This window comes from Pseudophryne corroboree, chromosome 8, assembly GCF_028390025.1.
Source record: "Pseudophryne corroboree isolate aPseCor3 chromosome 8, aPseCor3.hap2, whole genome shotgun sequence".
In the NCBI taxonomy this organism is placed as follows: domain Eukaryota; kingdom Metazoa; phylum Chordata; class Amphibia; order Anura; family Myobatrachidae; genus Pseudophryne; species Pseudophryne corroboree.
This window is the reverse complement of record NC_086451.1, coordinates 45,961,390-46,105,568: the sequence shown is the minus strand read 5'-3', so window position 1 is coordinate 46,105,568 and position 144,179 is coordinate 45,961,390. Positions and strand designations below refer to the sequence as shown.

General features: G+C 47.8%; 1 protein-coding gene across 4 annotated transcripts; it reads right to left on the bottom strand.

Moving 5' to 3' along the window:
• Positions 1-53,182: 53,182 nt before the first annotated feature.
• Positions 53,183-128,801, bottom strand: LOC134947464 (deoxyribonuclease-1-like). 4 transcript variants are annotated; one of them, XM_063935549.1, is made up of 10 exons: positions 128,516-128,801; positions 126,015-126,160; positions 100,360-100,448; positions 92,718-92,801; positions 92,180-92,295; positions 77,556-77,668; positions 75,273-75,430; positions 73,287-73,383; positions 71,396-71,447; positions 53,183-53,480 (listed from the first exon to the last, which is right to left on the bottom strand). In XM_063935549.1, exons 2-10 carry the CDS (start codon positions 126,153-126,155, stop codon positions 53,263-53,265), a joined length of 1,068 nt encoding a protein of 355 aa, XP_063791619.1. In that variant the 5' UTR covers positions 126,156-126,160; positions 128,516-128,801; the 3' UTR covers positions 53,183-53,262. The 4 variants fall into 4 exon arrangements, with proteins under 4 accessions (XP_063791619.1, XP_063791622.1, XP_063791621.1 ...); XM_063935550.1 differs by lacking the exon at positions 53,183-53,480 and adding an exon at positions 61,273-61,581 and having other exon boundaries at positions 128,516-128,787; XM_063935552.1 differs by lacking the exons at positions 126,015-126,160; positions 128,516-128,801 and adding an exon at positions 117,926-118,020.
• Positions 128,802-144,179: the final 15,378 nt, after the last annotated feature.

Genomic DNA, 144,179 nt, shown 5'->3' with positions numbered 1-144,179 from the left:
CAGATACACACTGCACCCCACTCTATCAACCAAAACTTACATACTGCACCGCACTACTGTAGAACATACGCACTGCTCCCCACATTGTCTACCAGAACATACATACTGCACCCCACATTGTCTACCAGAACATACATACTGCACCCCACTACTGCTAGAACATACATACTGCCCCACACTGTCTGCCAGAACATACATAATGCACCCCACACTGCCTGCCAGAACATACATACTGCCCCACACTGTCTGCCAGAACATACATAATGCACCCCACACTGCCTGCCAGAACATACATACTGCCCCACACACTGTCTACCAGAACATACATACTGCACTCACACTGTCTGCCAGAACATACACACTGCACCCCACTACTGCTAGAACATACATACTGCACCACACTGCCTGCCAGAACATACATAATGCACCCCACACTGTCTGCCAGAACATACATACTGCATCCCACACTGTCTACCAGAACATACATACTGCACCCCACACTGTCTGCCAGAACATACATACTGCACCCCACACTGTCTCCCAGAACATACATACTGCACCCCACACTGTCTGCCAGAACATACATACTGCAACCCACACTGTCTGCCAGAACATACATACTGCGCCCCACACTGTCTCCCAGAACATACATACTGCACCCCACACTGTCTGCCAGAACATACATCCTGAACCCCACACTGTCTCCCAGAACATACATACTGCACCCCACACTGTCTGCCAGAACATACATACTGCACCCCACACTGTCTGCCAGAACATACATACTGCGCCCCACACTGTCTGCCAGAACATACATACTGCGCCCCACACTGTCTGCCAGAACATACATAATGCACCCCGCACTGTCTGCCAGAACATACATACTGCACCCCACATTGTTTACCAGAACATACATACTGCACCCCACTACTGCTAGAACATACACACTGCCCCACACTGTCTGCCAGAACATACATAATGCACCCCACACTGTCTACCATAACATACATACTGCCCCACACTGTCTGCCAGAACATACATAATGCACCCCACACTGTCTGCCATAACATACATACTGCCCCACACACTGTCTACCAGAACATATATACTGCACCCCACACTGTCTCCCAGAACATACATACTGCACCCCACACTGTCTGCCAGAACATACATACTGCCCCACACACTGTCTGCCAGAACATACATACTGCACCCCACACTGTCTGCCAGAACATACATACTGCACCCCACACTGTCTCCCAGAACATACATACTGCACCCCACACTGTCTGCCAGAACATACATACTGCACCCCACACTGTCTGCCAGAACATACATACTGCACCCCACACTGTCTCCCAGAACATACATACTGCGCCCCACACTGTCTGCCAGAACATACATACTGCACCCCACACTGTCAACTACAGCATACATACTGGACCCCACTACTGATAGAACATACATACTGCATCCCACATTGTCTTCCAGAACATACATACTGCACCCAACTACTACTAGAACATAATACCTCACCATACATTTTCTACTAGAAGATAGAAAGTGTACCCCAATACTTCTAGAACATACATACAGCACCCCACACTGTCTACCAGAACATACATACTGCATGTTCAGCATTAGAGTCCAGCATATAGTAGCAGTATGTAATAATTTGTGCTTGGAAATGGTTACCCTGTACCTCTGATAATGCTTGCTCCTTGGGGTGCTGAGTGTAATGGCCAATCTGATGTTCATTAGAGGAACTTGAAACAGGACTTGGACTTTGCTGCAGAAAGACCACAGGTTGTGTCCCCAGGGCTTACCTGTAGTCTGCTAAAAAACAAAACAGAGAATGTTAGAAAACAAAGCTGAAATTCAAAGACAAGCCACAGGTACAGTCAGGTCAAGCAGCATTGAAGCATAGTTGAGAAGAGGCACTACAGAAACCCAATGAACCAATGTCAAGAGGCGTTTTAACGTAAATCCAAAATAACCCACCCAAATCTAACTCTCTCTGCAAATGTTATATCTGCCCCCCCCTGCAGGCATATGGGGGCAATTCCAAGTTCATCGCAGCAGGAAATTTTTTAGCAGTTGGGCAAAACCATGGCCCTCATTCCGAGTTGTTCGCTCGGTAAAAATCTTCGCATCGCAGCGATTTTCCGCTTAATGCGCATGCGCAATGTCCGCACTGCGACTGCGCCAAGTAAATTTGCTATGCACTTAGTAATTTTACTCACGGCTTTTTCATCGTTCTGGCGATCGTAATGTGATTGACAGGAAATGGGTGTTACTGGGCGGAAACAGGCCGTTTTATGGGCGTGTGGGAAAAAACGCTACCGTTTCCGGAAAAAACGCAGGAGTGGCTGTAGAAACGGAGGAGTGTCTGGGCGAACGCTGGGTGTGTTTGTGACGTCAAACCAGGAACGACAAGCACTGAACTGATCGCAGATGCCGAGTAAGTCTGAAGCTACTCAGAAACTGCTACGAGGTGTGTAATCGCAATATTGCGAATACATCGTTCGCAATTTTAAGATGCTAAGATTCACTCCCAGTAGGCGGCGGCTTAGCATGAGCAAATCTGCTAAAATTCACTTGCGAGCGAACAACTCGGAATGACCCCCCATGTGCACTGCAGGGGAGGCAGATTTAACATGTGCAGAGAGTTAAATTTGGGTGTGGTGTGTTCAATCTGCAATCTAATTTGCAGTGTAAAAATAAAGCAGCCAGTATTTACCCTGCACAGAAATAAAATAACCCACCCAAATCTAACTCTTTCTGCACATGTTATATCTGCCTCCCCTGCAGTGCACATGGTTTTGCCCAACTGCTAAAAAATTTCCTGCTGCGATCAACTCTGAATTACCACCTATGTCTGACAAACTCACATAAATGCTGCAGTATTTATCTTTTTTTCCTTTCCGCACTTCAGATCATTCTGGAGAATGCCTTTCCTGGATAAGAGATCATATAACTGTACATCTAAAATTGACAAACTTGGGTAAAACATGATGTTTCCACTATAAATCGCCCCGTGCACTCTATGGGGGGAATTCAAATGTTTGAAAAGTCGGTTAGGTGTCTGTTTTTTCCTGTCTTTTAGATAGGGGGGAAAAAACAGACACCCAACTGACTTTTCAAACATTTGAATTCCCCCCAATATGTTTATATATCTAGCAATAAACTCCCGACACCAGCTGGAACCTGCTGCCTGCATTCAATTGTGTGCTATCTGATCCAGTCACATTAAACTGCTTTCCAAGACCACATAAATATTCAGATTTCATTTCAGGCTTAGTTCCAGGGAAATGAAAACAGTACAAACTCCCCACCCCACTGTGCCTTGACTTGCAGTGTAATCATGTATTCCTGTCTAGAACTAAAACCAAGGACTCATACCATTCAGTGATTGCCAGAATCCCCAATCTATTCATGCCTGTGTAGCCCACATATAAACAGAATATCCTGAATATACCACAGTGGGGTCTGACCGTTCGGCTGGATGTCGAGAGTTGCCAAACACTCAGCTGAGTAAGGTACTGTAGCATCAGAAGCAAGTAGGGAAAGAATTTGATTTGATTTTACACACAAGCTGGAATCTTACCGCACCCTTTTCAACAACCGAGGGCCGTGCATTTCTGTAAGTGTCCAAAATACATGGGAGACAATCACATGACACAGACCATGGTGGCGAAATGTGCATTAATGTGTCGAAAGTTACTAACAACAGGACTTACTACTAGTGCTTGTTAGGGGTATGGATATTGGATATGCCTGTGTTTCTCTGTGTATAAATATTATGGGTATGTGAAGATCCTTGAACGCTAAAGGCAAATTAAACCGCTTGACATTACCTAATCCAGAGGTTCCCAAACTATTCCAAACTAGCAGAAACCGGACTAACTAAACACAATCGCTAACCAACCAGTCAGTAGAACAATCCCCTGGCACAACAGGTTAACCCCGAATAACCAATTCCACTTACCGAGTGCTGTTCACTAGCTACTTCCTTCCGCTCCTAGCCGAGGATGCGAGCGGGGATCCAGAGCGGACGGCCGTCCACTCCAGATTACCGGGAACTAGAGGCGCGCGGGACGGGAACGTTACTCCACACTCTCTAATCCCCTGTACTATACACCGCGTGGGGCCAGCCGGCTCCTCACGCCCGACCGTGAACCCCTCGGAAAGCTGCCGCACGGCCCCCTCCCGACCGATCCTGTCCGGGCCGGTCTGTACAATACCACCCCGAGTTCTGAAAAATGCAGTAGGTGGAAACCTGGGTGAGGGCGCAGGCCTGGAAGCCTGGACGAGGGCGCAGGCCTGGAAGCCTGGATGAGGGCGCAGGCCTGGAAGCCTGGACGAGGGCGCAGGCCTGGAAGCCTGGGTGAGGGCGCAGGCCCGGAGGGCCTGGGGTGTGGGCGTAGGCCCGGAGGGCCTGGGGTGTGGGCGCAGGCCCGGAGGGCCTGAAGTAAGGGCACAGGCCTGGAGGGCCTGAAGGGCACAGGCCTGGAGGGCCTGAAGTAAGGGCTCAGGCCGGAGGCGTGGGCGCAGGCCAGGGGCCTGGGGCGTGGGCACAGGCCGGAGGCCTGGGGCGTGGGCACAGGCCGGAGGCCTGACTAACGTGGGCACAGACCGAGAGGGCCTGGTTATCCCCACAGGCCTAGTGCCTGTCCCTGGTGCTCTAGGGTGGACTAAATATAAGTGCAGGTGGCCTAGGGCTGCCTACCTGTCTCGGTGGGAGAGGCTGCAGCGGGGAGCTTCGTTGGCTCTTTTGCTTTCCACATGCTGCAGCACTCTCCGCCGGACTTCTGCTGCTGGGCGCCTTCCTCTGCCGATGTCTTTTCTCCGCTTCCGCCGACTCTGTACACTCCGCCGTCGTCGCCGCCTCCGCCGCTCGGTCTTCTGTCTTCTGTAGATCTTCTTTCTTCTGCAGGAGCTCTTCTCTCTTCCACGTCCGGCGTCCGACTGAGCTCTCCCGCTCCGCAGCTAGAGATGAGCGCCTGAAATTTTTCGGGTTTTGTGTTTTGGTTTTGGGTTCGGTTCCGCGGCCGTGTTTTGGGTTCGAACGCGTTTTGGCAAAACCTCACCGAATTTTTTTTGTCGGATTCGGGTGTGTTTTGGATTCGGGTGTTTTTTTCAAAAAACACTAAAAAACAGCTTAAATCATAGAATTTGGGGGTCATTTTGATCCCAAAGTATTATTAACCTCAAAAACCATAATTTACACTCATTTTCAGTCTATTCTGAATACCTCACACCTCACAATATTATTTTTAGTCCTAAAATTTGCACCGAGGTCGCTGTGTGAGTAAGATAAGCGACCCTAGTGGCCGACACAAACACCGGGCCCATCTAGGAGTGGCACTGCAGTGTCACGCAGGATGTCCCTTCCAAAAAACCCTCCCCAAACAGCACATGACGCAAAGAAAAAAAGAGGCGCAATGAGGTAGCTGTGTGAGTAAGATTAGCGACCCTAGTGGCCGACACAAACACCAGGCCCATCTAGGAGTGGCACTGCAGTGTCACGCAGGATGGCCCTTCCAAAAAACCCTCCCCAAACAGCACATGACGCAAAGAAAAAAAGAGGCGCAATGAGGTAGCTGTGTGAGTAAGATTAGCGACCCTAGTGGCCGACACAAACACCGGGCCCATCTAGGAGTGGCACTGCAGTGTCACGCAGGATGTCCCTTCCAAAAAACCCTCCCCAAACAGCACATGACGCAAAGAAAAAAAGAGGCGCAATGAGGTAGCTGACTGTGTGAGTAAGATTAGCGACCCTAGTGGCCGACACAAACACCGGGCCCATTTAGGAGTGGCACTGCAGTGTCACGCAGGATGTCCCTTCCAAAAAACCCTCCCCAATCAGCACATGATGCAAAGAAAAAGAAAAGAAAAAAGAGGTGCAAGATGGAATTGTCCTTGGGCCCTCCCACCCACCCTTATGTTGTATAAACAAAACAGGACATGCACACTTTAACCAACCCATCATTTCAGTGACAGGGTCTGCCACACGACTGTGACTGATATGACGGGTTGGTTTGGACCCCCCCCAAAAAAGAAGCAATTAATCTCTCCTTGCACAAACTGGCTCTACAGAGGCAAGATGTCCACCTCATCATCACCCTCCGATATATCACCGTGTACATCCCCCTCCTCACAGATTATCAATTCGTCCCCACTGGAATCCACCATCTCAGCTCCCTGTGTACTTTGTGGAGGCAATTGCTGCTGGTCAATGTCTCCGCGGAGGAATTGATTATAATTCATTTTAATGAACATCATCTTCTCCACATTTTCTGGATGTAACCTCGTACGCCGATTGCTGACAAGGTGAGCGGCGGCACTAAACACTCTTTCGGAGTACACACTTGTGGGAGGGCAACTTAGGTAGAATAAAGCCAGTTTGTGCAAGGGCCTCCAAATTGCCTCTTTTTCCTGCCAGTATAAGTACGGACTGTGTGACGTGCCTACTTGGATGCGGTCACTCATATAATCCTCCACCATTCTATCAATGTTGAGAGAATCATATGCAGTGACAGTAGACGACATGTCCGTAATCGTTGTCAGGTCCTTCAGTCCGGACCAGATGTCAGCATCAGCAGTCGCTCCAGACTGCCCTGCATCACCGCCAGCGGGTGGGCTCGGAATTCTGAGCCTTTTCCTCGCACCCCCAGTTGCGGGAGAATGTGAAGGAGGAGATGTTGACAGGTCGCGTTCCGCTTGACTTGACAATTTTGTCACCAGCAGGTCTTTCAACCCCAGCAGACTTGTGTCTGCCGGAAAGAGAGATCCAAGGTAGGCTTTAAATCTAGGATCGAGCATGGTGGCCAAAATGTAGTGCTCTGATTTCAACAGATTGACCACCCGTGAATCCTTGTTAAGCGAATTAAGGGCTCCATCCACAAGTCCCACATGCCTAGCGGAATCGCTCCGTGTTAGCTCCTCCTTCAATGTCTCCAGCTTCTTCTGCAAAAGCCTGATGAGGGGAATGACCTGACTCAGGCTGGCAGTGTCTGAACTGACTTCACGTGTGGCAAGTTCAAAGGGCATCAGAACCTTGCACAACGTTGAAATCATTCTCCACTGCGCTTGAGACAGGTGCATTCCACCTACGAAGAGAGTATTGACTGCATAGGAGAGAAAAGAGTTAAACATCTGGGGAGGGGTGGACCTAGCTGTTAGGAAAGTACAGCCTTTAAGGGGAGGGCTTGATATATATAGGGAAGGCGAAGCCATTTTAAGTCTCTTGGTGATTTGGTTTTATGCAAGACAGTGCTGCGTCTCCCTAGGAAAAAGGGGACAAAGCCTGATAATGCAGAGGAAACGAGGATCCCCTTTTGAAGGGATCTGCATCACAGGGAGAGGCACAGGAGATCCTCTGCAAATTGTCTGGCTGTGAGTACTGGTTATAATAAGGGCCAGTTAGCACAGCTTCCTACGTATGTTAGGTTTCAGAAACCATTTATTATGGTCAGTTTCCCCCTCCCTGGTTCGCAGCGGACACACCGCTGTGAGGCGGTCGGGATCCCTCCCGCAAAGTTTGCCCTAACAGGCAGGCGCCCTGCGGGACCTGATCGAGCGGTCCCAGCGCGCGTCAGCTAGCGGGAGATCCCAATACCGTGCGGGGCCGCATCAGATACCCCCCCCCCCCTGGCATCGACGGCGGGGCCCGGGCAGACTCGTCGCCGTGAGCCGCCGAGACCGGCGACATGGCGGGCGCCCGCAGTGCGCGCGGTCGGGGGCACCAGGGCGCAGCGGAGGCTGTCCCTCCTTCCCCGCCCCGAGCGGCTGTTCGGGTCGGGCGGGAGGTAGAGAGGCCGCAGGGAGCTGGCGGTCGCCGCGCGGGGTCTAGTCAAGCACCTCGCGCGGCGGCCAGGCAGGAAGAGCAAGACGGGAGGCAGCTGGCGGTTGTGCGTGGGGCGCGCGCTCGTGGTGCGCGCGCGCCCACGCTCGCTCCAGGCGCCGCTAGCCGGGCACGTGTGCGCGCAGCGGCGCCAGCCGAGCACACAGCAGCCTTTTCTTCTCCCCGGCTGCCGGACTTCGGCAAGGGGGGAGATAGGTTGAGGGGGGTGCAGCGCGTGCCTCAAGGAGGCAGCGCTGGGGGCACTGTCGGCATAAATGATAATGGGGGCGCAGCAATACCGGCCGGCAGGGGGTGGCCGTCAGCAACAGGCGGGTCCACCCTCTGCTGGTCTGCCTACACGCGGGAGAGCACGCGCGGAGGGGCTGCAGGTCCCCTGTCACTGTCGCCGGATGCGGCGGGGCCCGCGGCGGGAGGGGTGACAGGGAATGGGTCAGCGGCCGCAGGGCCGCGGCCCAGGCAGCTATACCAGTCAGCAGGTCCTCCCCCGGATCAGGAGATTCCTCTTCTTCCCGGGATAGGGACGAGGAGAGATCGGAGAGGGAGAGCCTCGGGGCCGGCAGGGGGGCTCTTGCCTTCGGGTCGGAGCAGGAGGAGTGGGACCCCCGGGACGTATCAGGCGGTCAAAGGGCGCGGGCTCGCGCCCGAACACGGACCGGTCGCCCTTCGGGCGGCGTTTCCGGGGGTCGTGCCGCATGGGATTCCCCTGGGGCCATAACGTCGGCACTGGCCAAGGTGGCGCAGGCGCTTGTGCCGTTAGCGGGAGTGGCCTCCCCCAGGACAACGGCGGACTCCGGCCGAGCTGCAGGGCGCAAGAGGTCAGGCAAGGTCAAGTCTTCAGCGGTACAGCGAGTGGCAAGAGCCTGCCGAGAACTGGGGGCGGCAGCAGCGGAGCTGGTGCTAGGACCAGACTGCGAGCGACAGGGAGGCTCGGGCCCTGCGCATTCCACACGGGGTGCCCGACGTGCGCCGCACGCGCGGGCCGGTCCCTCTTTTGTTTTATCTTCCACAGAGGACCAAGGTGAAGGGGACTCGGCAGACTTCGCAGTGGACGGAGATTGGAATGAAGACGACGAGCAATCCGAGTCGGAGAGGTCGACGGCATCCGGTGAGTTGGTGCAGTCTTTTTCAAATTCCACCGCGAGCTCGAGTTCGCGTAGTTATTCATCCTCCTCCTCATCCTCCTCTTTGGCGTCGCAAGCGTCCGACGCGGATAGTACCGCTAGGGCAAGGAGGGAGGCCGAGAAACTTGCCAAAAGGGCGGCGAAGCAGCAGAAGAGGCGCAAGCGACGCAGGCGAATGAGTGTAGAGGAGCGTAGGGCAAAGAAGCGGCGCGTTCTGCCGGGGGTAGTGCGCTGCGAGTACACCGCAGTTATGAGGGGGCTGCGAGATAGCTGCCGCAAGAAGATACGTAGGGGTGACCTCGTAGACTTGTTCGTCTTGACTAGGGCCATGAAGAGGGACTACAAAGCGGCGGCCGCTAAGACGAACATGGGGGCAGAAGCTTTCCGGTCTTTTGATAATTGGCTGGCCGGTTTTTGGGTGTTTACGGCATGCTATTTGGAGGATAGGCCGGAAGAACACATGAATATTATCCGGTACCTGCACCTCGTGCATAACATGCAGCGCACATCCGCGGGCTCGGAATGGCGGCAGTATGATCAAGACTTTCGGGAGAAACAGGATGGGCTGCGGGTCATGGAATTTTGGTTTCAAAGATGTGGAGGTCTGGCTCAAAGTGACCCGGGCATCACAGCAAGAGGCGGAGTCCCAGAAACAGGGAACAGGTATGCGTCGCGCGGGGTCACCAGCCCAGGGGGCGGCCGCGGACGGATGAATGGCCAGCACAGGCGGATCGGCCGCTCGCGGTGGCGGCCGGTCTGCTACTCGGTGGAAATGCTTCGCGTTTAATAGCGGAGCATGTTCCTATGGCAAGCAGGGTCGGTTCGGCACTCCTGCCACCATTGTGGGGGATCCCGCCCAGCCTCCTCTTGTGTTAAAGGGGGGCGACACGGTAGCAAGGGAAAGCAGGCTTACTCGAAGCAGGCCGCGAGCGGGACCGCTCAGCAGAGCCCCAACGCCAGTTAAGTTGGAGACAAGGGGCACATGGCTGTATAGGTATCCAAATACAGCGGACGCGAAGTTGTTTTTAGACGGTTTTAAATTTTGGTTTTTGCTTGCCTGTTGCAAGCGAGTTATCAGTGCGGGCACAGAGAAGCCTCCAGTCTGCACGGGCATGGCCGACTGTACTGCGGTAGAAAGTAGATATGGAGGTCAGGTTGGGCAGGTTGGAGGGGCCTTTTAGATCAACCCCGGTGGATGACTTGGTTATCTCCCCGGTCGGGGTGGTTCCAGAGATGACCCCGGGTGTTGTTTCGGCTCATTCAAAATCTGTCTTACCCGACGGGGGCTTCGGTCAACGACGCAATACCACCGGCTTATGGCTCGGTGATGTGTCAGTCATTTGACGAGGCGCTAGAGATGGTCCGCAGCTACGAGGAGCTTGTGGCGGGGGAGTGTCGCTTGCCTCAGGACAAAGTGTCGAAGCTCCGTGACACCATTTGCCGGTTCAAAGGCTCGCGTAAGGGCACGCTGCGTCAGGCGCAGTCCTTGCTGGGCACGCTTAACTTTGCTTGGCGGGTAATTCCGATGGGAAGGATTTTCTACCGGAAGCTCGAAAGGGCAACGGCGGGGTGTGCCAGGCCTCATCATTTCGTTCGATTGGCCTCTGAATTAAAAAAGGGATCTGGCCGTATGGGCTTCGTTCCTGGAGGATTTCAACGGAGTGAGCATATGGCAGGCGCCAGCAGTGGACAGCGACCGGTTGCAGCTGTTTGCCGATGCCGCAGGTGCCTATAGATTTGGTTGTTTTTTGGAGGGACCGTGGTGTGTGGCATCTTGGCCGGAAAGCTGGCATAGGGAGGGTCTTACAAGAGACCTGTTGCTACTGGGGCGACCGGTTGGCTAATCGCAGCATAGTGTTTAGATGCGACAATCTGGGCGTAGTGCATGCGATTCATAACCAGAGGGCGCAATCGCTAGTTTTTCTGAGGGGCTCGGGCAGTTGTCTGCTGACATGCCTGCGTAGGAATCTAGGGTTCCGGGCGCAGCATGTTCCCGGTTTGGAAAACGAAATCGCAGATGCATTGTCGCGGGGACAGTGGGAGAGGTTTTGGGTTTTGGCACCCGAGGCCGAAGAACAGGGTTTTCACTGTCCTGATTATGTTTGGCAGGTGATCGGGCCGGATTGGAAGGTCTAGCGTGGCGGTCAGTAGCGCCGGCCACGCGCAAAGCGTACGGACAAGCGTGGAGCGAGTGGGAGGAGTTTGTCCAGGGTCATCAACATCAGGGTAAGAGCAAGCATCGGCTGATGCTTTCTTTTAGGTGGCAGCTCTACGTTTCCGGTAGGTCACGAGCGGTGGTGTCCCGGTACTTGGCTGGCGTCTCATGCTGCTGCAAGCTGCGAGGCGTCCCGGATGTAATGAAAAGCGAGGTTCTACGGAAGGCTATGAAAGGGTGGGCGCGAGTTGTGCCGACGCCGCCAGATAGGAGGCGGCCATCGATGCGGCTGTGTTGCCGGCCGTAATCAAGGCCGTAGGGCGAGTTGCGTCGTCCAGGTTTGAGACACTGTTGTTTAGTTTGGCGTTCTCAATGGCTTTCCACGGAGCCTTTCGAGTTTCTGAGTTGGTAGCGCCTTCCAAGAGAGCAGATTCGCGTATGCTGGTCGAGAAAGCGGTAGTGGGTGAGAGGTCCTCGTTGTGCAGGTTACGACGCTCCAAGACGCATCAAGTGGGGTGAGGGCGCTGGGTTACAAGGTATCAGCGCTGGAGGAGAGCGTTTGCCCGGTGAGGCTGGCAATGCAATAAGTGGGGGTGCGACCCGTTAAGGAGGGGTCTTGGCTGTTGCATTATGATGGGCTGCCAGTCACGAAATACCAGTTGCAATGGATGCTGAGTCGCTGTTTGGCAGGCCTGGGCCTCCCACCCACTGTTTTAGGTACCCACTTCTTTCGCATAGGCGCAGCGACGGCGGCTGTCGCGGCGGGTTACTCCAGAGCGGAAATACAGGCGGTGGGGCGATGGAATTCAGCAAGTTATAGACGATATATTCGCCCGCCGCATGAGAGGTCGGTTTGCGCTTGGTGCTTTGTGTAAAGTTGCAATGTATTATGCTGTTACAGTTCTGCGAATTTGTGGTGTTGTGCGTCTGTTGGTGTTACCCTTTTTGTTTTGTTCTTGTTTTATCCTACTCAGGGATTAGCTACTCGCCGTTGCTGGCATGAGTCGGCAGCGGGGGTCTGGAGTTATTTGCGATTTTTTGCCTGACTTGACGGACTGAATTCTAATCCATAAATTCGGCTAATTTGGTCTAATCAGAGTCCCTCAGCAGGTCTTTACGTTTCACCTCCAGCTGAGTTATTACATGTGTTTCCCATTTTATACCCCCCCCCCCCTGTTTTTATTTCGTTTAATTTTATTTGATTTTCCCCCTTTGTGTCTTTAATTGCACTTCTAAATTGGCAAAGAAAAGTGGTGCAGTCGGCTAGGCCGTTACTGCTGCAACAGCGAGTCATAAAGTTTTCTTTTTTGGCAGATCCTTCAGTATAAACAATGAATAAGCCTCTTAGTAATCTATCCTACCCCTCTTTTTCCCTTCAGGATGGTTTTAAGTCAATTTGACCATTTGGGTGGTTGGCCACTCTTACATTTACAGGGCGGCCAGGTTTGTGGCCTCAGAAGGGTCTCAGGCATTGTTTGGAATACAGGGTGTCAGATGGCTTGGCTGGCGCGGAATGATGTGGGGTGAGCTGAGTAGTAGGTTAGTGAGTCAGGCCAGCAAGCATGGAGTCCCTAAGGTTTTCGTTGTCCATCTAGGGGGCAGCGACTAGGGGAAGAGGACATCCTTGGAGCTGCGGTGGGCCATGATTCAGGATCTGGCAAGTGTGTCCGCGCAATGGAACAATTTGTGTGTTGGTTTTTCCATGATGGTGCCGAGATTGTGTTGGAGGGGTGTGGCGGATGGTCGCCGGATTGACGAGGCCCGGAAAATGGTGTAAGGAGCTGTGGCACAGTGGGTGCTGTCCCACGGCGGGTAGGGTGGTCCGCCACCCGAGGATACGGTGCAGAGACAGCCACCTTTTCCGGCGCGATGGAGTACATCTATCCGAGGAGGAGATGATGTTTTTTCTGGAGGATCTAGGTTTCGCTTTGCAGGAGTTAGGGTAGGTTTCTGGTGGCGGTGCGAAAGACTTTGGGGATGAGTCTTTCGCTGTTGGCGGAAAAGAACGGCAGTTTCGTATGGTAGAGAAAACTGTAGTGTTTTACAGTTTGTTGTGGTTTAGGTGCACTCACCTCCATCGACTTATGGCCGCTTGACCACCCATCCGGGAAGGCAGCGGCAGGGCACCCAGGAGCGGTGGGTAGTCACTGTGGGGGTTGAGTTGTCACCTATTACCGGTTTATGGTAAGCTTTTAGTAAATTTATAGGATTGAGTTATTTAAGTTAATTTAGATTAAGGAGCCGTTCTTTTGGGCCGCCACCATATGCCAGATGGAGCGGCATATTAAATTAATCTCTTTTTATTACAGGTTTCCTAATGGTTAGGGACAAATAAATAGCTAGCAATTTTCTGCCAAATTCAAGTCTCAGTGTCGTTATTTATGGTTATGATTATGAATGCTTTACTTTCAAAGAAAGGGGTCCACCAAATATCACTAAGATGTTTAGAAGAGAGTATTGACTGCATAGGAGAGAAAAGAGTTAAACATCTGGGGAGGGGTGGACCTAGCTGTTAGGAAAGTACAGCCTTTAAGGGGAGGGCTTGATATATATAGGGAAGGCGAAGCCATTTTAAGTCTCTTGGTGATTTGGTTTCCCTCCCTCCCGCCCTGGTAGTTGGAAATTGTGGCACGTGGTGCTTTGGCTTTAAGTTGTTGGCTGTTTTCGTTGGCTATTTATTGGCGGAAAAGAACGGCAGTTTCGTATGGTAGAGAAAACTGTAGTGTTTTACAGTTTGTTGTGGTTTAGGTGCACTCACCTCCATCGACTTATGGCCGCTTGACCACCCATCCGGGAAGGCAGCGGCAGGGCACCCAGGAGCGGTGGGTAGTCACTGTGGGGGTTGAGTTGTCACCTATTACCGGTTTATGGTAAGCTTTTAGTAAATTTATAGGATTGAGTTATTTAAGTTAATTTAGATTAAGGAGCCGTTCTTTTGGGCCGCCACCATATGCCAGATGGAGCGGCATATTAAATTAATCTCTTTTTATTACAGGTTTCCTAATGGTTAGGGACAAATAAATAGCTAGCAATTTTCTGCCAAATTCAAGTCTCAGTGTCGTTATTTATGGTTATGATTATGAATGCTTTACTTTCAAAGAAAGGGGTCCACCAAATATCACTAAGATGTTTATATATCGTGCTCAATTGTATAGGCTTGAATGGCCTTTTGCTGCTCCTCCAACCTCTGAAGCATATAGAGGGTTGAATTCCACCTCGTTACCACTTCTTGCTTCAGATGATGGCAGGGCAGGTTCAGTAGTTTTTGGTGGTGCTCCAGTCTTCTGTACGTGGTGCCTGTACGCCGAAAGTGTCCCGCAATTCTTCTGGCCACCGACAGCATCTCTTGCACGCCCCTGTCGTTTTTAAAAAAATTCTGCACCACCAAATTCAAGGTATGTGCAAAACATGGGACGTGCTGGAATTTGCCCATATTTAATGCACACACAATATTGCTGGCGTTGTCCGATGCCACAATTCCACAGGAGAGTCCAATTGGGGTAAGCCATTCCGCGATGATCTTCCTCAGTTGCCGTAAGAGGTTTTCAGCTGTGTGCGTATTCTGGAAAGCGGTGATACAAAGCGTAGCCTGCCTAGGAAAGAGTTGGCGTTTGCGAGATGCTGCTACTGGTGCCGCCACTGCTGTTCTTGCGGCGGGAGTCCATACATCTACCCAGTGGGCTGTCACAGTCATATAGTCCTGACCCTACCCTGCTCCACTTGTCCACATGTCCGTGGTTAAGTGGACATTGGGTACAACTGCATTTTTTAGGACACTGGTGAGTCTTTTTCTGACGTCCGTGTACATTCTCGGTATCGCCTGCCTAGAGAAGTGGAACCTAGATGGTATTTGGTAACGGGGGCACACTGCCTCAATAAATTGTCTAGTTCCCTGTGAACTAACGGCGGATACCGGACGCACGTCTAACACCAACATAGTTGTCAAGGCCTCAGTTATCCGCTTTGCAGCAGGATGACTGCTGTGATATTTCATCTTCCTCGCAAAGGACTGTTGGACAGTCAATTGCTTACTGGAAGTAGTACAAGTGGGCTTACGACTTCCCCTCTGGGATGACCATCGACTCCCAGCAGCAACAACAGCAGCGCCAGCAGCAGTAGGCGTTACACGCAAGGATGCATCGGAGGAATCCCAGGCAGGAGAGGACTCGTCAGAATTGCCAGTGACATGGCCTGCAGGACTATTGGCATTCCTGGGGAAGGAGGAAATTGACACTGAGGGAGTTGGTGGGGTGGTTTGCGTGAGCTTGGTTACAAGAGGAAGGGATTTACTGGTCAGTGGACTGCTTCCGCTGTCGCCCAAAGTTTTTGAACTTGTCACTGACTTATTATGAATGCGCTGCAGGTGACGTATAAGGGAGGATGTTCCGAGGTGGTTAACGTCCTTACCCCTACTTATTACAGCTTGACAAAGGCAACACACGGCTTGACACCTGTTGTCCGCTTTTCTGTTGAAATACCTCCACACTGAAGAGCTGATTTTTTTGGTATTTTCACCAGGCATGTCAACGGCCATATTCCTCCCATGGACAACAGGTGTCTCCCCGGGTGCCTGACTTAAACAAACCACCTCACCATCAGAATCCTCCTGGTCAATTTCCTCCCCAGCGCCAGCAACACCCATATCCTCCTCATCCTGGTGTACTTCAACATCTTCATCTTCAATCTGACTATCAGGAACTGGACTGCGGGTGCTCCTTCCAGCACTTGCAGGGGGCGTGCAAATGGTGGAAGGCGCATGCTCTTCACGTCCAGTGTTGGGAAGGTCAGGCATCGCAACCGACACAATTGGACTCTCCTTGTGGATTTGGGATTTCGAAGAACGCACAGTTCTTTGCTGTGCTTTTGCCAGCTTGAGTCTTTTCATTTTTCTAGCGAGAGGCTGAGTGCTTCCATCCTCATGTGAAGCTGAACCACTAGCCATGAACATAGGCCAGGGCCTCAGCCGTTCCTTGCCACTCCGTGTGGTAAATGGCATATTGGCAAGTTTACGCTTCTCCTCCGACAATTTTATTTTAGGTTTTGGAGTCCTTTTTTTACTGATATTTGGTGTTTTGGATTTGACATGCTCTGTACTATGACATTGGGCATCGGCCTTGGCAGACGACGTTGCTGGCATTTCATCGTCTCGGCCATGACTAGTGGCAGCAGCTTCAGCACGAGGTGGAAGTGGATCTTGATCTTTCCCTAATTTTGGAACCTCAACATTTTTGTTCTCCATATTTTAATAGGCACAACTAAAAGGCACCTCAGGTAAACAATGGAGATGGATACTAGTATACAATTATGGACTGCCTGCCGAGTGCAGACACAGAGGTAGCCACAGCCGTGAACTACCGTACTGTACTGTGTCTGCTGCTAATATAGACTGGTTGATAAAGAGATGTCTATGTAACTATGTATGTATAAAGAAGAAAGAAAAAAAAACCACGGTTAGGTGGTATACAATTATGGACGGACTGCCTGCCGAGTGCAGACAGAGAGGTAGCCACAGCCGTGAACTACCGTACTGTACTGTGTCTGCTGCTAATAATATAGACTGGTTGATAAAGAGATGTCGTAGTAGTATGTATGTATAAAGAAGAAAGAAAAAAAAACCACGGTTAGGTGGTATACAATTATGGACGGACTGCCTGCCGAGTGCAGACACAGAGGTAGCCACAGCCGTGAACTACCGTACTGTACTGTGTCTGCTGCTAATATAGACTGGTTGATAAAGAGATGTCTATGTAACTATGTATGTATAAAGAAGAAAGAAAAAAAAACCACGGTTAGGTGGTATACAATTATGGACGGACTGCCTGCCGAGTGCAGACACAGAGGTAGCCACAGCCGTGAACTACCGTACTGTACTGTGTCTGCTGCTAATATAGACTGGTTGATAAAGAGATGTCTATGTAACTATGTATGTATAAAGAAGAAAGAAAAAAAAACCACGGTTAGGTGGTATACAATTATGGACGGACTGCCTGCCGAGTGCAGACACAGAGGTAGCCACAGCCGTGAACTACCGTACTGTACTGTGTCTGCTGCTAATATAGACTGGTTGATAAAGAGATGTCTATGTAACTATGTATGTATAAAGAAGAAAGAAAAAAAAACCACGGTTAGGTGGTATACAATTATGGACGGACTGCCTGCCGAGTGCAGACACAGAGGTAGCCACAGCCGTGAACTACCGTACTGTACTGTGTCTGCTGCTAATATAGACTGGTTGATAAAGAGATGTCTATGTAACTATGTATGTATAAAGAAGAACGAAAAAAAACCCACGGTTAGGTGGTATACAATTATGGACGGACTGCCTGCCGAGTGCAGACACAGAGGTAGCCACAGCCGTGAACTACCGTACTGTACTGTGTCTGCTGCTAATATAGACTGGTTGATAAAGAGATGTCTATGTAACTATGTATGTATAAAGAAGAAAGAAAAAAAAACCACGGTTAGGTGGTATACAATTATGGACGGACTGCCTGCCGAGTGCAGACACAGAGGTAGCCACAGCCGTGAACTACCGTACTGTACTGTGTCTGCTGCTAATATAGACTGGTTGATAAAGAGATGTCGTAGTAGTATGTATGTATAAAGAAGAAAAAAAAACCACGGTTAGGTGGTATACAATTATGGACGGACTGCCTGCCGAGTGCAGACACAGAGGTAGCCACAGCCGTGAACTACCGTACTGTGTCTGCTGCGACTGGATGATAAATGATATAAAAAATATATATATATCACTACTGCAGCCGGACAGGTATATATTATATATTATATAATGACGGACCTGCTGGACACTGTCTGTCAGCAGAATGAGTTTTATTTTTATAGAATAAAAAAAACAACAACACACAAGTGAAGTCACACGACGAGTGTTTAACTTTTTCAGGCAATCACAATATAAGTATACTACTAACTATACTGGTGGTCAGTGTGGTCAGGTCACTGGTCAGTCACACTGGCAGTGGCACTCCTGCAGCAAAAGTGTGCACTGTTTAATTTTAATATAATATTATGTACTCCTGGCTCCTGCTATAACCTATAACTGGCACTGCAGTGCTCCCCAGTCTCCCCCACAATTATAAGCTGTGTGAGCTGAGCAGTCAGACAGATATATAATATATATAGATGATGCAGCACACTGGGCTGAGCCTGAGCAGTGCACACAGATATGGTATGTGACTGAGTCACTGTGTGTATCGCTTTTTTCAGGCAGAGAACGGATATATTAAATAAACTGCACTGTCTGGTGGTCACTCACTATATAATATTATGTACTCCTGGCTCCTGCTATAACCTATAACTGGCACTGCAGTGCTCCCCAGTCTCCCCCACAATTATAAGCTGTGTGAGCTGAGCAGTCAGACAGATATATAATATATATAGATGATGCAGCACACTGGGCTGAGCCTGAGCAGTGCACACAGATATGGTATGTGACTGAGTCACTGTGTGTATCGCTTTTTTCAGGCAGAGAACGGATATATTAAATAAACTGCACTGTCTGGTGGTCACTCACTAGTAAACTCTCTGCACTCTCTACACTTCTACAGTACTCCTCCTAGTCCTAAGCTCCAGTAAATCTCTCTCTTTTATAATCTAAATGGAGAGGACGCCAGCCACGTCCTCTCCCTATCAATCTCAATGCACGTGTGAAAATGGCGGCGACGCGCGGCTCCTTATATAGAATCCGAGTCTCGCGATAGAATCCGAGCCTCGCGAGAATCCGACAGCGTCATGATGACGTTCGGGCGCGCTCGGGTTAACCGAGCAAGGCGGGAAGATCCGAGTCGCTCGGACCCGTGAAAAAAAACATGAAGTTCGGGCGGGTTCGGATTCAGAGAAACCGAACCCGCTCATCTCTATCCGCAGCGTCTCTTATATGACGCCGGGAGCGGGCGGAGCTATGACGCGGCGAGCGCTGATTGGCTCGCCGTGGCATTTTCCCATTGGCTGCCAAGGCGCGAGCTCCGATTGGCTCGCGCTTGGCGCGCCATTCAAAATGCGGCAACGTGATTGGAGGGGCTTGAATCCCTACGGATGCAAGTCCCTCCAAGCTGGGACCTAGCCGCCGCACCCGCCGCGCCGAGGCCCGCCGCGCTGGAGGGAAACGGGGGATGACCCCCTTCACAAAGCCACGCCCCTATTCTCCACCCGGGGCGCCAAAATACCTAGAACCGGCCCTGGTTAGGCTTCAATGGGGACTTTGGTTGGGACGGATCATAAATATTAGGTTGTGATTGTGGGGAGACGCTCGATCTAGACTCCAAAAGGGATTAAGGTTTGGTTTGGAATTTTGGTTAGGTTCTCCTTCAGATTCCCATAATTGCTTTTCCAACAACTCCATGCAATCTAAGGAGCCACAAGCAAGTATCCTGAAATCATAGCACACAGATCATTGCTAATAGTTTAAGCCAGAGATTGAGGAGGAGATGTACTAAGCGGTGATAAGAGTAGAGAAGTGAACCACTGGAGAAGTCACCCATGGCAACCAATCAGCATTGACGTAACATTTATAATTTGCATACTATAAAAACATACAAAGCAGCTTATTGGTTGCCATGGGCGACTTCTCCAGTAGCCTACTTCTCCACTTTTATCACTGCTTAGTACATTTCCCACACAGTACTGTTTCACCTGTTTATTGAGCTGTGAATTACTAAACACATCTCCTAGATAAAATATTATATATTGTGATGGACAGGGTAGTACACAGATACACAGGTGGAGCACATGGGTGTGACTGATTAGTTAGCGAGTACTTAGGAGGAGGCTTAAGTTCTGATCTTGTTTTGGGGGAAGGCGACCAATGCCGAGTTATCTGGCTGGTGACTAGCGAAGAAACCACTGTGTCTAGTCAGTGACAGGTTCGTGGGGTTACTTTTTGCTGGTATAATGCACCAGTGCTGATGCTGTCTGTCCCGTCCTGACAAACAAGACAATCCTGAATAAACTACAACAAGCTGGTTCAGCAAGACGTGTGGCACTATTCGCTATGTGATTATGGGGCCTATTTATCACTTGCCGCATCCAGGATGCGGATGACAGGTGATAAAATCGCCCCAACTCGCACTGCGATAATTAATTACATCGCAGGGATGTATCAATTATTGCGTGCAGAGACAGAGCTTGTGGTCAAGCTCTGACCCTGCGATGATACTCTGCAGCATCATCGGGGTATTTTTCTTAAAAATACCCCGATGTCCTGCTGCACATGCGCCGCCCCCACCGACATCGCCGCTACCGCCGTCCGGTCGACCTCCCCAGTTACGACTACCCCCACGTGTGGCTCGGCCCCCCTCCCCAGCAGGATAATATACTCACCTGTCCAGGGAGCCGGTCCGCGCTGCTTCAGCAGGCTGCTGGGCGCCGAGTCCTTCTCCTGCGCTGTGACCCCTGGTGCTGTAAAGTGCACTGCCATTTTGCAGCGTCACTTTACTGCGCCGGGGTCACATTGCAGCATATGGGGAACCCGGCACCCGGCAGCGCTCACCGGAGCAGCGGACACCGGCTCCCTGGACAGGTGAGTATGTTTTTTTGTTTTTTACACTGTGATCAGCTTGTGTGTCCATCGGACAACTGCTCAAAATGCCCTTTAATTCAGGTGATACTAAAATAATGTAAAAGGGTGTGAAAACAGAAAACTCCCTTTTTCAAATTATTTTTGTTAAAATAATGTTAATAAACAGGGGAACCGGTCTGAAGATCGACACTGTCTAGGTCGACAGTGTTTAGGTCGACCACTATAGGTCGACAGTCACTAGGTCGACAGGGTTGGAAGGTCGACAGGGTTTCTAGGTTGACATGTGCTAGGTCAACAGGTCAAAAGGTCGACATTAGTTTTTCACATTTTTCTTTTTTTTTACTTTTTCATACTTAACGATCCACGTGGACTACGATTGAAACGGTAATCTGTGCAGAGCGCAGCGGTAGCGGAGCGAGCCATGCGAGGGGACACGGTGCACTAATTCGGCTTCCCGGTCACTGTACGCAGGAAACGACCCGCCCCAAAAACAAAACTGCATGTTGACCTTTTGACCTGTCGACCTAGCACATGTCGACCTAGAAACCTTGTCGACCTTCCAACCCTGTCGATCTAGTGACTGTCGACCTATAGTGGTCGACCTAAACATTGTCCACCTAGACACTGTCGATTTTATGATCCACACCCAATAAATAGACCCCTTAAATATATTAACTAGATGGTGAAAAGTGCCAGATCATGCCGTACAAATAAACGAGCCTGCACGCTCCAGGTCCTGCAATTTGCTCCATACAATATAATGATCCATATTTGTTATCAGCTTCTAGCCTGTGTGTTGTGTCTTAACTTCCAGAGAAAGCTGTGCAGAATTTTTAGATAACAGGGTCTGTTTGTGTAATAAACTGTCAGGGAAAGGTCCTGATGAAAGGGGGGTGCTTATTTTATACATGACCCTAGCAGTTCATGACGTCCTTTGCTGTTGGGAAAGAGGAAATTAGAAGTTGGCCAGAATCACAGTCCGGCAGGAGCCAGGGATCATGTAGCACCATCTAACTGACAACTGCCTGCTCATGGTCCCTACAGAGTAAAGGCCGGCTGGGATTTCGTTTTTTTCCTTCCAACGCCAGGTCCACCGAATGGACATTCTTGTTGTTCTGTCTCCCTAATAAACGTGCCTCCTTTGTTCGGAGATAAGCAGTCACAGCTTTGTTTATCCAGATCATTTTGACTCACGTTTGTAAAACTTTGCCAAACAGTCTAGACCTAAAGTCATTCCAAAGCTATTCAAGTTTAATTTCCCTGCTAGCCTGGCTGGGTACCTCCCTTTCCTCTGCTACCAGCAGAGAGATAACCCCAGAGTTTGATGTTAGCACTACAGCTGGGAACATTACGGCAGTCAGAAAAGGTCTTTCTCAGCATTTACTATGATGCACCAGAAGGTTCTTGTTCTTGGCTGGTTTCCTTAGACTGCATTACAGACAGGTGGTCGCTGAGAGAACATTGGGCAACGTGAGGGCACAAATGTGCAGAGCACATGAGCTATGTAAGTGGCTGTGCATCCTGAGGTCAGCCAGAGCTTGCTGTGATCCAGTGACATGTACAGTTACTAGAGCCAATGTAAGCAAAATATACTTTGCAATGAGGGTTATTCAAGTTTGTTAGCAAACCCAAAGAGTAAGCAATTGGACAAAACCATGTCGCACTGCAGGTGGGCCAGATGTAACATGTGCAGAGAGAGTTAGATTTGGGTGGGTTATATTGTTTCTGCAATTTAGATTTCAGTTTAAACACACCCCACCCAAATCTAACTCTCTCTGCACATCAGTGCCGTAACTAGACATTTTAGCGCTGTGTGCAAGAAACAGCATCGGTGCCCCCGCCCCCATATGCTAAACAGGGCCAGTGCGCACCGTAGGCACGCGTCAAAAATATAGGGACATGGCTTCATGGGGAAGGGGTGTGGCCACAGAGCTCCCTTTACACATTACGGCAGGCAGAGCTTCCTTTTACACATTACGGCAGGTAGAACTCCCTTTTACACATTATGGCAGGTAGAGTCCCCTTTTACACAGTACGGCTTTTACACATTAGGCAGGTAGAGCTCCCTTTTACACATTACTGCAGGTAGAGTCCCCTTTTACACAGTATGGTAGGTAGAGTCCCCTTTTACACATTAGGCAGGTAGAGTCCCCCTTGTTTACACATTAGTCAGGCAGAGTCCCCCTTTTTACACATTAAGCAGGCAGAGTCCCCTTTTTACACATTACAGCAGCAGAGACCCTTTTTTACACATTAGGCAGGCAAAGTCCCCCTTTTTTTGATACATTACAACAGCAGAGTCCTTTTTTTTACACATTAGGCAGGCAGAGTCCCCATTTTTACACATTATGGCAGGCAGTCCCCCCTTTTTACACATTAGGCAGAGTCCCACTTTTTTACACATTAGGCAGGCAGAGCCCCTTTTTTACACATTAGGCAGGCAGAGTCCCCATTTTTACACATTATGGTAGGCAGTCCCCCCTTTTTACACATTAGGCAGACAGAGTCCCCCTTTTTTACACATTAGGCAGGCAGAATCCCCCTTTTTTACACATTAGGTAGGTAGAGTCCCCCTTTTTTACACATTATGGCACATTTTTTTCCATACAGGTTCCACTTACGATAGTAATAAAAACACACCCACATGAGAAGCGCTCTCCTTTCACAATTTATAATGAAATATACATATGTGGCACTGCAGTGCTGCTAACTCACAAGTTAAAATGGATGGAGTGTATCAGTCTGCCTGAGTGTTCTCCTCCGGCGCTGGGCGGGGCACAGGGCAGTGTGGGAGACTGAGTAAGCTGGGACTGGAAGAGATGACTGATGTCATTACGTCTCTCCCAATTTGCGGAGGGCAAGCACGATCCGGCATCCTGGGCTGGCTGGCAATGTTAGTGGAGGCAGAGACATTATGTCCCGGGAGCTGGCGGCTGTGGCAGCGCTCCTGAGTCTCTTGCAGAGACGGCGGTGGGAGACAGGCGGTGGCGCCTGTGGGACTTGAGTGAGTATTGACTGCCTGAGATAGGGAAGGTGTGGTGCCAGTTGGTGCACCCTCAGTGCATTTGTGCTGTGGGCAAGGCACCATCGGCACACACCTAGTTGCGTTCCTGCTGCACATATTACATCTGGGAGTGTTGTGGCATGTCAATGCAAGTGGCTGCATTCTCAGCCGCACAGCCACAAGCATACTGTAGTGTCCTCATTCATGGGAGAGTCACAATTAGGTGGTAAGTATTAAAGGGCCAGTCAATACCTTTGCACTACTTAGTGCTGGATAACATTGTTCATAAATAAATGGACAGGGCACACAGTGCTGCAGTAATGGTTATGATTCCAACCGCGTTGCTAATTGCTATCTGTGTGATTTTTTTATGTACTTCCCCGGGTTTTCACAGGTTTCCTCTGGGTGCTCTGGTTTCCTACCACATACCAAAAATGGCTGACAAAATGGCGGCTGAATATCCTGTGTGACTCTGAATCAGTCCTACATGTTAGCAGGCTTGGACTGGCCCACAAAAGTACAGGGGAAACCACCGGTAGGCCCCACTGCCTGGGGCCCACCTCCTGCTCTAAGGATCAGGTTCCAGACTGTGCACTTGAATTATACATTTTACATATATTACCTTGTACTGGACTATAGTGTATTTTCTAGAGTGCATTGCTGATAAGTTATCTGGTACATTATCATGCATGCAGGAAATATATATAACAAGTATATATAATCAGGCGCTGTGACGAGTGGCTTGATCCAGCAGCTGTATGGATATAAGGGATAGTCAAACCCTTAGAAACCAAGGTAAGGAAAAAATAAATTTATACAGCGCTAATTGACACAGAATAGTTTCACAATATAATTGTTTAATATTATAAAAAGTCAATTACACTATTAAAAACAATTCAACGCTAAAATATATATAAAACTTCATAAACGTGTATGTCTCACTAGTGTGACCTTGGTGTACTTAATGACCCTTTTAATTCTTGCCCCAATAGTAATAACATATATACAGTCACTAATTAGGACCAAGTGAGGATGAATCATCCAAATGGATATGTTTACCAAAGCTGTGTTCCAATTGAAAGGCTCCTGTAGATACTGATTCGTATGGCAACGGCAACAGATAACGGAGTCCTGGTTCACAGTGAGCAACAGGAACCAATGATGAAGTCCTGATTTTGGCAAGTAATTCTGTGTTCCAATAAATCAGATCTCCAAAGGAAAGGTTGTAGGCAGTTGCACTGCCGGCACTGGAGTCCTGGTCCACAGAAGGGGGTAAATCCACAAAGAGTCCTGACTGTAAACGTTTGGATGGTGCTGGTCACAATTGGTCCACCTAAGGTCTCAACCTGACGCGTTTCACTGCACCAGGCAGCTTAATCAAAGGTGGTGTAATGTGGAGACTGATGCCCTTTTTATAGGGGAAATGATGTCATGAGTGGAGACAGCTGACTCATAATTAGCACAATAAGCTTTTTTCCTACATATAAAAATCAAGTGGCGCTATAATGGATCCATTTATATTTACACTAAAGAGCTATTTCGTTATATATAAAATTAAAATGAAACTGGAGACGAGAATAACCAATGTTTTTATTTCTAGTTCTAACAGTGATTTTAGTCATGTGATCTTAAGTTCGATCACATGTGAAGGAAGGTCCAATAACACAGAACACAATTGGTCATGTGAATAGAGTCAGATCACATGATCCTATCAGTAAAAAGGCTTACATAATCCAGGAATTACTCTGGTCGGGGCTAATGCATATGTGACGTCAGACCACATGACCAGGATCCCGATCATGTGACGTTAGTCACATGTTAATGGTCACCAATCAGACTGCCTGGTGTTTTAATCCAGGAAGATTAATATGGTTGCTAAGCAACTCGTATCTATAAAACAAAAATGACCTATTAAAAGTGGGCCTATAGTAAGGGTCCCAATGGGTCATATGAATAAAGTCAAGGACACACAATCTTGTCATCAGAAAATAAAAGCTTAAATAATTCAAAAGTTACTTCGATCGGAACTAGTGGGCATGTGACGTCAGGACACATGACCGGATTCCCGATCACGTGACATTGGTCACATGTTAGTAGCTCCCAATTGGGTTGTCCAGTGTTAGAATCTGAGTAAATTTATACAGTTGCTAGGTAACCCGTATCTATGTAAACAAGCACCTTAGGAAGGAACTAATGAGCATGTGACGTCGGAACACATGACTGGAATCCCGATCACAGGACGTTGGTCACATGTTAGTAGTTGCCTATCAGATCATTTTAGGTGCAAACTCTTCTGTAGATGTTTCAATAATCAAAGATGCACATAGACAACAATATTGAAAATAAAGGAAAGGAAAAGAAAAAAACTTAAGTTATATAGTGCATTGGTAACCAGCTGGAAAACTAAACAGCGACATTATTCCTTTATTCCTGCTACATACAAAAGAATACACTGTGATCTGATTTTTGATATATTTTTTTGAATTACCAAAAACACTTATAGCTATGAAAAGAGTTTTTTCTAATTATAATCTAATAAAAACCCAGATACCCAGAATATAATTTATAGTATGGTGTTAAATGCTAAAGCTTCATTCAAACCTTCCGGGTGTAAAGAATTTAACTGAAAAGTCCAGTATATCTCTTGCTTACATAATTTTGCAAATCTATCTCCTCCTCTCTTAGTAAGAGGAATATGTTCAAGACCGATGAGTCTCAGAGTTTCAGGGTTCCCCTGATGGTACTTAGTAAAGTGCCTTGGTATACTATGATTGGTTATCTTATTCAAAATATTTCTTCTATGTTCAGTAAAACGGGTTTTTAGGGATCTGGTGGTTCGACCTACATATAGTAAGTTACATCCACAGACTAAAACATATACCACCCAGCTTGTGTCACATGTGATAAAGCTGGTAATGGTAATTTCTTTGTCTGTAATTATATTTGGTAATTTTATAGTTTTATTTAATGCATGTTTGCAAGTAATGCATTTTGTTTTTCCGCATTTATAAAATCCAGTTTGTTTTGGAAGCCAAGCATTAATCTTGGAAGATGCTTGTGTATTAGAGGCAGGTTTTTTGATAAAGCTCGGAGCTAAATAAGAACCTAGGGACCGATTCTTCCTAAAGATGAACCGTGGTTTTAGTGGCAAAATATCCTTCAAAATTATATCATATCTGAGTATGTTATAGTTGCTATTAATTATTTGTTTAATTTAAGGATTTCTGTTTAGATTTTGGTTTGGTTTTGAGAAGCTGTTTTCTGTCCATTCTACTTACTTCCTCCAAAGCGCTACAAAGTAGTTCCTTAGGGTAACCCCTATTCTCAAAGGCTGCCAACATGTCAGAGGCTTTTTTTTAAAAAACTGCCTCTGATGAACAATTTCTTCTTATACGCATGAATTGCCCTTTTGGAATATTGATCTTCCATGGAGTGTAATGGGCACGTTTGAAATGTAAGTAGGTGTTACTACCTACTTCTTTAATATGGTTGGAGGTCTGGATGAGGCCATCTGTAATATTGAGGGTCACATCCAGGAAGGAAATACAAGAAGGATGATAGGAGTGAGTGAAGGTTAAATAAAATTGATTGGTGTTGAGAAAAGTGACGAAGTTGTGTGCAGTTTGTGAATCGCCATCCCAAATAAAAAATACATCGTCTATGTAACATCCATAGAAAACCAGGTGAGCGTCGAAGTCGCCCCCCCCCCCCACATGAGACGGTCTTCGACCGCTCCCATGTAGAGGTTGGCATACTCCGGCGTAAACCTGGTTCCCATGGCCGTTCCCATGACTTGAAGGAAAAAAGTGTCAGAAAAAAGAAAAAAGTTGTGCTGAAGAATGAATAGAATGGAATCTAATAGAAACTGTCTATTTCTCTCTGTGAGGTCACCATCCTGATCTAATTTTGCCTTAATAGTTTGTACACCCAGAATATGTGGAATATTCGTATGTAAACTTTGGACATCCAAAGTAAGAAAAGCATAAATTGGTTTCCATTGTATATCTTGTATTTGTTGAAGAAAATGGGTGGTGTCTCGGATGTTTGACCTCAACAGAGAGACCTGGGGCTGAAGAAAACTGTCAACATAAGCGGATAGATTAGAGGTGAGAGAATTAATGCCAGAAATTATTGGGCGCCCCGGAGGTGAAGTGAGGGACTTGTGTATTTTAGGGAGATGGTAATAAATAGGGGTAGTAGGAAATGAGGGGAATAGAAATCTGTATTCCTCCCTGGATATGACCCCTGCCTCAACTGCATCTCGGAACAGTATGTAAAGAGAATAGGCCGGATGGGTCTTTTGGCAGCTTCGTGTAGAAGCTCTGATCTTCTAATTGTCTAAGGGCCTCTTTTATGTAATCTGCCCTGTCTTGAATGACAAGTCCGCCCCCTTTGTCTGCTTCCTTGATAATCAGCGAGGTATCGCTAGTTAACCTATTTAAAGCTTTTTTCTCTTGCTTCCTAAGATTATAATTTTTAATCCAACCTTTGTTTTTTATGTTTTTTGTGCACATAGTCCTAAAATTATCCAATGTGGTTCTGTAAAAGCATTCTATATTGCTACTTTTAGAAGTAACAGGAAAAAAAAAAAACAGATTTTATTTTAAAGCGGTCTTTATCAATATCAAAGACTTTTTGTTCAGAGGGAGGTGATGAAGTGTGATTATGATTTTCTTGATGTAATTCCTCAAGGATCCGAAGTATTGGATCATCAGTACTGTCTAAAATAATAGGAGCTAGATTTGGTTCAACTTTATCTAGACCCTTCTGTGCAAAGAATCTTTTTCGGCACAGGGTTCGAATGAACCTATTTAGCTCCACAAAAAGATCAAAGACGTTCGGTTCAGCAACTGGTGAGAATTTTAGACCTTTTTGTAAAAGAGAGATTTCACCTCTATTCAGAGTTTTACTGGATAGGTTGAAGATCCCTGTCGGTTTTAATGCTTCTGCTTTATTGGATTTGATGTTTAATTTCTTACATTTCTCTTTCTCATATCCAGGGAGGAATACAGATTTCTATTCACCTCGTTTCCTACTACCCCTATTTATTACCATCTCCCTAAAATACACAAGTCCCTCACTTCACCTCCGGTGCGTCCAATAATTTCTGGCATTAATTCTCTCACCTCTAAACTATCCGCTTATGTTGACAGTTTTCTTCAGCCCCAGGTCTCTCTGTTGAGGTCACACATCCGAGACACCACCCATTTTCTTCAACAAATACAAGATATACAATGGAAACCAACTTATGCTTTTCTTACTTTGGATGTCCAAAGTTTATATACGAATATTCCACATATTCTGGGTGCACAAACTATTAAGGCAAAATTAGATCAGGATGGTGACCTCACAGAGAGACATAGACAGTTTCTATTAGATTCCATTTTATTCATTCTCCAGCACAACTATTTTCTTTTTTCTGACACTTTTTTCCTTCAAGTCATGGGAACGGCCATGGGAACCAGGTTTGCGCTGGGGTATGCCAACCTCTACATGGGAGCGGTCGAAGACCGTCTCGTGTGGGGGGGGCGACTTCGACGCTCACCTGGTTTTCTATGGCCGTTACATAGACGATGTATTTTTTATTTGGGTTGGCGATTCACAAACTGCACACAACTTCGTCACTTTTCTCAACACCAATCAATTTTATTTAACCTTCACTCACTCCTATCATCCTTCTTGTATTTCCTTCCTGGATGTGACTCTCAATATTACAGATGGCCTCATCCAGACCTCCAACTATATTAAAGAAGTAGGTAGTAACACTTACTTACATTTCAAACGTGCCCATTACACTCCATGGAAGATCAATATTCCAAAAGGGCAATTCATGCGTATAAGAAGAAATTGTTCATCAGAGACAGTTTTTCAAAAAACAAGCCTCTGATATGCTGGTAGCCTTTGAGAATAGGGGTTACCCTAAGGAACTACTTTGTAGCGCTTTGGAGGAAGTAAGTAGAATGGACAGAAAACAGCTTCTCAAAACCAAACCAAAATCTAAACAGAAATCCTTACAGAATGAATTGTCTTTCATTTCTACATTTAATAACTGTTCTAATGAAATTAAACAAATAATTAATAACAACTATAACATACTCGGATATGATATAATTTTGAAGGATATTTTGCCACCAAAACCACGGTTCATCTTTAGGAAGAATCGGTCCCTGGGTTCTTATTTAGCTCCGAGCTTTATTAAAAAACCTGCCTCTAATATATAAACATCTTCCAAGATTAATGCTTGGTTTCCAAAACAAACTGGATTTTATAAATGCAGAAAAACAAAATGCATTACTTGCAAACATGCATTAAATAAAACTATAAAATTACCAAATATAATTACAGACAAAGAAATTACCATTACCAGCTTTATCACATGTGACACAAGCTGGGTGGTATATGTTTTAGTCTGTGGATGTAACTTACTATATGTAGGTCGAACCACCAGATCCCTAAAAACCCGTTTTACTGAACATAGAAGAAATATTTTGAATAAGATAACCAATCATAGTATACCAAGGCACTTTACTAAGTACCATCAGGGGAACCCTGAAACTCTGAGAATCATCGGTCTTGAACATATTCCTCTTACTAAGAGAGGAGGAGATAGATTTGCAAAATTATGTAAGCAAGAGATATACTGGACTTTTCAGTTAAATTCTTTACACCCGGAAGGTTTGAATGAAGCTTTAGCATTTAACACCATACTATAAATTATATTCTGGGTATCTTGGTTTTTATTAGATTATAATTAGAAACAACTCTTTTCATAGCTATAAGTGTTTTTGGTAATTCGAAAAAATATATCAAAAATCAGATCACAGTGTATTCTTTTGTATGTAGCAGGAATAAAGGAATAATGTCGCTGTTTAGTTTTCCAGCTGGTTACCAATGCACTATATAACTTAAGTTTTTTTCTTTTCCTTTCCTTTATTTTCAATATTGTTGTCTATGTGCATCTTTGATTATTGAAACATCCACAGAAGAGTTTGCACCTAAAATTACCTTTATAAGGTGCTTTGTATACAAAGATACGGGTTGCTTAGCAACCGCATGAATTCACCTAGATTAAAATATCAGATGATCTGATAGGCAACTACTAACATGTGACCAACATCCTGTGATCGGGATTCCAGTCATGTGTTCCGACGTCACATGCTCACTAGTTCCTTCCTAAGGTGCTTGTTTACATAGATCCGTGTTACCTAGCAACTGTATGAATTTACTCAGATTCTAACACCAGACAACCCGATTGGGAGCTACTAACATGTGACCAATGTCACGTGATCGGGAATCCGGTCATGTGTCCTGACGTCACATGCCCACTAGTTCCGATCGTAGTAACTTTTGAATTATTTAATCTTTTATTTTCTGATGACAAGATTGTGTGTCCTTGACTTTATTCATATGACCCATTGGGACCCTTACTATAGGCCCGCTTTTAATAGGTCATTTTTGTTTTATAGATACGAGTTGCTTAGCAACCATATTAATCTTCCTGGATTAAAACACCAGGCAGTCTGATTGGTGACCATTAACATGTGACTAACGTCACGTGATCGGGATCCCGGTCATGTGGTCTGACGTCACATGTGCATTAGCCCCGACCAGAGTAATTCCTGGATTATGTAAGCCTTTTTACTGATAGGATCATGTGATCTGACTATTCACATGACCAATTGTGTTCTGTGTTATTGGACCTTCCTTCACATGTGATCGTGTAAAACCCCACTGGTACTAGGTATGCAAAATCTGCAGTCACTGTGTATAGTGCATCACACTTACTCTGCCTTGGCTGGTCATGGGTTCAGGCACAGATACCAGAGGGTCCCCTGAATAATCAGGTGTTTAATTACAGGTGCATTGTGGGAGTGGACTACAGGTGTCGGTGCAGCGCATAAAGAATTGGGCGCCAGGCCATCTCATAAAACAGCATAAAGTTAATTTTAACATCGAAGCAGGGATATAGCAGGAATAACGTCTTAACACTCCTCCAGCACAAAGCATAACGGTTACATTAGATCACATATCAGGGCACCTCCTCCAGCGCATGACATAATTGCAGCGGCATGAACATGGGTAACAGCAGTACGTACCAGGGCATTCTGTGACCAGTAGTGCTACACATACCAGGTTACCGTCTCTCTCTCTGTCATAGCGAGGTCTCTTGTCCATAGGGGGCTTCTAATCATGCCGCGTGGCTTCCGACCACTCCCCAGATACCTCCTCTCTTGAGACTCACACCTGCGGCACATTCTTCTCACTGCATCACCCTCTCACTGGATTCTGAGTACTGCTGCTCTTACACTGCGGTGTCTACTTCTGTCAGGTGCCTTGCTGTGGCTGGCATCTCTCCCCACCTAAACATGTGGGGAGACCTCACTGGGGCTACATCTTTCCAGCTAATCCACCACGCTTCTGCTAACTAACACACGTGCTTCTGGGCTGCAAAGACACCAGGCTGCAAAGACCATGCTGCTGCTGCATGACAGCCTTTTATAACCTTTTACTCCCAGGGAGAAATTCTATCTGGGATTTCCCGCCCTGAGTTCATCTGGGATTTCCCGCCCTGAGTTGCAATTTGGTGAGTCTTGCATTTGCTTTTTGCAGACTGATCTGTCTAACTGTGAGTTGGGCTATTAACTCCTTCTGTGCTGCAAGCTGTAGGCTGCTGGCTCAGTGCTATGCAACTCCAATAAACATTTTACTTTTATTAAAGTCATGCTGGCATCTGCAGTGCCACAGTTGATTTGTGCTTGCAGTTCCAGGGTATTACATACACCCCTGCTAAAATCTTGCGTGTCCTCACGCAACAGCAGAGTTTTCAGCAAAATAACACATACTAAACACAACAGTACATGTGACAAAAAAAAACTATCACATACGCAGGAAAACATGCCATGTCAAACATTACATTACATACAAATCATATATCCTGTTGCTGTTTTCCAATGGATTACAGTCCTGAGTCACAGGTGATAATAAAATGTTCCAGACATCTTATGGCAATTGTGCCAAACACAGAGAACCTGCCCTCGCCTGCCCTTGTCTCCCCCCACGTCTGGGTCAAAAGAGACAGGTGGCTCTCGTGGGCCCCTCCCAATAAACAAGTTTCTCCAACTTTAGGAAAATAGATATAAGGGACTCCATCCCCCTTGCGATCCTTGGCTCTTCCGGACACTTAGAAATGGCCAAACACAGTGCCCCCAAGGGTGTTGCTCCGACCGGGTGCACTGCATAGTCCCGATGTCCTGTGACATGAGTTCCACCTCCACAAATATTGCCCTTCGAGCCCCACGTTGGGCGCCAAATGTAAAACCCCACTGGTACTAGCTATGCAAAATCTGCAGTCACTGTGTATAGTGCATCACACTTACTCTGCCCTGGCTGGTCATGGGTTCAGGCACAGATACCAGAGGGTCCCCTGAATAATCAGGTGTTTAATTACAGGTGCATTGTGGGAGTGGACTACAGGTGTCGGTGCAGCGCATAAAGAATTGAGCGCCAGGCCATCTCATAAAACAGCATAAAGTTTATTTTAACATCGAAGCAGGGATATAGCAGGAATAACGTCTTAACACTCCTCCAGCACAAAGCATAACGGTTACATTAGATCACAGATCAGGGCACCTCCTCCAGCGCATGACTTAATTGCAGCGGCATGAACATGGCGAACAGCATTACGTATCAGGGCATTCTGTGACCAGTAGTGCTACACATACCAGGTTACCGTCTCTCCCTCTGTCATAGCGAGGTCTCTTGTCCATGGGGGGCTTCTAATCATGCCGCGTGGCTTCCGACCACTCCCCAGATACCTCCTCTCTTGAGACTCATACCTGCGGCACATTCTTCTCACTGCATCACCCTCTCACTAGATTCTGAGTACTGCTGCTCTTACACTGCGGTGTCTAGTACTTCTGTCAGGTGCCTTGCTGTGGCTGGCATCTCTCCCCACCTAAACATGTGGGGAGCCCTCACTGGGGCTACATCTTTCCAGCTAATCCACCACGCTTCTGCTAACTAACACACGTGCTTCTGGGCTGCAAAGACACCAGGCTGCAAAGACCATGCTGCTGCTGCATGACAGCCTTTTATAACCTTTTACTCCCAGGGAGAAATTCTATCTGGGATTTCCCGCCCTGAGTTCATCGGGGATTTCCCACCCTGAGTTGCAATTTGGTGAGTCTTGCATTTGCTTTTTGCAGACTGATCTGTCTAACTGAGTTGGGCTATTAACCCCTTCTGTGCTGCAAGCTGTAGGCTGCTGGCTCAGTGCTATGCAACTCCAGAAAACATTTTACTCTTATTAAAGTCATGCTGGCACCTGTAGTGCAGTGGCGGATCCAGACAGGGGCGGAAAGGGCGATCACACCCCCTACACATGCCCCCCCCCAACATGCCGACGCCGAAACGGATGGCTGGGTACAGGACTCCTGTCCGCCGCAGCCGCGATGATCATCTGCGGCAGCTGCAGGCTTCACTGACAGCTCACCGCCGCCGCCACTGAGAGTCTGAGAGCAACTTGCCGGGGCAGTGTGTCATTCACTGTCTTCTCTGCGCCCGGCTCCCATCCCCTAGCCTCCTCCTCCGTGTCATCATGCCTCTGCGCGATGACATACACTGTCATGCGCAGTAGGCATTTGAGGGCGCCAGGACCGGAGACTCCTTCAGGGGCAGGCGCAATTTTCACAGCTGCGAGCGGGTCCGGACCCCGGAGAGCTGTGATTGCCATACTGATTGTGTGAGTGTTTTGGGAAGGGGTGCTGAGAGGGGATGAGTTGGTGTAGGTGTTTAGGTGACAACGAACAAACATCTTATGCCACTAATAAATAGAGATGAGCGGGTTCGGTTCCTCGGAATCCGAACCCGCCCGAACTTCATGTTTTTTTACACGGGTCCGAGCGACTCGGATCTTCCCGCCTTGCTCGGTTAACCCGAGCGCGCCCGAACGTCATCATGACGCTGTCGGATTCTCGCGAGGCTCGGATTCTATCGCGAGACTCGGATTCTATATAAGGAGCCGCGCGTCGCCGCCATTTTCACACGTGCATTGAGATTGATAGGGAGAGGACGTGGCTGGCGTCCTCTCCATTTAGATTAAAAGAGAGAGAGTGAGATTGAGACAGAGACACTTGATTTACTGGAGCTTAGGAGTACTAGAGAGTGCAGAGTTTACTAGTGACTGACCACTGACCAGTGACCACCAGTGCAGTTTTATTTAATATAATCCGTTCTCTGCCTGAAAAAAACGATACACAGTGACTCAGTCACATACCATATCTGTGCTCAGCCCAGTGTGCTGCATCATCTATGTATAATATCTGACTGTGCTCACACAGCTTAATTGTGGGGGAGACTGGGGAGCAGTTATAGGTTATAGCAGGAGCCAGGAGTACATACATATTATTAAAATTAAACAGTGCACACTTTTGCTGCAGGCAGGAGTGCCACTGCCAGTGTGACTGACCAGTGACCTGACCACACTGACCACCAGTATAGTATACTATATTGTGATTGCCTGAAAAAGTTAAACACTCGTCGTGTGACTTGTGTGGTGTTTTTTTTTTATTCTATAAAAAACTCATTCTGCTGACAGACAGTGTCCAGCAGGTCCGTCATTATATAATATATACCTGTCCGGCTGCAGTAGTGATATATATATATTTTTTATATCATTATTTATCATCCAGTCGCAGCAGACACAGTACGGTAGTTCACGGCTGTAGCTACCTCTGTGTCGGCACTCGGCAGTCCATCCATAATTGTATACCACCTACCCGTGGGTTTTTTTTTCTTTCTTCTTTATACATACTACATCTCATTATCATCCAGTCTATATTAGCAGCAGACACAGTACAGTACGGTAGTCCACGGCTGTAGCTACCTCTGTGTCGGCACTCGGCAGTCCATCCATAATTGTATACCACCTACCCGTGGTTTTTTTTTTCTTTCTTCTTTATACATACTACATCTCATTATCATCCAGTCTATATTAGCAGCAGACACAGTACAGTACGGTAGTCCACGGCTGTAGCTACCTCTGTGTCGGCACTCGGCAGTCCGTCCATAATTGTATACCACCTACCCGTGGTTTTTTTTTCTTTCTTCTTTATACATACATACTACATCTCATTATCAACCAGTCTATATTAGCAGCAGACACAGTACAGTACGGTAGTCCACGGCTGTAGCTACCTCTGTGTCGGCACTCGGCAGTCCATCCATAATTGTATACCACCTACCCGTGGTTTTTTTTTCTTTCTTCTTTATACATACATACTACATCTCATTATCATCCAGTCTATATTAGCAGCAGACACAGTACAGTACGGTAGTCCACGGCTGTAGCTACCTCTGTGTCGGCACTTGGCAGTCCATCCATAATTGTATACCACCTACCCGTGGTTTTTTTTTCTTTCTTCTTTATACATACTACATCTCATTATCAACCAGTCTATATTAGCAGCAGACACAGTACAGTACGGTAGTCCACGGCTGTAGCTACCTCTGTGTCGGCACTCGGCAGTCCATCCATAATTGTATACCACCTACCCGTGGTTTTTTTTTCTTTCTTCTTTATACATACATACTACATCTCATTATCATCCAGTCTATATTAGCAGCAGACACAGTACAGTACGGTAGTCCACGGCTGTAGCTACCTCTGTGTCGGCACTCGGCAGTCCATCCATAATTGTATACCACCTACCCGTGGTTTTTTTTTTCTTTCTTCTTTATACATACTACATCTCATTATCATCCAGTCTATATTAGCAGCAGACACAGTACAGTACGGTAGTCCACGGCTGTAGCTACCTCTGTGTCGGCACTCGGCAGTCCATCCATAATTGTATACCACCTACCCGTGGGTTTTTTTTCTTTCTTCTTTATACATACATACTACATCTCATTATCAACCAGTCTATATTAGCAGCAGACACAGTACAGTACGGTAGTCCACGGCTGTAGCTACCTCTGTGTCGGCACTCGGCAGTCCATCCATAATTGTATACCACCTACCCGTGGTTTTTTTTTCTTTCTTCTTTATACATACATACTACATCTCATTATCAACCAGTCTATATTAGCAGCAGACACAGTACAGTACGGTAGTCCACGGCTGTAGCTACCTCTGTGTCGGCACTCGGCAGTCCATCCATAATTGTATGCCACCTACCCGTGGGTTTTTTTTCTTTCTTCTTTATACATACTACATCTCATTATCATCCAGTCTATATTAGCAGCAGACACAGTACAGTACGGTAGTCCACGGCTGTAGCTACCTCTGTGTCGGCACTCGGCAGCCCGTCCATAATTGTATACCACCTACCTGTGGTTTTTTTTTCTTTCTTCTTTATACATACATACTACATCTCATTATCATCCAGTCTATATTAGCAGCAGACACAGTACAGTACGGTAGTCCACGGCTGTAGCTACCTCTGTGTCGGCACTCGGCAGTCCATTCATAATTGTATACTAGTATCCATCCATCTCCATTGTTTACCTGAGGTGCCTTTTAGTTGTGCCTATTAAAATATGGAGAACAAAAATGTTGAGGTTCCAAAATTAGGGAAAGATCAAGATCCACTTCCACCTCGTGCTGAAGCTGCTGCCACTAGTCATGGCCGAGACGATGAAATGCCAGCAACGTCGTCTGCCAAGGCCGATGCCCAATGTCATAGTACAGAGCATGTCAAATCCAAAACACCAAATATCAGTAAAAAAAGGACTCCAAAACCTAAAATAAAATTGTCGGAGGAGAAGCGTAAACTTGCCAATATGCCATTTACCACACGGAGTGGCAAGGAACGGCTGAGGCCCTGGCCTATGTTCATGGCTAGTGGTTCAGCTTCACATGAGGATGGAGGCACTCAGCCTCTCGCTAGAAAAATGAAAAGACTCAAGCTGGCAAAAGCAGTAGCACCGCAAAGAACTGTGCGTTCTTCGAAATCCCAAATCCACAAGGAGAGTCCAATTGTGTCGGTTGCGATGCCTGACCTTCCCAACACTGGACGTGAAGAGCATGCGCCTTCCACCATTTGCACGCCCCCTGCAAGTGCTGGAAGGAGCACCCGCAGTCCAGTTCCTGATAGTCAGATTGAAGATGTCAGTGTTGAAGTACACCAGGATGAGGAGGATATGGGTGTTGCTGGCGCTGGAGAGGAAATTGACCAGGAGGATTCTGATGGTGAGGTGGTTTGTTTAAGTCAGGCACCCGGGGAGACACCTGTTGTCCGTGGGAGGAATATGGCCGTTGACATGCCTGGTGAAAATACCAAAAAAATCAGCTCTTCGGTGTGGAACTATTTCAACAGAAATGCGGACAACAGGTGTCAAGCCGTGTGTTCCCTTTGTCAAGCTGTAATAAGTAGGGGTAAGGACGTTAACCACCTCGGAACATCCTCCCTTATACGTCACCTGCAGCGCATTCATAATAAGTCAGTGACAAGTTCAAAAACTTTGGGTGACAGCGGAAGCAGTCCACTGACCAGTAAATCCCTTCCTCTTGTAACCAAGCTCACGCAAACCACCCCACCAACTCCCTCAGTGTCAATTTCCTCCTTCCCCAGGAATGCCAATAGTCCTGCAGGCCATGTCACTGGCAATTCTGACGAGTCCTCTCCTGCCTGGGATTCCTCCGATACATCCTTGCGTGTAACGCCTACTGCTGCTGGCGCTGCTGTTGTTGCTGCTGGGAGTCGATGGTCATCCCAGAGGGGAAGTCGTAAGCCCACTTGTACTACTTCCAGTAAGCAATTGACTGTTCAACAGTCCTTTGCGCGGAAGATGAAATATCACAGCAGTCATCCTGCTGCAAAGCGGATAACTGAGGCCTTGACAACTATGTTGGTGTTAGACGTGCGTCCGGTATCCGCCGTTAGTTCACAGGGAACTAGACAATTTATTGAGGCAGTGTGCCCCCGTTACCAAATACCATCTAGGTTCCACTTCTCTAGGCAGGCGATACCGAAAATGTACACGGACCTCATAAAAAGACTCACCAGTGTCCTAAAAAATGCAGCTGGACCCAATGTCCACTTAACCACGGACATGTGGACAAGTGGAGCAGGGCAGGGTCAGGACTATATGACTGTGACAGCCCACTGGGTAGATGTATGGACTCCCGCCGCAAGAACAGCAGCGGCGGCACCAGTAGCAGCATCTCACAAACGCCAACTCTTTCCTAGGCAGGCTACGCTTTGTATCACCGCTTTCCAGAATACGCACACAGCTGAAAACCTCTTACGGCAACTGAGGAAGATCATCGCGGAATGGCTTACCCCAATTGGACTCTCCTGTGGATTTGTGGCATCGGACAACGCCAGCAATATTGTGTGTGCATTAAATATGGGCAAATTCCAGCACGTCCCATGTTTTGCACATACCTTGAATTTGGTGGTGCAGAATTTTTTAAAAAATGACAGGGGCGTGCAAGAGATGCTGTCGGTGGCCAGAAGAATTGCGGGACACTTTTGGCGTACAGGCACCACGTACAGAAGACTGGAGCACCACCAAAAACTACTGAACCTGCCCTGCCATCATCTGAAGCAAGAAGTGGTAAGGAGGTGGAATTCAACCCTCTATATGCTTCAGAGGTTGGAGGAGCAGCAAAAGGCCATTCAAGCCTATACAATTGAGCACGATATAGGAGGTGGAATGCACCTGTCTCAAGCGCAGTGGAGAATGATTTCAACGTTGTGCAAGGTTCTGATGCCCTTTGAACTTGCCACACGTGAAGTCAGTTCAGACACTGCCAGCCTGAGTCAGGTCATTCCCCTCATCAGGCTTTTGCAGAAGAAGCTGGAGACATTGAAGGAGGAGCTAACACGGAGCGATTCCGCTAGGCATGTGGGACTTGTGGATGGAGCCCTTAATTCGCTTAACAAGGATTCACGGGTGGTCAATCTGTTGAAATCAGAGCACTACATTTTGGCCACCGTGCTCGATCCTAGATTTAAAGCCTACCTTGGATCTCTCTTTCCGGCAGACACAAGTCTGCTGGGGTTGAAAGACCTGCTGGTGAGAAAATTGTCAAGTCAAGCGGAACGCGACCTGTCAACATCTCCTCCTTCACATTCTCCCGCAACTGGGGGTGCGAGGAAAAGGCTCAGAATTCCGAGCCCACCCACTGGCGGTGATGCAGGGCAGTCTGGAGCGACTGCTGATGCTGACATCTGGTCCGGACTGAAGGACCTGACAACGATTACGGACATGTCGTCTACTGTCACTGCATATGATTCTCTCAACATTGAAAGAATGGTGGAGGATTATATGAGTGACCGCATCCAAGTAGGCACGTCACACAGTCCGTACTTATACTGGCAGGAAAAAGAGGCAATTTGGAGGCCCTTGCACAAACTGGCTTTATTCTACCTAAGTTGCCCTCCCACAAGTGTGTACTCCGAAAGAGTGTTTAGTGCCGCCGCTCACCTTGTCAGCAATCGGCGTACGAGGTTACATCCAGAAAATGTGGAGAAGATGATGTTCATTAAAATGAATTATAATCAATTCCTCCGCGGAGACATTGACCAGCAGCAATTGCCTCCACAAAGTACACAGGGAGCTGAGATGGTGGATTCCAGTGGGGACGAATTGATAATCTGTGAGGAGGGGGATGTACACGGTGATATATCGGAGGATGATGATGAGGTGGACATCTTGCCTCTGTAGAGCCAGTTTGTGCAAGGAGAGATTAATTGCTTCTTTTTTTGGGGGGGTCCAAACCAACCCGTCATATCAGTCACAGTCGTGTGGCAGACCCTGTCACTGAAATGATGGGTTGGTTAAAGTGTGCATGTCCTGTTTATACAACATAAGGGTGGGTGGGAGGGCCCAAGGACAATTCCATCTTGCACCTCTTTTTTCTTTTATTTTTCTTTGCGTCATGTGCTGTTTGGGGAGGGTTTTTTGGAAGGGCCATCCTGCGTGACACTGCAGTGCCACTCCTAGATGGGCCCGGTGTTTGTGTCGGCCACTAGGGTCGCTTATCTTACTCACACAGTCAGCTACCTCATTGCGCCTCTTTTTTTCTTTGCGTCATGTGCTGTTTGGGGAGGGTTTTTTGGAAGGGACATCCTGCGTGACACTGCAGTGCCACTCCTAGATGGGCCCGGTGTTTGTGTCGGCCACTAGGGTCGCTTATCTTACTCACACAGTCAGCTACCTCATTGCGCCTCTTTTTTTCTTTGCGTCATGTGCTGTTTGGGGAGGGTTTTTTGGAAGGGCCATCCTGCATGACACTGCAGTGCCACTCCTAGATGGGCCCGGTGTTTGTGTCGGCCACTAGGGTCGCTTATCTTACTCACACAGTCAGCTACCTCATTGCGCCTCTTTTTTTCTTTGCGTCATGTGCTGTTTGGGGAGGGTTTTTTGGAAGGGACATCCTGCGTGACACTGCAGTGCCACTCCTAGATGGGCCCGGTGTTTGTGTCGGCCACTAGGGTCGCTTATCTTACTCACACAGTCAGCTACCTCATTGCGCCTCTTTTTTTCTTTGCGTCATGTGCTGTTTGGGGAGGGTTTTTTGGAAGGGACATCCTGCGTGACACTGCAGTGCCACTCCTAGATGGGCCCGGTGTTTGTGTCGGCCACTAGGGTCACTTATCTTACTCACACAGTCAGCTACCTCATTGCGCCTCTTTTTTTCTTTGCGTCATGTGCTGTTTGGGGAGGGTTTTTTGGAAGGGACATCCTGCGTGACACTGCAGTGCCACTCCTAGATGGGCCCGGTGTTTGTGTCGGCCACTAGGGTCGCTTATCTTACTCACACAGTCAGCTACCTCATTGCGCCTCTTTTTTTCTTTGCGTCATGTGCTGTTTGGGGAGGGTTTTTTGGAAGGGACATCCTGTGTGACACTGCAGTGCCACTCCTAGATGGGCCCGGTGTTTGTGTCGGCCACTAGGGTCGCTTATCTTACTCACACAGTCAGCTACCTCATTGCGCCTCTTTTTTTCTTTGCGTCATGTGCTGTTTGGGGAGGGTTTTTTGGAAGGGACATCCTGCGTGACACTGCAGTGCCACTCCTAGATGGGCCCGGTGTTTGTGTCGGCCACTAGGGTCGCTTATCTTACTCACACAGTCAGCTACCTCATTGCGCCTCTTTTTTTCTTTGCGTCATGTGCTGTTTGGGGAGGGTTTTTTGGAAGGGACATCCTGCGTGACACTGCAGTGCCACTCCTAGATGGGCCCGGTGTTTGTGTCGGCCACTAGGGTCGCTAATCTTACTCACACAGCTACCTCATTGCGCCTCTTTTTTTCTTTGCGTCATGTGCTGTTTGGGGAGGGTTTTTTGGAAGGGACATCCTGCGTGACACTGCAGTGCCACTCCTAGATGGGCCCGGTGTTTGTGTCGGCCACTAGGGTCGCTTATCTTACTCACACAGCGACCTCGGTGCAAATTTTAGGACTAAAAATAATATTGTGAGGTGTGAGGTATTCAGAATAGACTGAAAATGAGTGGAAATTATGGTTTTTGAGGTTAATAATACTTTGGGATCAAAATGACCCCCAAATTCTATGATTTAAGCTGTTTTTTAGGGTTTTTTGAAAAAAACACCCGAATCCAAAACACACCCGAATCCGACAAAAAAAGTTCGGTGAGGTTTTGCCAAAACGCGGTCGAACCCAAAACACGGCCGCGGAACCGAACACAAAACCAAAACACAAAACCCGAAAAATTTCAGGCGCTCATCTCTACTAATAAACACCACTTGCTGTAAGTGCTGCAAGCTCAGCCATGCTCTTCTGCAGCTTAAATATGGGGAGGGCAACAAAAAGGATATACCTGTGTAAGTAAGGGACACCAAGATTAAGAGCCATCACACAGGTTTGGCTTTTGTGTGAACTTAAGCTAATAACCCCCCAGCATGGTCAAGGTACTATGAAATGCTTGACTGCTTGTTGCGTATATAATTGTGGCTAGCGTGGCAGGGTGGTGATTCTTGGGGGTAAATTTACTAAAGTTTCTAAAACAGAATTGGTGATGTTGCCCACAGCAACCAATCAGATGCTGTCTATCATTTTGTAAAAGGCAATAGAGAAATGATAGCATGTGATTGGTTGCTATGGGCAACATCACCAATTCTCTGTTTTAGAAGCTTTAGTAAATGTACCTCTTGGTGTGCATTTAGCAAGAGTTTTCAGTACTTAAAACAACTCAATTTAATATTTAATTAGCAATAGTATCTACGCTGCTGTGTACATGGAATGCCAAGGAAAACCCATCATCAGCAAAGGGCACTAGCAGGAGAAAGCACATGCTCCACAATATTGCAGTAATATGATTACACTTAAAAGTTTGTGTGCTAATGACTTATTTTTTTTTTTTTTCAATTAGTCCATAATTATATCCTAATGCAGTTTTGGGTCATCTGCATGAACTCTGCTGCTGTTGAACTACAAGTTTCAGCATGCCACGTCTTACTGTAACAGCAGCTGGAGAGCGTCAGGTTGCTACTGTAGACAGTTGCGGTTCTGGAATGTTGTTGCACACATTGTGTTTTTCCGCTTGTTGATGATTCAGCGCAGAGCAGGAGATGTTGGGGCTGCAGTGGAGGACCAGTGTGTCTAGGGGTTCTATTAATGTAAATGTGTGTACATGACGTAGGGAATACAGATTGTTAGCTTCACTGGGGCAGGGACTAATGTGAATCATCGCCAACTAGTTTCTGTAAAAGTGCTGTGGAATATGTGTGCGCTACATAAATAACTGGTAATAAGTAAATCATTTAAGTAAATGGGAGGGGCATCACTAAGTGGGAGGAGCTAAGAGTAGAGGGGAGGAGTCCGAATTCTTAAACCGCCCCCCCCTAGAAGTAAAGTCTAGATCCGCCACTGCTGTAGTGCCACAGTTGATTTGTGCTTGCAGTTCCAGGGTATTACAATCGAACTTAAGATCACATGACTAAAATTACTGTTAGAACTAGAAATAAAAACATTGGTTATTCTCGTCTCCAGTTTCATTTTAATTTTATATATAACGAAATAGCTCTTTAGTGTAAATATAAATGGATCCATTATAGCGCCACTTGATTTTTATATGTAGGAAAAAAGCTTATTGTGCTAATTATGAGTCAGCTGTCTCCACTCATGACATCATTTCCCCTATAAAAAGGGCATCAGTCTCCACATTACACCACCTTTGATAAAGCTGCCTGGTGCAGCGAAACGCGTCAGGTTAAGACCTTAGGTGGACCAATTGTGACCAGCACCATCACCATCCAAACGTTTACAGTCAGGACTCTTTGTGGATTTACCCCCTTCTGTGGACCAGGACTCCAGAGCCGGCAGTGCAACTGCCTACAACCTTTCCTTTGGAGATCTCATTAATTGGAACACTGAATTACTTGCCAAAATCAGGACTTCATCGTTGGTTCCTGTTGCTCACTGTGAACCAAGACTCCGTTATCTGTTGCCGTTGCCATACGAATCAGTATCTACAGGAGCCTTTCAATTGGAACACAGCTTTGGTAAACATATCCATTTGGATGATTCATCCTCACTTGGTCCTAATTAGTGACTGTATATATGTTATTACTATTGGTGCAAGAATTAAAAGGGTCATTAAGTACACCAAGGTCACACTAGTGAGACATACACGTTTATGAAGTTTTATATATATGTTAGCGTTGCGTTGAATCGTTTTTAATAGTGTAATTGACTTTTTATAATATTAAACAATTATATTGTGAAACTATTCTGTGTCAATTAGCGCTGTATAAATTTCTTTTTTCCTTACATTATCTTGCATGCAGCAGCTGAATTTACTGTATATATTTATGAAAGGGCCCAAACATTGCACTCTCTAATCATTGGTCAAACCAATGTGGTGGCAGGCCACACCCCCTCTGCAGACTGGCTACACCTCTAAACATGGTCCCCTACCACAGCATTCCCCCGGTGGGCCCTACATGCCCCAGTCCGACACTGCATGTTAGATTGCTGAAGCATAGAAACTATCAATAGATTAGGAGATAAAATTAGCAGCGATTTTCAAATATTTAAAGCGCCTCAGCGTCATCACCTGCATCACATCACAACATGCTACAAGTATTAATTAAATAAAGAGCCGTCCAATTAGCCGAGATTGCACTGAAATCACTTCATCATGATTGGTCAAGGCAATTGAGGAGTGGTGCTGGAGACACCCCCTGGACCAATAATTTGTTTATTACCCCATTCCCGGTCGGTATTCTAAAAGTTGGGATGCCGGCGGTCATTCATCTAACCGCTGTCATCCCGACTGTTGGACAGACACTAGAGGTCATTATTGATGTCTCTCCCATAGAGCCAGATGTACTAACCCACGTCCGGCAGGTCAGCACCGCGGCGGGGTTCGCCAGCTTTAGCTGGCGATAGTACATAGAAGCCTATGGGCTTCTCTCTGCGGTGCTGTGTGAGGGATCCGATCGGATCCCTCCCAGCATGCCCTACGGCTGCCCCCGTCACCCCGCGCATGCGCTGACTGACTCCTGGAGCCGAATCCCGGAAGTCAGGATTCCGCTGTGCATCGCGGAGGACAGCTCTTATCGGAAGAGCTGTCCTCCGCAATGCTGATCGCATATGTTAGTACATATGTGATCAGCATCGTGGCGCAGGGCGGCGATGTACATTAGTACATCCCGCCCATAGAGAGGAGCCGCGGGAGGCCAGACAGAGCAGCAGCAGCAGTAGGGAAGCAGGAGCGGGGCAGTGGTAAGTATTGTTTTTTTTAAAATTTTGTGTGTGTTTGTACGACTAAGGGGCACAGCGACAGGGGGCACAACTAGTGGGGGGAAAGCAACAGGGGGCACAACTACTGGGGCAAATTCCCTGGGCGCATAGCTACAGGGGGCACAACTACTGGGGGCACAGCGACAGGGGGCACATCTACTGGGGGCACAGCAACAGGGGGCACAACTACTGGGGGCACAGCGACAGGGGCACAACTACTGGGGGCAAAGCAACAGGGGGCACAGCGACGGGGCACAACTACTGGGGTAAATCTACTGGGGGAATAGCTACAGGGGGCACAGCTACTGGGGGCACAGCTACAGGGGGCAAATCTATTAGGGGCAAATCAACTGGGGGGCACAACTACTTGGGGGCAAATCTGGGGGCACAGATACTGGGGGCATAACTGTGGCCACGCCCATCCCCTATGCCATGCTCCTATTTTTTGTTGCGCACCTCCGGCGCGCACTAACTTTTGCCACGTGGGGGGCGCCAGTGGAAACTTTCGCACTGGGTGCCACAAGGTGTAGAACCGGCCCTGGACATAATCTATCCACAGACAAGATGAAAAGAAGAACAGAAGATGTCCCACAGCACCAGCATAGAGGTGATGAAGAAGGGGAGTATCCACCAATAAGAAATTGGTCAATGCAGACAGGAATCAAGACAAAAAACAAGCAGACTAATTATCTGACAGTGTATGACAATGTCAGATAATAGGTGGACTGGTCTACAGGTGGTTTGATGATACATTGTATATCTGGCAGTGGCAACAAGTATTTGTAAATCACCTGTGTGCCAATGCCACAAGCTGGGCCATCCTCACCCAAAACATACTTACCTATCCTAAAGGACAGTCGGGAGACTCCCGAGAAATCGGGTGCTGATCCCGGCCTCACGGAAAAGGTAGGCAAGTCTCGCTTTCCCCGCCAGCCCCTTACACACCCCCTTTGGGCGCCCAAAGCAGAGCACAAGTGGGCGGTCCAAGGAGGACCTGATGACGGAATTTGTGATGAATTGCGTCATCGTAGTTCTGACCCCCGCTATTCAGTGCCTATTTTCTCGGCACTGTATAGTGGGAGGCAGAGCCACGATGACGCAATTGTGATGCAACACCCCCGGACAACAACCTTCCTGCTGGCCACTCCCCCTATGTGCCTAACACACCTGCCCCCTCCCGGAAGAGGGGGCAGCAAAGCAGGTAAGTATGACCCAAAAGCAAATTATCATACCTACCACCAACCTACCACCAACCAACCATCCCGATTTCTGCAGGACAGTCCCTATTTTAGGGCCCTGTCCTGCTGTCATGATCAGAACTGAATTAGAGAGGTACTGTATGTCTGTTCACTGCTGCCTGCGCTAAGGGATAAGGGGCAGCCTAGCGCTTATCCAAGATAACCACGCCTCTTCTGCGATGTGGTCATGAAGCCCCTCCCCCGCCCTGATGTGACCATTCCCTAAGTCCTTACCTGATTGGCAGCAATGTAAGGAGGTATGTATGGTGTTACTGATTATACATAGCATTGATTTAAATGGATAGCATAGGCTTTCCCGGCACCTGGTTGGTTTTGACTTTTAAAAAAAGTACACATTTAAATCTAGCGGCTAATTCACAGACAACCGCCTGCAGGGTAATACATTTACCCCAATTTTTTTACCTAATTTATTCAAGTGGAAAATGAATTGCTCAGTGCGATGAACGATGACAAAAAATAAAAAACTGGCACTGCGTTGTACAGATGTAAATGAGCCCCAAAAAATTCTCCAAGATTGTACAATGAGAGATGAGGTCTGTGTGACACAGTCACCCTGCGTTACTACCAGCACGACGCGCCTTTGAACAATATCAGATGTTATTTACCATATGCTTTGAAGCTGGTTCATGAGCCGACTGGATGGAACCCACGCGGAAGACAGCAGATGCTGGCATATCCATAGCCATGTCAAATCTATCCAACATGCCTGCTCAGTGCATCAGTGGCATTTATTGTTATTTTCCATTGGGAAGACCAGCCAGGCCATGCATTTGGTTTTAATTGAATAAACCAGTCATTGTTGAGTTGCTTTTTGTTATACTGTGATAATCAGTATTAAAAGAACAGTCATTACAAGCGAGAAGTCATAGGGTCCGAGATTGCTGGAGGCGCATGATGACGGCTGATCTCGTTTTTTTAAAGCAGTAATTTACAAGGCATGGCTTTGCTTTGTAAGTAGTTGCCGCTTTAAAAATGTCGACACATTGATTTTATCAGTATTGTAACCATAATCCTAACTTCCCCCTAGTACCTGACCCTAACCCTCCCCATGGTGCCTAACCCTAATCCTCCCCCTAGTGGTTAACCCTAACAGTACACTTCTGCACCCTAACACTCTGCCAACTGCCTAACCCTAACCCTCACCGCAGTGAATAATCCTTACTGTACCCTTCTGCAGCCTAACCCTATCCCTCCGCCAAGTGCCCAACCCTAACCGCTCCCTCCAGCCACCTATCTCTAACTCTAGTGCATAATCCTAACCCTCCCCCTAGTACCAGAGTACCCAGAGAAAACCCACTCAAGCACAGGGAGAATATATAAACTCCAGGAGCAAACGCAGGATTTCTTGAGGGGAGTTTCCAAATACAATACACAATTTCCCACTCTTCTGCGGAACAGTGGAGCAAGTGCGGGAGTCTGGGGGAGCGGTAGAAGAACCTAATACCAACCCTGGACATTAATGCACACATTGGTGTTTTATACACCGTACACTGTATGGAATACAGTATTAATATTTAACACTGTAGATGATCTATAGTATAGGCTGTATCAAACAAATGTAACTAATATAAATTAAATAAGTGAGAAAAGGGAAAGGGTTATACATCCTATTATAAATAAATACCAAAACTATAGAACTAGTAAGAGACAGAAGTCCACTTTTTAAGCACACATCCTTCCACATCACGGTAAGGTTCCTGTCTCTTCCTACTTGCAGCTACTCTCTGGTCCAGTGCACTGATTGAATGCTCAGATTCACACACACACAGCAAACATGGTAGAAGAAGCTGCCTCCACTGGGTGTGTGCAGCTGCTCCGCTCTGTCTCTTGCACTGCATGTTGTGGCGGCAGCTCTATTGCCATAGTTAGAGCTGCTGGCCAAGTGGAGGACGTTTCCAGGCAATCTCGGGCGCCGTCTTGTGCATAGAGATGCCCTCCTTCCAAATATACAGGGATCATCTTGCTTTATTAACACTTATATAAGGACAGAGCCGGCCATAGGCATAGGCAAACTAGGAAATTGCCTAGGGCATTTGATATGCCTAGGGGCATCAGCAGCTTCTGCTGATTAAAATGATATGCGACATGCCTATATTCTGTGTGTAGCATTTCATATGCAGATACAGCCACAGTCTCACACAGTATATAGGCATGCTGCATATCAGCTTAATCAGCAGAAGCTGCTTGTACATTCTAGCCACATAGCAATGCAAATAAGATGCATTTTCATTCAAAAAAGGTGCCCGACGTTAGCATTGAGGCAAGATTTATGAGGACACATCTGTATCCAAGCAGAGGCAGAGGTCACAGTGTTAGTGGAAGTGTGAGTGCTGTGTGCATGTGCAGAGCTGGCCCTAACCAATATGATGCCAAGATTTTAGCTGGTGCCCCCTAGCACCACGGCTGCTTCTGCCTCTGACCTTGCACCTCTTTCCCAGCGCCATCACCCCTCACCCATAGCAGTCCTTATTTTGGTGTTTGTACCCCCTATATTTTAAATAGGAACAGTTCGCACATTTGGCGCACAGCCCAAAAAGGGGTGTGTTTTTGCTGGCAAGGGGCATGGCCACACAATAGTAACCCCAATTCCAATTACGCCACACAGTACTGCAACTTTATTCACATTTTATCATGCGATAGTGTTCATAATTCATATTACATCCCACAGTAGTATCACTTTACCTTATAAACGTTACTCCTCACAGTAGAGCCCCTTATTCACATTACATCACACTGAATTGCTCCTAATTCACATTACACCACACCCTATTGCTCTTTATTCACATTAGACGACACAGTAGTGCCCTTTCTATATGCAACGCCACATAGTAGAGCACCTTATAAACATAATGCCACACATTAGTAATGCATTTATACACAATTCCACACAGTAATGCCCCTTACACATGAGACACATTAATGTCCTTATTGTTATGAACCACAGGTAGTGTTTCATTCCTGTTTTCCGTATTTTATGTTTATAGTTCTCTTGCAGGCCAGGATTTCCCTTTGCTCTGGTTTAGAAGATTATTTGTTTGCTGTCGGTGGAGAGTCTGTGTAATTGCAGCCTGTTTCCATGTGGTTGGCCTCACCTGTCTGCTAATTGCATCTTGTCAGTTTGGAGTAATGCAACAGGGCAGCTGCACGACATAATTAATTAGGGCTCTCTGTTATATTCTGGCTCAGTGCAATACACAGAATCTGGTGATAGTTCCAGAGTTCTTGAGTTCTGAGCTAGTCCCTGCCAGTTCCTGAGCTCCTGTCTAGCAGTGTCTGTCTAGCTGCTTCCAGTGTCGGTTCCAGTGTCGGTTCCTGTGTCGGTTCCTGTGTCGGTTCCAGTGTCTGATCCCGTGTCCTGCCGTGAAGCGTTCCTGTCCAGAAGTCCTGTGGCTTTGTCTGTGCCTGGTCGAGTATCTGGCTTATTGGTGTCCACCGGTCTGTCGTTTGGGATTCTGCCTGTCCTCCGGTTCTGAGAGTCTGTGTCGGCTACATTGGGTGTTCCTGTCCGTTTGCCAGTATTTGTACCGGTTCCGTGAGTAGCGGCTTTGCCGCGTCCATCGGCCTAGGCCGCAGTATTCTTTGGTTATATTTGTTACTGGTGTTTTGCAGAGGGTTCTGCTTATGCTGTCACCGCCGGTACACAACAGTATTGTGTCGGCGTGTGGACAGCATTTCCTTTGTTGTTCTTTTCCTTTGGCGGCGTGCTGCACATGTATTTAGTTTTAGGGTTGTTAGTAGCCCCTAGCCTTCTGTTTGCTTTAGTTAGAGGTCCCCTTGTTATTATTCTGTCTCGGTTCACGCCTTGTCTCACTCTAAGACCTAGGGGCATCGGAGTTGGGCAGACCTAATCCGCCCTTCAAACGCGGCTGCCGTGGGCCCAAGAAACCATAGTCACTCAGGCGTGAACTGACCACACGTGTGAAACAATGGAGGTAGGGTGCTAGGGGCTATTTCCACACCACACCTTATTTCAGCGTCACGTTCTGGTGCTCTGGACTCACTACGCAACATCTCCCTTGTTCTGAGCACCAGGAACGTAACACTTATAAACATAATGCGCCTTACACATTACACAGAGGCGGAACCAGCGGTGGTGCTAGGGGGCACCAGCTAAAATCTTGCCTAGGGCATCATATTGGTTAGGGCCGGCTCTGTATAAGGAGCCTCAATTTCACAGCTTGTCGCACTCGCACGGTATCATAACTGGTGTATGCCGCTCCTGGGAGGTGCTTAAAGTAGAGACATATTTAATGTACATACTTAACCCATGCTTATGGGCCAGGGCATAGATCAGGAACGTGGCTGGTATCCAGCCAGGCAGATCGCTGAGTATCGCTTACGGTCTTCAGTATTGTTTTGTAGTCTTTTGGATAGATCTGCAGTAAGGACACCACTGTGATCTGCCCTGGTCTCAGGATTATGAGACGGGTAAGGGACAGCATATTTTAATATTTTTCTTCTTAAAACGTTTTTTGGGAAGGGAGCTGTGGGCACTGGAGACGTAGAAGAGGCAATAAAGGCAGTAATGAGGCAAAGTATGAACCGGAGAAATAGCGACATAGATTAGGGAAAAGGCACTGGGGATGCTAAAGAGGCAGAGGAGGAGGTAAAAGCTTGTGAAACCAGGAGAGTGCAGCTGAGTCGAGCAGGTGGAAAAGACATGGAGGAACAAAACAGATTATATATGAGGCATTGGAGACAGGAGGGGTAGGTGGATGATATAGTGAAAGTTGGTGTGTCAGGTATGAGGAAAGTGGAATAGGGGCAGATGTACTAAGCCTTAGAGAGTGATAAAGTGGAGAGATATAAGGTACCAGCCAATCAGCTCCTACAGTAACTACCATGTTACAGGCTGTGTTTGAAAAATAACAGTTAGGAGCTGATTGGTTGGTACTTTATCTCCGTCCAAATGATCTCTCCAAGGCTTAGTAAATCTGCCCCTATAGGAGGTAGTTGCAAGACATGAAGAAGGTTAGAAATAGAGGGGGATACATTGGGAACTTACATGATGGGAGAGAGGGTCTGGGCCCCTTCCACATGGGAAATAAGACTGGGTAAGTGTTGTATCTGTATAATTTAGTACAACCAAAATAACAGAATGTGAATGTGGTGGGTTAAACCTTAGAGGCTAGGGGTAGGCCTGTGGAGCACATCAGGTCAAGGACATCGCTTCCATAGGTGCTGGGAGTACAGCTGCTATGGGGCCCAGAGCTGAGAGGAGGCCACCTTCCCTGTCACAGTTACATGTGTTATATACAAGAGTGTAGATACCATAGGTGCAGGGAGTACAGCTGCTATGGGGCCCAGAGCTGAGAGGGGCCACCTTCCCTGTCACAGTTACATGTGTTATATACAAGGGCGTAGCTACCATAGGTGCAGGGAGTGCAGCTGCTATGGGGCCCAGAGCTGAGAGGGGCCACCTTCCCTGTCACAGTTACATGTGTTATATACAAGAGTGTAGATACCATAGGTGCAGGGAGTACAGCTGCTATTGGGCCCAGAGCTGAGAGGGGCCACCTTCCCTGTCACAGTTACATGTGTTATATACAGGGCGTAGCTACCATAGGTGCTGGAAGCACAGCTGCTATGGGGCCCAGAGCTGAGAGTGGCCACCTTCCCTGTCACAGTTACATGTGTTATATACAGGGTGTAGCTACCATAGGTGCAGGGGGTGCAGCTGCTATGGTGCCCAGAGCTGAGAGGGGCCACCTTCCCTGTCATAGTTACCTGTGTTATATACAGGGCGTAGCTACCATAGGTGCTGGAAACGCAGCTGCTATGGGGCCCAGAGCTGAGAGTGGCCACCTTCCCTGTCACAGTTACATGTGTTATATACAGGGTGTAGCTACCATAGGTGCAGGGGGTGCAGCTGCTATGGTGCCCAGAGCTGAGAGGGGCCACCTTCCCTGTCACGGTTACGTGTGTTATATACAAGGGCGTAGCTACCATAGGTGCAGGGAGTGCAGCTGCTATGGGGCCCAGAGCTGAGAGGGGCCACCTTCCCTGTCACAGTTACATGTGTTATATACAGGGTGTAGCTACCATAGGTGCAGGGAATGCAGCTGCTATGGGGCCCAGAGCTGAGAGGGGCCACCTTCCCTGTCACAGTTACATGTGTTATATACAGGGTGTAGTTACCATAGGTGCAGGGAGTGCAGCTGCTATGGGGCCCAGAGCTGAGAGGGGCCACCTTCCCTGTCACAGTTACCTGTGTTATATACGGGTTGGGGCCGGGTGACCGGCGGTCGGGATCTCAGCGGTCAGCATACTGATGTTGGGATCCCGGCATGGGGTTGAGTGCAACGAAGCCCCTTGCGGGCTCGGTGGTGTGCTGTGCTTGCCACAGGTTCTATTCCCACTCTGTAACTGTTGTGGGCCCCCTACCGGCAGTCTGGCGGTGGGGATCCCAGCATCAACCCCTCCCCAACACCTCCTTCCTGAGCCTCTGGCCTCTCACGGTCAGTCTGGTTAAAACTTTGCAAGTCTGCATGTAACCAAGCAGTGAGCAAACGTTTCAAATTTCACAGCACATTTAAACTTTACTATTTATTTAGTACATATAGTACATATACATTTCCAGGTTCACAGTATGATTAGTCCAGAGAATTATACAACACAGGCAGCCTTATAGTTAACACAACAATCGTTGTAGCTAGCACATGAAGCATTACAGTTACAGGGGTAACTCTTCCCACTGGCTCCACAGCGCCCCACGCAGGACGTGAAATCCACCCCTGCACAGTCGCAGCTTCCTCTGCTGGTGGAAAGACCTCCATCTATACCAGTCTTAGAACTAATCCCAAACTGCTGTCCTCTGTACAAAGCTGCAACGGGACAGAAAGAGGAGGAAACAAAATACTATGTAATCATGCTTTGTTTGACATGCCTAGCAGAGCTAAAGTTCATATGATTGAAACATGGGACATTAATAGTGCAGCCTGGCCATAGTGTATAACTATTAATGGACTGTTAATCTTACAACTGAAACTGTGATTTACGGACCAAGAAAGTCAAATTTGCAACATGAAAAATGAGTGACATCTGCAAAATGCTATTTGGCGGCGCAGCGCACCTTGGTTTGTGCAGGCGTGCTTTGTATCCTCTGAGCCATATGAATCGTTGCGAAGGAACAACTGTTCATCGTGGACTATGGCCCTCATTCCGAGTTGATCTCTCGCTAGCTGCTTTTTTTTCATGCAGTTTCAGAGTGGCTGCAGACCTACTCCTACCTTGCGATCACTTCAGTCTGTTTAGTTCCTGTTTTGACGTCACAAACACGCCCTGTGTTCGGCCAGCCACTCCCCCGTTTCCCCAGGCACGCCTGCATTTTATCCTGACACGCCTGCGTTTTTTAGCACACTCCCGGAAAACGGTCAGTTACCTCCCAGAAACGCCCCTTTCCTGTCAATCACTCATCGATCAACAGAGCGACGGAAAAAAATCGCTAGACCTTGTGTAAAACTACATACTTTTGTGTGAAAGTACGTTTCGCGTGCGCAGTGCGGCCCATACGCATGCGCAGTTTTGCCATTTTTTTACCTGATCGCTGCGCTGCGATAATCGGCAGCGAGCGATCAACTCGGAATGACCCCCTATAGGAGGAGATGGGCAGAGCGGTGCTCAGCACCGAGTAGACACGTTGGTAATGATACTGACGACGTCACCTGATTTTTGCTCATTTGCATGCATTTAAGTTGCACCCCGAAGTTGCTAATTCAGACGCACGGTGGGAGAAATTTGGCGCTTCTGGGCGGTGACAGGCAGATGACTTATCAGACGCACAGAGTTGGTCCGTTTTAGTTTTGTGGGCACATAGGAGACCGTACTTGGAGGCTAATTCAGACCTGATCACTGCCGTGCGTTTTCGCACAGTGGACGACAAGGTCTGAACGGCGCCTGCACAGGCGCTGCAGTGCACCGAGGCATGCCAGAGATGCGAATTGCATCTCAGCCCGGCGATCGCCTCTGTTCGCTAGGCAGGAGGGGGCAGGCTGACGGCGTTGGGCCGCCGTTTTGGGGGCGCGGTCAGGGCAACACAGGTGTGCCTGGACCGTGCAGGGAGCGGGCCGCGGCGGCTGCATGACGTGTCCGCTGCGACCCAGAGAGCGATGGGTAGCTCCCTGCCAGCGATTTTGTACCTGTGCGGTGGGGGGTGGGACTGACATGCGGGGCGGACTAGCCCTGTGTGCTGGGCGTCCCCCCGCATGTCAGGGAGGCTGATCGTAGCTGTGCAAAATTTTGCACGGCTACGATCAGGTCTGAATTAGCCCCTTGGATGGAGAAACTGCACCTGCCATACTGATGGTGCGAATTCCGATTATGCACCGATGGTGGCGCCTAAGCAGGCAGCGATCGGCATTACAGCGCGTACAGATGCCGCAAGTGGGTGTCTCTGTCCGTGCACATTTGGACACGAGTATTTACACAATGGAAGGACTTTGTAGCTACATTTGCATAAATGGTGCACTACCATCTTCACGCTGAAATAATACTGGGATGTTACACCAGCTGAGGTCAGGTCTCATCCTTTACTTTTAGTGGGACCATTGCATAGTTACCGACATTCTGGCTGCTCTCTGCGGGAGAGAGCAGCCAGGTCGGCTCACAGGGCGGGCAGGGGAGGCTGTGACGAAGAGGAGGGGGGTGGGCCGGAGGCGGGACGGGGGCGGAGCAAGGGCAAGCGGGGCGGAGCAAGGGCGGGGTCACGGTGATACCTTTAAGCCACGCCCCCCGCTCTGTAATGCCGCGATCACCGGCATTACACTGCAGGGGGCGTGGCTATGATGACGCGATTCAGCAAGATTTGCGTCATCGACTGCCCGGACCGCCCACTTTACACACTAAGTGGGCGGACGGGCAGGGGGGACCCCCGAGAATTGGGAGACTTGCCTGCTCTTCCGGGGGGCCGGCAGGGTCACCCGATTTTCGTGAGCCTCCCGGCCATTCCGGAAGAGTAGGCAAGTATGGACCATAGGTATATGTACTTGGTGTGACCAGACACAGAGTCAAGTTGGCAGGCCAGTATTTGCTTCGCATCAGCATCTCTGTTGCAGGTAGTCCAGCCAAAGGTGTGGTGTGGGCGGAGGTCCGGGAGTACTGTAGGATGGCCATCGAATGGTTCGATCAGTGATTTACATCGATGACAAGAAACAGTAAACAAGTTGTGCGCTGCTGACGGCCACTAGCCGAGCCTCATTCACGATTGCGTCACTTCCAATTATGCAAATATAGCGTAGCTGATGCCGCAACGATCTAACAGCAGGATCACATTGTACTGAACACTCATTTTGAAAAAAGAATGGCTGATTCCTGCTCCGGGCCTGATTGACAGATGGCCGCAATGTCAATTTTGTACGCAGGCGTGTCGTGTCCGTTTTGGGGGGATGAAACTGCTTGCAACTGTGACCCTGTACGCAGTCAAAACAGAGCCGGCACCTCAGTTCCATCGGCCAGTCTGTGTGGACATATGGGGCCAACTGTAATAGAGTGAGAGTTTCAGAAAGTGAGAGATTTGGTAAGGTTTTGCAGTTTTTTGTTTAAAGTGGCAATCATTACTACCCCTTTTCCACTAGCTCAAAAAACACGGGTAAATGCACGGGGGCGCGCATTTACTCGTGTTTTTTGCAAGTGGAAAAGGGTCAACCCGGATCAAGTGACCCGTGAATCCTACCCGGCTATCTACCTGGGTAGGACACGGGAATGATCCGGGTAGGGTTGTAGTGTAAACGGGAGCCGTGTCGATGCGACACGGCTCCCGTTCACAGTGCATAGGGAGGGCGGCGCTGGGAGACCATGTGATCTCCCAGCGCCGCCCCTGCCTCGTCACTAGCGCGTCACCAGCCCGGCAATTGCCGGGTTGGTGAGCGCTGTCTGCAGGGGGCTGTAGCACGGGTCACAGCCGTGTCAGGCGACACGGCTGCGACCCGTGCTACGCTAGTGGAAAAGGGGTATTACACTGCAAGATCAACCTGGTTTTGCAGTGTAAATGATTGCCACTTTAAAAAAACAACTGCAAAACCTCACCAAATCTCTAACTTTCTGAAACTCTCACTCTATTACATTTGGCCCATGGTTTCTAAGGCCTTAATTTACGTCTTTGAACACAAGTGTCTGGGATGTTTCCAGCAGCCATTTGCATACATCTTTGAATCGGCGAAAGGGGAAAGCTGTTATTATTGGTGTAGTTGTTCCTTGTTCGATTTGCTTGTAACAGGCTACATGCAACTTGGGTACTTGTTATCTAAAACATTTGTGGCCACTTATAATGAGTTTGAATTGTACACTGTGTTTTGTATTTACAGCATACTCGTCTGCTCTTCTGGATTTGCTGGGAGAGAACTCCCCATCACCACCACCACCACCTATCACCCCACAACACCTCCCCAGCCTCCTACTTTCAGATCAGCTCTGTGTGTTCACAGTGTAAAAAAAAGAAAATAAAGTAAAACAAAAACAAAAACATACTCACCTGTCCAGGAAGCCGGTGTCCGTTGCTCCGGTGAGCGCTGCCGGGCGCTGGGTCCCCCCTTATGCTGCAACGTGACCCCGGTGCAGTAAAGTGACGCTGCAAAGCAGCAGCGCACTTTACAGCACCGAGGGCCACCGCAGCACACAGGATCCGGCGCCGGGCAGCCCAGCAGGAGCAGTGCGGGCCGGCTCCCTGGTATGGTAAGTATGTTGATCTGCTGGGGAAGAGGGAGGGGGTCCATGGCGTGCGGGGGTAGTCGCAACAGGGGGGTTGACCGGGCGGCGGCGGTAGCGGCGATGTCGGCAGAGGCGGCACATGTACAGCAGGATATCGGGGTATTTTTTACAAAAAATACCCCGATGATGCTGTGGAGTGTCATCACAGGGACAGAGCTTGACCGCAAGCTCTGTTCCTGCATGCAATAATTGATACATCCCTGCGATGTAATCAATTATCACAGTGTGAGTTTGGGCGATTTTATCACCTGTCATCAGCATCCTGGATGTGGATCATGGTGATAAATAGGCCCCTTAACCTGAAATTTTACTGAAACAGTCTTAAAAACTACAGGAGTATCTGTGCACTCTATTACAGACACATGACACTCCTCCCACATCCGTAACAAAGTGACTCCTCCCACATCTGTAGCGCAGTGACTCCTCCCACATCTGTAGCACAGTGACTCCTCTCACGTCTGTATAGCAGTGACCCCTCCCACATCTGTAGCACAGTGACTCATCTCACATTTGTAGCACAGTGACTACTCTCACATCTGTAGCACAGAGACTCCTCCCACATCTGTAGCACAGTGACTCATCTCACATTTGTAGCACAGTGACTACTCTCACATCTGTAGCACAGAGACTCCTCCCAGATCTGTAGCACAGTGACTACTCTCACAATTGTAGTGCAGTGACTCCTCCCACATATGTAGCACAGTGACTTCTCTCACATTTGTAGCACAGTGACTCCTCTCACATTTGTAGCACAGTTACTCCTCTCACATCTGCAGCATAGTGACTACTCTCACATCTGTGGTACAGTGACTCCTCCCACACCTGTAGCACAGTGACTCCTCCCACACCTGTAACACAGTGACTCCTCCCACATCTGTAGCACAGTGAACCCTCCCACATCTGTAGCAAAATGACTCCTCCCACACCTATAACACAGTTACTCCTCTCACATCTGTAACAGTGACTCCTCCCACATCTGTGGTACAGTGACTCCTCCCACACCTGTAGCACAGTGACTCCTCCCACACCTGTAACACAGTGACTCCTCCCACATCTGTAGCACAGTGAACCCTCCCACATCTGTAGCAAAATGACTCCTCCCACACCTATAACACAGTTACTCCTCTCACATCTGTAACAGTGACTCCTCCCACATCTGTAGTACAGTGACTCCTCCCACATCTGTAGCACAGTGAATTCTCCCACATCTGTAGTACAGTGACTCCTCCCACATCTGTAGCACAGTGAATTCTCCCACACCTGTAGCACAGTGGGGCATGTTTAGGAAAGGGAGAAAATTCCTATTGCAGGCTAAAACAGACCGTATGCATTGAAAAATAAAATGCTTAAATAAAGTTGTTGTTTTTTTTTATGCATAACTGTTTTCCAAAATTTTGGGAAACTTTAAAACAATTGAGATCAGTGTAATGGAAAGCCGGCTTTTGCGTGCGCACGATCGGAGAGACTGGCTCAGCAGTCTTGTGCCTGGCGAGTATTGCTCAGCTCTTGAAGTAATTTAGTCTTTGTTAAATTGCTGTAATTAGTAATAATTTTCATTACGATGTACCAAAATCTGGGATCATTTTACAAGTATACCATGACAGATAAATGGATGTGACCGTTCCAATGTTGTTTGTAAATGTGGGTGAGATTTTATATAGCCAATGAAGTAACTGAAATATTTTGTCAATGAGCTAGAAGCAGCTCTAACAAAGTTCCATCTGACTAGTATTTAATAGAAAAACTATTCAATTGACCTCTATATAATATAGATCATCTTTCTGCACAACTTGTGAACTAGCTCCTCTGATGGTGGACAAGTTGTTCAGAAATTGTAACCCATTCCCAAAACGTGGCGTGTTCAGACCGGAGTAGATCGTTTATTAACACTGGGACAATCCAGATTTGCCGATGATCTCAGGAATGATGCACTTAAAGGCCACTGTCCAGCTGACATCTGGGGCCGGATTCAATTGCAAGCAAGCTGTTTATGGCAAAACGCGTTACTTATTTATCAGCGAGTTACAGTAGGCTGATTCTGCCACACGTCTATAGGGCGAACTCGGATGTTTTTTTATGGGGGCAGTCATTTACAAGGCTAAACCATACTTTGTAAATGATTGCCCCTTAAAAAAAAAACATGCAAGTTCGGACTGCATCCCGCACGGCCGCTGAATTCGGACTTCATTACATCCCAGCCATTATGTGTGGAACTGCCGGGAGCTGTTCAGCCAACTTCTGGGCTACTTGAATTGCCTCCTTAGCAGAAGCGAAGCTGCATTTCAGTTCTCTTCCAGGACCAGTCGGCAATCATCTAGTTTGGACTGGCAGTGAAGGCGTTTCTGCACAGCTGGAGTTACAGGAGAAACGTCATCTTGCAGCTGAAAGTTTAGATTTATCCTGAAGATAGTACATCTCATCCTGATAAGAATACCAGAGAGATCCAGGACACTGATATCAGATGAGCACTCTGTGTATTTTCTTTTTGGCATACACAGTTGTATTGAGTATAATTTAATTGATGGTGTCTAACCTTTAATACAGTATGTTTGGCGCCCCCTGTCTCTAGTTGTGAAATGTTCCGATTTTCATACATGGAGCAAGTGCATGTCAGAGAGGCTGCCATCTTGTATGTATAACTTCTTCTTCTTCTTCGTCTTCTTCCTACTACTACTACTACTACTACTACAGTTATTATATGGAATTATAAATTATATTTGTAACAATTATATTTTTAATTGTATTATATTGGAATTATCTTTTCGATTAGATACACAATATCTTTACTTAGCGCCATAAGTCTACATATTGCTTAAGTGTACTTGTCTGATAGTGTGATTAGAAAATATCCCCCTACATCTTAAGATCCCACTTAAGTCTGGAAAATATCTCTGATTGCACTCCAGGCGGGGAGATTTATCAAAGCTTGGAGAAAGAGAAAGTACCAACAGCTCCTGTCATTTTTTTTTTTTTTCAAAACACAGCCTGTAACATGACAGAAGCTGATTGAGAGAGATAAAGTGGAGAGAGATGAAGGGGTTTATTCATAAAGCAGTGAAAAGTGTGGAGAAGTGAGCCAGTGAAGAAGTTGCCTATGGCAACCAATCAGCATTAAAGTAACATTTATAATTTGTATACTATACAATTGTACGGAGCAGCTGATTGGTTGCCGTGGGCAACTTCTCCACAGGCTCACTTCTGCACTCTTTTCACTGCTTCATGAATAGACCAACCAGCTCCAACTGTCATTTTTCAAGCACAGCCTGTAACAGTTAGGAGCTGATTGGCTGGTGCTTTATCTCTCACGACTTTATCACTCTCCAAGGCATGGTACATCTCCCCCTTTATCTCTCTCCAAGATTTGATAACTTTCCCCCCTGGACATGCTCTCCACTGGAGAGTCTCCAGTCATATATATCAACTCAAGACACGCTTTATTAATACTCAGGAGAAAGTTCTGGTTATATCACTGCACCTCACGCCAATGTGAAACAAGGAGACATCTTTTGGTCCCCATACATCTGGGGTTTATTGGGGCAATGCCCCGATCCCCTAACCCATGGACCCATGCATAAAAATCCTGATTCCCCGATCCCGGACAAAAACGGTCAGCATCGGCCATTTTTAATTTCCCTGTTTCCCCAACGGATCACCGATCAGCGTTTTCCGTCAGGGTCAGGGAATCGCCTTATAGATGTATGGTGGCCAATGCCCCTCTACATTGAAAATTGTACTGTTCTATCATTTGGGTTTGCAATAGGGCTGCTAGAGAACAGCCAATCAGACAGGTCCTGTGAAGGCAGCCATTTTGAGGGACAATCACTAAGAACCATTGACACCACTGAGACAAACCAACAGTCATTAAAGTAAATTAACAGGGAATGGTATTAAAGAAGTGGTGGCACAACACACTATACAGATATTGTTTATTGGTGGCATAAACATTTCTTACTTCTCGTTCTTGTACAGTGTATGTTTATACAACTTTTGAGGGTGATCCATGAAGTTATACTTTACAGGAATCCTTATAGTCGGCACAACACTTATTGCCGCTGCTACATGTGGCGTTACAGTTACAGGGGTAACTACTGGAGTTGGCACCACAGCGCCCCACACAGGATGTGAAATCCACCCCCACACAGTCACAGACGCCACCTGTGGACAGGCCTCCGCTTATCCCAACCTTAGGACTGATGCTGAAACGCTCACTGCTGTACAGGGCTGTAAAAGGAAGGAAAAATAAGGCGTTCAAATTACATCACACCATCCGGGTCTATTTAATTGCTGACACAAACACGATCAGAGGCCACGAATGGGGTCACATCCTGCACGCAGTGGACACAGACATGTTGTGGGCTAAACCAATATTCATAACAATGCAGCCTACTCACTAGGAAGTAATGATGTCACTGAAATATTAAGTGACTCAGTGATGTCACTGTTTCCTAGTACAGTGATAGGCCGCTTTCGAATATTGATTCAGTCCTTAAAATGGCTGCCTCTGTCACATGCCTTGTGATGTCTCTGGTTCTTAGTGAATTGACAGGTATAGCTTTACAATATTTATTCACAGCAGAATAATAGTCTGTCTCCCCCTACAAAATGGCTGCCTCCATATTCTGTCACAGTGGCATCATTAGTTCATACTGAATAGATAGCTATGTTTACACATTTTATTTTTATATTCAGACCACAAAATTAGCGGATTGACTATGGACCTCATTCAATGAGGATTCAAAGCGGCTGAACTACACAAGTCCATCGATGTTTTTGTGCTGTGTATGCGTGTGAGCCACAGTGCGCGCGCTCAGTGATTGCACTCGCAACAAGGGATCAGCCGCAAGTGAGTGACAGGAAGACAGGGTTTGGGGGTGGGAACGAGGAGTAGTCAGGTAAACACAGGCGTGTCATGGCTGTTTACATGGCGTTTTCTAGGCGTGCTTAAATTAGCAATTACGATCTTAGTTACTACTGGATAGCCCTCTGCGTCCCAGGACAACTGCTCAGCCTATGTGTGTCTTCAGAGGCACTCAGAATCTCTGCGATGACCTGATATGCGATGATGGTACCAATGTTTCAGCACTTGTAAGCCATTGGACAGAAATTAGGGTGCAGCAGTGGGCTCCCTATGCACAGGTTAGCTTCTGCCCATATTAGCATATAGGGGGTCATTCCGAGTTGATCGCTAGCTGTTTTCAGTTGCTGCGCAGCGATCAGGCAAAAAAAACGGCGCGTCTGCGCATATGTATGCGGTGCAATGCGCACCCGCGTCGTACTATTACAACGAACTATGTAGTTTCGCACAAGGTCTAGCGAAGCATTTCAATCGCACTGCTGGCCGCAGAGTGATTGACAGGAAGAGGGTGTTTCTGGGTGTCAACTGACCGTTTTCAGGGAGTGTTCGAAAAAACGCAGGCGTGTCAGGAAAAACGCAGGCGTGGCTGGGCGAACGCAGGGTGTGTTTGTGACGTCAAATCCGGAACTGAATGGTCTGAAGTGATTGCAAGCGCTGAGTAGGTCTGAAGCTACTCTGAAACTGCACAAAAAATTTTTGTACCCGCTCTGCGATCCTTTCGTTCGCACTTCTGCTAAATAGCGTTTGCACGGCTGCTAAAAACTGCTAGCGAGCGATCAACTCGGAATGACCCCCATAGTCGCAATTGCAGAAGGCAAAAAATAGCAACAGCAGCCGCATCAACAACCACATATGAATGAGGCCCAATGTGTAGGTGATTTTATTCAGTCTTCTGTAAAAACAAGGTCCAACCAAAAGCCAGCGTCTGGGGACTTGCTAAAGGATTCTGTGGTCAGGGTGGGACTGGCCCACAGGGGAACAGGGGAAACCACCGGTGGGCCCTACTGCCTGTGGGCCCTCCTCCTCTAGGGATCAAGTTCCAGACTATTTAGTGCACTGGATTTATGCATCTCCTATATAATAGCCCTATTCTGTGACCTTGTGATTCATTTGCTAACGCTGGGCGGAGTTACAACACTGGGCGGAGTTAGTCAAATGAGTCACAGAGATCTGGCCAAATCTACAGGAGACTAGGAGCAGAAGCAGATAGCATGGGCATTGGGCATGGCACAGGCAGGGGTGCAGACCTCCCAGCTTTCTGCAGGAGCTTTATCCAGGCAGAAGGAGGGAAACACACTCGGCGAAAAGGGGGCGTGGCTTCACGGGAGGGCCCCGTTTTCGTCAGTGAGGGAGCATGCCCAGCGCTCTGTGAGCTGCTGGCATGCTCCCAGGGGCTGATTATGAGTCCGGGGGGCCCAGGGCACTTGTGACAGGGGAGCCCTATCTCATGGCTGTGCCTGCTGTGTGTTAGGGGCGTGGCCTAATCGCGCCCACGTGGCCACGCCCCCTTATGCAAATTTCGATTTTCATTTTTATTTTTTTGATGGGATTTTGGCCCCTCAGCTAGGGCTAAATCCAGAGGAGGTGGTCGCTCCCCCTTACACACCCGCACAGAAAGAAGAAAGCAGGGAGGCTGCTGCCTCCCTGCAGCACCACAGACCTGCCAATATGCAGCAGCGTGTGCTGACTGTAGCACAAATGCTGCCGCTGTTGCTGGCAGGACGGGGGGGGGAGCTTCTGAGCTGGAACAGAGCTACTCCAGCCGGGGGGCCCCCTAAAACTGTGGGGCCAACGGTACGTATCCCCTGCCCCCCCCCCCCCCACCTTAATCCGGCTCTGCTGCTGGAACCCCCCCATTAATCCGTACCCCCTGATGCCCCCTCTCCCTCTGTCTCCACTATTCACCGCTGCTCTGCTAAGCAGAACAGCGAGTACAGGAGCTTTCCAACTGCCCCCCCCCACCGCGGGACACTGCGACCCGCGGGTGGGACAGCGGGACAGACCCCCAAAAATGGGACTGTCCCGCGAAAATCGGGACATTTGGGAGGTATGGGGGTGTGTGAGGGGTATGTCATACAGACAGACGGGCACCGGCTCACTGTGTGCTTGACCCCCCACATCGGCATACTCAGCAGGGTCTCTCTGGTGCGGAGGAGCGTCACTTTCTGGCACACTCCACGCTTCTTAGCTGCAGTTTTGTGGGTCACCAGCCGCTGTGCAGGTTCCGTACTGCCTCTGTTATCTCCAGCCCCAGCAACCCCACCGCTAGCTGCAGCACTGCCACACGCAGTGAGGTGCACCCAGCTCCTTCACACACTTTAGCTGGCGGGTAGCGCTACAGAAATCCGAGCTGCTTGCAGGCTCTGACCCACTCCTCCCTCCAGCCGCAGCGCCTCCTGGGAGCTAACCAGTCACTCCCAGTCTCCCCTTACCACAGTGCCCGGAAGCCGTGAGGTCCGCGCCACGTGCATGCTATGACCCCCTCCTCCCTCCAGCCGCAGCATCTCCTGGGGGCTAACCAGTCATTTCCAGTCTCACCTTACCACAGTGCCCGGCAGCTGCGCGAGGTCTGCGGTGTGTGACTGAGGAGGGGGGGAGGGATGCGGACGGGCAGAGGAAGCAGGAATCCAGCCTGAGAGAGTCAGCCATGCCAAGTCTCCAGCAGCAGCAGATCCCAACAGGTTGGAGTGGAACAGCAGCAGCCAGCAGCAGTGACTCCGGTAAGACACATCTGTCTGTCACCACTGTTTTGTCCCTAATACCAATCTCTCCCGTGCCCTGTGTTCTGTCATGTCCCTGTCACCCCTGGCCTTGCCCTGCCACCCTTATCCTGGCCCTTTCACCCTTATCCTGGCCCTGTCACCCTTATCCTGTCCCTATCATTTCTGTCCTGGCCCCGTCACCCCTGTCCTGGCCCCGTCACCCCTGTCCTGGCCCCGTCACCCCTGTACTGACCCTGTCACCCCTGTCCTGGCCCTGTTACTGCATACCCTCCAACTACCTTTTATGGCATATACAGTACCCGCAGCGCCTCCAGACCTCTCCCCAATGCACCACACCTCCGCACCTTCCCCTCCACCACATGTGGCACTCCACCCCTCCCCCACATGCTGTGCCTCCAGACCCCCTACACCACCCGTGGCTCCCACTCCTCCACCCCTTCACCACCCACAGCACCTCCAGGCCCCTTCCACCATTCACCCCCCTTATATGTCTCCCCCCACACCTGCCCCCCTCCACCCGCAGCATCTGCAGACACCCTCCTCCATCAGCGGTCCCCCCCTCACCCACCAATGGCACCCCCGCACCTGCCCCTCCACCACCTGCAGCACCTCCGGACCTCCTTTCCCATCCGCCGCAACACCCATACCTGCCCCTATCCTACCCATGGTGCCTGCGGTCCCCTACCCCACCCCCGGCACTCCCGTCCCTTCCCATCCCACAGCACCTCCGGAACCCTTCATCCATCCACAACATCCCCACACCTGCCCCTCTCCCACCCGTGGCACCCCTGCCCCTCCCCCACCTTCAGTGCCTCCGGACCCCTTCCCCATCTGCATCCCCCACTCCTCTGCCCCTCCCCCACGCGCAGCACCTCCCGAACCTTCCCCATCCGGGCCCCACCCCCACTTCTGCCTCCCCTCCACCCGCAGCATCTACAGACACCATCCGCAGTCCCCCCCGCACCCGCTACATTCTGTACATCGTGCCCTGCAGGTGCTGTTCACGCCGTCGCAAGGGGCTGCGCCTCCTTCACCATCGCACGCCCTTTCATTGTGCAATATTTAACCACTAACAAAGGAATGCAGGTAATACTCCATATAATACAAATATTAAACCCCAGAAAGGCATGCAAGGGTTAAGGGGGCGTAGCCCCTTGCGACGGTGTGAAGAGCGCCCGTAGGGCGCGATGAAGCACCTAGTTATACATATGTTACATTATACTTCACAATAATTTGGTTCATTATATATTTACCAAGGGGCACAGAACATGTAATGGTTAGTCAAACCTCTGTGGTGGCTGGCCACACCCCTACTGGAACCAGAGAAGAAGAATCATGGTAGTTTCTGGGACCACCGCTTGTCAGAAGAGAGTTGCTGATGGAGACGAGGCATCGCAGCGAGGGTGAGGGGGTCAGCTAGTATAATCTATAAATGCTGGGATGCTCCTGTGAGATACTGAGCTGTCTGCAATCTATCTTGCTGTATCCGTGACCAAACTTAAATGTTTTATGATCTGTGCTGTGTCTTATACATACACAGTTTTGGGAGGTACATACACATGTGCCTTAAAGTGACAGCTCAATATATATCCGGGAAGGTTCCGGTATGAATGGTCGACCATGTTATGGTCGACAGTCATTAGGTCGACCACTATTGGTCGACATTGACATGGTCGACATGGACACATGGTCGACACGTGAAAATGGTCGACACGTGAAAGGTCGACACATGAAAAGGTCGACATGAGTTTTTTTACTTTTTTTGGTGTCGTTTTTTTCGTAAAGTGACTGGGAACCCCAATTAGTGCACCGCGTCCCCTCGCATGGCTCGCTTCGCTCGCCATGCTTCGGGCAAGGTGCCTTCGCTCCGCTACCGCTTCGCTCGGTACAGACTACCGTTCCAATCGTAGTCCACGTGGATCGGAAAGTATGGAAAAGTTCCCCAAAAGAAAAAAAAGTTAAAAAACTCATGTCGACCTTTTCATGTGTCGACCTTTCATGTGTCGACCATTTTCATGTGTCGACCATGTGTCCATGTCGACCATGTCAATGTCGACCACTAGTGGTCGACCTAACGACTGTCGACCATAACATGGTCGACCATGTGAACGGATACCATCCGGGAATCCATTATAGGTTTTACTTTCTAGACTGGGTGTTATTGTGTATTGCAGTGGGGCGGATGTATTATGCCTGGAGAAAGGATAAAGAACTGATAAAGCAGTGATAAGTGGAAGGTGATAACGCACCAGCCAATCAGCTCCTAACTGTCATTTTTCAAATCCGTAATGATTGGCTGGTGCGTTATCACTGTGCGCTTATCACTTCTTTATCCTTTCTCCAGGCTTAATGCATCTGTCCCATTGTTGTTTGTGACCTTCAATTTATTCCTTAGCAGAATTCTCTGCCTGCCCTCAGCCTAGGCCCTTATTCCGAGTTGATCGCTCGCTAGCTATTTTTAGCAGCTGTGCAAACGCATAGTCGCCTCCCGCTGGGGAGTGTATTTTCGCTTTGCAAGTGTGCGAACGCCTGTGCAGCCGATCTCTACAAAAACATTTTGTGCAGTTTCTGAGTAGCTCTGGACTTACTCAGCCCTTGCGATCACTTCAGTCTTTTTGGTGCCGGAACGCCTGCATTTTCCAAAACACTCCCAGAAAACGGTCAGTTGTCACCCACAAATGCCCTCTTCCTGTCAATTTCCTTGCGATCGGCTGTGCGAATGGATTCTTCGTTAAATCCATCGCTCAGCAACGACCAGCTTTGTACCCGTACGACGCGCCTGCGCATTGCTGTGCATACGCATGCGCAGTAGTAACCTGTTCGCTGCACTGCGAAAAACGGTAGCGTGCGATCAACTCGGAATGACTCCCCTAGTGTTTTAGTCCAACTTTGGTACCATTACTGTTTGTGTATGACGAGCCCTACTGTATTCACATTCTTACTTTGTTGGTTGCTAGTTAGCCATAGTGGTCCGTGACTAAAACTAAACAACACCGGGAGGCAGCTGGTGAACACATTAAGGTCTGTGAGTAATAGGGCTACTAAAACAAAGACCACGGGCCGGATGTATTGCAGTGTGAGTTTTTAGGCATATTCCAACTCAAACTTTCTCGCACTTTGAGAAGGTGCTGGTTGGTGGCTAAACTCGCAAATGTAATGTAGTGCAAGATCTGGTGAAAATACAGACCAGAAAAAACATGCACAATTTAATGTGAATTTCATAACATTGGGGGTCATTCCAACCCGTTTGCACGCAGCTGGTTGTCGCAGCGGTGCGAACGGGTTGGTTCTGCGCCTGTGCGGCGGCCGCAATGCACACACGTGTCGTTGCCCAGCGTCGGCCGTCACCGGGCAACGACCAGAAGAACGAAGAAAGCGATCGCTCGCGCGATCGCAAGAAGATTGACAGCAGGAAGGCGTTCCGGGGTGGCAACTCACCGTGTTCTGGGAGTGGTGAGTACAACGCAGGTATGTCCAGGCATTTGGAGGGCGGATGTCTGACGTCAATTCCGGGACCTGCATCGCTGGATCGATCGCACAGGGTAAGTAACTGTTACCCTGGTCTACTTCTACACAAAACTTTTTTTGCATAGCAGGGCTGCACAAGTGCTCGCAGCCTTGCTATGCAAAAAATCCCTCCCCCCATAGGCGGCGTCGGGTTGATCGCACGGGCAGCAAAAAGTTGCTACATGCGATCAAATGGGAATGACCCCCATTGTGCGAATTTGGCAGAAGCATGCACAGATCAGTGAGATCCGTGCATGCTCTGTCTGTAAAAGTTGTGAAACAGTTAAAAAGGTTTTTGTTAAAAAAAAAAAAAAACAGACGTGCAGCTTCCCCCACCCCAAAAGCATAACAAGCCGGTCCCGGGATAAAAATTGTCTAGGGGTTCCCCGTATTTTAATAACCACCACCAGGCTCTTGAACCGGTTCTGTTTGCAAAAATACAGGGGGGAAAAGGACCCCATATTTTTGAAACCAGCACTGGTCTCCACTAATCAAGGAGATAATGCCACAGGCGGGGAACACATTTATATAGGTCCCTGCGGCCATGGCATTAAATCCTCAACTAGTCACCCCTGGCCAGGTTTACCTGGAGGAGTGGGTACCCTACCAATAAAGCGGTCCCCCCCCCCCCCCCCTTCCAGGCACTCAAGGACCGAGGTGAACAGGGCCATCTTAACAGCAGTGAAGGCCCCTGGGCACAGCAATGCACTGGGCCCCCTACCCATCCTCCAGCAGCAGGGGTGGGAGATGCTATCAGCGGCAGCTTTGATGTACCGCGGGCGGTAGAGGGTGTTCTATCTTCCGCTCAGCATGTAGGACCTGGAGCAGTAATTTCTGCTAATTACTCCTTTACTGCACAGATGGTGCTAAACTGTAGAGGGGGCATTGGGCTGAATGAAGAAGGTACATGACTTCCAGGGTGGTAGGGGGTGTTTAATATACGTAGGGGAGGGGTGGATAGTGGAGTGGGCTTAATATTTAGCATTGTCCGGTGGAAGGGAAGCTTGCTTGACTGCCGAAAATATATTTCATAGCTTTGTATGGGATAAAAAAAACTATAGAGTCCCATCTTTCAGGAGATACTGGGGACTTGGGGATCAGAATTCAGGAGCCAGAGCAATTCACCAATGAAAATCTAAAACTGCATATTAGACGTGTGGAGCTGGAGCAGGTGGAAGGCTGATATCTCTGGTTCTGGGCATAGTAGAGACAAGCTGCCAGTGTGCACCAAAAGGGGAGAGTCCCAGCTTATACCCTCAGAAAAAATCTAAGTCGGACAGAACCCAAGATATCTGGCTGGGAAGAGCAATTAACAGTCTTGGATGGGGACCACTGCTTTCAAGTCGGATATCTCCGTTTCCCCAGGTCCAATTTAAAAAAATCTTGTACCCCTGGAAAGAGGGGATGCTCGGCTATCAACCTAGGGCCCTTATACTCCTGGGGCCATTGGGCAAGAGCCCATTGAACCCATACGAAAAGACGGCCCTGGGGATGAAGTCCGGGGCTATGGTCGCCACCCGTGGACTGTGGGTGGCGACTTCATAGCTTCATTGTGTAAAAAAATAAATATATTATGGTCTTTTGCTGTGAAACTATAGGTCCCAGCAAGCCTCCCCCGCATGCTGGTACTTGGAGAACCACAAGTACCAGCATGCAGGCATTATAGGGCCCGCTGGTACCTGTAGTTTCACAGTAAAATAAAAAAATACTCAGGACACACACACCATGATAGTACAACTTTATTAAAACATACTTGCACACTCACATACATACACACACTTACACATACTTACTATACCTACATCCCACACAGCCATTCATGTCCCCTTCTCCAGTAGAATCCATAGGGTACCTGTAAAAAAAAAAAATACACTCACCTATTTCCAGTGTAGATCGGTCCTCTTCAGTCCATGTAGGCATCCAGGTGTTAAAAAAAACAAAATGCAAAAATCCTGGTCCATCGCACTTAAGGGGATCTATGTGTACACATGAATGAATCCCCTTTTCCCGAATGGCAGGTCCCCTTGTGACTTCTGTCACTTGGAGACCCGCCAGCTGATCAGGGAGCGCCACGTCATAAGGTGGGTACACACTAACAGTTATATCTGCAGATCAATTGATCTGCAGATATATCTATGGACGGATCGAGCAGTGTGTTCAGCATACACACTGCTCGATCCGTCGGGGACTGTTGCCCGGGGTCTTCTTCTGATAAACACATGCGCCCGTCTATGGCGAATGAGAAGACAGCAGGGAGAGGGATTTGCCAGGACAGGGTTTTAACGCGAGTGATACATTTATGCAATCGATATTTTCATTACACAACCGCAATTAAATTGTGGATGTTGATAAATAGGGCCAGGGCCAGATTAACAATGGGGCGGATGGAGGTCCAGCTCCAGGCCTCCGCATAAAAATAGGCCCATCATTTTGGCAGCAGGATGACGACCAGGCACAGAGCTGTCCAAACAATCATAAATGATAAGTATTAAAATTGTTTTTGTAGTTTTCTCACAAAATGATCCAATTTTTCTATGTTTATGTATTTAGGGAGACATTGGGACACATAGGGGGGAATTCAGATGTTTGAAAAGTCAGTTGGGTGTCTGTTTTTTCCTATCTAATAGAAGGAAAAAATAGACACCCAACCGACTTTTCAAACATTTGAATCCCCCCCCATAGTGTACAGGGTGTACACACCCACATGGCTCTGGCCACAATCACACAGCACTAGTCACAGCTCCTCTCCTTCGCATTATAGGCCCTTGAAAATTTTCAGCTCCAGGCCCATGTGACCCTTAATCCGGCCCTGAATATGGCCCATGATCACACCCTTATCACAATGTCTGTTCCCATTTTTTCCCCTGATTTTCCAACAGCATGAAACTTACCTGAATAACCATATTTTAATATATTACATGATCAGCATATAATCCATGACTGTACTCACCGTCCTCACGTAATTCCACTTCCACGGGGTAGTGATCGGAGACCGCTTTGGCCTAGAGTTGAAAGAAAATAACTTATTTTGTCATGACATGTTAAGTATTTCAGTGCTGATGTAAAGTTGACTTGTTATATATATATATATTACTCTTAAAAAATAAATAAAGCACACACAAATTCAGTGAAGGACGCAACGTCAATGTCAGACACAGTGGAGCGATTTTTTGCCATTGCGCACGCATCTGAGTCACACTACGAACATACCACAATGGTAGTGCAGTGGCAGTCACAGCGAGAATTTATTCACAAAGTGTCACAGCTTGCGATTGTGAACCCATCCACAGTTACAATGTCACCATACCGACGTCGGGATCCCAGCTTTTACATTTAGATGCCCGCCACGGGTTCTATTCCCACTATATGGGTGTCGTGGACACCCATGTGTGGGAATAGTACCTGTTAGTCGGCATGCCGACTGTCGGGATTGTGAGGGGGCGGGATTCCGGCGTCGGTATTGTGAAATAACTACATCCCACTAGGACATGGTTTGCAGCAGGCTTGGACTGGCCCATAGGGGTACAGGGGAAACCACCGGTGGGCCCTACTGCTTGGGGGCCCACCTCCTACTCTAAGGATGAGATTCTAGACTGCACTTGAATTATACATCATACATATGTTACCTTATACTGGACTATGGTGCATTTTCTACAGTGCATTGTGTTATTAATCTGTTATTAATCTGGTACATTATCATGCATGGGTGGTCTTCTGGTTGCCGAATGTCGGGATCCCGGCGCACAGTATACCGGCGCCGGAATCTCGACACCCGGCATACCGACACATATTCTCCCTCGTGGGGGTCCACGACCCCCCTGGAGGGAGAATAAAATAGAGTGGTGCGCACCGTGCCCGCAAGGGGCTCATTTGCGCTCGCCACACTGTCGGTATGCTGGCGGTCGGGCTCCCGGCGCCGGTATGCTGGTCGCCGGGAGCCCGGCCGCCGGCATACCATACTACACCCTCATGCATGCAGCAGCTGAATTTACTGTATATATTTATGAAGGGGCCCAGACGTTGCACTCTCTAATGGTTAGTCAAACCAATGAGGTGGCAGGCCACACCCCCTCTGCGGACTGGCCACACCCCTCTACATGGGCCCCTACAACTGCATTCCCCCGGTGGGCCCTACATGCCCCAGTCCGACACTGGTTTGCAGTAACCACCCTGCCTGTCCCATATTAACAATGGCCAATATTTGAAGGTATATAACTATATTTTGAACATAGGCCCTCATTCCAAGTTGTTCGCTCACAAGCTGCTTTTAGCAGCATTGCACACGCTAAGCCGCCGCCTACTGGGAGTGAATCTTAGCTTATCAAAATTGCGAGCGAAAGATTCGCAATATTGCGAAAAGACTTTTCTGTGCAGTTTCTGAGTAACTCGAGACTTACTCTTCCAGTGCGATCAGTTCAGTGCTTGTCGTTCCCGGTTTGACGTCACAAACACACCCAGCGTTCGCCCAGACACTCCTCCATTTCTCCAGCCACTCCCGCGTTTTTCCCAGAAACGGTAGCGTTTTTTCACACACACCCATAAAACGGCCAGTTTCCGCCCAGAAACACCCACTTCCTGTCAATCACATTACGATCACCAGAACGAAGAAAAAACCTCGTAATGCCGTGAGTAAAATACCAAACTTCATAGCAAATTTACTTGGCGCAGTCGCAGTGCGAACATTGCGCATGCGCAATTAGCGGGAAATCGCTGCGATGCAAAGAAAATTACTGAGCGAACAACTCGGAATGACCACCATAATACAATTCACTTGTTTCCTTGGAAGCAACAAAGACATCTCCTTAAATAAGCAGATACATACATATTATAATCAGGCTTACCAACTCATATGTAAGGCCGTATTTCACTTGGTAGTTGAACGCCTTTGCCGTGCCTGGAATTACTGCTTTTTTCAAACCTTCTCCTCCAGCTACAATCCTAAAATCCCGACATTCAGCATTAAACAGAAAGCAGCCACTAATATATGACAGTTTCAAATGATTTCATGAAACGGGTGTATTATGATAGAACACTAAAGAGGACAAATGGAGCAGTCACCCATACAATCATTCATAGAATGTACTAGTTAATAAAAGCTAAAAGCTGATTGGTTACTATGGGCAACTTCCTCACTTGTACGCTTTAGGGGGGTCATTCCGAGTTGATCGTAGCTGTGCTAAATTTAGCACAGCTACGATCATGAACTCAGACATGCGGGGGGACGCCCCGCATGTCAGTGCCGCCCCCCCCCCCCCCCGCACAAATACAAAAGCATCTCACAGCAGCGATGCTCTTGTACTTGTGGAGTAACTCCCGGCCAGCGCAGCCCCTGCGGCTGGCCGAGAGTTGTGTGTCGCTGACGCTGGCCGCAGCGGCTGCGTGACACATCACGCAGCTGCCGCGGCACGCCTCCCCAACGGTCCGGCCACTCCTGCGTTGGCCGGACCGCGCATACTAAATGGCGGCTTAATGTCGCCATTCAGCCCCTTCCCGCCCAGCGACCCCCTCTGTCTCAGAGGCGATCACTAGGCCGCGACGACTGCCATGCGCCGGCGCATGCGTAGTTCCGACCTGATCGCTGCGCTGCGACAAACTGCAGCGAGAGATTGGGTCGGAATGACCCCCTAGGTTTGATACATCTTACTTTTAAAAGGGTGTTTTAACCCTCTGACATAAGAGTCTGGGGAGCGGGCAGAGAGTCAGCTAGCCAATGGAAGCTGGTTAACACTGAAGACAGGGGGCGGGCTTATCCGCCGCTGCTGTACAGTCCGGTTTGCGCTGTGCTTGCTGCTCCTCCAGCTGTCTCCCGGCCGGCAACGTTGGGCAGCATTTTGGGTTCATGTGGGTGTGGCTCCCCTCTTTTAGTTTTGGACTACGCTGTAGCCCCAGCTTCCAAAACGCCACTGGTTGCATTTATCAGTTTTGCATTGTAAATACTGAATCTACCCAGTAAAAACAGCGATGTGTAATGAGCCACCCCTGCACGCCTGCCGCTATAAGTCTAAGCCTAGGTTCAAACACAATGCCTCAGTTATGTCACAAGTCTAGATAGATTGTAAGCTCGCGAGCAGGGCCAGATTACCTCTGTGGGGGAGATTTATCAAATCTTGAAGTGAGATGAAGGGATCCAGGTACCAATCAGCTCCCAATTGTCATTTTTCAAACACAGCCTGTAACATGGCAGTTAAGAGCTGATTGGCTGGTACTTTATCTCTCTCTCTACTTTAGCTCTCTCCAATCTTTGATAAATCTACCTCTTTGTCTGTTATTATTCAGTCTTGTTCGGTTACTGTTTTGTTCCCAATTACAAAGTGCAACAGAATTTGCAAGTGCTAGGCATATAGACGTAAATGTTATATATTTAGTGATTGCATGTCATGCATTCAATAGCTCAGACTACAATATGGCAGCCTACCCACAGACACATTCATTGTCCACTTTAACAAGCTCCGTTTACATCTATCATAAACTCTGTATTCTCCACATACTGACTTAAGGGCCCCATACACTAGAACCATATGTCTGAGGCTGAAGTCGGAGGCGATTTCCCTTGAACTCTTCCATACGATTTGGTACATTCTGCATGCGATATATCGTATGCGATCCCAGCCATACCTGCAGGTACCGACATATCACGAGTGCAGCACTAACAATCTAGGGGAGCCGATCCAACCCTCACGGGAACGCGCATCGGATCGGATCGGAAACACCTCCAAAATGCCCGATTTCACCCGATATATCGTTCCAAATGCCCGAAATTGGATGAAATCGGGCATTATTGTTCTAGTGTATGGGGCCCTTTACTGACAACACTGTACATCCCTCACCTGTCGTATGGGCAGCGGGTGTTGGGGCTCACATTGGTCTCTTCAGAATCACTAATCAACCACTGAAGGCTGGCGTCCTGGCGGAGACGAATCAGAGGCCAGTGTTGGGTCTTTACATAATTGCAGCCGGCGTTGTAATCTCCCAAGATCAGGATGTCCTGTAGGAGAAATGGTGTTAGTCCTTTACAGATAACCAGCGACGTAGGGCCGAAGCCATCGCATATCAGGAGGGGAGGAACATCACGATGATTAAAGCTGTCAACTATTTTTTAATTTGCTGCCCAAAGTTATACCAGAATTAAAGATCCAGAACAGCCATCACGATAAATTGTGGTTTGGTAATGACACTTTTGATATTTTTAAAAGGCGCATGATTGGTTATTGAGGTAAAATGAAAAAACTGAAACAAATGCAGTGAAAGGGGGGGGGTCAACGCGGCATTACACGGTTGGCTGTATGATGTCACAAATTGCGAACGCATCGTGCGGCGGTGCCACTCACATGCTGGGCGGCCTTGCCCTGTGCTGGGCAGCTGCCAGTATGTGAGTAGATGGACGCAGATCCTGCTGCGGAAGCAATTTCTGCATCCATCTCTGAATAACTCCCTCAGTGTGTGAGCCGGCACTTCAGACAAGAATCCGGGGACAGCCAACATCTCCAGGACCCATCGGAATGACGAAAAACGAGGGTTGGGCCGTGAGACCACTCAACTTTCCGGTGAGGCAATGCCCCCTTTTTGACAGAGCGTGCCGAAGGCAACATGTCAACACTCAGAATGTCAACAAGTGAAATGTCAACATTGAAAAGGTCGCAGAGGGAGAGGTCAGGGTTAGGCTACGTGGCAGGGGGTGAGAGTTAAACACTAGAGAGAAGGATAGGGGTAGGAATTAGTCTTAGGGATAACAATCAAATACCAGAACACAAGGAAAATTGGAGGTCTGACCTGGAACTTGGAAGGGACGGTCACATAACCGCTGGGACCCGGTTGGATGTGTATGTCAACATTACACATCCAACCAGGTCATATACCCCTCGTTACAATCCTGCATGTATTGCCCATATACAGTATGTCAAACTTTTTTCTCCCTGACCAGGATTGGACAGGTCATTAATTGGGGATCCGGTCTGAAGATCGACAATGTTTAGGTCGACCACTATAGGTCGACAGTCACTAAGTTGACAGGGTCAGACGGTCGACAGGGTCAGAAGGTCGACATGTTCTAGGTCGACAGGTCAAAAGGTCGACATGAGTTTTTAATTTTTTTACTTTTTCATACTTAACGATCCACGTGGACTACGATTGGAACGGTAATCTGTGCCGAGCGAAGCAGTAGCGGAGCGAGGCACCTTGCCCGAAGCATGGCGAGCGAAGCGAGCCATGCGAGGGGACACGGTGCACTAATTGGGGTTCCCGGTCACTCTACGAAGAAAACAACACCAAAAAAACATAAAAAACTCATGTCGACCTAGAACATGTCGACCTTCTGACCCTGTTGACCTAGTGACTGTCGACCTATAGTGGCCGACCTAAATATTGTCGGCCTAGACACTGTCGATCTAATGATCCACACCCCCTTAATTGATAGACCAAGTTATGTTGCAGTGAAGATATAGGGGCATTGCTACTAGTAAAACTTCTGCTGTTTTGCAGAACTGCCATGGCTATGAAGGAATGGCGTAATCTGTATAAAGCTGACGGTTGGGTCCTGGGCTTAAAGGGTGTGTGCCTGCAAGATCCAGCCATATATAAGTAATACCGTTCATTTGTAATTGTAGTATTTATGTGTCAATCTGATCTCCAGGTGTAAATTACCTTTGGCATTTATTATGTATTATCAGCTTTCCTGTAAAATACCATGAAGAGTGCACTGAAATCCCATTAACATGTCTTAAATACTGTATTTGGGCGGGGAGAAAGGACCAGCTGCTTAGAACAGCTCAGTGGGTCACTGTTCCCAGAGCTGTGGAAGGTATTACGAGGAGGAGGCCCAGCGGATGCCACTGGAAGCAGTACAACAGAACATGCAGCCTCTACATAGGGGATGCTAAACACGTCAGCTGCCAGAAATCTGTGCACAAGTCCCCTCCACTCGCTCCACTGTGTCCCTGCTCCCCTGGATGGGAATAAGTAATAGTCTTCCCTTTATCTCCCCCTCCTCCAAGCAGCTATTATGTTCCATGTTATGTGTCTGACTACCAGTCATTCATCCCCCCATGCTGTTGCAATGCAGAGAATGTAGGAGCCTTGTAAATAATAGATAATGCAATAATAAACTGTGGAACCTCTAGGAGCAGGCGTTGCTTGGCGTCTTCCCAAACGTCATACAGGCCATCCACCTCCCGCACCGCATAATCTGGGCTAGTGTGAATGGTGGCCAGGGCAAAGTCCTTCAGCTCTGAGGAAAAAGCGGGACAACACATGTAACCTGGGTACTGCAGCACATTGCCGTTTGGAGGAAACGTTCTTTGCCTTGCACGCTTGTGCTTGAGGTCTCTCAGTATAGGAGTGTTTTCAGAATGAGGTAAAGTTACTCAAATAAGGAAAGGTTGTGTCCCCCAAACATTGGATGGATGTAATGACGCCCGAGTTCAGCGGCCGTGCGGGATACAGGCTGAACGTGGACATTTTGTTAAAGGGGCAATCGCTTATAAGGCAGGTTATGCCTTGCAAGTGATTGCCCCTTTAAAAAAAACGTCCGAGTTCGGCCAGTTTTGTCGCTATGGGCAACATCCCATCTTAAATAGAACTCCCATCTTAGTCAATTTACCCCACAGATTCTGACCAGAAAATGGTCAGGATCAGAAAATCGAGAATTAACATGCAGAATCCCCCATATTCCTAGATGCATCGCCAATCATCAATGGCCGCCAATCAGACAGGGTCATCTGTGGACAGGCAAAGCTCCAAAAGCTGAAAAAGTGCTAAAAAAGGCACATCTCTCTTTCATAAGTTAAATGTTAGTAAATAAGCCCCTAGGACAGGTCATTGGCCCTCATTCCGAGTTGATCGCTCGCTAGCTGCTTTTAGCAGCAGTGCAAACGCTAAGCCGCCGCCCTCTGGGAGTGTATCTTAGGTTAGCAGAAGTGCGAACGAAAGGATCGCAGAACGGCAGCAAAATATTTTCAAGCAGTTTCAGAGGAGCTGCAGACTTACTCCTACCTTGCGATCACTTCAGACTATTTAGGCCCTCATTCCGAGTTGTTCGCTCGCTAGCTGCTTTTAGCAGCATTACACACGCTAGGCCGCCGCCCTCTGGGAGTGTATCTTAGCCTAGCAGAAGTGTGAACGAAAGATTATCAAAACTGCTACTAAATAATTCTTTGCAGTTTCTGAGTAGCTCCGGACCTACTCCTAGATTGCGATCAGCTCAGTCCGTTTAGTTCCTGGTTTGACGTCACGAACATGCCCTGCGTTTGGCCAGCCACTCCCCCGTTTTCCCAGCCACTCCGGCACGCCTGCGTTTTTACACACATTCCCTGAAAACGGTCAGTTACCACCCAGAAACGCCCCATTCCTGTCTATCACTCAATGATCAGCAGTGCGACTGAAAAGCGTCGCTAGACCTTGTGTGAAACTGTATAGTTTTTTGTGAAAGTACATCGCGCGTGCGCACTGCGGCCCATACGCATGCGCAGAAATGCCGATTTTTTTTGCCTGATCGCTGCGCTGCGAACAACGGCAGCTAGCGATCAACTCGGAATGACCCCCATTGTGCAGGGAGGCGCCTCCGCATGTTTCTCCAGAGCCCTTTCCTCCTCATTACATGTGTTAGGGGGATGTAGTTGGTATCCTGATGCTTAGAATGCCAGTGCCGGAATCCCGACAGTTAACATCCCACACGTAAGTATGTCAGAGAGGGTTAGGGATAGGCTGCAGGAAGGGCGGGTTAGGCTGTGGGGAGGGAGGTTAGGGTTACGCTGAGGGAAGGGAGGGCTAGGCTGTGGGGAGGGAGATTAGGGTTAGGCAATGGGTCAGGAGGGTTAGGCTGTGGGAAGGGAGGATTAGGGTTAGGCTGCGGGGAGGGAGGGTTAGGGTTAGGCTACTGGTTGGGAGGGTTAGGCTGTGGGAAGGGAGGATTAGAGTTAGGCTGCGGGGAGGGAAGTTAGAGTTAGGCTGCGGGTAGGGAAGTTAGGGTTAGGCTGTGCGGAGGGAGGTTAGGGTTAGGCTGCGGGTAGGGAAATTAGGGTTAGGCTGTGCGGAGGGAGGTTAGAGTTAGGCTGCGGTTAGGGAGGTTAGGGTTAGGCTGCGGGTAGGGAAGTTAGGGTTAGGCTGTGCGCAGGGAGGTTAGGGTTAGGCTGCTGGGAGGGAGGGTTAGGGTTAGGCTACTGGTTGGGAGGGTTAGGCTGTGGGAAGGGAGGATTAGAGTTAGGCTGTGCGGAGGGAGGTTAGAGTTAGGCTGCAGGTAGGGAAGTTAGGGTTAGGCTGTGCGGAGGGAGGTTAGGGTTAGGCTGCGGGTAGGGAAGTTAGAGTTAAGCTGTGCGGAGGGAGGTTAGGGTTAGGCTGCGGATAGGGAAATTAGGGTTAGGCTGTGCGGAGGGAGGTTAGAGTTAGGCTGCGGTTAGGGAGGTTAGGGTTAGGCTGCGGGTAGGGAAGTTAGGGTTAGGCTGTGCGCAGGGAGGTTAGGGTTAGGCTGCTGGGAGGGAGGGTTAGGGTTAGGCTACTGGTTGGGAGGGTTAGGCTGTGGGAAGGGAGGATTAGAGTTAGGCTGTGCGGAGGGAGGTTAGAGTTAGGCTGCAGGTAGGGAAGTTAGGGTTAGGCTGTGCGGAGGGAGGTTAGGGTTAGGCTGCGGGTAGGGAAGTTAGGGTTAGGCTGTGTGGAGGGAGTTTAGAGTTAGGCTGCGTGTAGGGAAGTTAGGGTTAGGCTGTGCAGAGGGAGGTTAGGGTTAGGCTGCGGGTAGTGAAATTAGGGTTAGGCTGTGCGGAGGGAGGTTAGAGTTAGGCTGTGGGGAGGGAGGGTTAGGGTTAGGCTACTGGTTGGGAGGGTTAGGTTGTGGGAAGGGAGGATTAGAGTTAGGCTGCAGGGAGGGAAGTTAGGGTTAGGCTGTGCGGAGGGAGGTTAGAGTTAGGCTGCAGGTAGGGAAGTTAGGGTTAGGCTGTGCGGAGGGAGGTTAGGGTTAGGCTGCGGGTAGGGAAGTTAGGGTTAGGCTGTGCGGAGGGAGGTTAGAGTTAGGCTGTGGGGAGGGAGGGTTAGGGTTAGGCTACTGGTTGGGAGGGTTAGGTTGTGGGAAGGGAGGATTAGAGTTAGGCTGCAGGGAGGGAAGTTAGGGTTAGCCTGTGCGGAGGGAGGTTAGGCTGCGGGTAGGGAAGTTAGGGTTAGGCTGTGCGGAGGGAGGTTAGAGTTAGGCTGTGGGTAGGGAAGTTAGGGTTAGGCTGTGCGGAGGGAGGTTAGGGTTAGGCTGCGGGTAGGGAAGTTAGGGTTAGGCTGTGCGGAGGGAAGTTAGAGTTAGGCTGCGGGTAGGGAAGTTAGGGTTAGGCCGTGCGGAGGGAGGTTAGGGTTAGGCTGCGGGTAGGGAAGTTAGGGTTAGGCTGTGCGGAGGGAGGTTAGAGTTAGGCTATGGGGAGGGAGGCTTAGGGTTAGGCTACTTTTTGGGAGGGTTAGGCTGTGGGAAGGGAGGATTAGAGTTAGGCTGCAGGGAGGGAAGTTAGGGTTAGGCTGTGCGGAGGGAGGTTAGAGTTAGGCTGCGGGTAGGGAAGTTAGGGTTAGGCTGTGCGGAGGGAGGTTAGGGTTAGGCTGCAAGAAGGGAGGGTTAGGGTTACGCTGCGGAAAGGGAAGATTAGGGTCAGGCTATAAGAAGGGAGGGTTGAGGGGGGGGGGTGGATAGCATACTTACTTACCCACCAGGTGTTGGGATTCTGAGCATTGGGATGCCGCTGTCGGTCCGCTGTGACCTCTGGCATCCTAAGCGCTGAGATCCCGTACCCAACCCATGTTAGGTGCGAGCCACTCTGCAATCGTACATATGTGTGCAGTCTCTTTGTGGACATGCTTAGAGTTAATTCACACAATTTGCGTCATGAGAATTGGTATAGCATTCTGCATCTGCCCTAGGATGTCACACAACAGCATTTTCACTGCAGGACAGCACTTTTACACCGTTGTAACTGACTGTTTTAACATCAGTTACCTAATTGGGCTCATGTTATTCTAATTGGGAATAATGATGAATAGCAGAATATCATATTGTTCCACCGTAGGAAGAAGTCTAGTTGGCAAGTACATGTATATATAGTAATCACGTCAAACAACTTATTTTCAGCTGAACATGGGGGTAATTCCAAGTTGACCGCAGCAGGATTTTTGATAGCAATTGGGCAAAACCATGTGAACTGCAGGGGAGGCAGATATAACATGTGCAGAAAGAATTAGATTTGGGTGGGTTGGGCGTGGTCTGGGGTCTGAAGGAGGCAGACGTGCTGGAAAAGAGCTCCTTAGACCCATAGCCCAAATCAACTATTCCCCTTGTGTCCACACCTACTAGGCCACCCCACTTCATCTACTGCCCTCCTGGTGCCCCCCAGCTGAGACCCCTGAGGTACCGCGGAATCGGGGAGCAGTTTTAACTGCTCCCGCGGACTGCGGCCTGCGGGGTCGGAAGAAGCCGGGGTCTCGATTTTAGCAGTAGGCCGGAGACGGCTCCGGGACCCGCTGATCGGGCTGCGAACGTCAGGAAGAACAACAAACACCCACCTGCCGCCGGCCGCTTGCTGCGGCTAGTCGTTCTCTCCCTGCCTCCGGCTTCCACAGTGACAGGGACCCGGCAACTCGGCAGAAGGGAGGAGGACGGAGGACGCCCGGCGGCCATCTTGAGTTAAGTGAGAGGCACTGTGCTGTGCTTTCACTGTGGCTGCAGCACCGCACAGGAAAAAAAAAAAAAAAAAAAAAAAGGGAGATCCACAAAGCTGGGCTATATAGGCTTGCTCACACTATAAAATAATACAAAAACAATCACAGCTTTCCCCCCACCCATCTATCCATCCACCCACCCATCCATCCATCCATCTATCCATTTAATTACTTTTTAAAATAGCTGGCCAACTCCTTAATCGGTGGCCTGGGGTCCTGTATATACACCCCGATTGAGATATATCAGAGGCACCACCATAACAAGTGAAAACATGGGCCCCTAGCCTCGTGCATGCCTGCCTGATGCCACCCTAAGACCACGAGGGGGGTTCTTGCACGATGACGGCCCTCATACTACATAATGCCGAGGAAATGTGAAAGTGTAATTCTAATCTGCTTTATCTAAAGACCGATCTCATGGTGAAAGGGATAAAGAAAAAAAAGAAGGCCAAGACTAAGCCGGACGAGATTCCTCCCACCGCGAATCGACGTTCATCAGATCTACGTCAGTTCCTAACCTCTCCAACCTCGACCCTCTCTGCTTCTACTAACGTCCCGACCTTCTCGAATGTACACGACCCGGTGGACGACATGACCTCCCCTGGGCCTCCGGAGCCCTCACAGGCCCTCTCCTTATCGGCGGAGATAAGTGAAATATTGTCTCATGTACGATCACTTCCCACGAAACAAGACTTCTCCGCATTGGAGACCCGTCTATTATCCACCATCACTCAGGAAGTGACAGCGCTCCGACAAGATATGTCTCAAATCGCGACTCGAGTCGATGTCCTGGAACGCCATGAATCGTCTACTGTGGACTCTTTGACTAAATTCCGGGAAGTCCTATCTCACCAACGGGACGATATCTCCTTCTTAAAGTCGCACATAGAGGACATGGATAATCGCGGCCGGCGGAATAATATTACAGTCAGGGGCCTGCCGGAGAGCGTCCAGCAAACAGACCTGGTACACGCCTTATCTAAGATATTCGGGGAACTTATTGATCTGGATCCGAATAAAGACATCATATTTGATAGAGCTCACAGAGCCCTTCGCCCTCGAGGCTTACCCTCCGACAGACCACGGGACGTGATTTGTAGGCTACACTATTACGCCCAAAAAGAGGATATAATGAGGTCGGCTCGTCTACTAGACAACATTGAATTTCAAGGCGACAAGATTCAGATATTCCCTGACCTTGCCTGGTCAACCTTACAACAACGTCGCGCCTTGAAACCTCTCACAGACTCTCTCAGGAAGCTCGGGCTGAAATACAGATGGGGCTTTCCATTCTCCCTCCAGGTCTCTCATGGCGGCAAAATTGCGAGTCTTTCTAGACCGTCGGATTTACAGGCTTTCTTCACGATTTTAGGTATCCCCCCGGTTCCGGTTCCTGACTGGGACGCCTTTCACCACCTTCCGGACTTACCTGTTGTACTCCCTCCAGAAGACGCGTGGCAGCAGGTTCGCACCCCGCGGATGCGGGGATCCACTCCTGGCCCTCAACTTTTGAAGCCTCCTTGAGTGTGATACTTCGTCCCGAGTGGATGTAAATTTACTTGCCGAATATGTTATACATTGAGTTTTTCTATCTTTTCATAGTGCAATGTATTGTTCACCAATGTGATCGGTTTCTGTTTTTACTTGTATTTTCTCTTTTCCTTTTTATTTCTTGTTGTCTTTGTTTACGTGGGTGGATGACAGCGTACAGACACTAAAGTCTATTGAAACCCGGCTTGATGACTGGAGGTTTGTCTGTGCGCTCTTATTCCAATACATGTACTTATATATTTGTATGCTCTATTTTTCATGTTTCACATATGCCTAGTGCACACCTCGGTGATACCGTATATTTAACGAGTTTCTATTTTGGGAGTGGTCGCTGTCCTGAACCCCCCGCAGGACCCCAATATGCTGCATCCCCTGTTTCTTTGGACTGGGAGTCGGCAGGATTCCGCTCCTGTCCTTCTTGCAGCAGTTCTTGTAGTAATACCACTCATGTTTAATGTTAAAGTATTTTTTGGCGGAGATTCCCCCGCCGCAGCTTTTTCTGTCTATTTCTTTGCTCCTTCTTTTTTCCTACCTCTCCCCCCTGCTATCTTTCCCTCACCTTTCCCAGGGTCTGCCGAAGAGAAGACTATCCTGAAACGATTGGATCTGACTGACAATGGGGGTGAGTGATTTACACGTTACTACCCTTAACGTCAAGGGGTTGAATGTCCCTGAAAAAAGGTCTAAACTTCTTAAATGGCTTAGAGACGAGAAAATAGACGTTGCTTTTATTCAGGAAACACACTTCAAGATGGGACACGCTCCGTCCCTAAAATGCCACTATTACCCGCATGTTTTCCTGTCCAATAATTCGGCTGGTAAAACACTGGGTGTAGCCATTCTACTTGCCCGCCATCTGCCTGTCCTCAATGTAGCCTCCCACAGAATAGCTGAAGGTAGGGGGTTGCTGGTGAAATGCGACATATATGGCCAACGTTTCTCTTTTTTAAACATATATGCCCCCAACGCTAAACAACCCGCCTTTCTATCCTCAATTCTAGAAGACGCGGAACCTCTATTGGAGGGGGTGGTGGTGATGGGAGGCGATCTGAATTGGACCCTGGATCCTCGCCAGGACAACTCTAAAAAGATCTCCAGCAAGCCAGAAAGGGAGCATAGGGGAATGAGGCGTGCTCTGCTTAACCACCAGCTGATCGACACTTGGAGATTGACACACCCCACTGATATAGATTACACCTATTTCTCACACCCGCACCAGACATATTCTAGGATCGATTATTTATTTTTGAGTCACCGACACTTACACCTTCTGTCTGATGCCTCTATAGGTCAGATTGTATGGTCCGACCATGCCCCAGTCAACCTCACCATACGCTTACCTCCCAACGCACATCGCCAATGGTCTTGGCGTTTCAACAACACTTTCTTACAAGATGCAGAATGTAAGTCCCGAATTGATAACGCTTTGGACTCCTATATTGATACCAATGACTTAGATGACATCTCCAAAGTCTCAGTGTGGGAAGCACACAAATGTGTTATCAGGGGGGTCTGTGTTCAAATAGGATCCTTTCGCAAAAAGCAGAGGGAGAAACTCAGAGAGGATTTACTGTCTAAAATACAATCTCTAGAACTTCTACATAAAAAATCCCAAACCCCACAACACTACGCCGATCTCGAAACTGCCAGGGCGGCTCTGAATAAGTTACTCTCAGATAGAGTCAAGTTTTCTTATCGGAAGTGCCGTAGCAGATACTATCAATGGGGCAACAAGCCTGGAAAATTATTGGCCAAAGCACTTAGAGAACAGCGTGCTCTTACTTTCATTCATACAATTAAAGACAATCATGGCCAACCCCAACACCAGACATCTCACATAGCCAGGGCCTTCAAGACATATTACTCTACTCTATATAACCTCTCCGGCCCAACCGGCAGACTTGACAGGTCGTCCCATCAAAAAGCCATAGTTGACTATTTAAAGACCTTACATTTCCCCACACTGACCGCAACAGAAATAGAAGAGCTGGACGCCCCTTTTTCTACTGAGGAGGTCCAGAGAGTTATTGAATCCTCTCCTAATGGCAAGAGTCCCGGCCCTGATGGATATACTATTGCATATTACAAAGCTTTTAAAGAGAAATTAATCCCCATACTTACAAGAGCCTTTAATACTATATCTGACCAATCGCCCTTCTCCCCACAATCTCTCGAAGCCCATATCGCAGTTCTACCCAAAGAGGGTAAAGACCCCAGTCTTTGCTCCAGCTACCGCCCAATCTCCCTATTAAATATTGAAATAAAGCTTTTCGCTAAATTGATCGCAAACCGCCTTAAACTACTATTGCCTGGCTTGATACACGGAGATCAAGCTGGGTTTGTTTTAGGCCGGGAAGCCAGGGACAATACCACCAAAGTGCTCAGCATGATTCACTATGCGGGTCGGCTCTCATCCCCATCTATCCTACTGTCAACCGATGCAGAAAAAGCTTTTGACAGAGTGGACTGGGATTTTATGACCGGAATATTGAGACATCTGGGACTTGGTAACATCTGTCTCCACAGAATCCTATCCCTCTATACCTCCCCATCCGCCAAAATTAAGATTAATGGCACCCTTTCTGACCCCTTTCCAATTCTCAACGGTACGCGACAGGGATGCCCGCTATCCCCATTGCTCTTTGTCCTCTGCATGGAAGCACTAGCCCGAAGCATTAGGGCTAACCCAAATATTTCGGGCTTGTTAGTGAGGGGAACCGAATACAAACTGGCATTATACGCCGATGATCTACTCGCAATAATCACGAATCCGGTCACCTCTCTGCCAAACCTAATGGTGGAGTTTGAGAGGTTTGGAGCCCTCTCTAACTTCAAAATAAATCATTCCAAATCTATTGCCATGACCTTAACTGCACCTCCTGCTATAGTAGAAAGCCTGAAACAAGCCTTCCCCTTCACCTGGCACGATCATAAACTAAAATATTTGGGGGTGTTATTGACCAATGACTTATCCAAAGTGTTCTCCCTAAATTTTAAACCCTTACTGTCTAGGCTACGTTTAGACTTCCTGTTGTGGAAAAAGCTGAGATTGTCCTGGTTCGGAAGGATCAACGTAGTTAAAATGAATGTCCTCCCCAGGATTTTATTCTTTCTCCAGACCCTTCCGATACACATCCCCCTACTATGGCTCCGAGATGTCCAGAGGCTTATCCGAACATTCGTATGGGGTGGTAATACACCTAGATTCAAACATGATATTTTGTTCAGGAGAAAACATCAAGGGGGGCAACAACTCCCACATATCCCTAACTATTACCACGCAATACACCTGAATAGGATACTGGAATGGACACGTGCCAAGGATCGCAAACAATGGGTCCTCCTAGAGGAGGGCTGTCTCCCATATTATATAGAGATTGCACCTTGGCTCCCTACCCTCCCGAAGGTATCACATCCCACGGTCGCTCCCACGCTCAGATTATGGGCCAAGTTGAGATCCCAGAGTTATATATCCTCCAAACGGTCCCCCTTAACCTCTTTTCTCTATAACTCCGAATTTACCCCTGGCCTTCAAGGGACTGCTTTCGCCCCATGGGCGGAAGCTGGGATCTTTCGAGTCGGTCAGCTGGTGAGCTCGGGTAGGGCGCGCTCTTTTTCAGATGTTCAGTCCTCTTGGAACCTACACAGTGCTGAGTTTTGGAGGTTCCTGCAGGTCCACCATTTTATATCATCTCCCAAGAACTTCTCTGACATAACTAGGGACCTCACTGGATTTGAGAGACTATGTATCTCCCCCAGCTCACCCACACATACTATTTCTCAAATTTATACGTTGATTATGGAAAATTTCTTCCCACAACCTCCTACCTTCTTGGCTTCCTGGGAAAGGGAATTGTCGGGGCTACCTACTCAAATAAACTGGGAATCCGTGTTCAAGAACGCTCAGGCGAGTTCTTTATGCATTTCGACACTAGAAACCCTTTATAAACTTATATATAGGTGGTATAGGACCCCTCGTGCCCTCAATAGAATGTTCCCTTCTCTTTCAAATATGTGTTGGAGATGCAAAAATGCCCCAGGGAGTTTTATACACATTTGGTGGGATTGCCCTTTTATAACTCCATTCTGGGCAGAAGTATTTAAATGCACCGAACAGATAGTAGGTGACGAAATCCCGAGAGACCCAGATTTCTGGCTCCTTAATCATACTCCCGCAGGATCACACTCCTACAAACATTCCCTGTTAAGACACCTTTGCAACGCTGCTAAAGCGGTAATCCCAATTCTTTGGAGATCTACCTCTCCACCCTCAATTAAAATGTGGTTCACAAAGATTGATCACTTTTTGGACATGGAAGATTTGGTTTCCTTCTCATCTGGGAAAACGGTTAGCTTCATAGCTATTTGGTTTCCCTGGTACGACTTTAAAGACACATTGCAGTATAGGTCCTATATTGCGATATAACCCCCCTCATATTGGTATACGGGCCCATATTCATATGTACACCATTATTTATACCCATACTCTGACAATGTTGTTCCTGTACTGTGGTCCAGACTTAGGATTGGTGGAGATCGCCCACACACTCCCCAAATAGTCTACCCGCACCATGCAGACTGTCACACCTGACCCTACCCACTCTATTCTTCCCTTGCTTATCCTCTTTTCCTCTTCTCTCTTTTCTTCCTCTTTCCCATTCATTGATGCTGTTTTGATATTATGCTCTTCACTTATAAGTTTTTATGATGACAGAAATGCAGACAGATATACTTTGGCCAAGGGCGCTTGACGTGGGGGGTACTGATGGATATATGTTACGCGACATTTCTGTATGCCCTTCTTTTGTCTTTTGTCCTTTGTTTTTTGAAAATGTTTCTGTAATGTTTTTGAATACTGCTTTGACTAATAAAAACAGTTTACACAAAAAAAAAAGATTTGGGTGGGTTATTTTGTTTCTGTGCAGGGTAAATACTGGCTGCTTTATTTTTACACTGCAAAATAGATTGCAGATTGAACACACCCCACCCAAATCTAACTCTCTCTGCACATGTTATATCTGCCTCCCCTGCAGTGCACATGGTTTTGCTCAACTGCTAAAAAATTTCCTGCTGCGATCAACTTGGAATTACCCCCATGTCTGATAACCTCTGCATGCCAACTCTAGCACTGAGCTCTACAATTTTTGGGGGAGGATGTACTAAGCCTTGGAGGGTGATAAAGTGGAGAAAGATAGAGTGCCTGTGTGAAGCTGTCACCTAGGAGTAAAAAGAGATGCCTACCGGAGTCATTGCAACGCCTTCGCCATTGCGTACACATCCGCAACGGCGCAACCTATATGCAAATATGGGGGCACATCGAAGATAAGGGTTGGTTTATGGGTCATTCAGGTGCAGTCGGAGGTGGTATCACTGCTGCAGTGATAGCACTGTATGGTAATGCAGCAGGAGGCGTCTATTACATTGATTCAAGCTGCATCCTAGGATGCAGCATCAGATCAAAGCACCCACCATCGGGCACGCTAGCAGGCCATTGCAGAGGCCAGGAATGGGGCGCCTTGTGACAGAGATCACTGACCTCTTCCAACCCTCTAAACTGCAGTGACGCTCCTCCTTTTTTCCAAACGGAGCCCGCTGCCGACCCCTCCACGCACCTGAAACGTCATCAGACTGATGTCGGCCTGAGTCCTATGCAGAGTACCGAAAATCAGTACTTTGCAACGATGGGCTCAAGTGCAACCACACTTGAACGCCCCCCACTGGCCATAGCAGTAGCATCTCAGACGCCATGTATTTGCACGTACATGCTCGATGCCATCAGCAGATACGCGCCCCATGACACGTCTCATACCCTACAACTGTACCTTTTTGGCAGGTACAGTACCTTTTTTTTATGGTCTGTACCTGCCAAAAAGGGCTTTGTACTGATTTTTGACTCTCCAAATTAACTTTTACCCCTTCCCTAACTTGTGGGTGTCCATGACACCCATACAGTGGGAATAGAACCTTTCTGGCGCCCAGGATCCTGGCGTTGGTATTCTAGCCCAAGTGTTTTTAGCACTGACTTAGCAGTAGCCAAGTGCAGCTTAGTGGAAACTCAGTGGGACCCGCACGCTTACTCCTTCTGATTTCTCCACCGCCAGCCTAGGCTTAAAGTGCAATTTGTGGGGACCTCACACCATTTTAGCTTGTTGTTTTTTTTGTGATTTTAAATATTTTCATTTAAAAAAACATAGATGTTTGCAGCGCTGTCTACAACACATCGGCCATAGGCAGGCCCTTATCATGGCCCAGTTTGACGTCAGTTTTGATATTTAACACATAGTAAATTGGCTACGGGGTGCATCTCCATTATAAACATCAGGATGGCGCTGCATAGCTAGTGGTTTCTATTACTTGGTGGTTTCAATGCGGTTTTGGCTTTAGTAAATAGGCGGAACGCTAAATCTTTGCATATCCGACCGACACTTACTGTAGTGAATAATATAGCCCTTGGTGTGCATGTGCAGCTGGAAAACAAGTGCAATATGTTTTGCATCCAAATCTACACAAGACCCATTATAGACACATTATTTATATATATATATATATATATATATAATGTATATATAGAGAGAGAGAGACACCTGTTTTCAACATTCTCTTTAAGCTATCCTTTAATAGAAGACAATAATTGCCTATAATTACATTTAGTATAATAAAAATAGGTAAACGTAGATTATGTTGAACTTTTAAACTCTGTCAGTTTTTGTGTAGCCCCCACTGCACTCCCACCTCTCTGATCATGCTAATGCTCATGTTAACTACACTTCTTCGTCACCATCAAATCCTATTATGCTGTCACAATCCTGAAATCACTGTGTGATGTGATTAAATAGAGCTATTGTATAATGGAAGCTATCACAAAGCTGTATATCTGTTCTGTTGTGTTCAGGCGCCACCTTGTGTCGAGTCCTAGTACAGCATCCCTGTTTCAACATAAAAATAGCTAAATATAAATACAGTACCAGCAACTTGAAAAGTACATAGGGGGTTTCCTATTACCTGTGGTCAATGACGGGGAGGGGAGGGGTGGGCTATCCTATTAGCCCCAATGCAGCAGGCTTCTCCCCCCCGATGCCAGCACTTATTGTGATTTATGCTTGGGGTGCATAATCCGCAATAAGCGGCTGCCGGAGCCACACTAATACATGGGATCGGGAACTTATCCCCAATCCCATGTGTTTTCAAAGGATCACAAGTCCGTTTTCGGTGGATGAAAATGGCCTGTAATAGGTTAACGTGATAATGACCATCGGTCATTAATCACGATATTGGGCCGTTTTCACCCGCCGAAAACGGATCGGCTTTAGTTGGACACCCCCCTTAGTAACAGTCCAAATATTTGTATATAATTATAATTAGTTTAACTATTTATTTGTATTAAAAACATTTGTGTGTTGTGAATATAGATTTCTTAAGAATTAAATGCTTTTAGATTTATTTATTTAAATTTCTATTTATCTAGCTTTTTAATGTACAACCACAATATATATATATATATATATATATATATATATATACACACACACACACACACACACACACACACACACACACACACATATATATGGGATTGGCAGATCTTAAATTATGTTTCAATGTAACTTTCTTAAGTGAAATGACCACTAAAATAAGTGTCTGTACATTAAAGAGTTAATAATGGAAGCACAGACATACTGTAGTTATCACATTTTCAGAGAACTTTAGTTCAAGTTATTTGTTAAATCACATAGTGGAGTGGTTAGCATTACTGCCTCACAGAACTGAGGTCATGAGTTCAATTCCTGACCAGGGCCCAATTTGTGTGGAGTTTATATGTTCTCCCAATGCTTGCGTGGGTTTCTGCCAAGTGCTCCAGATTCCGTCCACAGCAAGAAAACATACTGGAATTCTAATTAGATTCTGTCATAAATAAGCCCTTCTGTTTATCTGTGTGCTTGTATGTTAGTGAATTTAGACTGTAAGCTCCAACGGCACAAGCACTTATGTTAATGACAAATATTATCTGTGCATCGCTCCTTCCCATGTCCGGATCAGGAACCCTTAGTTCACTGCATCGCCGGGACAGCTGCATACCGGCAGATGATGCCACAGGTCTGTATGCAAGGATGATCGTTAATGATCACATCATAAATGTGATCGTTAATACCTGTCCCCTAATCGCTGTAAAGTGCTGTGTTGTAGTGTTTTATATAAATAACAGTCAGGGATCTATTCATGAAGCAGTGAAAAGAGTGGAGAAGTGAGCCTGTGGAGAAGTTGTCCATGGCAACCAATCAGCTGCTCTGTATAATGTTATACTATGCAAATTATAAATGTTACATCAATGCTGATTGGTTACCATGGGCAACTTCTCCACTGGCTCATTTCTCCACACTTTTCACAGCTTCATGAATAGACCCCTAAATAACAATTATAGTACTAGTCGCCCTTCAGAGAAACACCTGAGAATTATATAAGTATAAAACATGTTGGAGAACATGACTTTTTTCCCTTTTCCATGCCGGTTTACCTGTAGTAAGGGATGAAAACTTAGCAACAAAAGGTTCACGGATGAACACATCTGTGCCGCAGTTTTCACAGCCATCATCGTAGTGATACCACTCCGTTGGCTTCAGGATGTCCTCTCTGCGGAGGAGAAAACAAGACAGAGAGAAGCTCATCAACAACCCTCCATCTGCCGCAAGGTCTTTAATGGGGCGACACAAGCTGCCCTTCACTTTCAGGCATCCTTCTCATCTATCACGGTCCACAGCTCTGCCAAGCCAGGTGCTCACATCTCCCTACTCTGCAAAAATCTCTTCTGACTGATGCTGTCAGCTGTAACTCTGCGCAGCAAAACTCGGGCTGGCTAATGAAGGTGCTATTTATTTCATTTTAGGTTAAACATGTTATGCACAGACTAGGGGATCTACAGACAGTGCACGGGGAGACTGCCCTCAGGATGCCTCTTACCCTATGGTAATCTGATTACAAGCAGGATGGAAGCTGGTTCATGTTACAGATGGTGAGATGCCAATGCATTAGTCACAATGAGCGGAGTCTCTTACCTGTACACATACACATACTTCTCCCGGTAACTACTGCGGCCCAGGTGGTCAGAAATCAGCACATTGTAGTGTAGACCAGTGGCCCTGCCATAAAACAGATTATTACCAATTACATGTGTTTTGTAGTAGAGAAAGAGACCTGTGTAGTAATGAGAAAGATGAAATAAGGATGTCAGAGGGGATGCATGTGACCGACGCAAGATTCCCGGCACAAATTGGAAGACCGGTGCCAGAACACCGACAGCTGACATCCCGAAAGTATCGGGGAAACCTGTTAGGGTTAGGGCTGGGGGGGCACTACGGGGGGTTAGCACTAGCTGCCACCCCACCAAGGGTTAGCCTTAACCGCCACCCCTGGAGGGTTAGGATTAGGGTAGGTTAGGGGGGTGGAGGGTAAGTATTCAAATACTTACCCCCTGCAACGCCAGGATCTTCATTGTAAGGATGCCACTATCAGTCATGTGACTGCTGACATCCTGACCAGCTAGGGTTACCACCTCTTCCCTTTAATTCTGGACACATATTAATTGGATGGCGGTCATTAGGTCGACATACATTAGGTCGACCACTAATGGTCGACATGCATTAGGTTGACATGGTCATTGGTTCAACATGTACTAGGTTGACATGTAAAAAGATCGACATGAGTTTTTCACAAATTTTTTCATTTTGTGGCCTTTTTCATACTTAAGAATCCACGTGGTCCACAATTGGGAACGGTAATCTGTGCAGAGCGCAGCAGTAGCGGAGCGAGGCACTGTGCCCGAAGCATGGCGAGCGAAGCAAGCCATGCGAGGGGCCACGGTGCACTAATTGGGGTTCCCCGTCACCTTACGAAGAAAACGACACCAAAAGCTCATGTCAACCTTTTGCCATGTCGACCTAGTAAATGTCAACCATTAGTGTTCGACACAATTTATGTCGACCTAATGCATGTCGGCCTAATGAACCACACCCTTATTAATTACACAGGTTCTGTGGCTGATTAAAACCAGGTGAAATGGAATCTAGAAGTCAGCCAGCCACAGAACCTGTGTAATTAATATGTGCTCAGAATTAAAAGGATGAGGTGGTGACCCTATGACCAGTGGTATTTCATACCGAACCATGGCATTCATTCCGAGTTGTTCGCTAGTTGCCGAATTTCACTATACTGCGATTAGTCGCTTACTGCGCATGCGCAATGTTTGCAGAGCGCATGCGCTTAGTTTTTTTACTCAAAAGTTAGGTATTTTACTCACGGCATTACGGGGATTTTTCTTCGTTCTGGTGATCGGAGTGTGATTGACAGAAAGTGGGTGGTTCTGGGCGGAAACTGGCCGTTTTATGGGAGTGTGTGAAAAAACGCTGCCGTTTCTGGGAAAAATGCGGGAGTGGCTGGAGAAACGGGGGAGTGCCTGGGTGAACGCTGGGAGTGTTTGTGACGTCAAACCTGGAACGAAACTGACTGAACTGATCGCAGTGTAGGAGTAAGTCTCGAGCCACTCGGAAACTGCTAAGAAATTTCTATTCGCAATTTTGCGAATCTTTCGTTCGCAATTCTGCTATGCTAAGATCCACTCCCAGTAGGCGGCGGCTTAGCGTGTGCAATGCTGCTAAAAGCAGCTAGCGAGCGAACAACTCGGAATGAGGGCCCATGTCGGAGACAAGCGGGTAGAAAAACTGTACTAAAGCTTCTAAAAAAGACCAATCAGATTCTATCATTTTCTAGGATACACTTGGTTGCTATGGGTGACACTTCCACTTTTAATTTTCAGTAAATCTACCCCAAGGTCCCTATATGCTTGCCATGATTGTCATATACTCCGGGTGGAGATGTTGCCCAAAGCAACCAATCAGTTCCATGCTAAAATGTATCTTGTACACGCTAGAAAATGATAGCTAGTATTTGATTGGTTGCTATGAGCAACAGATCCACTTTTGAAAACACGCACTTTAGTAAATTGACCCTTTGAGCACAGTAAAATCAATAGCACCTGATAAGAAACTAGCACCACGTAAGCCTAATGTTGTAGCTCTTTCCACTCCACTGAGGCCTATACACGGATATTGCTAAAGAGGAAGAAGAAACAAATGTGATCAGATAGACAGCTATTAGGTCGACCCCATATGGCCGACATGCATTAGTTCGACAGGGTCAAAAGGTCATCAGTGTCAAAAAGTCAACATGGAAAAGGCCGACAGTAGAAAAGGTTGACAGGTACAGAGTCACATGGAAATGGTCAACACAAAAAAAGGTTGACACATGTTTTTTACGTTTTTGGGTGTCACTTTGTATGTTTCATCAACACTGTACACGTGTACCCTCGCCACGCTTCGGGCAGTGTGACTCACTCTGCCACCGCTGCACTCGCCGCAGGTCACTATTTCCAGTTGTAGTCCACGTGGATGCTGAATCAAGCAAAAGTTGAAACGCGCCAAAAAAACTTGTGTTAGCCATATGTGTGTCGAAAATTGTCATGTTGACCTTTTGATCCTGTTGACCTTAAGCCCTGTCTACCTTTTACCTGTCGACCTTTTGAACCCATCAACCTTTTTGACCGTGTCGTCTTAATGCATGTCGACCATATGGTGTTGACGTTTGATTGTCAATCTAGACACCATCTATAACCCGCACATCACTCCCCGGTGAATTACATCTTAAATACATTTTTGGGGTGAATTTTCTAAGCCCCTTTGATGGTTTCTGGCCACTGGATTTAACAATGCAAAAATTTTAAGTACAAACCCAAGTGTATCGTGTAGTAAAAATAAAATAAAAAGCCTATTTATCAAGCAGCACTTTGCACTGGTAAAGTCGTACGTCTACTACAATAGAACCTTCAATACTTTAACATAGAGTTCAATTCCTAACCCATATTTACTAAAAGTCGTTTTATAAATCAACCGAACATGGCGGCCGATTCAGACCTGATCGCTGCTGTGCGTTTTCTCGCAGGCTGCGATCAGGTCTGAATGGCACATGCATATGCACCGCAATGCGCATGCACGACGGACCGCAGCAATGGGGAGCGCCGGTCAGCGACGGGATGGTGCGAAATATCCGAACGCACCGGCGATCACATGGAGATTGACAGGAAGAGGGCGTTTGTGGGTGGCAACTGACCGTTTCTAGGGAGTGTCCGGAAAAACGCAGGAGGGACCCGGCGTTTTGTGGGAGGATTTCTGACATCAGCTCCGGCCCGGATCATCGCAGCACCTGAGTAAGTCCTGGGCTGTGCAGAGACTGTACAAACTGCTGTTTGTGCAGCTCTCCAGCACAAGCGATCGCACACCTGCACACACACACACAATACCCTCGCCCTGTAGGCGGCGACCAGTGCTTAAAGTGGTCCTAGAGAGGTGGTGGAACTCACCCCCCTCACCACGGCGCCCATGTAATAAAGGTATTGCGCGTGCCGCGTCAAAAAGGGGGTGGTCTCAAATAGAAAGGGGCATGGTCACACAATAGTAATAATGCCCACAGTAGTAGCACCCAAGTGTAAATTTTGAAGTGAGGGTATGGAAAAGTGAAGGTTGTAATTATGTGCGCTCCGATGGCGTGCATTTTACTGAAAAGGGGGCACACATTATACACCACAATAATAGGACCCCTTTCACATTATAGCACACAGTATGAGCCGAAATTCACATTATACTACACAGTATGAGCCGAAATTCACATTATACTACACAGTATGAGCCGAAATTCACATTATACTACACAGTATGAGCCGAGGTTCATATTATAACACACAGTATGAGCCGAAATTCACATTATAGCACACAGTAGGAGCCAAATTCACATTACATCACACAGTATGAGCCGAAATTCACATTATAGCACACGGTATGAGCCGAAATTCACATTATAACACATGGTATAAGCCGAAATTAACATTATAGCACACTGAATGAGCCGAAATTCACATTATAGCACACAGAATGAGCCGAAATTAACATTATAGCACACTGAATGAGCCGAAATTCACATTATAGCACACAGAATGAGCCGAAATTAACATTTTAGCACAAAGAATGAGACGAAATTCACATTATAGAGTGACAAGGAGAGTGACAGCAGGGACATGGAAAGTGACAGCAGGGACATGGAGAGTGACAGCAGGGGCATACAGTAGGGACTACGGAGAGAGAAAGGCAGAAGGTTAGATTACCTGTTTAGCAGCGGCAGTGGTCTGCGGTGCTGTGGATGAGTAGACTGTGGTAGGCGTGGAGTGGATGAGGCTCTGGGCCTCAGAGATAGTGCAGAGGAGGAGGCTGTGGGCATGCAGAGGTCCGAGGGCGGGGCGGCAGAGGACTGCTGCAGTGGATCGGGAACCAGGCTGGCTTTATTATCCCTGCCGCCGCATCGAGCTCCTGTAACCACGGTGCTAATAATTCAAAACTGCTGTGGACCGGCAGCCAATCAGCGACAGATTTGAACTAGTAGCGCCGCGGTCACAGGAGCGCAATGCGGCGGTAGGGATTATAAAGCCAGCCTGGTCCCAGATTCACAGTAGTAGTGCCCCTTATGCAATACCCGCAATAGTAGTGCCCCTTATGTCCCCAGGAGTGGGGCCCCTTATGAAGTGTCCCCTTTACAATGCCTTCATTAGCAGTGCACCCCATCAGTAATGCCCTTAATGGTAATGCCCCTGTGTAGTATTGCCTCCAGTAGTAATGTTGCCTATAGTAATGCCCCCAGTCGTTTAGTCCCAGTAGTCATACCCCCACTGGTAATGCCCCTGCAGTTATGACCCCAGTAATTTACTCCCCCCCCCACCTTTAGTTTAGCCTCCCAGTGGTAATGCCCCCAGTAGTTTTGCCCCATGTAGTTTAGCCCCCAGTGGTAATGCTCCCTGCAGTTGTGCCCCCAGTTGTTTAGCCCCTGTAGTTTATCCCCCATGTAGTTTGCCCCCGTTAGTAATGCCCCCAGTAGTTTGCCCCCTTGTAGTAATGCCCCCCTGTAGTTATACCCCAGTAGTTTATCTCCTATAGTTATGCCCCGAGTAGTAATGCTGCCAGTAGTTTAGCCCCCTTGTAGTTTGCCCCCTTGTATTTATGCCCCCCCCCCAGTAGTTTGCCCCAGCAGTAAAGCCCCCAGTAGTTTGCCCCAGTAGTAAAGCCCCCCAGTAGTTTGCCCCTCTATAGTATAGCCCCCCAGTAGTTTGCCTCTCTGTAGTATAGCCCCCCAGTAGTTTGCCTCTCTGTAGTATAGCCCCCCAGTAGTTTGCCTCTCTGTAGTATAGCCCCCCAGTAGTTTGCCTCTCTGTAGTATAGCCCCCCAGTAGTTTGCCCCTCTGTAGCATAGCCCCCCAGTAGTTTGCCTCTCTGTAGCATAGCCCCCCAGTAGTTTGCCTCTCTGTAGTATAGCCCCCCAGTAGTTTGCCCCTCTGTAGTATAGCCCCCCCAGTAGTTTGCCCCTCTGTAGTATAGCCCCCCAGTAGTTTGCCCCTCTGTAGCATAGCCCCCCAGTAGTTTGCCTCTCTGTAGTATAGCCCCCCAGTAGTTTGCCTCTCTGTAGTATAGCCCCCCAGTAGTTTGCCTCTCTGTAGTATAGCCCCCCCAGTAGTTTGCCCCTCTGTAGCATAGCCCCCCAGTAGTTTGCCTCTCTGTAGTATAGCCCCCCAGTAGTTTGGCCTCTCTGTAGTATAGCCCCCCAGTAGTTTGGCCTCTCTGTAGTATAGCCCCCCCAGTAGTTTGCCCCTCTGTAGCATAGCATAGCCCCCCCAGTAGTTTGGCCTCTCTGTAGTATAGCCCCCCAGTAGTTTGGCCTCTCTGTAATATAGCCCCCCAGTAGTTTGGCCTCTCTGTAGTATAGCCCCCCAGTAGTTTGGCCTCTCTGTAGTATAGCCCCCCCAGTAGTTTGCCCCTCTGTAGCATAGCCCCCCAGTAGTTTGCCTCTCTGTAGTATAGCCCCCTAGTAGTTTCCCCCCAGTAGTATAGCCCCCGCAATAACAGTGCCGCTAGTAGTACACATATGGGAGGGGGGGGGGGGGGCATCATACTTACCAAGCCCCGCTCCCGCCGCAGTCCTCTCTGGGCGTCCGCTCCTCGGCACTATGGGAGAGGCGTCATGACGTCTCTCCCATAGCGCGTTCTGACAGAGCCGCAGGCAGGAGCTCAGTACTGAGCTCCTGCCTCCGGCTGCCGCTGTGCGGGAAAAGCCGGGCGACGCTGATAATAGCGGCCGCCCGGCATCTCCCTGTAGAGCCGGGACATCGGGTTAGGTGAGCCGGGGGAGGCGGAACTGCGTTCCGTCTCCAAGTGGAACTGACGGAACGCAGTTCCGGCTCACTTTAACCCCTGGCGGCGACTACCTGATCGCAGGGATGCAAAAAATGCACCATAGCGATCAGGTCTGAATTACCTCTATGGACCCAAAATCACCATTTTCAAAAGTACCAGCAGAAATAGTTCTATTTGTTTTTTTATGTCTGAAACCTCAATGTGATGGAAATACTTGGTAGAGAAGTATGTGGGGCCCTTTGGCTGCATAATTCATGACACAGAAAGGCAGAGCAATGAATTAAAAAAAAATTGTGGATATGCAAATTAGCCCTGGAATGAAGGCATTTGTGGGTTTTACAGTACATGTGACATGTTTCGACCAATAGAAAGACTGCGTAGGGAACATAATGTGACCATAGCAGCATAAACGCACCGTCTGGGCTTCCGCAGCGCCACTCTATGCATCACCTTGGCTTGGAAGGGGTTAATGTTTTTGGTGGGAGGAACGTAGAGAGAGGGTCCGAGGGGCTGATTGGCTGGATCATGTATAGGGGCTGGCCTGTCATGCATATAGGCTGCTGACCGGGTACTTCCTGCCTCTCTTCCAGCTCTTCTCGTGAGGCCTGCAAGTATTGCTCCCATTTAATATATCCTATACCCTTATTCTCTCTCATACTTCTAAAATATCCCTTTGTACTTATTTCACTCGCTCTCCTCTGTTCCTTGCCCCTCTCTATCCCCTCTACTCTTTTCCTATATTTCCCCTTCCTATCCTTTGTGCTCCTCTGTGTGTCATCCTGAACCCTCTATGGCCACCAGACTCCGCCCCAGCCGAACCGCTGGCCTCCCCGCCCGGCTTCTGGACGCCTCTGATGTTCAGCCAGTACGGGGAGTGCCTGCTGCGGCTGCCAGTGAGGTCCGTGCCGCGCGCGGCCGGGCTCGGCCGCCCGCTCGTGCTCCCCCGCGAGTGCGCTCTCCGTCCCCGCTGCTAGCCGCGGCGGGGGACGGAGCGCAGGGGGATAGAGGGCGCACGCGGCGGCTTGCCAGGGACGGTGCTCTGCCGTCCCTGGAATGAAGGCATTTGTGGGTAATACAGTACATGTGACATGTTTCGACCAATAGAAATGCTTTTGTCTATTTCGGGTCCATTTTGCATCGATTTTTGCTCAATGTTCGGTTGATTTTATTGGTTTTTATCGATTTTGGGTCAATTTTTGATGAATAGAACACTTTTAGAACTACATATAGAACTCACCTCACACAGCAATATGTAAAAGGCACACAAAATCTAGTGTTAGTAAATCAGCTTGGAACAGAAACACTGTAGTCGATTTTGTGAGGATGTTGGTTCTATTCTGGTCGATTTTAAATAAAACTTTTAGTAATAACCCCTGATGTCTATTTTTTTCTATATAAAAATGGTTGTACTCACAAGTTGAGCTCCTGGACAAGCCTAATAATAGCTGTGTCATCTTTATTCATAACCTCTTGAATAGCAATAAGTTCATATCTTCTCAGGATCTGTAATGGGAAAATCAATGCATGCCTGTCAGTTTTGGAAAGGCTATTAAACAGTTGCATCATCTTTTCTTTACTGGTCTTCATACCTTTAAATATGAATATTGCAAAGCTATTATCATTGGTCCTGCCATTGCTTATACACTGCTCAAAAAAAAATAAAGGGAACACTCAAACAACACAATGTAACTCCAAGTCAGTCACACTTCTGTGAAATCAAACTGTCCACTTAGGAAGCAACACTGATTGACAATCAATTTCACATGCTGTTGTGCAAATGGAATAGACAACAGGTGGAAATTATAGGCAATTAGCAAGACACCCCCAATAAAGGAGTTGTTTTGCAGGTGGTGACCACAGACCACTTCTCAGCTCCTATGCTTTCTGGCTGATGTTTTGGTCACTTTTGAAAGCTGGCGGTGCTTTCACTCTAGTGGTAGCATGAGACGGAGACTACAACCCACACAAGTGGCTCAGGTAGTGCAGCTCATCCAGGATGGCACATCAATGCGAGCTGTGGCAAGAAGGTTTGCTGTGTCTGTCAGCGTAGTGTCCAGAGCATGGAGGCGCTACCAGGAGACAGGCCAGTACATCAGGAGACGCGGAGAAGGCCATAGGAGGGCAACAACCCAGCAGCAGGACCGCTACCTCCGCCTTTGTGTAAGGAGGAATAGGAGGAGCACTGCCAGAGCCCTGCAAAATGACCTCCAGCAAGCCACAAATGTGCATGTGTCTACTCAAACGATCAGAAACAGACTCCATGAGGGTGGTATGAGGGCCCGACGTCCACAGGTGGGGGTTGTGCTTACAGCCCAACACCGTGCAGGACGTTTGGCATTTGCCAGAGAACACCAAGATTGGCAAATTTGCCACTGGCGCCCTGTGCTCTTCACAGATGAAGGCAGGTTCTCACTGAGCACATGTGACAGACGTGACAGAGTCTGGAGATGCCAAGGAGAATGTTCTGCTGCCTGCAACATCCTCCAGCATGACCGGTTTGGCAGTGGGTCAGTAATGGTGTGGGGTGGCATTTCTTTGGGGGGCGCACAGCGACAGCCCTACATGTGCTCGCCAGAGGTAGCCTGACTGCCATTAGGTACCGAGATGAGATCCTCAGACCCCTTGTGAGACCATATGCTGGTGCGGTTGGCCCTGGGTTCCTCCTAATGCAAGACAATGCTAGACCTCATGTGGCTGGAGTGTGTCAGCAGCTCCTGCAAGACGAAGGCATTGATGCTATGGACTGGCCTGCCCGTTCCCCAGACCTGAATCCAATTGAGCACATCTGGGACATCATGTCTCGCTCCATCCACCAACGCCACGTTGCACCACAGACTGTCCAGGAGTTGGCGGATGCTTTAGTCCAGGTCTGGGAGGAGATCCCTCAGGAGACCATCCGCCACCTCATCAGGAGCATGCCCAGGCATTGTAGGGAGGTCATACAGGCACGTGGAGGCCACACACACTACTGAGCCTCATTTTGACTTGTTTTAAGGACATTACATCAAAGTTGGTTCAGCCTGTAGTGTGTTTTCCACTTTAATTTTGAGTGTGACTCCAAATCCAGACCTCCATGGGTTAATAAATTTGATTTCCATTGATAATTTTTGTGTGGTTTTGTTGTCAGCACATTCAACTATGTAAAGAACAAAGTATTTAATAAGAATATTTAATTCATTCAGATCTAGGATGTGTTGTTTTAGTGTTCCCTTTATTTTTTTGAGCAGTGTATAAGGAAAGTTGCTGGATGTCTGCACTGCTTCTTTTTTGAAACATATCAAGTGGTCAAGTGGATAATTCTACTTCATGTAGTGCAGTGTTCTGATGGGCTCAGATAACACACTATGGGGGTCATTCCGACCTGATCACACGCTGCTGTTTTTTGCAGCGCAGCAATCAGGTAACTACTGCGCATGTGTATGCACCGCAATGCGCAGGCGTGTCGTACGAGTACAAAGCGGATCGTTGCTGAGCGATGGATTTAATGAAGAATCCATTCGCACAGCCAATCGCAAGGAGATTGACAAGAAGAAGGTGTTTGTGGGTGTCAACTGACCGTTTTCTGGGAGTGGTGGGAAAACGCAGGGGTGTCCAGGTATTTTGCAGGGCGGGTGTCTGACGTCAATTCCGGGACCAGACAGGCTGAAGTGATCGCAGCGGCTGAGTAAGTCCAGAGCTACTCAGAGACTGCACAAAATGTTTTCGCTGCGCTCGGCTGCACAGGCGTTCGCACACTTGCAAGGCTAAAATACACTCCCCTGTGGGCGGTGACTATGCATTTGCACGGCTGCTAAAAGTAGCTAGCGAGCGATCAACTCGGAATGACCACCCATATCAGGAACCGTATCCGGACTCTGGGTCAACACCACTTAGGTCGACATCCATTAGTTCGACACCCATTGGTCGACAGTGACTAGGTCGACACTCGAAATAGGTCGACATGACCATTAGGTCCACCTGAACAAGATCAACGTGCAAAAAAGGTCAACATGAGTTTTTCAAAAATGTTCCTTTTTTAACTTTTTCATACTTTACGATCCACGTGAGTTACGATTGGGAATGGTAACCTGTGGTGAGCGCAGCGGGAGCCATGCGAGGTGACACGGTACACTAATTGGAGTTCCCGATCACTTTACGCAGAAAACAACACCCCAAAAATTAAAACCTCATGTCGACCTTGTTCATGTCGACCTAATGGCCGTGTAGACCAATTTCTAGTGTCGACCTAGCCACTGTTGACCAATAGGTGTCGACCTAATGGGTGTCGACCTAGACACTGTTGACCCTGGGTCCCATACCCATCAGGATCTTGGCCGGATGTTGATCTAATTTTTAATTCTTGTGACTAGTTTCAGAAGTGAATGAAATAAGCGTCTGAAAACGTATCCATAGTGTGGAAGCTCTTGTAAGGCTGGGTACACACTGGAGTGACGGGGATTCGTTCCGACAGAGGACCGAATCCCCATCAGCCCGAATTGCCCGTACAAACTGGGGCGATTTTAATGAAGGACAGAACTACCATGTTCCGTTCTGCATTAACATAACACAGGACGCTAGCGACGGACGCTTGGTTTGATGTGCAGCACATCAAACCAATCGTCTGTCGGATGTAACTGCGGGAGCGCGCAATCCTGGGTACACACTGCGCGATGTAAGCGTTATGTCGCACCAAAACGGCATCTTGGAGCGACATTGCTCCAGTGTATACCCAGCATAAGTCTTCATTCTGCATGTAACTTTAGGTGAATACCGCAGGGGCATAAGTTAATACTAGGAGCACAGAAGCAAGATAGTTGTTGGTGCCCCCCCCCCCCCTCCCTCTTCCACTCACATTCACTACCAACAGCACCCAGACATTCACTCTCTCCAGGGGCCCAAGATGGGGGGTGTAGATTCTAATTAACTGGGCCCAGGCTTGTTAAAGGGGCCTAGCCCGGGTCATGTGCTAATGGAGTCCCCTGTGCGGCTGCCTGTGGCCCCTGTACAGCTGCGAGGCGGAGGAGCTGTTAGAGTGATGGAGTGTGCACCCAAGAAGAAGCCTCTCCCCATAGGTTCCTGCTGCTGTGGGAGGGGCAATGGGAGGGGCCCTACCTCCTACAGATCACATTCATCTTCACCATCCTCCCTCCACATTCATTCCCACCACCCCAGCAGCACCCAGACAGGGAGATGGGAGGCCCCTGGGCTCCCTGCTTATTCCTGCTCTGGGACACATACAGCAGAACCTGGAGCAATGGAGGAGGTCATTGTGCCCCCTTCAGGGCTGGTGCCTGGAGGCGACTGCATTCCATTGTGTCCTGTACTTACACACCCCTGGAGTACCGGCACCTTTTTGCATAGAAAGAAAGCATTGATCGTCTCCTTCATCAATCAGGAGGAAAAATTGGAACCCTGTGGTTCTGTGGCACTGCCTAGACCTAGGGGCATATTCAGCAGTGTAACAGGGTCAGTGGTGAAGTAGAAAAAATGTCTTATAGGTACTGTGTGCGTGCGCCGAAGGTGCCTTTCCCCAAAAATGGGTGTGGCCAAATGCCACATGGGGCATGGTCAATGAAAATGGGGGCGTTATACACATATGGGGGGAGGGGCAGATACACATGTAACCCTAATTTGGAGTATGAATATGAAAGGATTACAATAATAGTGCCTCCACCCAAGCTTTGTCACAATGTATATAGGCTTGCTTGGGTAAGCCCAATGAATATCAATATGAGATAAGATATCAATTATATACAATTTATCCTCGTTTACCTGTTTTCTCTTTTAGTCGTCAAGTTGACTTTCCTTAACTATCAAGATCAGGATAAGTGGTAAGTATATCAAATTTAATATTATACATTTACTCAATATAACTTATATATTTCACACAGGTAATAACTCTTATATAGAATAATACTAGATTTATTCTTTTACCAACATATATATATTACATAAATTTCATATTATACTAAATATATTTAAAACCTAAGAGTGACCCGGGTACTCTAAAGTCAATGATGAGCTCGTTGGGGCCCTTAACTTTAACGATTGTGGCTATTGTTGTGAAATTAATTTGAATCACAAACTTTTCTGTAACTTTCTTTAGCGATCGTGTATTCTTTTTCTTTTCCTTCCTTATAACCCAGTCCTCGGGGAGTATGTATCACTCCATATTAATGCAGTCTCTCCGTTTAACTACCTTAATAATTCACAGGTGTGTTCAATAAAGAAGAAACGAATATAAAAGTCACAATCTTCCGATATTTATCCTATTTCGGATTAGCTTAAATAAATGTTTAAACAGTACCTACTTAAGTGTTACTCCCGAGTAATAGGGGTCTCAATTTGGTAGTATTTCAGTCTATTGTTCTTGTAGTTAATGATAACACAGGTGTTGAAAGCTATACTTTCTCTCTTTGTCCTCCGTAGTTGTTTCTGAATTAAAGATGCTGTATTATCTCTATAAATTTAATAGGCTTACTCTTATGTGATTTAGTACATACTCAAATCTACACTTAGTTTCTCCTGTGTTGTAAGTATAGATAAGCTGCTATAGTCTAGTAAGCATATTATAATGGTTTCAGTATTTATACTTTTATTTTATACCGATTTCCCACTAGAGGGAGTCTGAGATCCATTCATATGCTGATGAGCTGTATAAATTCATGAGAAGAATGCTATTGGGGAATGAGGTTTGATCGATGGGTGTATGGAGCAATCACCTCTCATTTAATGAATGCCCACTCCCCCAACTCCTATTGGGGAGTGAGGTATGATCGATGGGTGTATGGAGCAATCACCTCTCATTTAATGAATGCCCACTCCCCCAACTCCTATTGGGGAGTGAGGTATGATCGATGGGTGTATGGAGCAATCACCTCTCATTTAATGAATGCCCACTCCCCAACTCCTCCTCGGGTGTGACGCTGCGTCGTCGGGTCTCTCCCGTAGCTGCTGTCCCTGAGCCCTATCTCTTTCTGCCACCGGCCCCTCTCACCTATGATGCACTTTGTGAATTGCCGTGGTCACACGGGGCTCCGTTCCGATGGCTGGGCTATCAGGTAAGGGCTCCGGCATTTGTTGCTTGATCCACAATCCAGCGTCCTTCACAGCCTCGGTGCTCTCCGCTCCTTTCTTAATACGGTCCCGTTTACGGTCTCTCCGTGTCCTGACCTCCGCCGGAGCTACCTCTCAGTCCGGGCTCTCCCCCGCAGTGATCCCCAGTCTGACTGTTAAACCCCTTTTTCCAACGGTTGTTGGCTCCCTCTTCTCCGCGAGGGACTTCTAGCATATTCTCCCCCCTCAAGTCTCTTACTAGAACATTTTCTCAGGCTTTATCACAAGCGCATAGTATCCATATATATATATATATATTATATACATATTAATTTTCCCAGTCCATGTATCAGATACATATTATTCTCATATAAATACATTATATACACATACATGTATTACATCTTTATACTTATTTTAATCTTATTTAACCATTGGGTTACACTCTCCCCCTGGTGATTTCATTTTAAATTAAATAATGGGATCACCAACCTATATACATCTCATATAAATTATCAAAAATAAGGCCAGTAAGATTCAATATTATAATGAGTGATTACTCTGGGGATAATCTCTGGAGTCCCCAACTGGTCATAAGTAATCATGAGGGGGGGTTGTCTATGTCTTCTGGGCCTATCTATATTTCCCATTTCCCCTCTATCACTACTACAAGATGGATAATCTTCCAACTCTTCTGGTATATCATTTCTTTCTTCATCTAATACCATCCAGTCTCCTTTTGAAGACTCATTAAAATTTCTTTCTGGACCCGTATAGGGTGAAAAGCAAGTATTTTGACCATTAATAGTATTTTCAAGTTCATTCTCTTCTTCAAATATTTCTTCATATTCCTTGTAGAAACAACCTTGACCTTCCTCTGCTTCTGCACTATTTTCGTTAACAACCGACTCTCCTCCCTCTTCTAGTCTAATGTCATTCTTCCCTCTAGTGACAATGTCTGGATCCTCATTCTCTTCTTCTTCATGTTCCAGTCTGACTTCTTTACCTATGTGAAGTAGATTCTGCCTATGATGAGTTAATAGAGCTCCTTTCCCATTTTCTAACTGTATTTGGTATACAGGTAGATCTTCAAATTTTTCTATTACTATATAAGGTTCTTCCTTCCATCGATTGGCGATTTTGAATTTTCTTGGCATTCCTAATTGTCTCAGCAATACTCTGTCTCCAGGAGACAAAACCTGGTCTCTCACCTTCCTATCATAATGGACTTTGTTCTTTTCCCCACTCTGGCGGGCTGCTCGCTCAGCCAATTGGTAAGCTGTAGCTAACTCTTCTCTCAATTTTTCAACATATTTCACATGAGATTTATAGGAACTTTCTCCGGACGATACTCCTAAACTTATATCTATTGGGAGCTTTGCCTCTCTCCCAAACATCAGGTAATAAGGAGAGTACCCCGTAGCCTCATTCTGCGTGCAATTATAAGCATGTATTAACTGGTCGATATAACGTCTCCAATGATGTTTGTGAAGAGGACTCAGGGTTCCCAACATATTAAGTAGAGTTCTATTGAAGCGTTCTGGTTGTAGGTCACCTTGGGGGTGATATGGCGTAGTTCTAGATTTTTTTATTCCACACATCACACAAAGTTCCTTGATTAGCTTACTTTCGAAATCTCGACCTTGATCCGAGTGTAGCCTATGTGGAAGTCCATAATGAATAAAGAATTTACTCCAAAGGGTGTTAGCTACTGTGGAAGCTTTCTGATTTGGTGTAACGTAAGCTTGGGCATATCTTGTAAAATGGTCTGTTACTACTAAAATATTACATTTTTTTCCTTGATCCATTTCTAGAGTTAGAAAGTCCATGCATACTAAATCCATGGGACCACTGCTTTTGATGTGTTTACTAAAGGGGCCACTCGATTGGGTAATGTCTTCCTTACTATGCACCTTCCACAACTCCTACAGTACCGGTCCACTTCTTTGGAGAGATTCGGCCAATAAAACCTATCGGTTATTAACTTTAAAGTCTTCTCGAATCCCAAATGGCCATGTTGATCGTGTAAAGCTTTCATACTCCTATTACGGTGCTTTCTGGGTAATACTAGTTGGTACCTTTTCCTACCATCTGGTAACTGAGTGCATCTGTATAGTATACCCTGCTTCATAATTAAGTTTTTTGTTTGTCTCTTTAAAAGCTGAATTTCTAATGCCCACTCTTCGGTCATCTTTCCAGCTTTAATGGTCGATGCTCCTGGCATCACCCATCTTATACACGGGTCCTGTAATTGTTCTTGTCTAAGCTGATATCTCTTTACCCTTGGTAGATCTTCTAATTCCATCTGACTAATCCAGCAATAAGATAATGGTAATGCATCAGCCGTTGCTCCCAGGTGGCTTATGGCTTCACTTACCACCATACTAGTTATTTGCATACTATGGTACACTCCTTGTACTTCTCCGGCGGGTATTTCGATCCACTCCTCATTTTCATTTTCTCCTACCACTTGTCCAGGTATTCTTGATAGCGAGTCGGCATCCACATTACTCGTTCCTGGCCGGTATTTCAAAGAGAAATCGTAGAGTGCCAATGCCGATAACCAACGGTGCCCAGTTGCATCCAATTTTGCCGAGGTCTGTACGTAAGTTAAGGGGTTATTGTCAGTGTGTATTTCAAATTTTACTCCATACAAATAGTCGTGGAATTTATCCACTACACACCACTTTAATGCCAGAAACTCTAATTTGTGTGCGGGATATCTCCTCTCACTTTCGGATATACCTCTACTAGCAAATGATACTGGCCGTAGTCCTTCAGAATGATGTTGGTATAGTACTCCCCCTAATCCATTAGTCGATGCGTCGATATGAAGGACATATGGTATACTGGGGTCAGCATATGCTAGAACAGGTGCATGTGTCAGACTTTTCTTCAACATTACAAATGCCGCTTCACACTCATTATTCCATCGTTCACCGAATAGTTCATTAGGTTGGCGATACTTCCCATTCATGGTAAGATTTGATTTTTTTTTCTTCCCTGCATTGGGGTATCCCTTGGTCAGATCAGTCAATGGTTTTGCCTGGGCAGAGTAATTCGGTACAAATCGCCTGTAGTATCCGCAGAATCCTAGGAAAGATCGTAACTCCTTCAGTTTGGTGGGTCGAGGCCAGTTCGTCACAGCTTGTACTTTGTCTGGGTCCGTTGATATCCCATCTTTACTAACGATATGCCTTAGGTATTTAACCCTTGACTGACATAAGTGACACTTATCTACGGACAATTTTAGACCTCCTTCCATCAGTCTATCTAGAACTTTAAAAAGTCGATGATTATGTTCTTCGAGAGTAGCCCCGAATACAATAATGTCATCTAAATAGACTATCACTTCCCGGTAATTCATATCCCCGATTATATTTTCCATAGCACGTTGGAATGTGGCTGGTGCCCCTTTTACTCCTTGGGGCATTTGTAGGAACTCGAAGAATCCTAGCGGGCAAATGAATGCCGTTTTCTCTCTGTCTTCAGGCCGCATTGGTATTTGATAATACCCATTTCTTAAATCTAACACCGAAAACAACACACTTCCTTGTAGGCAATCTAAGGCCTCGTCTATTCTGGGCACAGTATACTGATCGGTCACTGTCCGGTGGTTCAGGGTTCGGTAATCAATGCACATTCGAATATTACCATTTTTTTTTCGTGCTATCACAATCGGAGAGGCGTATGGGCTCTTTGATTCCATTATTACTTGGTTTTCTAATAAACCCTTCAGATGTTTCCTCACGTCCTCAAAGTCCGCCGGGGCTATTCTCCGAGAACGTTCTTGAAAGGGGGTAGTATCCGTGAGTCGAATACAATGTTCCATCCCTTTGGCTCTTCCCAAATCCCACTCTCCTGTGGAGAAAACCGGCCCTCGAGACTCCAATTCCGAGATTAATCGTGACCTTTCAGCATGCTCGAGTTCACTTCCCACGAAACAGACTTCAAATGGGCTACTGTCTTCCTTCTGTTCAATTTCAGTTATACCATCACATAAATAAGATAGCACTTTGGTTCTTTTCTCCTCTTTCTCTAACCATTCCATAAGAATAGAGTAGATCCTGGTGTTGGTCCCTATAATCATATGGGGCTCACTCCTACCCTCTGGGACTTCTGGACAAACCAACGCTATTAGGGGTATTTGCAGCTTTTCTTCTCCTTCTCGATAAATCTCTAGACTAGCCACTATATATCCTAAATACGGATATTTCTCTACGCTCAAACCCCATATCACCAGTCCAGATAATGGCTGTAGGGGTACATCAGAGAGGTGTTTCTTGTACCAGTCTTCAAATATAAATCGATACTTGAGAACCACTATCGACCAGTACTTTACAATGGTGTCCGTTTATTTTAGCAGCCATTATTGGGGCCGGTTACATCAACCCCTCAGGCAGGACTCCATTCCACCATGTGTTCCCCATCGCACAGCGACCAACTTCTAGGAGACCTGTGGGGGGTTCACGGGCCTCCCTTGTCCGTTTCCCTGATCCGGGTCTTCGCTGTCAGTATTATGATAGGGAGTACTATACATACGGGTTGAGTTTCGATTCAGGTTACACTCAAAAGCTCGATGACCAATCCTTCCGCACTTAAAACAACCCCTGCTATTAAAACTACCTCTTCTCCCCCCGCCCCGGGTTGACTCACTAGAGGGAGTATTTTGGGGTGGGTTGTTATTGTGTTGAGTAGCAATAAATTGCTCTATCCTCTTGTTCTGTTCTTCCATTAACTTTAATATTCTTTCTTCCAACGGGGAAGTCTCAGTCACTGTTTGTACCACCTTAACCTTCTTTACCGTCTTTTCCCTCATCTCAATCAGCACTTCTTCTTGTTTTATTTCTTTTAGTATCTCATTGAATCCAGGGGGTGGCTCTTTTTTCTCGGAACACCTCAACTTCTGGGCTACCGGATCATTTGTTAGCGCGCCTCGTAATACTTGTCTCATGCGACTTTTATCCACTTCTTCTCGAGTGATTCCTTTTTTTTCTACAATCTTATACAATAATTTATCTATTCGTATTACATAGGCACTCAGTTTCTCGCCAGGTTCTTGGAACGTATGATGCAGTCTTGATAGCAAGTCTCCTACATCTTCCAAAGTACCATACGCATAATCCAAAGCTTCCAGGTATGTTTCCAATGTGGCATTTGGATTACTTCTTCTAGCAGCTTGTATTATCCCCATAGCCGGGCCACGTAGACTCTCCACTACTCTTTGCCGCTTTATTTTATCTGGACACTGCCATTCCTCCGCTTGTTGGACAGCGGCCTCCTTCCAAGCTTCATATGGTTCTTCCCCGGTAGGCACGGGTACGATACCAGAGAATATCCTTAACCTTCGATAACTCCCTTCGTAATGCCATCTCTCAAGTTGGGAAACCATTCGATCCACCATGGTCTCAAATTGTCCGCCATTCACATTGGTAGCACTGTGTCCATTGCCACTAGCTTCTCCTCTATCTACACCCTCCGGTGGGATCATTACCGAGATGGGAGCACTAGTGGTATCTTCTTCCCTGATACTGGGACCAATAATAGACCACCTTCTTCCTGTTTCTTCATCGGCCACTATCATTAATGGAATCAAATTCACGTCCAATTCTTTTTCCGTTTCTACCAGGACAGCAATCTTCTTTCCTACTTCATCATCCATCTTATCCATTATTTTTGGTCTTATAACACCATACAGGGTACCCACTTTTCTTAACACAGTTTCATCCGAATCATCCAATAAATCTCCTCCTATCCCAATACACTTTCTGGGATTTACTCCCTTCTTCAGACACCAGTTATATACGTCTTCTCCAGTTAGCCCCTCCATTGACGCTGCTCAATGTAATTATTTCTACTGAGAATTACTGGGATCTCAGCAGTGCCTCCACTTATGTAACCCTAATTTGGAGTATGAATATGAAAGGATTACAATAATAGTGCCTCCACCCAAGCTTTGTCACAATGTATATAGGCTTGCTTGGGTAAGCCCAATGAATATCAATATGAGATAAGATATCAATTATATACAATTTATCCTCGTTTACCTGTTTTCTCTTTTAGTCGTCAAGTTGACTTTCCTTAACTATCAAGATCAGGATAAGTGGTAAGTATATCAAATTTAATATTATACATTTACTCAATATAACTTATATATTTCACACAGGTAATAACTCTTATATAGAATAATACTAGATTTATTCTTTTACCAACATATATATATTACATAAATTTCATATTATACTAAATATATTTAAAACCTAAGAGTGACCCGGGTACTCTAAAGTCAATGATGAGCTCGTTGGGGCCCTTAACTTTAACGATTGGGGCTATTGTTGTGAAATGAATTTGAATCACAAACTTTTCTGTAACTTTCTTTAGCGATCGTGTATTCTTTTTCTTTTCCTTCCTTATAACCCAGTCCTCGGGGAGTATGTATCACTCCGTATTAATGCAGTCTCTCCGTTTAACTACCTTAATAATTCACAGGTGTGTTCAATAAAGAAGAAACGAATATAAAAGTCACAATCTTCCGATATTTATCCTATTTCGGATTAGCTTAAATAAATGTTTAAACAGTACCTACTTAAGTGTTACTCCCGAGTAATAGGGGTCTCAATTTGGTAGTATTTCAGTCTATTGTTCTTGTAGTTAATGATAACACAGGCGTTGAAAGCTATACTTTCTCTCTTTGTCCTCCGTAGTTGTTTCTGAATTAAAGATGCTGTATTATCTCTATAAATTTAATAGGCTTACTCTTATGTGATTTAGTACATACTCAAATCTACACTTAGTTTCTCCTGTGTTGTAAGTATAGATAAGCTGCTATAGTCTAGTAAGCATATTATAATGGTTTCAGTATTTATACTTTTATTTTATACCGATTTCCCACTAGAGGGAGTCTGAGATCCATTCATATGCTGATGAGCTGTATAAATTCATGGGAAGAATGCTATTGGGGAATGAGGTTTGATCGATGGGTGTATGGAGCAATCACCTCTCATTTAATGAATGCCCACTCCCCCAACTCCTATTGGGGAGTGAGGTATGATCGATGGGTGTATGGAGCAATCACCTCTCATTTAATGAATGCCCACTCCCCCAACTCCTATTGGGGAGTGAGGTATGATCGATGGGTGTATGGAGCAATCACCTCTCATTTAATGAATGCCCACTCCCCAACTCCTCCTCGGGTGTGACGCTGCGTCGTCGGGTCTCTCCCGTAGCTGCTGTCCCTGAGCCCTATCTCTTTCTGCCACCGGCCCCTCTCACCTATGATGCACTTTGTGAATTGCCGTGGTCACACGGGGCTCCGTTCCGATGGCTGGGCTATCAGGTAAGGGCTCCGGCATTTGTTGCTTGATCCACAATCCAGCGTCCTTCACAGCCTCGGTGCTCTCCGCTCCTTTCTTAATACGGTCCCGTTTACGGTCTCTCCGTGTCCTGACCTCCGCCGGAGCTACCTCTCAGTCCGGGCTCTCCCCCGCATTGATCCCCAGTCTGACTGTTAAACCCCTTTTTCCAACGGTTGTTGGCTCCCTCTTCTCCGCGAGGGACTTCTAGCATATTCTCCCCCCTCAAGTCTCTTACTAGAACATTTTCTCAGGCTTTATCACAAGCGCATAGTATCCATATATATATATATATATTATATACATATTAATTTTCCCAGTCCATGTATCAGATACATATTATTCTCATATAAATACATTATATACACATACATGTATTACATCTTTATACTTATTTTAATCTTATTTAACCATTGGGTTACACACATATGATCCCAATAGTGCCAGATACACATTGCCCCACAGTGCCAGATACACATTGCCCCCAGCGTGCCAGATATACATTCAGGCCCGGCGCTACCCGCTCAGCGAAGGGATGCAAAGCAGGTAGGCGCCAGGCAGGAGAGGCGCTCTACCTGCCTTGCATCCCCGCTGCTGTGCCTGCCGCATGTCCCCTGCTGCCGGCTTCTGTGCCTGTCACTGCATGACAGGGAGCAGCGCCGGCAGCTTGTAGCCTCCTCCCTCTCCCTGTGAAGCGGCTCTGGCTGTGTGCAGTGCGGGTTGCGGGTCCCGGAAAGGGGGTGGAGCTAGCCATCATGATGGGCGGAGCTACACGGTGTGGAGGGTGCGGGGCTACATGGGACCAGGCTGCTGACAGGGGGAGCGTCAACAGTGGTGGCCTGGCTGTCAGACTTGGCACGTGGAGGGCGAGAGAAAAATGTGTGTGTATATGGTGGGGGTGTGTATGTGTGTGTGTGGGGAGTGTATGGTGGGTGTGTCGGAGTGTGTGTGTGTGGTGTGTGTGTATGGTGGGGGTGTTTGTGTGTGGGGAGTGTATGGTGGGGGGGTGTATATGTGTGTGTGGGGAGTGTATGGTGTGTGTGTCGGGGTGTGTGTGTGTGTGTGTGTGTGTGTGTGTGTATGTGTGTGTGTGTATGGTGGGGGTATTTGTGTTAGATGTGTGCATGCATTATAGATGCTACTACCGGGGGCATTACGTATAAGGACGCTACTACTGGTGGGCATTACGTATAAGGACGGTACTACGGGGGGCATTACGTACAAGGACGATACTACGGGGGGCATTACGTATAAGGACGGTACTACGGGGGCATTACGTATAAGGACGGTACTACGGGGGGCATTACGTATAAGGATGATACTACGGGGGGCATTACGTACAAGGACGCTACTACTGGTGGGCATTACGTATAAGGACGGTACTACGGGGGGCATTACGTATAAGGACGGTACTACGGGGGGCATTACGTACAAGGACGCTACTACTGGTGGGCATTACGTATAAGGACGGTACTACGGGGGGCATTACGTATAAGGACGATACTACGGGGGGCATTACGTATAAGGACGATACTACGGGGGGCATTACGTATAAGGACGGTACTACGGGGGGCATTACGTATAAGGACGCTACTACTGGTGGGCATTACGTATAAGGACGCTACTACTGGTGGGCATTACGTATAAGGACGGTACTACCGGGGGCATTACGTATAAGGACGCTACTACTGGTGGGCATTACGTATAAGGACGGTACTACGGGGGGCATTACGTATAAGGACGATACTACGGGGGGCATTACGTATAAGGACGATACTACGGGGGGCATTACGTATAAGGACGATACTACGGGGGGCATTACGTATAAGGACGATACTATGGGGGCATTACGTATAAGGACGGTACCCGCCCACTTGCACCGCTGGACAGGGTTCCAAAGCGCCCTGTGCCGGCCCCGCCCCATAAGCTCATGATGTCATGACATCACACAAAAAGGATGGGGCCACCGGCACCAGGAAGTGCAGCACTACCCGGAACATCCTGAGGACACTCCACGCGGCTATACAGACAGCAGGGTGCCTGCCTGGAGTGCTGAAATGACTGGCTGCATGGTGCTGCACCGGATACCCTGCCAGTCAGAAGCAAAGGCCGTGGGGCAGCAACGTTGCCGCTCCAAGAGCCCTGTGCTCTGTGCAACAGCACTGTCCACACAACCTAGTTACGGTGCTGGGAATATTTATTAAAGTGGGATATCTCCTGAAAACACCCGTTTTCTGGGGGTACGCACAAATTTGAAGGACTCCTGCTGGTATTTAAGGAGAGATTGCAGCAGATATTGCCGATACCTGCCATGGTACCTCCATTACCATCCGCAGAGCAACCACCTTAAGATTCTATGGGAGCTACTAAGCTGTCGTATGTACCCAGCTCCGGAATGCAAAGAACTCAAACCAAGAAGCAGGGAGGTAGCGTTACGCTGTCACTCTGATTCCCGCTTTGGTCCGAGACGGGCTCTGATCTGAGCCTGTGTCCCGGAAATGAACTTTTGCTAAATCCCTGTGAAAATTTGTAATTTTCAGGTTGTAAATTTGGGTGTCAATAATTAATTACATCCGTGTTAAAAGAGAATTGTGATAACTAGGGCCCCTAGACTTTTCCTATAGGGGCTTGTTTAGCAGAAATTTACAGTTAAAAATTACTTGGTTAAAAAAAAAACAGCGATAGAAGACTGACAAATGTTAAACTGTATATGAGGTCCGTACTATCCATGAACTAAAAATACACAGTATTTGTTTTAATGTGTTACTAAATGAAAGTCTTATCTCTCTTGGGGGGGGGGGGGGGGGAGATAAATGGCCATGCTACACCTAGATACAAAAGTGTTACCTGGGGGACCAGGTCCGGGTCCCGGCACTCAGGATCCCGGCAGTTAAAACATTGACGCCGGAATCCTGACACTGCTCGGAATACCGACTCCGGGATCCCAACAAGGGGGATGATTCTGACCTGTTCTCTCGCTGCTGATCATCGCAGCGCAGCGAACAGGCAAGAAGTGCGCATATGAGACAGCCGAAGGCTGTTGTTCCATAGCGATCGCCTCTGCCTGATTGACAGGCAGAGACGGGAGGGGGCGGAACGGCGGCGTTTGGGCGCCGTTTTGTGGGCGCGGTCCAGCCAACGCAAAAGCTGCACTGGCGGGAGCTACTCTTGAAGTGCAAAAGCATTGCCGCTGTGCGATGCTTTTGCACTTCTGCTGGGGGAAGTCGAACCTGACATGCGGGGCAGACCAGCCCTGTGCTGGGTGTCCCCCCACATGTCTGAGTTCCTGACCGTAGCCCTTCAAAATTTTGCAGGGCTACGATCAACTCGGAATGACCCCCCCTGGATCGTAATGCCGGCACTGGGATCTCAAAAGCCCGCATCTGGACATGGATGGAAAGAACGCTGCCACTTGTAGGGTTGAGGAGATGGATGATATGTAATACAAGTGTTCCTGTCCTTTTCAGTACATAGTGAATGATCTATTTAACAAAGCGCAGCGATAGCAGAGACTTTCCATCACAGCGACAGATAATTCTTGAAGTGTAAATGAACAGATCTTGTGCTAAGTCAAACACAGCAAAATACGTCCATCTCTAGACTAGTGTGACGACCCTTATGCTTGCGGGGGTGATCAGATGACAGAAGATTAAGGGCCTAATTCAGACCTGATTGCTAGGCTGCGTTTTCGTACGGCCTGCGATCAGGTCTGAACTGCGTATACGTATGCACTGCAATGGGCAGGAGCGTCGGTCCGCAGTGACAGGGAGCGCCGGGTAGCGCTGGGATGGTGCGAGAAAAGCAATCGCACGGGCGATCGCAAGGTGACTGACAGGAAGAGGCCGTCTGTGGGTGTCAACTGACCGTTTTTAAGGAGTGTCCAGAGAAACGCGGGAGGGACCAGGAGTTTGAAGGGAGGGATTCTGACGTCAGCTCCGGCTCCGATCATCGCACTGGAAGAGTAAGTCCTGGGCTGTGCAGAGACTGCACAAACTTCTGTTTGTGCAGCTCTCTGCACTTGTGATCACACACCTGCACAGCGATTTCCCCCTCCCTCTGTAGGCGGCGACTACCTGATCGCAGGGATGCAAAAAACGCCTGCTAGCGATCAGGTTTGAATTAGGCCCAAAGTTCTGTAATATAAGGGCATGCTTATGTAAGTATAGCACGCCCCCTGGAGGAGTGTAGTATGAATGGTCGACGTTCAGAAGACAGTCAGAATGTCGACATGGCCCTAAGGCCGACAACCAATATGTCAACAGACAAGAAAAAGATATTTAATAGCGCTACGTTCATTGTGTATTAAATGATTAATTAAAAAAATACCAGATAATGCTGTAGCTTTTGATAACAACATAATAACAACATTTATTAATACTGGCATTACATTACCAACAATGCACAGCAATTTACATATAGACATATAGAAATAATATAATCACGTGAGACTAAAATATGGCAGTGTGCACTGCAGAATTACACTTACAACAATACAATGACTCTGTATGTAAATATTGAAAGTGCAAGCGAACATATAAAAAGGATATAAATAACAATAAGCCAAAATAAAAATAAACTTGTATCCAAAAATACCTGAGACAGTGGAGAGTGGATCGGTAACCAGCAATTGTCTCACCATTACATTAATATGATGAAGTCCATATGGTGATAAGATTGTACTCACTGGAAAGGACGTAGTGAATACAATTCTGCAGAGCTCCTCCCAAGAAACAAATCAGTTGAACTGCCAATTAGTCCAAAAGGCTTATTGTGGTGCAGTAGATCCAAGTGTTAATTAATCTGTGCTTAACTACAGGATTGGCATGCAAATCACCATTGGTCTTAATGGCTCAACAGAGCCATGTACTCAGGATCTTTTTAATCAACAAAAATCCAGGTTACAATGTAGGTCCAAGAGTTTATTTGGCCAATGTGGAAGCCTTTGTTCAACTTGTGCTGGTATTCAAGTTTAAGGTATCCACACGTGATGTGCAGCTTAATATGGATACATATCCCAGAAGCAGAATCGCAAGGTGCAAAGGCAGCAATTAGCTGATAGCAGTGTCAAGTCCATACATCAATGAACTGAAATGGGGAACTCAAAGGGGAATTCAGATAGAAGCAGTGCCGATGACAGTATTCCCAAAGAAATAGCTAACACCAAGGCTGGAATTTCCTCAGAGGGGTACTCCAGATATTATGTCATACACGTTACCTGCTTGCTTGCACCTCATGTCATCTGTCTGTTGCCCCTCCCCACTAGATTGTTAGCTCTTCAGAGCAGGGCCCTCTTTCCTCTTGTCTAAGCCCTCTTCTTGACACATTTCACTCAGCGACCATCTTTACCTGCTTTTTCTCCTGCTGGTAAAGGCTCATCTCTATCTATGGCCGCCAGCCCCAAGTAGTACAATGATTACTCCTTCGCTACTTACATCTAAGCTGTATTATGTTTTGAGAATTGTGGTGCTCTTTGTTACCTGCACTCCATTTTTGTTATTTATTTACTGTTATGCTAAGTTTTGTCTCCCTGTACTGTCCTTTGTACGGCGCTGCGAAACACTTGTGGCGCCCTATAAATAAAATGTAATAATAATAATAATAATAATATAGTCTATTTGAACAATTGGGTTAACATTTATGAATGGCGGCCAATACTTAATAATATTCAGACAGGCTGGATTTGGTACTGCATTTCAGCAAGTGAGGTTGGGGATTTGTTCAGGATTAATAGTGTTCTTAATGCTGAGAAAATAAGGCATGTACTTATCCATCAAGGAGGCATCTGATTGGTTCAATTTTTTTCTGCAGCAGGACAACGAACCCAAACATACAGTAAATGTCATTAAGAACTATCTTCAGCGTAAATAAGAACAATGAGTCCTGGAAGTGGTGATATGGCCTCATAGAGCCCTGATCTCTACATCATCGAGTCTGTCTGGGATTACATGAAGAGACAGATGGATTTTGAGCAAGCCTACATCCACAGAATATCTGTGGTTAGTTCTCCACGATGTTTAGAACAACCTCCCTTCCAAGTTCCTTCAAAAACCGTGTGCAAGTGTACCTAGAAGAACTGATGCTGTTTTGAAGGCAAAGGGTGATTTGATTTAGATATTGGACATTACCTTCAACTATAGGGCTGTGCGATGGGCTCAAATGTAGTCACTGCATTGGCAAATGTCTACATGTTCTCAATTGAACGCAGATTATTTACTCAAAACCCAGTATTCTCAACAAGGATATTGTTCTATACCCGTTTCATTGACAATATTCTGGTGCTCATGTAGTGAGAACATGGTAAATTGTTGGATGTGTCAATGCAGAAGATCCCTCAAGGCTTTAAAACTAGCACGTACACAAAACGTACAGACATGAACTCAATTCTGCATGCGAGTAATCACCACCTCCTTGCAATGGAAAAGTGCTTGCTTTTCTCCCAATTTTTGAGAATAAAGAGGTTAACCAGTGATGAGTAGGAGATGAGGGTTCAAATGAACAAGATGTTAACAATTTTTCTAGAAAGAGGTTACTCACGAAATTAATTAGAGGCAGCAAGATTTAAGCCACTAGTTATTCCTTGAAACAAATGTCTATTAAGAAACCTGAGCAACCTACCCTACCACTAGTGAGTCGTGTTAATACAGCAAGATCTTCCATTAGCAACATTCCAAAAGATTATGGGCATTAATTACTTCAGGAAAGAGTAGTACCTCCCAGCGCTGTCACACAAGAAACAGTATGGAAAATGGTTTGAAAAAAGGTATAAATTTTATTTTTCTTTAAGAGCATAAAACACAATATATAATTATCTGATTATGATGTCAAATGGTAAAGAATGGGTTGCAGATGGTACTATGTATAACAACAAAAACTGGTATATATACGTAAAAAGTTACTTAGAAATAAATACACATCAACACCTGATGTGTGCGTGAAGGTGTATTATAATATGTAATTTGAACTAATTCCTAATACCGGTATACGTACAAATGGGACACTGGACAAAACATATATAAGAATAAAAAGGAAAAAATAATAATAAAAATAAAAATATTAAAAATAGAAAAAAGCATTTTTCCTTAGTAGAAACGCACATGCGGTTTATTCTACTAAGCTGGTACGTGAGTGCTTAATAACAGAAGATCCTGTGTGGTATTTGTATCCAGGAACAGTCTTTTATGTGTCCAAACTTTGATACAAAGTGACAGTCTTTCCAGCAAGGTCTTTGTAAGCAGTGATAAGGCAGTAGTAGTTGATATGGATGAATCCAAATGTCACTCACCGCTATTTCTGGATTTTGCTGGTGTTCTATGAGCCGTAGAGGGTCTTGTGGGTGTATCAGAAGGCGGATGTCTGCCGGCAGACATTCGGAGTCAGCAGCGGTGGTCAGCGTTTGAAGCAAGGAAGGATCCTGTGCTACAGGCGAAACGCGTTGATCGCCGAGCAACGGATTGGGAACACGCTTCAAATGCTGACCACCGCTGCTGACTCCGAGTGTCTGCCGGCAGACATCCGCCTTCTGATACACCCACAAGACCCTCTACGGCTTAGAGGGTAAGGATGTGGAACAGCCTGTGGAATGGTATTTTGTCTCAGCAAGGCATTCTTTAGCAACATTAAGATATAAAATTGTGGTTCAGGTACTCTCGCTGAGCAGAGGAGGTGATGGAGCAAGAAAGCTGATCCGGCTAAGGATGGCCATCAACCTTCGATGAATTGAAATCAATGGTTTATGGTCAATGGTGAATGTTTTTACCATCGATGGCAGAGACATCAATGGATTTCTGCCATCGATGGTGAGTAGGAGGCCTATGGCAATGTTTTTTTTTATGTGCCCACAACACTCAGTCACTACTCACAGTAGCTGCTGCCACCCACCACTGCTGCGCTGTGTGCTGCCACAGTCTTCAGTTAGATTTACAGCCCTGCAGCAGAGTCAGCAGCAGCCGCAGCATAGGCCGCTCATCTCAGCTGTCACCTGTCAGTCACTCAACAGCTCCGCCCCTCCCCGCCCACTGTAACTAGCTTCATAAGCAGGGAAGGCGGCTACTTGCACCTTGCCCTGCCTCTGCGGGCGGGTGTTGTCTTTTTTTCAGGGAGAAGTCAATGACAGTCTCCTCCCTGCCTCTGCAGCACAGTCAGTGAAGTGACCCGCAATGCACAGCTAACTGTGGCCACACGCAATGTCACAGGCTGGCACACAGTGAGCCAGCCGCCGGGAAAACACGCGCAGAAGAACTTTTGCTGGCTGAATTTATCCAGCAAAAGCATCTTCTGCGCTTGCGCAGCTATTTGATAACGGGAACCATCAATGGTATATGATAACATACTTTCTAACCATTGATGGTTCCAGCTAAAACAACCATCGATGGCAACCATCGATGGATGTGGTACCGATGGCCATCCCTAGATCTGGCTAGAGTCTAAATGGATTTGTAATCTTAATACCGTCGCACCGATGGGTTTGAACGAGAATTTATTAAAGTGTCGTGTATCACATTAATCAGCGTAGTCTCATTGTGCGTCCTAGTCGCATTGCGTTGCGAATAAGATGGAAAAAAAAAGACACATAACGTTAGTAGAGTTGCACGGGACATCTCCCGCTACATGGTGTATTGGGGCTGGATGTATTATTATTATTATTATTATTATCCTTTATTTATATGGCGCCACAAGGGTTCCTCCGCAGAGTACATAAACAAATAATCAAAACAGGAAAACAGTGACTTACAGTTGAAGACAATATAGGACAAGTACAGGGGAACTAAGCATAACTACACCAGTAGACGACACTCAGATAAGTATCAGGTGGCCGAGAACTGCGGGATTTGGGCAGTTGAGGATTATTAAAGTAAGAAAAGGATAAGCACATGAGGGACGAGGACCCTGCTCGTGAGAGCTCACATTCTAAAGGGGAGGGGCAGACAGACAGGGGTGACACAGATGGGGTAGACCGGGCATGGGAGAGAGGGTTAGGGTGAGATTAGGCTGGGTTTGGTATGAAGTGGGTCTTTATTGTGTCGTTATGGTAACATGGGTCCTATACAGCGTGTGCTATTTGTTTAATAGGTGACACGGCGGGGTCAAAGGGGACACTTGTACTGGGCCCCAAAGATCAGAGGGGCCCCAAGGCTATGACAGGATCCTCTGACACACAGTACTGTGCAGCGCAAGTGTGCACCCGCTCTTCCGCGTCGAGCTCTGTTACAGGCAGTTACAGGACACGGCAGCAGCTCCGCTGGCCAGGAATCCCATGCCTCTTCCGTATCCGGACTCTAGGTCGACACTGTCTAGGTCAACACACATTAGGTCGACGCCTATTAGTCGACATTGAGTATGTCAACACAGGAAATAGGTCAACGCGACCATTAGGTCAACTTGAACAAGGTCGACGTGGAAAAAGGTCAACATGAGTTTTTTAATGTTTTTTTTGGTGTCGTTTTCTTCGTAAAGTAACGGGGAACCCCAATTATTGCACCGTGTGTCGACCTAGACACTGTCGACCCTGAGTCCCATACCCGCCTTTTCTGGTGGGGCCTGCTGTGCTCCCTGAGGTAAGAGTGGATAGGTGAGGGGATACAGGGCTTTGGGCTGGGGGAGCTGGGAATGCATCATGGAGTCATTGGGGAGACACAGACTGTGGGGTGTGTGGAGGAGGAAGGAGGGTATATATATATATATATATATGTATATATATATAAATCAGTTTCTTATATAGCGCAGCAAATTCCATTGAGCTTTATAATATATATAATCATTGTACCGGGCCAGAGAATTTCTGTTGCCGGCCCTGATTGCAATTTATTATACTGCTGTACATTGCCATGGTGGAGGTAAACGCAGCTATTTCTTATCAGAGCCTGTATATGCCCCCTGACCCAGTAGCGGATCTTGCTACGGGCACACGGGTTTTTTGCCCAGGGCGCCGCCTTCCGGAGGGCGCCGCTGCCATAGCAAGATCCGCTACTAGTGGTGCCCCCCGGTTCTGTGCTGTCACAGCGCACCGCACGGCATTGTGGGAGTGGCACATAGACACTAGGAGTCATGATTGACCTCTAGCGTCTATGCTGTGCTATGGGAGAGACGTCATGACGTCTCTCCCATAGATCAGAGGAGCGGCGCCAGCGGCTGGAGATGGAGGTCAGCAGTGGTCGGGAATCAGGAGCGGGGATGGTGAGTATTAATTAAAAAAATTTTTTTTTTTTTTTGTGAGTGGCACAAACGGGGCACAACTCTACAGGGGGCACAAATGGGGGCACAACTCTACTGGGGGCATACCTGACCATGCCCCTTTATGAAGCCACGCCCCTATTTTCACCCGGGGCGCCACAATGGCTAGAACTGGCCCTGCCCTGACCGCCGATGTGACTTCATCATTATGTGTGTGTGTGTGTGTGTGTGTGTGTGTGTGTGTGTGTGTGTGTGTGTGTGTGTGTGTGTGTGTGTGTGTGTGTGTGTGTGTGTAGACTACCCACATATAATGTTAGTGGCTAACTACATTCACCATTTCAGATAGTTAATTATTTAACGTTCCTAATTAATAAATAGTCTACTACAGTATATAATTAATCTTAATCACACACATTTGTTTGAAATACTCTAACCAGTATGCATAATATGACGCGCAGCTCACAATTTTAATATCAGTTTTTTCTACCTTGTCTTTCTATGTTTTACTATTTTGCTGGTTTTTAATCATTTATTTACATGAATATTTATATTAATTAATTAATTAATATAAGTATACATATATAGTAGATAATAAAGTTAAGTAGTAATAGTGATATACAGTAACACATATTGGGTGAGATGCATCAAGCATCGGATTTTGAATACAATGCATTCCGCCACTGACTGCCTACAAATTGGTGTTTATAACGGAATATGCATGAAGATTTAAGCTCCCAATAAGAGCTGCCCTTTGTGGTGTGGAGGCTTCCGGGTTTGTGATGATGCGTACACAATGGGCAGATCCGATTGGTTCCCTCTCAGAGCACATTGCAAACAGAAGCCCGTAGGATTCTATTAGGCAATGCCATCTATAGATGACGTTACACACCTGGTCCAAGCTCCGGAATGTATCCTGTTCCAGAGCTTGGTGCATACGCGAGATGCCTCCAAACCTCAGAAAAAATGGCATTTTAGAGGTTTGACTGCAAAATGACCTTTGACGCATACCACCCATTAAGTTAATGTGCATTCCTTGAAATAACCATCTTTTTCAATTGTATTTGAGCTTACTTACACTATGTTCCGCAGGCCACAGAATAGCAGCCCTTGTGGAAAACTTTTTTTTATAGAGAATTGTAATTAACCCAATAGGATGAACCTCAGGATACTGTATAAACATTATTACCTCAATGCCCTAGCATGTGTTTTAACCACTTAAATGACGATTTATTTATCTGAAAACCGCTCCGAAATTGTTGGGGTTTTTTATGAGTGAATTAGGTAAAGAACATGAATTTAACCCTATCCCAAATGATTTTAGTAAAAAAAAAAAAAAGGGGGAAAAAATATATCCCCCCCCCAAACATCGAATCATCGATCAGGAACAGTGTGACCATCGGAACATCGGGAACATCGCGATCATCACGGCTTTCATTCTGAAAGCCGAGACAGTTGATGCTAGATTCAAGTGGCCTAAGGGACCGTTTACGAGGCACGACACAAGGGGGAGGAGCTAGGCCAGCGGGATAGGTCCTCTACTATCCACACCACCAATTATCACCTTTAGTAATCAGGTGGCGAGCGAAGCGGAGCGGTTCGTGAACCGAGCCCTAAGCATGGCGAGCGAAGCAAGCCCGCAAGGGTACTTTTCTGGTACCCTGTTCGGCCGTAGCTCCTCCCCCTGGTGACGTGTCTCCTCCCCTAGTGACGTCAGAAGGTCCCTTCTCCCACTCCGATTTAGAACCAACCAAGCCGGGACAGCCTGCAGGTATACAGGGGGGGTCTGGGGGTGGCTTGGGAGGGTTCATTTACACTCCCCAGCGGCTGCCATTGTCTGCAGCTACTGGAGGGGGGGAACCTGCCGTGCTGACCGATCAGCAGTGATCGGCAGCACGGTAGGCACACGGGGAGAGTGCAGGGAGGCAGAGGGACCTTCCGGTCCCTCTGACAGCAGCAGCGGAGGGAAGGTTATCTTCCCTGCCGCTGCTAACACTCTCTATCTGACTGGTCGCATCCTGTGCGACCAGGTCAGATAGAGCACTTGCAGGCATGGTCGCATCTGATGCGACCATGCCAGGCAAGCGGTTAATAAATAGTCCTATTAGCCTGTAAACATTTTATAGACATGAGGGTCTATTCAATGCATGTTGGATCCTCTCCGACAGTGCAGTATTCAATTAGCGGGCATTTCCGACAGGTTTTGCCCGTTTATTTTTCAATACTGCTGATCTGACTTTTTTTGAAGTCGGATCAGCATTGTCGAAAACGGGCCAAAAAACTGTTGGAATTGGCCACTAATTCGACAAAACACGTAGATCCGCTGCTAATCCGCCTATCCACGTGTTTTCCGACAAGTCGGAAAAATGGCAGCTCCATTGAATAGGCCAAATCTTGATTCGACCAAAAAAAGTCGTAAGCTGCCGTCTTTCCGACTTTGACGGCAATTCCGACTTCAATTGAACAGACCCCATGAAGTAAAAGATTATCTTGTTATCATAGCCCACATTCTTACCTGAATGAGACGGCTTAACACAACGGGGTCCTCAACCTTGGCAATTGCAAATCTTTCAATGTTAAAGGAGGCGATTTTGAAAGTAAACCCAGACTGCAGAAAGCAGGCGGCCAGCACCACAAGAAGAGACACGGCTTTCATTTCTCCTAAGTGCAGGGGAAATACAACACAGTATTATCAAGGTGTTTTTAGCTGCACGGTAAATGAAAAGGTGAATACTAATACCTATCCAGAGGATGGAGTGAGTTCAGGAATCCAGTGGCTGACGGCCAGCGGTGCAGGTGTATAGGGTTACAGGACAGGGGGCCTGCTTCAGAGATGTATGCTAATACAATCACAGCTGTGAATCTGTGCGCAGCCGCTGTGCGAGTATGTGCAAATGTCACGCAGCATGGCTGCCTGTACTGAGGAGCCAGGATATCTGCGTACCGGATCGCAGACGCAGGCTGACACGCAGCTTGGAAATGGCCATGACACGCCTGCATTTTTGATGCCACTCCCCTACGGCCTCCCCCAAACGCTCCCTAACTGTCAATCACGCTGCAAATAAATCCGAACTGCAACTGCAAGCCCATACGCAGTGCGGCTCCGATGCACACGCAGATCACAGATAATCGCTCAACTGCGTGAATATCGGAATGTCTGAGTCATGCCCGGTATTGTTTACAATCCATGGCAGAACGTTGTCTATCCTGGTGCTTTGGAACCACAACTCCCATCATGCATCACTCGGTTATAGTGGTTCGCGAAAGCTGTATATGCAGGTGTGGTATAGAAGGACTACAGTAACTAGATAGACAGTCATTAGGTCGACCCCATATGGTCGACATGAATTAAGTCTACAGGGCCAAAAGGTCGACAGTAGAAAAGGTAGACAGTAGAAAAGGTCGACATGGAAATTGGCCGCCACAAAAAAGGTTGACACAAGTGGTTTGAGTGTCATTTTCTCTGTTTCATCATATGTGACCACAGTTATTGCAAACGTATACCCTCGTCGTCTCGCTTCGCTCACCACGCTTCAGGCACGGTTACTATTCCTGCTGACCATCAAGTCAACCTTTTGAACCTGTCGACCTTAAGCACTGTCTACCTTTTACCTGTCGGCCTTTTAATCTCGTCGACCTTATGACCATATTAATGCATGCCGACCATATGGGTTCCACCTATTGACTGTCAATCTAGACACTGTCTATACATTGGATCCCGTACGTACATGCATCATGCATGTATACGCTGAATAATGACCCCCTACTGTACATAATAAAGGTATCAAAGGTCCAAATACTTTCTATAGCCATATATAGATACAAGACCACACACGCCAATTGCTTTTATGCAGTCTGACGTACTTGCCAACACCACTAATAATTTATAGTACAATATCTATCATCCTGCAAGTATGACATCACAACTGACATATTATATAAGAGTCTGCACTTTAGGGGTCATTCCGAGTTGATCGCTAGCTGAAAATGTTCGCTGTGCAGCAATGAAGCAAAAAAACGTCACTTCTGCACATTAAAGTGGGATATCTCCTGAAAACACCCGTTTTCTGGGGGTACGCACAAATTTGAAGGATTCCTGGTATTTAAGGAGAGATTGCAGCAGATATTTTGCCGATACCTGCCATGGTACCTCCATTACCATCCGCAGAGCAACCACCTTAAGATTCTATGGGAGCTACTAAGCTGTTGTATGTACCCAGCTCCGGAATGCAAAGAACCCAAACCAAGAAGCAGGGAGGTAGCGTTACGCTATCACTCTGATTCCCGCTTTAGGGGGTCATTCCGAGTTGATCGCTAGCTGCTTTCGTTCGCTGCGCAGCGATCAGGCAAAAAAAAGGCACTTTTGTGCATGCATATGCGGCGCAATGCGCACGTGCGTCGTACTATTACAACGAACGATGTAGTTTCACACAGGGTCTAGCGAAGCTTTTCAGTCGCACTGCTGGCCGCAGAGTGATTGACAGGAAGTGGGCTTTTTTGGGTGTCAACTGACCGTTTTCAGGGAGTGTTCGAAAAAACGCAGGCGTGCCAGGAAAAACGCAGGTGTGGCTGGGCGAACGCAGGGCGTGTTTGTGACGTCAAATCCGGAACTGAATGGTCTGAAGTGATCGCAAGCTAGGAGTAGCTATTGAGCTACTCTGAAACTGCACAATTTTTTTTTGTAGCCACTCTGCGATCCTTTTGTTTGCACTTCTGCGAAGCTAAAATACACTCCCAGAGGGCGGCGGCTTATCGTTTGCACTGCTGCTAAAAACTGCTAGCGAGCAAACAACTCGGAATGACCACCTTTATACTTATAATTGCATTGCTCGTGTATTATAAAATCATCCCTACAAAGTCGCCCTTGTTTGTTGGTGTTCGGAATGATGTGATATCATTCTGCAAGTGTGCGTAGCCCTAATTTCACAAATACGTATGTACAGACAGGCCGATCTAGTGAGTGCAAAACATAAAAACAAAAAATGTACAGTAATTTGGAAAAAGCATTTACATTACCTGGTGATGGATGTATCTGGATAAGGAAAACCCACAGGAACAGTAATGACTGTTGGTGGGCGCTGTCAATGGCTGGCTTTTATATATCATGCTGAGCGATACTGTGGGAAAAAAAAGTCCAGGTCCCATCTGACAAGTTTTCATGCTCCTATTTTTTCTCCGTAAACAAGAAAAGTAATCAAGAAAAGTAATCAGCATTGTGGAGGTCATGTGTGTTTTTCTAAAGATCTTGGACCTACAATGTAAGTCTAATGCTACTACCACTTTAAACATATAAAGCAAACTATTATAAGTTTCAAGAACTGGTAGCATCATCATACAACTGCAATGTATAGTTCTGTGATCCGGGGGTATCTGAATCTTGGTGATTGGGGTCCCGACGATCAGAATGCCAACAGCGGCTCTTCAACGTTCAGAATCCCGATGGATCACGTTTTAACCCTACCCGTAACCCACCGCTCCCACAGCCTAACCCCAACCGTCCCCTCCCATAGCCTAACCCTAACCGTCCTCTCCCATAGCCTAACTCTAACCGTCCTCTCCCATAGCCTAACTCTAACCGTCCCCTCCCATAGCCTAACTCTAACCGTCCTCTCCCAAAGCCTAATTCTAACCGTCCCCTCCAGCAGCCTAACTCTAACCGTCCTCTCCCATAGCCTAACCCTAACCGTCCTCTCCCATAGCCTAACCCTAACCATCCCCTCCAGCAGCCTAACCCTACCCGTCCCCTCCCACAGCCTAACCCTAACCGTCCCCTCCCATAGCCTAACTCTTACCATCCTCTCCCATAGCCTAACTCTAACCGTCCTCTCCCATAGCCTAACTCTAACCGTCCTCTCCCATAGCCTAACTCTAACCGTCATCTCCCATAGCCTAACTCTAACCGTCCTCTCCCATAGCCTAACCCTAACCGTCCTCTCCCATAGCCTAACTCTAACTGTCCCCTCCCACAGCCTAACCCTAACCGTCCTCTCCCATAACCTAACTCTAACCATCCCCTCCCACAGCCTAACCCTAACCGTCCTCTCCCATAGCCTAACTCTAACCGTCCTCTCCCATAGCTTAACTCTAACCGTCCTCTCCCATAGCCTAACCCTAACCATCCTCTCCCATAGCCTAACTCTAACCGTCCCCTCCCACAGCCTAACCCTAACCGTCCTCTCCCATAGCCTAACTCTAACCGTCCTCTCCCATAGCCTAACTCTAACCGTCCTCTCCCATAGCCTAACCCTAACCATCCTCTCCCATAGCCTAACTCTAACCGTCCCCTCCCACATCCTAACCCTAACCGTCCCCTCCCACAGCCTAACCCTAACCGTCCTCTCCCATAGCCTAACTCTAACCATCCCCTCCCACAGCCTAACCCCAACCGTCCCCTCCCACAGCATAACTCTAACCGTCCTCTCCCATAGCCTAACTGTAACCGTCCTCTCCCATAGCCTAACTCTAACCATCCTCTCCCATAGCCTAACTCTAACCGTCCTCTCCCATAGCCTAACTCTAACCGTCCCCTCCCACAGCCTAACCCTAACCATCCTCTCCCATAGCCTAACCCTAACCGTCCTCTCCCATAGCCTAACTCTAACCGTCCTCTCCCATAGCCTAACCCTAACCATCCCCTCCAGCAGCCTAACCCTACCCGTCCCCTCCCACAGCCTAACCCTAACCGTCCCCTCCCATAGCCTAACTCTTACCATCCTCTCCCATAGCCTAACTCTAACCGTCCTCTCCCATAGCCTAACTCTAACCGTCCTCTCCCATAGCCTAACTCTAACCGTCATCTCCCATAGCCTAACTCTAACCGTCCTCTCCCATAGCCTAACCCTAACCGTCCTCTCCCATAGCCTAACTCTAACTGTCCCCTCCCACAGCCTAACCCTAACCGTCCTCTCCCATAACCTAACTCTAACCATCCCCTCCCACAGCCTAACCCTAACCGTCCTCTCCCATAGCCTAACTCTAACCGTCCTCTCCCATAGCTTAACTCTAACCGTCCTCTCCCATAGCCTAACCCTAACCATCCTCTCCCATAGCCTAACTCTAACCGTCCCCTCCCACAGCCTAACCCTAACCGTCCTCTCCCATAGCCTAACTCTAACCGTCCTCTCCCATAGCCTAACTCTAACCGTCCTCTCCCATAGCCTAACCCTAACCATCCTCTCCCATAGCCTAACTCTAACCGTCCCCTCCCACATCCTAACCCTAACCGTCCCCTCCCACAGCCTAACCCTAACCGTCCTCTCCCATAGCCTAACTCTAACCATCCCCTCCCACAGCCTAACCCCAACCGTCCCCTCCCACAGCCTAACTCTAACCGTCCTCTCCCATAGCCTAACTGTAACCGTCCTCTCCCATAGCCTAACTCTAACCGTCCTCTCCCATAGCCTAACTCTAACCGTCCTCTCCCATAGCCTAACTCTAACCGTCCTCTCCCATAGCCTAACCCTGACCGACCTCTCCCATAGCCTAACTCTACCGTCCTCTCCCATAGCCTAACTCTAACCGTCCTCTCCCATAGCCTAACCCTAACCATCCTCTCCCATAGCCTAACTCTAACCGTCCTCTCCCATAGCCTAACTCTAACCGTCCTCTCCCATAGCCTAACCCTAACCGTCCTCTCCCATAGCCTAACTCTAACCGTCCCCTACAGCAGCCTAACCCTAACCTCCTCCCAGTGCCTAACTCTAACCGTCCCCTCCAGCAGCCTAACCCTAACCTCCTCCCAGTGCCTAACTCTAACCTAACCCTAACCCCAGTACTTACCATAGGGATCCGTTGGGATTCTGATCGTCAGGATAGCGCTGTCGTAATTCTGACTGTCGGGAACCCAACCACATCCCTGTGATCATGTGACATTGGGCATTTATATATATATAATAAGATTTTACTCACCGGTAAATCTATTTCTCGTAGTCCGTAGTGGATGCTGGGAACTCCGTAAGGACCATGGGGAATAGCGAGCTCCGAAGGAGGCTGGGCACTCTAGAAAGATTTATGACTACCTGGTGTGCACTGGCTCCTCCCACTATGACCCTCCTCCAAGCCTCAGTTAGGACACTGTGCCCGGACGAGCTGACATAATAAGGAAGGATTTTGAATCCCGGGTAAGACTCATACCAGCCACACCAATCACACCGTATAACTCGTGATACTATACCCAGTTAACAGTATGAATATAACTGAGCCTCTCAACAGATGGCTCAACAATAACCCTTTAGTTAGGCAATAACTATATACAAGTATTGCAGACAATCCGCACTTGGGATGGGCGCCCAGCATCCACTACGGACTACGAGAAATAGATTTACCGGTGAGTAAAATCTTATTTTCTCTGACGTCCTAGTGGATGCTGGGAACTCCGTAAGGACCATGGGGATTATACCAAAGCTCCCAAACGGGCGGGAGAGTGCGGGTGACTCTGCAGCACCGAATGAGAGAACTCCAGGTCCTCCTCAGCCAGGGTATCAATTTTGTAGAATTTTGCAAACGTGTTTGCCCCTGACCAAGTAACAGCTCGGCAAAGTTGTAAAGCCGAGACCCCTCGGGCAGCCGCCCAAGATGAGCCCACCTTCCCTGTGGAATGGGCTTTCACTGATTTAAGATGCAGCAGTCCAGCCGCAGAATGCGCCTGCTGAATCGTGTCACAGATCCAGCGAGCGATAGTCTGCTTAGAAGCAGGAGCACCCAGCCTGTTGGGTGCATACAGGATAAATAGCGAGTCAATTTTTCTGACTCTAGCCGTCCTGGAAACATAATTTTTCAAGGCCCTGACTACGTCCAGTAACTTGGAATCCTCCAAGTCCCTAGTAGCCGCAGGCACCACAATAGGTTGGTTCAAGTGAAAAACTGATACCACCTTAGGGAGAAACTGGGGACGAGTCCTCAATTCTGCCCTATCCATATGGAAAATCAGATAAGGACTTTTATATGACAAAGCCGCCAATTCTGATACACGCCTGGCCGAAACCAAGGCCAATAACATGACCACTTTCAACGTGAGATATTTTAGATCCACGGTTTTTAGTGGTTCAAACCAATGTGATTTTAAGAAACTCAACACCACGTTGAGATCCCAAGGTGCCACTGGAGGCACAACCGGGGGCTGAATATGCAGCACTCCTTTTACAATGTCTGAACTTCAGGTACTGAAGCTAATGCTTTCTGGAAGAAAATCGACAGAGCCGAGATCTGTATCTTAATGGAGCCTAATTTTAGGCCCATAGACACTCCTGCTTGTAGGAAATGCAGAAATCGACCTAGTTGAAATTCCTCTGTTGGGGCCTTTTTTGGCCTCACACCAAGCAACATATTTCCGCCATATGCGGTGATAATGTTTTGCAGTTACATCTTTCCTGGCTTGAATCAGCGTAGGAATGACTTCCTCCGGAATGCCCTTTTCCTTTAGGATCCGGCGTTCAACCGCCATGCCATCAAAACGTAGCCGCGGTAAGTCTTGGAACAGACAGGGCCCCTGCTGCAGCAGGTCCTGTCTGAGCGGCAGAGGCCATGGGTCCTCTGATACATTTTCTTGAAGTTCTGGGTACCAGGCTCTTCTTGGCCAATCCGGAACCACGAGTATCGTTCTTACTCCTCGCCTTCTTATTATTCTCAGTACCTTTGGTATGAGAGGCAGAGGGGGGAACACATAAAACGACTGGTACACCCACGGTGTTACCAGAGCATCCACAGCTATCGCCTGAAGGTCCCTTGACCTGGCGCAATATCTTTTATAGCTTTTTGTTGAGGCGGGACGCCTTCATGTCCACCTGTGGCCTTTCCCAATGGTGTACAATTCTTTGGAAGACTTCTGGATGAAGTCCCCACACTCTCGGGTGGAAGTCGTGTCTGCTGAGAAGATCTGCTTCCCAGTTGTCCACTCCGGGAATGAACACTGCTGACAGTGCTAACACATGATTTTCCGCCCATCGGAGAATCCTTGTGGCTTCTGCCATCACCATCCTGCTTCCTGTGCCGCCCTGTTGGTTTACATGGGCGACTGCCGTGATGTTGCCTGATTGGATCAGGACCGGCTGGTTTTGAAGCAGAGGCCTTGCCTGACTCAGGGCATTGTAAATGGCCCTCTTCCAGAATATTTATGTAGGGAAGTCACCTGACTTGACCAAAGTCCCTGGAAGTTTCTTCCCTGTGTGACTGCCCCCCAGCCTCAAAGGCTGGCATCCATGGTCACTAGGACCTAGTCCTGTATGTCGAACCTGCGGCCCTCTTGAAGATGGGCACTCTGCAGCCACTACAGTAGAGATACCCTGGTCCTTGGAGACAGGGTTATCAGCCTAATGCATCTGAAGATGCGACCCGGACCACTTGTCCAACAGGTCCCCCTGAAAAGTTCTTGCATGGAACCTGCCGAATGGGATTGCTTCGTAGGAAGCTAACAATTTTCCCAGGACTCGCGTGCAATGATGCACCGATAACTGTTTTTGGCTTCAGGAGGTCTCTGACTAGAGATGACAGCTCCTTGGCTTTCTCCACCGGGAGAAACACTTATTTCTGGTCTGTGTCCAGAACCATCCCCAGGAACAGTAGACGTGTCGTAGGAACCAGCTGTGACTCTGGACTGTTGAGAATCCAACCGTGCTGTTGTAGCACTTTCCAAAATAGTGCTACCCCAACTAGCAACTGCTCCTTGGACCTCGCCCTTATAAGGAGATTGTCCAAGTACGGGATAATTAAAACTCCCCTTTTTCGAAGGAGTATCATCATTCCGGCCATTACCTTGGTAACACCCTCGGTGCCATGTACAGTCCAAACGGCAGAGTCTGGACTTGGTAATGGTAATCCTGTACCACAAATCTGAGGTACTCCTGACGAGGATAGTAAATAGGGACATGCAGGTAAGCATCCTTGATGTCCCGGGATACCATGTAATCCCCCTCGTCCAGGCTTGCAATAACCGCCCTGAGCGATTCCATCTTGAACTTGAATTTTTTATGCATGTGTTCAAGGATTTTAAATATAAAGAAGGGTCACACCGAACCATGCGGTTTCGGTACCCCAACCGTGTGGAATAGTAACCCCGTCCTTGTTGAAGTAGGGGCACCTTAAGTATTACCTGCTGGGAATACAGCTTATTAATTGCCTCTAGCACAGCCTCCCTGCCTGAGGGAGTTGTCGGCAAGGCATATTTGAGGAAACGGCGGGGGGAAGACATCTCGAATTCCAGCTTGTACCCCTGAAATACTACTTGAATGAAACAGGGATCCACCTGTGAGCGAGCCCACTGATCGCTGAAACTTTTGAGACGGCCCCCCACCGTACCTGGCTACACCTGTGGAGCCCCCGCGTCATGCTGTGGACTCAGAGGAAGCGAGAGAAGAATTATGATTCTGGGAACAGGCTGACTGGTGCAGCTTTTTCCCTCTTCCCTTGTCTTTGTACAGAAAGGAAGCGCCTTTGACCCGCTTGCTTTTCTGAAGCCGAAAGGACTGTACCTGATAATACAGTGCTTTCTTAGTCTGTGAGGAAAACTGAGGTAAAAATATTTCTTCCCAGCTGTTGCTGCGGATACGAGGTCCCAGAGACCATCCCCAAATAATTCCTCACCCTTATAAGGCAGAATCTCTATGCGCCTTTTAAGGTCAGCATCACCTGTCCAGTGACAGGTCTCTAATACCCTCCTGACAGAATGGACATTACATTCATTTTGGATGCCAGCCGGCAAAATATCCCTCTGTGCATCCCTCATATATAAGACGACGTCTTTAATATGTTCTCATGTTAGCAAACTAGTATGTTTGACAGGGTCACCGACCACGCTGCAGCAGCACGCTCTGCAGGTTTCAGTCTAGTACCTGAGTGTGTAAATACAGACTTCAGGATAGCCTCCTGCTTTTTATCAACAGGTACCTTCAAAGTGGCCGTTCCTAAAACGGCAGTGCCACCTATTTTGACAACCGTGTGAGCGCCTTATCCACCCTAGGGGATATCTCCCAGCGTAACTTATCCTCTGGCGGGAAAAGGTACGCCATCAGTAACTTTTTAGAAATTACCAGTTTCTTATCAGGGGGAACCCACGCTTTTCACACACTTCATTCATTCATCTGATGGGGGAACAAAACACTGCCTGCTTTTTCTCCCCAAACCTAAAAACCCCATTTTTAGAGGTTAATGTCAGAAATGTGTAACACATTATTTTTATTGCCGGGATCAAGTCACGGATGTTCCTAGTGGATTGTGTATATGTCTCAACCTTGTCGACACTGGAGTCAGACTCCGTGTCGACATCTGTGTCTGCCATCTGAATGAGCAGGCGTTTTTGAGCCCCTGATGGCCTTTGAGACGCCTGGGCAGGCACGGGCTGAGAAGCCGGCTGTCCCACATCTGTTACGTCATCCACCCTTTTATGTAAGGAGTTGACACTGTCGGTTAATACCTTTTACCTAACCATCCACTCTGGTGTCGGCCCCACAGGGGGCGACATCACATTTATCGGCATCTGCTCCGTCACTATATAAGCCTCCTCCTCAAACATGTCGACACAGCTGTACCGACACACCGCACACACACAGGGAATGCTCTGACTGAGGACAGGACCCACAAAGCCCTTTGGGGAGACAGAGAGAGAGTATGCCAGCACACACCAGAGCGCTATATAATGAGGGGATTAACACTATAACTGAGTGAATTTTCCCCCATAGCTGCTTGTATATACAATATTGCGCCTAAATTTAGTGCCCCCCCTCTCTTTTTTACCCTTTGAGCCTGAAAACTACAGGGGAGAGCCTGGGGAGCTTTCTTCCAGTTGCACTGTGAAGAGAAAATGGCGCCAGTGTGTCTGAGGGAGATAGCTCCGCCCCTTTTCCGCGGCCTATTCTCCCGCTTTTTTCTGGATTCTGGCAGGGGTATTTACCACATATATAGCCTCTGGGGCTATATATTGTGGTATTTTTGCCAGCCAGGGTGTTTTTATTGCTGCTCAGGGCGCCCCCCCCAAGCGCCCTGCACCCTCAGTGACCGGAGTGTGAAGTGTGTATGAGGAGCAATGGCGCACAGCTGCAGTGCTGTGCGCTACCTTGGTGAAGACTGATGTCTTCTGCCGCCGTTTTTCCAGACCTCTTCTTGCTTCTGGCTCTGTAAGGGGGACGGCGGCGCGGCTCCGGGACCGAACACCAAGGACTGGGCCTGCGGTCGATCCCTCTGGAGCTAATGGTGTCCAGTAGCCTAAGAAGCCCAATCCGGCTGCAAGCAGGCGAGTTCGCTACTTCTCCCCTTAGTCCCTCGCTGCAGTGAGCCTGTTGCCAGCAGGTCTCACTGAAAATAAAAAACCTAAATCTATACTTTCTTTCTAAGGGCTCAGGAGAGCCCCTAGTGTGCATCCAACCTCGGCCGGGCACAAGATCTAACTGGGGCTTGGAGGAGGGTCATAGTGGGAGGAGCCAGTGCACACCAGGTAGTCATAAATCTTTCTAGAGTGCCCAGCCTCCTTCGGAGCCCGCTATTCCCCATGGTCCTTACGGAGTTCCCAGCATCCACTAGGACGTCAGAGAAATATATATATATATATATATATATATAATGTTATTGCAGTCATGTACTTGCAAAATTATATATTGTACCTTGATAACACAAATCTTGGCAGCATTCTTCAAATATATTCAAGACCAACTTACTTATGTAGGAGTCTCAGATTGTACCAGTGGAGTGGAATCAGATTAAGAACTGCATTAATAAAATGGTTAGCTTAAGAAGCTTTGTGCTTGTTAATTGGGAGATTGATGTAAAGAAAAGATTTTATGTACCGCTCTCCCTGCAATCCTGTAAACTGTTTTAACTAAGTTCTGTATCTATGTACCAACTTCCAGAATGCAGCCGCAGCGGGCCGGGGAGTGATGAGTAGCTCCCGGCCAGCACGCTAAAGCTGCGCTGGTCGGGAGCTACTGTTGAAGTGCAAAGGCATCGCCGCTGTGCGATGCCTTTGCACTACTGCGGGGGGGAGGGGAGGCGGCACTGACATGCAGGGCGGGATAGTCCTGTGCTGGGTGTCCCCCCGTATGTCAGTGTAAGAGGTGCGGCGGTGCGTGTGGTGGTGCCTGCTGCCGTGCAGGTGTAGCTTCGGTACTCACCAGGCGCCGCTCTCTCTCACCTTCAGGTACCGGAACCGTCAACGGACCTGGCAATCTTCAGTCGGATCCGGACACGGCGATTCCCTCTCGGAGCTGACCGACGACCGAGCTGAGGAGAAAATAGTTTACCTTAAGGGGGGTATCAACCCTTCTTCCACCGGAAAAGGGGATACCCCAGGGGTGACGGCGACCTTCACCGGTTGGGTGAAAGGTCATCACTGGCACAAAGCCTTAGCCACCCAGGTTTCACACACTCGCGCGTAGTGTGATGAAGGGGATTCTCACATCCGTGAGCAATCCCTATTCCGGCGCTCGGGGACAGACAAGGGACAAACGTACACAGATACAGGTCCCTGTAAGGAGGTAAAGAGAAAACAGCCGTGCAGGGCCAAGAACTACCCTAGTGTGCGTCCGCTACACTAGCTACATAAACAGAGCCCTCAAACTAGCTCGTGTGGGTGGTGCAACACAACTATGCACAAACTTAAAACAAACAGACACTTTGCCCTGCACGGTAACAACATACATCACAATATCGGATTACAAGATCCCACGGTGCTGTCCCTTTAAATCCCTACCTACCGCTGGAAGGGGGTGGGCGCCACACAGCCTGCCCACCTGAACACTTCAGGGTGGCCCGGGCCTAGTGCCCAGTGCCACCTTTATTCACCTTGGGGGGCACTGACTGCGCACAGGCCGGAGGCCTGACTTCACCCACGGGCCTAGTGCCCGCCTAACTTGTTGCCCGTTAGGTGACCTGGGCCTAGTGCCCAGGGTCACCTTATGTTCCTAGTGGCCGCCAACTGGACTAGGGCCTAATGCCCTCTAATGCCCCCACAGGCCTATTGCCTGGATTGCTGCTCGGGCCTAATGCCCGCCTACCACGCCATTTGGGTGGCTTGGGCCTAACGCCCAAACCACCAACCTGATGGTGACCCCCCCCAAACCTTTAGCAGGGCCACGGGCCGGGTGGAACCCCGACTGCGCGTGGCCACGGACCTGGAGGGCCCGACTAAAGGTGCCCGCAGGCCGGAAGGGCCTGATTGTGCCCACGGGCCGGGAGGGCCTGACTCTGCCCACGGGCCTAATGCCAGAACACCCAGTGGTCTAGGGAGGAGAGAGAGGGTACAGGGGCACCTGATAAGGGCCTACCTGACCCGGTGGGAGAGGCACCAGGGGGGAGCTTCGTCAGCTCTCTTCCTTCCCACCCCTGGTGGCCTCTCCGGCGCTCCCCTTCACTCTTCGGCCGCTGGCCCGTCCTGGCTAGCGGCGCCGCCGTCGCCTCGCCGCGTCCAGCCGCCGCTGGACATCTTCTTCCCGGAGCCTGGAGTCTTCTGGCCTCTTCCGCGGCCACCGGAGCTCTTCAGCGCTCTTCCACGCGCCCTCCGTCCTTGGCTCCCGCCCGGCGTCCTCTGCTTGCTCCGCGCTCCCGCGCGCGGTCTTCTCCTTCGGCTCCCGCTCGGCGTCTGACGTCAGTCGCCGGGGGCGGGGCCTGTGACGCGGCGAGCGCCGATTGGCTCACCGCGCCCGCTTCTGATTGGCCGGCGCCCCGCGAGCCGCAATTGGCTCACGGACGGCGCCGGATTCGAAAAGCCGCGGGCGGCGCTTCTGATTGGCGGCCAGAACGGCGCCAAGTTTAAAGCGCCGCCGCCACGCCACTACCAGCCGCCGCCGACAGCCTGGTGCAGGGAAACATCCGATCCCTGCACCAGACACCCGCCGCCGCATACCCAGCGCTGGGGACAGACAAGCTGCCCCAGCGCTGTCCACAGCCAGGGACAGCACCTCTGATGTGCCCACCGGGCACATCTCTACATCAGTGTGAATGATCGTAGCTGTGCTAAATTTAGTACACCTACGATCAACTCGGAATGACCCCCAAAGTCCAGCACTGTCTCTGACAGATATGGTAAGGCAGCTCCTGGCCTATTCATGCTGATAAAGCTAAATATTTACCTTGAACCTAAGCTATATACTTATTAAAGACAATGTACGCAATAGGCGCACGAGGTGCCGTAATGGTACGCATTTAGCGTAGCAGATGCTGTACCGCGAGAGCGGGATACGAGCGGCGCTGACGCTCACTGAATTACACACAGAAAACCTTGTTATCAACACACTGTAAGGGTATGCTTATGCTGTAAACCTTATTACTGTAATATTACCACAATGTAACACTGATTAACCCTTATCATATGAAAGCTGTTGGAGCGATTATGACGCTCAGAAACCCTATATAATAACTAGTAAAACACACACTCCTTGCTAAGGTTCCAACACCTTTACTAGATGATTTTAGTAAGTAAAAGAGAAAAGAAACAGTTACAGCTTATACACTACAGTCCTAACATTAATAACTAACAGAAAAACTAAACAGAAATATACGCAATAGCGAACGATTGCAAATACAAATAAACAGAAAGGGAATAAATGGCAAACACTTATAGGTTAGCTAAAAGAGAATAATTGCATACATACAGAGTAACGAAATGGCCACAGAGAACTTACACACGTGGGAATGAATCGCAAGCGCAGTCCTGGACCAGGGCTCCAGCCTTCAGTGTGAAAACCTTGCAGAGTCTTGTGTGACTGTTAGGGTCTCCTGCCCTGTGCTGCCACGTCGTCATGGCAACCGGGAGACAAGTGCTAGTGGAGTAACCTGAGCGCAGCTGATACTCCGGTTCGGGTCTTTTGCTGTGCAGTGGTTATAGGCTCTGTGCACGGCAGGGGATCCGGTGCTGGTTTTTGTTCTCACAGTCTGTGAGGTCTGAGTGGGGCGTGGACAGCACCTGCTTTATAAGGCCTCTTTTCAGGGTAAGCAGATGCTGCTGAATCTTTGTTGGTTAGTCAGTTCATGAACGTTAGCCAGTACTGTGTAGCTTTGTATTTGTTTGTTGCTTACTGCAAATAGGCCTGGGAATTTGGTATTACACTCTGCCAATCCAGACCTAGCAGTAAGACTGGAGTCAGTCGTTTAGCTTGCTGGGGTTCTGTTACTACCCTGTGAACTTAGCAAGTTTGCGGCTGTATTCTAAGACTTGCCTGTCTAATCCTGTCTCACTGTGCTAGGTGTCAGGGGTCAGTTTAGTGGCAGTAAGCTAAAACCTGTGCACTGCAAGTGAGAATTTGGATTGTGGAGATTCTCCTTGTGTCTATCATTCCATCTCTGACCAAGGAGTTTACTGCCACACCCGTTGGTAACCCTTTAGGGTTTTGCTGTTGCCCTTAGCAACAGCATTTCGGGTACTCTACGTATTAAAACACAACATCTTGCTTTTTCCATCTTAGCAGTTCTAATACAAGGGAGATACCCAGTTCCTTAGCCTCTGGGCTTCTCTGTTCACTTTGTGTGTATTTTGTTACCCTATCACCTTCTGTGTACGTTATGTCATATCCCCCAGTTTGTCTGTGAGTCCATCTGTTTTGCATAACAGTTCAAACACCAGTACATTCCTGCAGACACTGGAGTGCATAACAGTTCTGACACCAGTACTTTCCTGCTGGCACTGGTGTGCATAACATATTCAGCAGCCTAATACTCCTGTTGAAATTTTGTGGGAATATGGAGCATACCCCTCAAAATACGTTGCAACAGGTGGTCGATCAGGTGCAGGTCCTGACTCGACAATTTAATGATTTGTCCATTAAAATGCACACCTCCCAGGCTGCTGGCGGAGCTCCCGCAGCAGCAGCACCTGCAGGGGTTAAGGAGCCGAAAGTAAATCTCCCGGATCGTTTTTCTGGAGATCGCTCGCAGTTCTTTTGTTTCAAGGAGAGCTGCAAGCTATACTTCCGGCTTAGGCCTCAGTCTTCTGGGTCGGAGATTCAGCGGGCGGGCATAGTGATTTCCTTGCTACAAGGAGACCCACAGGTCTGGGCATATGGGTTGCAGCCTGACTGTCCGTCGCTTAAAAGTGTTGATGCTTTTTTTACGGCACTGGGCATGTTGTATGATGACCCTGACAAGACGGCCTCAGCCGAGGCTCAGATTTCGATCCTTAAGCAAGGGCGCAGGCCAGTTGAGGTTTACTGTACGGAGTTTCGGAGGTTGGCCCATGATACCCAGTGGAATGACCCAGCCCTGAGACACCAGTACCGAAGAGGTCTTTCTAACCAGATAAAGGACCAACTGGTACAATATCCCTTGCCTGATAGCTTGGATCAGCTCATGCAGTTATCCATCCGGGTGGATAGACGGCTGAGAGAGCGTAGGCTTGAAAGGGAGACTGAGATTTCCTTCCTTCCCAAGGGAACCTCAGACTCTGAGGAATTTTCTGAGGAGCCTATGCAGATTGGGGCTACCCGCCTCTCCTCGCGTGAGAAGACGCGGAGGAGACAGCAGGGGTTGTGTTTGTACTGTGGGAATAAAGGTCATGTGGTAGTATCATGCCCAGAAAAGCCGGAAAACTTCAGGGCCTGAGGGTGATGGGAAATATCCTGTCAGGCCAGAAGTCAGAATTTCCCAAGAAGACTTTTATCATTCCGGTGACCTTGAAGATCCTCGGTCAAACTGTCAAGACTGAGGCCTTTGTGGACAGTGGGGCCGACGGGGTTTTTATGGACCGCCAATTCGCCCTGAAACACTCTGTTCCCTTAGTACCCTTGGCATCGGAAATTGAGATTTGTGGGTTAAACGGGGAACCATTATTCCAAGGTAAAATTACCTCTTGCACTAGCCAGATTTCTTTGTTTATTGGAGCCACACACTCTGAAAAATTGTCCTTTTATGTGACTGTCTGTACTTTTGCCCCATTGGTGTTGGGGTTACCCTGGTTAAGGGCCCACAATCCTCAATTTGACTGGGTCTCTGGGGAGATTCTTAGTTGGGGTACTGATTGTTTCAGGAGTTGCTTGAGCCTTCCAGTCAGGCTCTCGCAGCTAAGTTTGCCAGGATTGCCAGGGTGTTATGCAGATTTTGCGGACGTGTTCTCCAAAAAAGTTGCAGAGGTACTACCTCCCCATCGCCCCTATGACTGTGCCATTGATTTGTTGCCAAATGCTAAGCTTCCCAAGAGCAGGTTGTACTCCCTGTCACGTCCTGAGACTCAGGCTATGGCAGAGTACATTCAGGAGAACTTGGCTAAGGGATTTATCAGACCTTCACAGTCTCCAGTTGGGTCGGGGTTCTTCTTCGTGGGTAAAAAGGACGGTTCGTTGCGACCCTGCATCGACTTCAGGGAATTGAACCGTATCACGATTAAAAACTCATACCCACTGCCTCTCATTTCGGTCTTGTTTGACCAGCTTCGTACTGCCACCATTTTTTCTAAGATTGACCTACGCGGTGCGTACAATCTAATCCGAATAAGAGAGGGGGATGAATGGAAGACTGCCTTTAATACCCACTCAGGGCATTATGAATATTTGGTGATGCCTTTTGGGCTCTGTAATGCCCCGGCAGTCTTCCAGGATTTCATGAATGATGTGCTCAGGGAATATTTGGATAGATTCTTAGTTGTATTCTTAGATGACATCCTAATCTTCTCCCATTCCCTGGAGGAACATCGGAAGCATGTACGCTTAGTCCTCCAGAAACTCAGAGACCACCGGCTTGGGGCAAAGCTGGAGAAGTGCGAATTTGAAGTTCAGCAAATCGCATTTCTAGGATATATTATCTCCCCAGAAGGTTTCCAAATGGAGGGTTCCAAGGTACAGGCAGTCCTGGATTGGGTGCAGCCCACTAGTTTGAAGGCGCTTCAGCGTTTCCTGGGCTTTGCGAATTTTTATAGACGATTTATCGCTGGATTTTCGTCTATAGTGGCGCCCTTGGTGGCACTCACTAAGAAAGGGGCGGATGTTGCTCACTGGTCTTGTGAGGCTAAAGCGGCTTTTGCCCGTCTCAAAAGGGCATTTGTTTCGGCCAAGGTGCTGCGACACCCAGATCCAGAGCGTCCTTTTGTGGTGGAGGTGGATGCCTCTGAGATGGGTATTGGGGCAGTGCTTTCTCAGATGGGAGTGTCTGATAATCGCCTTCATCCCTGTGCTTACTTTTCCCGTAAATTTTCGCCTGCCGAGATGAATTATGACGTGGGTAACCGGGAATTGTTGGCTATTAAGGATGCACTCGAGGAGTGGAGACACTGGCTTGAGGGGGCTAAGTTTGTGGTCTCAATTCTCACTGACCATAAGAATCTGGCATATTTAGAGTCAGCGAAGCGTCTCAATGCCAGGCAGGCACGATGGGCTTTGTTTTTTGCTCGCTTTAATTTTTTGATAACATATCGCCCTGGGTCAAAAAACATCAAGGCTGATGCGCTCTCGCAGAGTTTTGCTCCAATCCAGGAGACCACCGAGGAGCCGTTGCCCATTGTTTCCCCATCATGTATTAAAGTGGGCATTACCCAGGACCTCTTATCATTAGTCCTTAGAGCACAGGAGCAGGCTCCTCCAGACCTTCCGGTAGGTCTTTTGTTTGTGCCTCCTAGGTTAAGACAGCGAGTGTTCCTGGAATTCCATGCCAAGAAGTCGGCAGGTCACCCGGGTATTGCCAGAACTCGGGAGTTGCTATCTAGGGCGGTGTGGTGGCCCTCGGTGGCTAAGGATGTGGATCAGTGGGTTCGGGCATGTGACATCTGTGCCCGAAA

Bases quoted from the DNA above. Each gene is read 5' to 3' on its own strand.
- LOC134947464 (XM_063935549.1), bottom strand. From the start codon at position 126,155: ATGAAAGCCGTGTCTCTTCTTGTGGTGCTGGCCGCCTGCTTTCTGCAG. The intron at 100,449-126,014 runs GTAAGAATGTGG...TTCCCATTACAG, and splicing joins TGTTAAGCCGTCTCATTCAG to ATCCTGAGAAGATATGAACT. The intron at 71,448-73,286 runs GTAAGCCTGATT...TTTCAACTCTAG, and splicing joins ACGGCCTTACATATGAGTTG to GCCAAAGCGGTCTCCGATCA.